The following is a 128,136-nucleotide window of genomic DNA, read 5'->3' as shown; positions in this document are numbered from 1 at the left end:
ACGTCCGCGTGCCTTTGCGAGTTTGCACCTACAGAAGGATCCCGGGGCACAGTAGGACAAGTCAGCTCAGAAAGTAACAATAGAGCCGGGCATGGTGGCGCACGCCTTTAATCCCAGCACTCGGGAGGCAGAGGCAGGCGGGTCGCTGTGAGTTCGAGGCCAGCCTGGTCTACAAAGTGAGTCCAGGATGGCCAAGGCTACACAGAGAAACCCTGTCTCGAAAAACCAAAAAAAAAAAAAAAAAAAAGAAAAGAAAGAAAGAAAGAAAGTAACAATAAGCCAGCCGCGGTGGCGTACGCCTTTAATCCCAGCACTTGGGAGGCAGAGGCAGGCGGATCGCTGTGAGTTCGAGGCCAGCCTGGTCTACAAAACGAGTCCAGGACAGCCAAGGCTACACAGAGAAACCCTGTCTCAAAAACAAAACAGGAGGGCTGCCTAGCATGACGGCACACGCCTGTAATCCCTACCTTTTTTTTTCTGTTTTGAGGCAGGGTCTTGCTATGTGGCCCTGGAAATCCTCCTGCCTCAGCGTCCCTGTGCTTTGACTTAACATCTGTCTCTCTCACGTGTCTCATAGCCAGTTGGTCTTGAGCTCAGTAAGAGTTTCCCAAGAATCAGAAACAAAAACAACCTCAACCACGTGAGGTGTTGCTGTTGCTTTTCTGATATTGTGATAAGACATTGTGACCAAGGCCACTTGTAGAAGAAATTGTTCACTTGGGGCGTGAGGTTCCAGAGCCAACAGCGGTGATGTGAAAGGGGCAGGCAGCTGAGAGCTCACATCTTGGAACCGATCCAGGATGGGGTGCAGAGAGAGCCCCCCAGGAAAGGTCTTTTTTTATTATTATTATTATTTTGGTTTTTTTGAAACAGGGTCTCTCTGTGTTAGCCTTCGCTGTCCTGGAACAGTATTTTTTTCTTTTTGTTTTTGAGACAGGGTCTCTCTGTGTAGCTTTGGCCATCCTGGACCCGCTTTGTAGACCAAGTTGACCTCGAACTCACAGCCATCCACCTGCCTCTGCCTCCCGAGTGCTGGGATTAAAGACGTGCGCCACCACGCCCAGCTCTGGAACAGTATTTTTAAACATCAAGGTTGGGCCCCCAGTAGCCACCCACTGGAGACCATGTGTTCAAAGGCCCCAGACTTATGCGGGACATCTCATTCAAATCAGCGCATCAAATGAGCCTGAGGATACGGCTGTCCATACGTAGTGATGCCAGCTCATCTTACACCCATCTCTGATTGCAGGTATGATTAAGTTCCATTTTGAGTAATAACGAAATGGGCTCAGAGATGCTATGGCCACCTAGCCTTGTGTCATCGGGCTGGGTTTCATCCTTATATCGCCAGATAGCCAACCTCCCCCCCCCAGACCCCCCACCTCCCCCCGTGACCTACCCCTGGCGAGCCGGTGGAGCACAGCTGCAGTGGAGATCATTTCCCTGAGAAAACTTTAGAACAACTAAAAATTAGGCCAGAAGGATGGCTCAGAGGATAAAGGCCTTTCTTACCAAGCCTGATGACCTAAGTTTGATCCCTGGGTTCTGACTGGTGGAGAGAGGAACCAGTTGTGTCTGCATGAGCTCCCCACCCTACCCCACCCCAACCCAAACACACACACACCCGACATAGCACTAAATAAAGGTAAGAAATCATTTTTAAAAGGAAAACAAGTCAAATTTTGTTTTGTTTTTTGGGTTTGTTTGTTGTTGTTTGGTTGGTTGGTTTGGTTTGGTTTTGGTTTTGGTTTTCCAAGACAGGGTTTCTGTGTAGTCTTGGCTGTCCTGGACTCACCATGTAGACCAGGCTGGCCTTGAACTCATAAAGATCTGCCTGCCTCTGCCTCCCGAGTGCTGGGATCACAGGCGTGTGCCGCCACCACCCAGCTCTTTTTTCTTTTTCTTTTTTTTAAAGATGTATTTATTTTATGTCCTATTACAGATGGTTGTGAGCCACCATGTGGTTGCTGGGAATTAAACTCAGGACCTCTGGAAGAGCAGACAGTGCTCTTAACCACTGAACCATCACTCCAGACCTCTTTTTTTTTCTTTTTTGTTTTGTTTTGTTGTTGTTGTTTTGTTTGTTTTTCAAGATGGTCTCTCTGTGTAGCCTTGGCTGTCCTGGACTTGCTTGGTAGACCAGGCTGGCTTCGAACTCACAGCGATCCCCTGCGTCTGCCTCCCAAGTGCTGGGATTAAAGGGGTGCGCCACCACGTCTGGCCTCTTTTTTTTTTTTTTTAAACAGTTTTTATTTTATTATTTTATATGTATGAGTGATTTGCCCGCATTATGGCAGGCTACCACATGCATGCAGTGCTCTCTGTGGCCAGAGGAGGGCACTAGATCCCCTGGAACTGACATCACCCACAATTGTGGGTGCTGGGAATTGAATCTGGGTCCTCTGAAGGAGCAGCCAGTGTTCTTAACTGAGGAGCCACCTTTGCAGTTCTCTTTGTTTTTCTTTCTTTCTTTCACAGTTCCCAACACTGTGCAAATTGGCCTCCAGCTCAGGGCAACTCTCCTGCCTGAGTGTAAGCAGGAGCTTCATTCCTGGCTAAAATTAGCTCCCTTAAAAAATAAAAACAGAAAGCCGGGCGTGGTGGCGCACGCCTTTAATCCCAGCACTCGGGAGGCAGAGGCAGGCGGATCGCTGTGAGTTCGAGGCCAGACTGGTCTACAAAGTGAGTCCAGGATGGCCAAGGCTACACAGAGAAACCCTGTCTCAAAAAACCAAAAAAAAATAAAAATAAAAATAAAAAAAATAAAAACAGAGCCGGGCGTGGTGGCGCACGCCTTTAATCCCAGCACTCGGGAGGCAGAGGCAGGCGGATCGCTGTGAGTTCGAGGCCAGCCTGGTCTACAAAGTGAGTCCAGGATGGCCAAGGCTACACAGAGAAACCCTGTCTCGAAAAACCAAAAAAAAAAAAAAAAAAAAAAAAAAAATTAAAACTGGACACAAATAATCAAAACATGCCCCAAGTCAAGAGGAGGCCCAGACACCTGGAGACTGTTTTCACACCTGCGCCTTGAGGTCAGTCCTGCCAACTCAATGACTAATGACTCCATCCCTTTGTTCATTCATGTGCTGTCATGTTCCAGACAGTTCCATCAGCACCCTCTGTGGCCTCTAGAGCCTGTGCTGGGGACCAGAAAGAGGGCCAAGCCCCAAGGCAGGGAACATGTTGGAGCTGCGTTCAGGCCCAGGATGGGACCGACCGTGAGCTTACTGCCTCATTGTTCCAGTTGTTTCAGGATGCTTGTGATCTCGTGGGGTTACTGTGAGGACAAGGTGAGGGGAGTCACTGCTTAGGAGTGATTATTCATAGTCTCCCAGTCCCACCTTCTGAGGGAACAGGGCTCTGTTTTGTTTTGTTGGCTTTTCCAGTCAGGGTCGCTCTGTGTAGCCCTGGCTGGCCTGGACTCACTTTGTAGACCAGGCTGGCCTCGAACTCACAGCGATCCGCCTGCCTCTGCCTCTGGAGTGCTGCGATTAAAGGCGTGCGCCACTACGCCCGGCTCACAACCATCTATAATGTGATCTGATGCCCTCTTCTGCTCTGCAGGTGTGCATGCAGTCAGAGCACTGTATACATAATGAATAAATAAAACTATAAAAAGTATTTAAAAAATAAAACAAAACAAAACAAACAAAAAAAAAAAACAACAGAAACAGCCTAATGGGTGAGGAAAAGGTCATGAAAAATGAGCAGTTCAATGGCAGGTCACGTACCCAGCACGTGTACAGTGCTCTCACACACACACATCGGCACACACATTTTCAAAGGACTCATCACACAGGTTCGCGGGGGCACACATAGGTACACACACACTCAAATACACAGCTGAGGAACTGACACAGTGGGCTATTGCTTGACAACAGAAAGAGTGAACAGCTTCCTAACCTGAACATGCTACTGTCACAAAGGCGTGGGAGAATCTCAAGCTAATGCTGGTGAGGCGGGCGGGCGTAAGGGAAGGCTCAGCGGAAAGGAGAGTGGCTGTTCTCGCAGAGGACCGGAGTTCAGTCCCCGGCACTTCAGTCAGAGAGGCTCACAGCTGCCTGTGACTCCCGCTCTATTCAATGTTCCAGGAAGTGAAAACTTGTCTGCAGTTACAGCGAAAGTTGTAGTTGTTCAAAGCAGAACTAGGCTGCATGGGAAGCCCCCAGAACGCAGGCACGTGGCCCCTGGGATTAGAAGAAGCAGGAAGAGGGGTCACGGGAGCCCAGAGGGAACTTCTGAGAATTACTCAGTTCCCTTCCACTTAACAACTGGATACGGGCTGGAGAGATGGCGCAGAGGTAAGAAGCACTGTCTGTTCTTAGAGGTCCTGAGTTCAAATCCCAGCAACCACATGGTGGCTCATAACTGTCTATAATGAGATCTGGTACCCTCTTCTGTAGGGCACGCACACACGCAGGCAGAACATTGTATACCTAATAAATAAATAAATAAAGCTTTTTTAAAAAACTGGATGCATGCTGGAGCATACATTAACTGGAGATGGTTGTTAATGTTCAAATATTGTGGAATGTGCTTATTCAAACCAAGATGGCTCAGGTGTCCCATCCTCTCACAGGACCACTGTCACACCTGCAATCTGTCCAGGCTGGAGATGTTTCAATTCCTGTGACTATTAATGGCCTTGATTATAACAATGGCATGACAGGTGTCCATCTCTGTTGAAGCTTACACACAGTGACGTGCACACAGTGAATTGTTGGTTCACTATATCTCCACAAAGCAGTTTGTATTTTATTATTATTTTTATTTATATTATTATTATTATTATCGTTATTGTTATCAGTTTTTCAAGACAGGGTGTCTCTGTGTAGCCCTGACTGTCCTGGAACTCATTCTGTAGACCAGGCTGGCCTTGAACTCAGAGATCCACCTGCCTCTGCCTCCTGAGTGCTGGGATTAAGGGCATGTGAGACACCACTGCCGGCATCATCATCATGTGTGTGTGTGTGTGTGTGTGTGTGCGCGCGCGCGCGCGCGCGCGCTGTGAATATACGTTGTATCCCATGGTTACAGACGCACCGGAGCACACATGTGGAAGTTTCCGTACAATCTGCAGGAGCCAGCTCCTGCCTTCCGCCGCGGATTCCAGAGACGAGACCCAGGCAACAAGGCTTGGGTGGCAATCGTGTTTGCCCACAGAGGCCTCTCACCAGCCCAAGAGCTCTTTTTACAAATGTCTCTCTAGGGCAAACGCTGTGGCTCACTGCATAAAGCCAGGCGTGGTGGTTTAGGCCTGAAATCCCAGCCCCTGGAGAGCGGAGGCGGGAGAATCAAGAACTCAAGGTCACCCTGCGCTTCCTCTTGGCGATGAGGGCGTGGCCGGGTGGCGGGGCCGTGAGGGCGTGGCCGGGTGGTGGAGCACTATTCAAGCTTGCACAAGGCTTTTGGTTTCACTCCCAGTCCCACCCAAACAAAAAACAAAAACCCAGAAACTACTCGGGCTGGCATTTTCTGAGACTGGGAAAAGATTTTAATTACTTTTTTTTTCTTTCTGCCAAATCAGTCACCACACAGAGGCGATGAAAAGCCTTGGTTATATTTGGCTTACATATATTATGCGTAGAGCTTGGTGTCTGTCGCAATAAATAGGCCTGGCTGGGCTGACTAAAGTGGCCCTTGCAGATACCGTCTGACAGGCAGAGAGAACCTAGGCTACAAGAGGAAGGAAGCTCAGGAACGTGAGGGGCAGGTGAAGGAAAGCGAAGAAGAAAGATAAGCTGTGGCTCTCAGCTACGCCGTTGCAAAACGGAATTTATGTTCAGTGAAATGAATGTAAATGCTGAACAACGTATAGCGGTGGGCGGGGACTGGGCAGCGGTGGGTGGAGATTGGGCGGGGACTGGGCGGCGGTGGGCGGGGACTGGGCGGGGTCCAGGGCCACAGCAGCAGCCCCTAACTACATCCAGCCGCTGGGTGATTACAATAGATAATTTTGCAAAATGCTTTTCGCTGGTGCTCCCATTTCTCTGTGTTCTGGGTAATGATTGGTTCCTGTTCCAGGTGACACCTCTGAGGCTCAAGGCCAGAGAGTCTAAGACCCAACCTATAGCCACCGCTGGCCTCAGACTCACTCTATAGACCAGGCTGGCCTTGAACTCACACAGACCCCCTTGCCTCTGCCTCCTGATTGGTGGAATTAAAGGCAGGCGTGCGCCGCCACACCCGGCATACCACCCAGGCTTATCTCTCCAAGGATCTGAGATTATTCCTACTCAGACACACCTGGATCAAACAGGCTTTCTTTTATTAGTTCCACGGTGTAAAACTCCACTCTCCTTTCTTCCCGGATACGCCTGCAGCCAGGGATGTTTTGCTTTGGTTTGGTTTGGAGTTCTTTAGAGACAGGGCTGTCTAGGAGGCTAGGCTGGCCTTAAATGAAAAATCTCTCTGCATCCGCCAGTTGAGAGGTGGAACCACAGATATGTGCCATCACACCCTACTAATTTGTGTGTGCGTGCTTGAGTGTGTGCAGGTGCACGTGTGTGTGCATGCATGTGGAGGCCTGCTGACAGCCTCAGGAGCCAGCCACCATGTCTTTGTGTGTGTGTGGCGCGTCACGTGTGTGGGTACTCCTCCAGATAGCACGTGAGGAGGCCGGAAGTTGATGTCTGGGTCTCTTCCTCTACTGCTCGGCTTTATTTTGTGAGACAGGGTCTCGCTGAACCCGGGGTGTATCCTTTCCGCTAGATTGACTGGCCAGACAGCCTCGTGGGGTCTTCTCTCTCTGCTACCCAGGCACACACCACACTACACCACCACAGCATTTCACCAGGGTCCCGGGGATCTGAGGCAATGTTGCCCAGAAAACAGTTTGCCCACTGAGCTATCTCCTTAGGCCCCTGGCTGGTTTTGGTTTTAAGGCATGGTGTCTCCCTGGGACCTGGAAATCACCAACTGTCCAGGCTGACCAGCCAGCAAGCCAGCTGGCTCTGCCTCCCCAGTGCACACTCCATGCACTCTCATGGGGAGTTATGAATAGTGAATTAAATCATCAAGCTTGCAAGGTGAGAGCTTTACAGACCTGCCCGTCAGCGATGTTTTGGAGTCGGAGAGTGATTCCAGGAGCCTCTGAGGAACATTCTAGAAACAAAAGAGTTGGAGAGGCACACACTCTCCTATGCCCTGTCATCACAAGTTGATGTTTTTGTTTTTGTAAATCCATTAGCAATTTCTCTGTGTGAATGTATCCTGGTTATAATGCAAGTGAAGTTTTCTTCTTTTTTTTTTTTTTTGGTTTTTCGAGACAGGGTTTCTCTGTGTAGCCTGGGCTGTCCTGGACTCACTTTGTAGACCAGGCTGGCCTCGAACTCACAGCGATCCGCCTGCCTCTGCCTCCCGAGTGCTGGGATTAAAGGCGTGCGCCACCACGCCCGGCTAAATTTTTTTTTTTTTTTTTTTTTTTTTTTTTTTTTTTTTTTTTTAGTATGTATACAGTGCTCTGCCTTCATGTACAGAAGAGGGCATCAGATCACATTATAGATGGTTGTGAGCCTCCATGTGGTTGCTGGGGATTGAACTCATGACCTCTGGGAGAGCAGTCAGTGCTCTTAAGCGCTGAGCCATCTCTCCGCCCGAAGTTTTCTTTCTTTCCCTTTATTTCCCCCATTTAACTAATTTATTTTTGAGGCAAGTTCTCCCTACATAGACCAGGCTGGCCATACACTAACAAAGCTCACCCTGCCCCTACCTCCTGAGTACAGGGATTCTAGGTCAATACACTCAACTACAATTTTTGTTTGTTTGTTTGTTTGTTTGAAACACAGTTCGACCATGAAGACCTGGCTGGCCTCGAACTCACGAAGATCCACCTTCCTCTGGCCCCAGAGCACTAGGATTAAAGTTGAGGTCCCCCCAGCTCCCCAAACCAAGCTAAATTTTTAAAGGGAGCTATTGTGTGTGAAATTTAACTTGCAGAATGAATGTGTTTATTCATTCCACAAACAAATCGAGTGTGTGAGGCTCCACATGAACAGTGAGCAGGGCTCACTGTGTGTGTGCCAGGCATTGCCCGGCTATTTGACAGGCATGCGAACAATTCATCGTTAGAAAACAAGCATGTGAGGCAGCTTCTCTTACGTCTCAGTCCGTGTGGGCAGCCAGAACACAGGGCCATAGATGGAGAACTTTATATCTCATCCTTCTGGAAGCCGAGACGCTCAGGGTCAAGATGTCAGTGAAGCAAGCTTATGAAGTATCTTGGCTTGTGAGAAACGAACATGCACCCACACGACCTCTCCAAGATTCTCCTCAGAGAACTGCTAGCCCATGGGGCTGGCAGATGCCTCAGCTCCTGTACTCGATGCTTGCGCCAAGACCTGAGTCCTGTCCTCAGCACCCGTGTGGTGGCTCACAACTGTCTGTAGCTCCAGGTCCAGAGAATCCAGCTCCCTCTTCTGACCTCACTGGGTGCCAGGAATGCACATGGCACACAGACATGCATTCAAGCTGAACATTCGTACACATAAAATAAAATAAAAATACCTTACGGAGCTGGGAGTGGTGGCATATGCCTTTAATCCTAGCACTCAGGAGGCAGAGCCAGGCACATCTCTGGGTTCGAGGCCAGGGTGGTCTGCAGAGTGAGTTCCAGAACAGGCAGGGCTACACAGAGAAACCCTGCTTTGATGTCTTGAAAAATTGGAACAACAACTGGGCATGGTGGTGCACACCTGTAATTCCAGCACTCAGGGAGGCAGAAGCAGGTGGATCTCTGTGAGTTCAAGGCCAGCCTGGTCTACAAAGCAAGTCCAGGACGGCCCCAGTCTTGAGAAACCCAATCTTGAAAAACCAAAAGAAAACAAACAAACAAACAAAAAAGGTCAGGCATGGTGGCACACACCTTTAATCCCAGCACTCGAGAGGCAGAGGTAGGCAGATCGCCGTGAGTTCGAGGCAGCCTGGTCTACAAAGCGAGTCCAGGACAGTCAAGGATACACAGAGAAACCCTGCCTCGAAGAAAAAGAAAAAAAAAAGTGGAGGTTAGGGGGCTAGAGAAATGGCTCAGAGGTTAAGCACACTCTCTGTTCTTTCAAAGGTCCTGAGTTCAATTCCCAGAAACCACATGGTGGCTTACAACCATCTATAATGAGATCTGGTGCCCTCTTCTGATATGCAGGCAGAATGCTGTATAAATTAATAGCTATTAAAAAAAAAAAAAAAAGGAACCAGGCATGGTGGCTCACACCTTTAATCCCAGCACTTGGGAGGCAGAGACAGGCAGATCTTTGTGAGTTTGAAGACAGTCAGGACTACAAGAGAAACCCTGTCTTGAAAAACTAAACCAAACCAAACAACCAAACAAAAAAACCAATGGAGGTTAGCCGAGCCTTTAATGGTGCACACCTTTAATCTTGCCTCTAGGAAGAAGCAGGAGGATCACTGTGAGTTCGAGGCCAGCCTGGTCTACAAAATGAGTCCAGGACAGCCTGGGCTACAAAGAGAAACTCTGTCGGGAGGAGGGGATTTGCGGGGGACAGTGGGGGGGCAGTGGAGGTTGACCATCCGTGTGGAGGACTGGGCAGAAGAGTTTGATAGAACCTAAATTCTGGGTGCGGGGCTGTCAGACAAGGGAACTCCAAGCCATCACCATGCCATTTGCCTATAATCCCACCAGTTCTGAGCTGAGGCAGGAGGATCTCAGGTTCAAAGCCAGCCGGGACGACGGAGAGAGGCCATCTCAAACTAGAATATCGTAGAGCTGGCAAACTAGGTCATTGCTAGATCATGCTGGTCTCCAACTCACAGAGATCCCCTCTGCCTCCCGAGTGCTGAGACTAAGGGCATGTGCCACCACGCCGGGCTCCAGTTCTGTCATTTCCTATGCCTCCTTCCTGCTGGTCTCCAAATGCTGTAGATCATTGTATTTGGAGGGTGAGAGCTGGTTCTGATGTTGGCCCCAGTGTCAAATGCTTTCCTTGGCTCAGATGAATGCTACTAGATTTAATTGACCCAAGGAATTTTCACTTAACAATTTCCTTACTTATTTATTTGTTTATATGTAGGATCAATTTTCTTTTTCTTTTCTTTTTTTTTAAGCTTTATTTATTTATTTATTTATTTATTTTACTTTTTTTTTTTTTTTTTTTTGGTTTTTCGAGACAGGGTTTCTCTGTGTAGCCTTGGCCATCCTGGACTCACTTTGTAGACCAGGCTTGCCTCAAACTCACAGCGACCTCCTCCGAGTGCTGGGATTAAAGGTGTGCACCACCACGCCTGGCTTAAATTGAAGATCTCTATTTTTGGTTGTTTTTGTGGTTTTTGTTTGTTTGTTTTCGAGACAAGGTTTCTCTGTGTAGTCTTGGCCAAAAAGTATGACCCAGGCATACTGAACAGCACAGTTTAGCCAACCCTGCTTGAAACAGGCTCTGAATGTTTACATCAGCCTACAGCTGGGCAAGGCTCTCGCATGGCGTCTTAGCCACTTTCTATAGCTGTGACAGAACACCAGGATGAAGGCTCATAAAAGGAAGTGTTTCAAGCCGGCCAGTGGTGGCACACACCGAGTGCTGGGATGGATAAAAGGCCTGTGCCACCATTCCAATCTAATTAAGTGTGTTTGAGACCAGCCTGGTCTACACAGTAAATCCCAGGGTCACTAGTGAGGCCCCGTGTTATACAGCCAGTGCCATCCTCAGAGCCACACAGCTGCCACTCTCAGGAGCTCCTCTGGGTCTGGTTGACTGTCAACTTTCCTTCAGGAAAGGAGGGGCTAGAAGGGCCATGGGACTCTTACCCTAATTACACCCCAGGAGTGGCCTTTGGGGTTAGAGAGGGCTTAGGAGATGGGAGGGGGGCTCAGCTCCATCCACCCAGCCCTGGGGAGTCATCATCCCCACTGGGGTAGAGTGCTTTGATTGTGGCTGTCTTAAGTTCACCCACATTTCTGCCCACGACCCCATTGCTCTGTAAGTATGCCTCATAAACTCCACTGGCTCCCCAGAGTGAACTTTGTGGTTTCTCTGTTGGAGTCATGGTATCCTGGCTGGGGGTGGGGGCGGGGGTGGGACATGGAGTCATGGTGTCCTGGCGGGGGGGTGGAGTGGGGGCGGGGCATGGCATGGTGTCCTAATGGGGGTGGGGGCCGGGATATGAGGAGGTAGGGAGGTGGGTGTAGGTTTATTTATGCCTTCCCCAGGGAAGGAATTTTAGCAACACCCTGTCTTTAAAACAAATAAACAAACAAGCCAGGCAGACTGGGTGGTGTGTTTCTAACCTCCCGCTCAGGGAATGGAGAGACAGGAAAGCATGGAGCTCTCAGGCCACCCTGTGTAGCAACCACCACAAACTGGGGTTCAGGGAGAGGAGAGACCCTGGCTCAAAAACAAGGTAGCCAGGCACGGTGGCGCACCCCTTTAATCCCAACACCTGGGAGGCAGAGGCAGGTAGATTGCTGTGAGTTCGAGGCCAACCTGGTCTACAAAGCAAGTCTAGGACAGCCAAGGCTACACAGAGAAAGACCTTGTCTCGAAACCCCCCCACCCCCGCCTGCACCCTCTAAAAAGGTCAATCTATATTACACAGTAAGCTCCAAGTCAGCCTGTGCTAAGACTTTATTACAAAACATAACAATGAACAAGCAAATAACTACCAACCTTGATCAGCCCGGTGTGGTAGCTCGTGCTAGAGACCATCTTGGTCTACATACAGAGTCCAGAGCAGCCAGGGCTATGGAAAAAGACCCTGGCTCAACCGTATTCCCCTCCAAAACACACTCCCCCACCCACATATCCCCAAAACCCAGTAAGGAGCAAGGAGCGAGAGTTTTAGGGACAGCGAGGGTATGAATCCTACCAAGTGATCACTACGTCAAGATTGACTTCATGGTGGTAGTCAGGTGGCTGGGGTCGGGGCCAGGCAGCCTGCTGGGATGACTGATGGCACAGTGAGGTGAGCTGGGCTAGAAGGGAGAGAGAGCACGCCAATGACTTGGGGACCATTACTCTCAGGCCTTGTTTTCTTGGGGTATCTATGCCACCTGACGTATCAGGTGTGTAGAACGGCTTACCCAGGCCATCTGTGTGGTTGCTCTGGGGAGACAACTCTGAGGAGAGTCTCCCCACAAAATGAGGCTGAGTGGGTAGCTGTTCTCTAATGCACTGAAAAGCATCTGGGATGTGCTCCTACCTGCCCGGGGAGGCCCCTGCGCTGCGGAGTGGGCATCCCGTGTGACTCATCAGGAGCGTGAGGTGGGGCAGCCTCAGGCCCTAGCCCCAGCTCAAAGCCCCCCAGGGACAGGCTCTAACTCCAGATGCCCATGGAAACAGATGCAGAGGTCGGTAGTCCTGGGGGCATCCTCCGGCCCTCTCCACACTGCACGTCCCCACGGTGGGTCTAGTGGATCCACTCTCAGGGGTGTGGTCCTGAGAACAGGACTGACGTCAGCGCTTCATGGAGCCAGAGGCCTGAGGCCATCTGGCAGCACCTTAGACACTTGTTCTAGCAGGTGGCTGCTTGACTGCAATCCCGGTATACATGCATATTCACTCTGCCTTTGCTCTTCCCTATCCAAAAACCCACCTCCTCCGATACCTCCTCGGCTTCTCCATTTGCATCCACTGGGCCCTTCTGGACCTTCTGGGATGGCCAAGTATTGCAGGGTCCCGCTGCCCACCTCTTGCTTGTCTGTCCTTTAACTATTCCTCTCCTGTACTGTAGTTTCCTGTGATAGAAAAATAGGGAGAAAAAGTTAGTGCCACAAGATTGTTAACATTTTCTCTTTTATTTATTCCTGTGGGGTTTTTTTTGGGGGGAGGGTGTTTTGTCTTGTTTTTTCGAGACAGGGTTTCTCTGTGTAATAGCTCTGGCTGTCCTGGACTCACTTTGTAGGCTCAAACTCACAGAGATCTGCCTGCCTCTGCCTCCCAGCTTATTCCTGTGGTTTTTGTTTGTTTGTTTGTTTGTTTCTTGTTTTTATGTGGCGGGTTTCTTTGTATAGTCTTGACTGTCCTGGACTTGCTTTGTAGACCAGGCTGGCCTTGAACTCACAGAGATCCACCTGCCTCTGCCTTCTGAGTGCTGGGATTAAAGGCGTGCGCCACCACCCACCGGCAGGCCACCCACCAGCAGATAGCAGATGAGTTAATTTTTTGTTTAATTAAAATATAACTATACCATTTTCCCCCCCTCTCCTTTCCGACCCTTCTCCTGCCCCCACCACTGCCGTCCATCCACTGCAGCCTCCTCTTTTACCCACTGTTGTTAGATTTACATATAAACAAGGAGACTATGGATACAACTGGCTGGGTCTGTTTAGCGTTGCCAGCCTGTCTGGTTCTAGAGCGGACCACGTGGTCCTGGAAAGCTAAACAGGGGACTCCTTCTCCGGCAAGTGGCTCACTCCCTGCCTCAGGGATTGTTAAGGGCCTAGCTGTTCATCTCAGGATGAGTGTGTGTGTGTGCGTGCATTTTTGTGGTATGTGTGTGTTTCCTGGGATTTATGTGGGTACCGGAGGCCTCATGTCTGCATGCAAGCTGTTTGCACACTGAGCCACCTCCCCAGCTTTATTACCGATGCCCTCATCCCGCAGGCGGTCTGCAAGTAATAAGCATGAGAAGCTTGGAAGAGAGCCCAGGACGTGTGTAACTAATAAATTAGAACGAATTGACCAGTACCACGATTAAATATGTAGGGGGCATTCGGCCAGGTGTTGGGAATTCAGAGGGGGGTGAGAGTAGACACTGTGGAAAACGGATGAGGTTAGGCGAAGAATGCATGGCGCCCGGCATGACAGGCTGCTCAGGAAACAGTGGGTCCTCCCTCTTCCTTCCCAGGGTCATGCCCTGGCTCTGAGAACACCCCCAGTGTTTGCTGAAACCCACAGATCTGACTCGCTGGAGCGGGAAGATGCGCTGAGCCAGTTTAGTCACCTTAGAATGTGCCAGCCAAGGAGTTTCTCTGGGACACTTACGAGGTGGGCACGCTCTGAAGGTGGCACCCAAGTCCTCGCTTCTAACTTCGGCTGACAAGTTCAGCTGGCATCTACAAATGGGACAGTAAGAGTTTGCCTTCCTTGGTCGTGGGTTGTTTCTGGATTTCCACTGGGCACCCTGATCCAGCCTTCCATCTCGAAAACAGAAGCGGGTAGTATCAGCCATCTGTAGCTGGCTTTGCCGTTTTCCTGCCCCGTTCCGTGCTGTCACCTCAGGCTTCATAGTCTGTGTGCTCTCTAACAGGAAGGCCTGTGATCTGAGGCTGGGCGTCTCTGAACACTTCTGAGAAGTTCTTTTGGGCTCTGGGATAAGTTGAAATGTTTCTTGTTTTGGGAGTGTGGCTTGAGGGGGAGAGTAGTTCCGTAGCACCCCTTAAGGCCTGGGGCTCCATCCTGGTGCTGGGAAAATAGATATATACTGAAATTATTTCTTCCTTTTGGAAAGAAGTGAAATGGACGGTCTCAGGGGTAGAGGCTGGGGGAAGGAAGGACAGAGGGGAGGGATTCTGAAGTAATTTAGAGCGCACAGGTATAATTTGACTCTAGAGACCTGAAATAAAGTCAGAGATCCTGACAAAAGGAAACGGGAGGGAGGCTGTGCTACGAATTCCGTCTCAGGGCTAGAGAGATGGCCTGCACTGACTATTCTCCTAGGGAAACTGAGTTCCGTTCCTAGCACCCACATGGTGGCTCACAACCACCCACAACTACAATTTCAGCAGATCCAGCATCCTCTTTGGACTTCCTTGGGTTCCTAGCATGTACGTGGTACACAGACATATACGCAGGCAAAATACTTACACACATAAAATGAAAATAAATCTAAAAGAAAAAAAAATACAGGCCAGGTGTGGTGGCGCATGCCTTTAATCCCAGCACTCGGGAGGCAGAGGCAGGCGGATCACTGTGAGTTCGAGGCCAGCCTGGTCTACAAAGCGAGTCCAGGACAGCCAGGGCTACACAGAGAAACTCTGTCTCCAAAAACCAAAACCAAACCAAACCAAACCAAACCAAACCAAAACAAAAATCACAACCTAGTCTGGACATGGTGATGCACGCCTGAAATCCCAGCACTCAGGAGGCAGAGGGAAGCAGGTCTCTGAGAGTTCGAGGCGAGCTTGGTGTACAAAGCAAGTCAGGACAGCCAGGGCTACTTAGACTTTGCTTTAAAAAAAAAAAAAAAAAAAATGCAACTGCGAGACTGGAAGACCAGAGTTGGGGTCCCACTACCTATGTCTGGTGACTCAAAACTGTCTGTAAGTATACCACCAGGGGTATCCGATGTCCTCTTCTGCCCTCCACAGGCACTGAACTCTGAGTCACCCCCTCATTCCCATACACACAATCCCAGGCAGACTTTCGGAAAAATTAATAGACACAGTCTGCTGTATGCTAAGGGGTGTCAGGCCCTGCCTCAGCCCTTACATGTGTTATCTCATCACAGGCCCATGAGGTTGGCGCCAGTTTTTTTAATGTTTCATTTAAGAGAGGAGGGAGCGGGGACCTCAGAAATGTAGCCATATTTTCCTGGGGCCTCACAGCTAAGAGACACCTTAATACTCATGTCACCTACGGGGTGAAGCATGCTGGGAAAGTAAGAGGAATGGAGTGGGAGGGCCTGCCTCTGCCAGAGGGGTTCCGCCTGGCTGAGCTCCACGGAAGCGGAATAAAGCGCTGACTCCTCTGAACCTACTGCAGAGTGATTACCTGGGTAGTCGAAGCATGCCATCTCTATCTTGCGTGGTTTGTCAAATGACTCTGGTGATTGACAGCTTACCCAGCCCTGCTCTAAGTAGGGGTTTGGAGAGCTCTTGCCTCCTCTTGTCCCCAAGGATCTTCCGGAGGAGTCTAGGCTACCATCCAAACCACTCTGAAGGCGTGGTGGGGAAGAGAGGGACAAGCTGAGAGCCGGCTCTGACTGGTTTCAAACCCTGGTTCCGTGTGGCCTTGGATAAATGGTTTCACGGGTTGGTTTTCCGGTGCCTCAGTTTCCGCAGCTGAGAAATGGGAGGCAGCTGGCCAAATGCACTGTGAGCTGGACACAGAGCTGCGGGAAGGTAAGCCCTCACTGGGAGGCTGAAGTCGGAGGACCAGGAGCGTGAAGGCAGCCTGTGTTTGCCACTGGGAATTTCCAGGCCCGCGTGGCCCCCCCCCCCCCCCCCCCCCCCCCCCCCCCCACCCCACGCCGAAAGGCCCTGGCTCGGGTGTGGGGGCAGGGCTTTGGAGTGAGGTTTCGCTTCACAGAGTGGAAGATCAGAAGATTGAAACCGAGGTCTGTCACTGCGGACGCGTGTTATAAGAAGCATGAAAGCACCTGTTGGAAGCGGGTGGACCTAAGTGAAAATCAAATCTACAGAAAAGAATTTAAAGATAAACGTATACTGGGCAGTGGCGGCGCACACCTTTAGTCCCAGCGCTTAGGGAGGCAGAGGCAGGCGGATCTCTGTGAGTTCGAGGCCAGCCTGGTCTACACGGTGAGTCCAGGACAGTGAGGGCTACACAGAGAAACCCTGTCTGGAAAAAGCAAAAATAAATACATAAATCTTAAAATGTTGCATGCTAGAATGTGGGTAAAGCAAAGATCTTTAAAGAGCGGATCTAACCACTACTACTACTGAGGCACACATGCACATACACACACATGCACACACAAACACACATGCATACACACACAATTAGTAAAGACAGAATATATGAGCATTAGCGATCTCCTTGAATTAATTTAACCGCCAAATAGTATAATTCTGACTGAACAAAAAATATTTGCAAAAATAAACCAGACACCAGGCCAGAAGCACATTTTAATAAGCTTCAGAACATTGAAGTCTTACAGAATTTGGTAAATTACAAAGATTCAACAATAAGATATCTGGGAAAGCCATAAGTGGGAAATTAAACAATATGTTTGCAAAAACCCCAAACAAATGACACATATGCCCAAAGTCTGCATGTGAGTGTTTGTCATTTTATTTGTAACTTCCAATGCTTGGAAGCAGTCAAGACACCCCTCAGCAAGTAATTGTGTAAACAAGCTGACCACTTGGTAGCTGAGGGATCTGCTGCTGTTAGAGACCCCGGCACTTAGGACCTGCACGAAGCCTATGGGTTTGCGTTTGTGTTTTTAAACCCTTTCATGTGCGCATGCGGAAGTCAGAGCATGTCTCTCTGGAGACAGGTCTCTTCTTTCATTCTGTGAGCTCCGGGGATTGAACTCAGGATGTCAGGCTGTGTGGCAAGTGTGTTTCCTGCTGGGTCTGTGTGATTCCTCAGACTGGGAATTATAACGACTGGATTATATAGAAAAAGAATCTGTCTCGAACTAAGAAAGGTCTGGGGTAGTGAGTTGGCTCAGCAGTGCCGAGCAGTTGATGTGGACTTATTCTCATGGATACCTAATTTCACAATGGTCCTCCATGACGGTGGCTCTCAACCATCCTAACGCCATGACCCTTTGATCCAGTTCACGTCCTGGTGATCCCAACCACAACATCGTGTCATTGCTGCTTCATAACTGCAGCCTTGCCACTGTTTTGAATTGTAACAGAAATATCGGGGCTGGGGAGATGGCTCAGCGGTTAAGAGCACTGACTGCTCTTCCAGAGGTCCGGAGTTCAATTCCCAGCAACCACATGGTGGCTCACAACCATCTGTAATGTAATCTGATGCCTTCTTCTGGCCTGCAGGCACACATGCAGGCAAAACACTGTAAACATAGTAAGTAAATCTTAAAAAAGAAAAAGAAAAATCTGACATGCAGGGTATCTAACGTGTTACCCAGAGGGGGTCACCATCCTCAGGCTGAAAGCTGCTGCTCTGTGGACTCCTGGCACGCACATGGGACACTTATTAACATGCAAGCAAGACACTCATACACACAAAGTAGTAAATCTAAAAACTGGTTTTTAAGTCTATGAAGAAGCCATGACAAGACTTGGAGCGGGCTGGGCGTGTTCTGCCGTTGGTAGGCTCCTTGCCTAGTGTTCATACAGCCCAGGGTTAGGGTTCCAATGCCAAGTACTCTGGGTGTGCTGGCAAGGAGATCCTAGCAGGAGGATCAGAAATTCAATCCTGCCTAGGATACATGAGACACAGAGGAGAGCTAAACGTGAGGGCCTGTCTGAGGGGCTTCATCTTGCATTGTTCTTATCATGTGACATTCTGGAAAAAGATAAAACTATGGAAATAGCCGGGCGTGGTGGCGCACACCAGCACTTGAGAGGCAGAGGCATGTGGATTTCTGTAAGTTTGAGGCGGGTCTACAAAGTGAGTCCAGGACAGCCAAGGCTACACAGAGAGACCTTGTCTGGAAAAACAACAACAAAAAGACCACTGGTCCTCGGGGGCTAAGCAGAGAGATGAATAGGTGTGACTCGGGGGTTTTGAAGACAACACTAGTCCATATGACTCTGCAATGGTGGATATACACCATGACATGCTCGTTCATGCCCACAGAGCTTACAATACAGAGGGAAATGTACACTGTTACTAGAGGGTCCATTGGGGAAAGTGTGTCAGAGAGCACTCTGTACAGCCCATAGTGTTTCCTGTAGCCTGAACCTATTTCACCTCTCTCTTTTTCCGTATGTTTGTATGCTTGCCTGCTTGCTGGCTTTCCTGTCTGTACTTTGTGTGTGCAGAACACATACTGCACAGCTATACCCCTCACTCCACGATCAGGGTCTGGGGGAGGGCTCAGGGGGTAGAAACACACACCACCGGGCTTGACAACCTGGCTGGCACCCGGGTTGGGTCCCCAGGACCCACGTGTGGAAGGAGAGAACCAGCTTCAGGAAGTTGCAGGTGGGCACTGCGAGGAAGATGTGTGGGAGTTGTCACAGGGAATGGAAGTGGAAGAGAACACAGGCCCCTGGGGACTGACGGGTGGGTCCCTGGAGAAGGCCAGTGTCCCCTGCCTGTTGGTGCACTGGAAGGGGGAAGACAGAGCGATGGGCCGGTTGCATAGGGTAGGGCTCAGGCCAGACAGGAGCCTTTGACCCTCACAGAAGCATGCCTAACCCAGGCCTGGCAATGCTTGTTCCCAGGAGTCTGTGCCTGAGGCACATGATGCACCCTGGGAGGCTCTCCAAGTCTCCTTTGAACATACTCAGTGGATAAAACCATCCTATAATTACCATGGGGATAATTAGAGGCACTTTCATGGTCTCTTTCAACAAATATTACACAAGCTATGGCCCTCTCATCTTGGGGGTTGGAGGAGAGCAAGGCATCCCCTCCTGGGGGGTAGCCAACACCTGAACCCTTGCCAAACACACCTGACTCCACGGCCGAGGCTCGGGGATATAGAGGTACACCTGGGGCTGCTCCAGCTCGGAGCCCAGTGCTGCTGGCACGGGCGCTGAAAGTCACTCCCTGAGTGCCACAGGCTGGGCAGCTTCCTGCCAAGGCACAGGCCTCTCCTTTACTCCAGCTTGGCCTTCTTGGAGGACTGCAAGTTCTCTGAGATCGTGATGGCGACCTGGAGATGCCTTCTACATCCTGACGGTCTTAGATGCTCAAGTCACCAGACTCTTGTCTGGGCTCTCTTGTCATCTCTAGGGACCACGCACACAGGGTTTCTGGGGCTTGGATGACCTCCCAGCAGCACCAAGGGCTGTTTGGTTCTTGGCATAGAGTTTGTGTGTTTCCTGGGAAACACAGTGTTTATTGTCATTGACCCAGTCCCTCTTTTCTGGTTTTTTGTTGTTTTTTTTTTCCCCGAGACAGGGTTTTTCTGTACAGCCTTGGCTGTCCTGGAACTCCCTCTATAGCTTGAGGCTGGCCTCAAGCTCACAGAGATCCACCTGCCTCTGCCTCCCACATGCTGGGAATAAAGGTGTGCACTACCACCGCCTGGACAATGTTTCTTGCTGGCCCGAATGGCATCCTCTTTTTCTTTTTTTGGTTTTTAGAGACAGGGTTTTCTGTGTAACCTTGACTATCCTGGACTAGCATTGTAGACCAGGCTGGCCTTGAACTCAGAGATCCGCCTGCCTCTGCCTCCCAAGTGCTGGGATTAAAGGCGTGCCCCACCACCACCCAGCTCCTTCCCTTTTTTCTGTTTTCTGTTTTTTTTTTTTTTTTAAGACAAGGTTTCTCTGGGATGGCTTGGCTGTCTTGGACTTGCTTGTAGACCAGGCTGGCCTCAAGCTCAGAGATCCTCTGCCTCCCAAGTGCTGGGATTAAAGGCGTGTGCCACCACTGCCCAGCCAGTGTTTCTTGCTGGCCCATATGGGGCCTTTCCCTCTTTTCTTACACCAACACTTCCTCCACTGGATAGTCTTCCCTTTTAGCACAGCTTTGGCTGTTTTGTCAGCCACTCCTGCTCCACTCACCTCACACCCTAACTCCTCATTGGCTTTATCTTCTGTGATTCACTGGGAATCAAAGCCTAAGAGAGTTGCCCAGAGGCACCTGCTTGTCATTTCTGCTTCATTAGCCACACGTCTGGTCTGTTTTGTTCCTAACTCCCCTGAGAAAGAGTTTGGGCACCTCCCACAGCCACTCCTGCTTATGGCTTCAGGCCTTTCCCATGGGATCTGAAACCTCACTCTGCTTGGAGACTCAGGATGACTGTGTCATACTTAAGGTCACAACTGCCTTTCTGTAGAAGTAACTTGGGGAGCTGTAAGGGGTCCACAGATGTTAAGAATCGGTGCTCTTTGCTGTTTCACCTCCCTAGGACACCTGTGGGGTTTGTGACTAAGCAGGCACTTGAGAGTTGGTACCTTACTGGCCAGAGAAAGATGGTGGAGACCTTGGGTTAAATCCTCCCTGACACCTTTTCTTGGGCTCTCTGGTGACAGGGGAAAGGAAAAAGCTTGCAGGAACAGTATACTTGGCCTTCTCATGAAAGCCTTCCCCTTGGAGGAAGGCAGGGGGCAGCTGGCAGCTGTATGGGTGGTGGCCAACTGATCTATTAGAGATAGATTTGGGGTGTGGTGTTAGCCGTAAGCTTGGGGAGGCCCTGGGAAACCGGAGCAGAGTTAGAGCCTGGCCTAACGCTGCGTGCTGGGTGAGCCACAGAGGATCCTACGGTTGCGGGTGTGTGCCTTGCTTTCTGCAAAGGGAGGCAGAACTGGGGCTTCAGGCACGGTGCTGTGGTTTATTTGCCAAGCGCGGTTCTGAATCGTGACCATACCGTTCACAAGCAACACCAACTGAGAGGGAGGCTGAGGGAGGCCTTTCAGAGCCTGGCCTCCACCCCGATTCCCAGCGTCTTTGCTCAGCAGCCTGTAGCACAGATCACCCATCCACTCCCATTTCTGGGTCTTGCTCGGCGCCTCCCTGTCCATAGACCTCTGTACTGTTCTGCCTATCCCCACTTCTGCAGTTCTGGGATTACAGCGTCATGTAGTCTAGTTCCCTTGCTTTAAAAACTATCTATGTGTTCCTTCACCCCCTGAAGACCAGTGGCCTTTTTACAGTTTTCATAGTTATTTTTCCAGAATGTCACGTGGTCAGACACATACACTAGGTAGCTTTCTCAGAATACGCTCTTTATCTTTAGATATATATGCTGTCACTTTTCTTATTGATACAGGGTCTCCACTATCAAGTCTCGGCTGGCCTGGAGCTCACTAATGTACACCAGGCTGGCCTCGGACTCACAGTGATCCACCTGCCTCTGCCTCCCGAGCGCTGGGATCACAGGCGTGCGCCAACCTCACCTGGTCCCCCCCACACCCCCGACCCTCGTCTTCTAAGGCAGGGTCTTAAAACAGCACTGTACTCACCGCGCTGTGCCCACCCACCGTACCTAAAGCAGCCTGCGCCCTTCCTTTAGTCTCTGTCCCATCATCACTCTGTGAACAGCTTCCTAAGTTCGTGCTGCGGCGGCCTGAACCACCCGTACCTCTTCCCTGAGCACGTGTAAGCTGGGACAGGGGCCCAGGTGACGGGGCTGACGCCTAGTCGAGCATGGAGCATTTGACTCGGCACCGGGAGCCGCGAGGGAAATCTTAGCTGAAACCAATGAGGGGCCCCGTGCAAGGCGGGGACCGGCACGCGGCGCCCTGCCCACCCGATGACAGTTGACTGGCGGTTGAGGACCCAGGCCAGACGGCTGATGACGGGAGGTTGACAGCTGAGTGGCAGTGAACCGGGCCGCTCGGCGCCCGCCGAAGGGGCCTAGCACGCGGCGGCCGCCAACCGTAGCCTCCAGCCGGGCCCGGCGCTCCGCGCATGGACCCCGCGCGCGCGCGCGCGCGCGCGAGCGAGGGGCGGGGCGCGCGGGTCACGTGAGCGTGTTTTGGGCACGTGACCCGCGGCCCGGGCTCGCCCCCGCCCGCTCCCTCCTCCCTCGGCGGGTGTGCTCCGAGCGGCCTCGCCTCACCGCCTAGCGCCCCCCTCAGCCGTTGCCGCCGCCGCCGCTCCCGCCGCCGGCCATGTCCCCCGGCCGCCGCCGCCGCCGCCCGAGCGCGTCGCTCCCGCGGCCCGGCGCGCACTGAGCACGGGCCCGAGCTGCCGTTCGCCCGCCCCGGGCCCTTGTTCTCCGCGCCGCCGCCGCCATGTTGGGTTTGGAGCCGCAGCGGAGCCGCCGCCGCCGCCGCCGCGGCTGACGAGGCCGAGCGCGGAGCCCGGCCCGCGCCGGGGCCCAGGGAGCAGGGCCGGTCGGAGTCCGTCGGAGCCCCGAGTGCCCGTCCGCCGTGCGAGCGAGCCGCCGGGCCTCCGGCCGCGCCCTCTGCCGCCGGCCGAGCGAGCCGCGGAGCCCCGAGAGGCAGCACCATGGCGGAGCAGACCTATTCGTGGTGAGTGCGGGCTCGGGGCGGGGGGCCCGGGGGGGGGAGGGAGGGTGCCGGGCCGCAGGTGCTTGCGGGGCCGGGGTGCGGGCGGCGAGCGCCCTCCGAGCCCGGGGGAGGGGCGGCCATCCGAGTGGCACCGCGGAACCGACCGGCGCGGGTGCTGGCGGGCGGGAGGGGACTGGAGAGGGTGGGCGCAGGCGGGCTGGGGCAAAGGTGTACCCCCACTCCGGGGAGAACAGGTGGTAAGAGGCACAAGTTGTGAGGAGGGAGGGAGGAGCGGCCGCCTCCGCGGTGGGCAGAGGCCCTTGCTCGGCCGAGGGGAGTCTGTGTTCGGATGGCCACATTCTGGAAAGGAAGTGGTCGGTAGCAGTGGGGCATGGGCAGCCTCCGTGAGGGGTTGGTACTCTGCTGTAGGGAGTCGAAGGTGCTCGTGTTTCTGGGGTCGATGGCGGAGACGGAGGGCGAGCAAGTTGAGTCCTCTCCTCTCCCCCCCCCCCCCCATCTGTGGGACTTTCCAGTATGTTCAGGGGCTTAGACGCAAGCTTGTAGTTTACGGGGCGGGGGGGGGGGGTCGTCAGTTGACAAATGGCGTCCTGGATGAGAGAGTGCCAAGTCTGGGGGGCAAAAGGGGGTGAGAAGTGCAGAGCTGTGGAGTGTTTGCAGCCCAGTGGAGATGGTGTAGTTGAGAGCAAGGAAAGGCTCGAGGGTGAGAAAGCAGGGCTTGCACGCTTGACTGTAGGTTTGGGGCGCAGAACCCGGCTGCAGTCGAGAGACGCTGGAGGTGGTTTCGAGCGCTTGCGGTTTGGTCCAGACCTGTGGACTGTTCCGGAGGGTAGGCTCGAAGGCCCGCTTCGTGGTGTAATTGGAAAAGTGAGAAGTGAGTTCTTCATTCTTTGTCCCTAAACTGGAAAGAACAAGAGTTGCCCTTTCCACAGCCTGGGCGGGCTAAGCCGGTACTTTGACAAAGCGCGGGGCAAACTGTCAAGTGTCCATATTATACTAGAGCTTTAGCTCTGATAGGGAGACGTAAAAGAAATGGGTTCTATATGAAAACAAGGAATGGTTATGGTAAGTGAGGAAGGAACTCCTTGTGTCCTGACAGAGGGCTGGTGGTTGAAGATAATTTAATAATGCAAACTTCACAGTCTGAAAAAGAAGATACCTGAGAAATTGAGAGGACGTAACTAAAAGGAAAGCTAGGTTTTGGTGGCTACAGTTGTGTTTTATTTAAAAGGACAAACTAAGTTGATAGTTTTGAGCAGCAGTGAGGAGAATCTCAGCGGCAGGTGTCGTTGAAACGCAGGAATACAGCTGCCTTCTTGCAGATGGATTAGGATGTGAAGGTAGCCGTGATGTGGCCATGGCTCTGGGAGCTCACCTGGAGCCAGTCCCTGCACCATCAGGGCTCCAAGTGACTCCCCATGGCTGCCTTGATGTTTTGATTTGCTTTTTTGACTGTACTGTAAAACGGCTATGATTGGTTGAAAAAATAACTAGCATAGTGGTCAGGAAAATGGGGAAAGCGCTGTACAAGGTGGCACATGCGCACAATCCCAGTTTGAGTTTGGCCTGGTCTACAAAGTGAGGCCCTGTCCATAAACATGGGAAGTTAGTGCCTTACTGGGTAGACAGGCCACATAACTTCTCTGGGATGCTCATGGGCCCTGGTTGTTAAGGAAAGACTACTCTGTGAAGACTGATCATTTACAAGATACCTTCTCATGAAACACTTCCTTGTGTCTCAGCTTTCTTTGATCCACAGTTGAGGAACACTCAGCCCCTCCTTTCCACCTTGTTTCAGGGCAGAGAGTGGCGAGGCACTGTGCCTATCCTTTTTCCTGCTTTTTCCCAAGTCAACCAGGGAACAAAAAAACTAAACAGAGTGTTTGACATGCAGTCATTTAATCTCACTTGTCTCTAAGGTGGAGAAATCTTCCCTATTTTCAGAGGAGGACACAGGCTCAGGCGGTGAAGTGAAACGCCCTGAATATGTGGCCCATGATGCTTTGTGAGTTCTCTCAGCATCTTTACCCATTCTTGCAGAAATACCAATGTGGAAGAGCTATTCTCAAAGTATATGTAAGATGAATTTTGGATTTTTTTTTTTTGTCACTTTTCACTTGCACTATATAGATACACAAAATGTGATTTAAAAAACAAACCAGAAAATGGTGTTTGATTACTTGTATTCTGCATTTAGGAACAATCTACTGTGGCCCTGTATATTGCCTGTGACTGGAGCTAGAGAAATCTGGAATTTAAAAATAGGCACTTGGGAGGCAGAGGCAGGCAGATCTCTGTGAGTTGAAGGCCAGCCTGATCTAGAGAGTGAGTTACAGGACAGCCAGGGCTACACAGACACACCCTGTCTAGAAAAACAAAACAAAAACCAAAAATAGGCTTATGTTATGGCCTCTGACATGTAAGCTATATATAAAATGAGTTTTGTTATTTTGTTGACTTGTACATGCTTAACTTTTTTGGGATAACATTAAAAAAATTACACCTTACCAATAAGATCATATGGTTCTGATGTCTTGTACAAAATTCTGTCACCCAGGTGCCCAGCTCAAACCCCGTCTAGCTGTGAGGTGTTTCCTGCTCACTCCTGAAGGTGGCCTTTTATTTTAATGCTTGTGATCTGTCTGCATCACCCCTTCCATTTCTTGTGTAAATACTGAGCCTGCTCACTGAACTTCTAGAGAGAGGGCCATGTGGTGCTAACCTTTGTGCTCCTCTAGTGCCTATCGCACTGTCTGGCACACAGCTTCTGCTCAGTAAAGACTGTGTGGTTAATGTGATGGCAACTTCTCAGTTTATCTTCTGTCAAAGAATGCTGACCTAGAACTCGGTGTGCTGGTGCGCGCCTTTAATCCCAGCACTTGGGAGGCAGAGGCAGGCAGATTGCTGTGAGTTCAAGGCCAGCCTGGTCTACAAAGCAAGTCCAGGACAGCCAAGGCTCTATTACACAGCGAAACCATGTCTCGGGGGGGAAAAAAAAAGCTGACTAGGAGGAGGGACTGCTGCAGGGTTCCTGTCTACTAGCTTTCCTGGTGTCCCATTGGGCCTACAGTAAAGGCTATCACTCTTGGCTTATTCTTCCGAGACAAGACCTCACTGTAGCATCCAAGCTGACCCCAACGTAGTGTGAGTTCAGGCTGGCCTTGAGCTCACTGTTTCCTGCCTGCCTTTTGGAGGCCAGGATGGCAGGGCTATCGACAGAAGTTGATGGTTGCTCAGGATGCCAGGGTCTTCTCTGTGTAGCCCTGCCTATACCGGACTCACTTTGTAGACCAGGCTGGCTTTGAACTCAGAGCAATCCGCCTGCCTCTGCCTCCCGAGTGCTTGGATTACAGGTGTGTGCTACTGCTCCTGGCCTTCTTTTTTCTTTTTGTTTTGGCTTGCTTGCTTTTTTCTTTCTTTCTTTCTTTCTTTCTTTTCTTTCTTTCTTTCTTTCTTTCTTTCTTTCTTTCTTTCTTTCCACAGGTTCCTCCAAGTTTAAGGTCGGCCTGAAGCTGACTTTGAACTCCTGATCTTCCTTCCTCTTCAGTGCTGGGATTGTGAACATATGCTGCCACCTTGGTTCCCTAGTGCTTGGGATTGGTCAGGGCTTTACTCACTCACACCATGCAAGTAGTTACTGAGCACATCTCAGCCTCACATGGAGCCTCATTGTGAATTAACTGCAAGGTCCTGTTTCTGTCCTTTCCACTCACACTGAGGAAGTAAAAGAATGCGTGAAAAAACACAAGTTGAAGATTGAAGGGGGGGGGGGATACTTTCCCAGTATACACTTAGGAGTAGTTTTTTCAGTGTAAGTGCTCTGAGAAGCCTGAACTTGGCCTTGTGTAGGATTGCACTTGAACCTGCTGGTAGTTGGTTGTGCTTGGCTTACTGTCTCGGTAGGGAGAAGGCCATCTTCCTGAAACATTCAAGTGGCTCTCCTCATTGGAGAACTAGCATAGTCACTTACTTTGTATTTGCCATGTGCTCACATTTTGAGGATTGCAGACAGCTCAACAGGTGAAGCCTGGTGCCCTGAGCTCCAGTACCCAGAAGTCACATAAATACAGAAGAAGAAAACCAACTCCACAAAATTGTCCTGTGCCCCACTCAGCTATACACATCACACACGTGCACGTGTCCCACATTCAAACAACTGAAAAATGTACAAATGTAAGTAACTCACCCAAGGATACAAACAGGAAAAGGGCTCAGAGTCAAGACTTTTACAGTGACATTAACAGTCTCAGTAACTCAGGCAGGGGCAGGTGATCCCCCAGGAGCTGGAGGCCAGCCTGCTCTGCATAGGCAGTTGTAGGACAGCAGGGCCACGAAGAGACCCTGACTGAAGAAAAGAGAAAAAGAAAAGTAAACAAGCTTGAAAACGGGGCTTGGGGGCGTGTGGGGAAGGTGTGCAGAGCTTGCATTCATGGGAGAGATGGAGGTTTCTGCAGGCTGCTGTGTTAGAGATGAACTAGGGCCTCAGTGAAAATCTGAGGACGGGTTAGTGATCTTCTAAAAGTGAGTCTGACAGCCGGGCGGTGGTGGCACACTCCTTTAATCCCAGCATTTGGGAGGCGGAGGCAGGTGGATCTCTGTGAGTTCGAGGCCAGCCTGGTCTACAAAGTGAGTCCAGGACAGTCAAGGCTACACAGAGAGACCCTGTCTAAAAACAAAAACCAAAAAAGGAAAAAAGAAAAGGAAGAAGTCAGAGACATGTTTGTGACTGTTGCCTTTGCAGATGGCAGGTGCATGGCAGTGTTATGTCACACAGCTCAGTATAATTGTAACCTCAAGAACATCGATAAATCACCAACTTTATTGTTCAAACCATCTCATGCAAAATGAAATGCTGTTTTGCTTTGTAGCGAGGCTGGTCTGAAACTCACATGGTCACCTGCCTCTGCCCCAGAGTGCGGGTTAGAAGCTTGTGCTAGTGCTCCTGGGATGGACGGGTACTTTAAGAATAACTGGCCAAGTGGTGCCTTAGTTAAGTATTCATATCTAAACACTTACAGTGTCTATTTCCCTATATGAGAACAATATGACTTTTAGAGAGGACTGTAGGTTACTTTTTGTTTTGTTTTTCGAGACAGGGTCTCTCTGTGTAGCCTTGGCTGTCTTGGACTCACTTTGTAGACCAGGCTGACCTCGAACTCACAGAGATCCACCTGCCTCTGCCTCCTGAGTGCTAGGATTAAAGGCGTCCGCCACCACGCCCGGCTCGTAGCTTACTTTTTTTTTTTTTTTTTTTTTTTTTTTTGGTTTTTCAAGACAAGGTCTCTCTGTGTAGCCTTGGCCATCCTAGACTTGCTTTGTAGACCAGGCTGGCCTCGAACTTACAGCGATCCACCTGCCTCTGCCTCCCGAGTGCTGGGATTAAAGGCGTGTGCCACCACCGCCCGGCTTCGTAGCTTCCTTTAAAAAATATTTTTAAAGTTTTTTTTGGTTGTTTGTTTGGCTTGGTTGTTTTGTTGTTTCGAGCCAGGGTTTCCCTGTGTATCTGTGGTCGTTCTGGAACTAGCTCTGTAGGCCAGGCTGGCCTTGAACTTAGTCCCTCTTCCCCGAGTGCCGGGATTTCTAAAGGTGTCTCACTGCTGCCCAGCTATGTTTTTAAAGTTTAGTGGTTCCTTCTTGGAAGCTGAAATACTGTGTTATGCCGAGCGTGGTGGTGCACGTCTTTAAAAACAAAAACAAACAGAAAAATTGTTTTATGTGATTCTTATAAATGGAGAAAGTGTCTGTGACTTTGAGATTTTCTAATCTTAAGGAGTTAAAAGAAGAATGTCTTAGAATTTTCACCTTTTAGCTGTGTTGCAAGGGACTGCAAATAACCACATTTAAAAAAAATTTATTTATTCATTACTTATACAGTATTCAGAGGGCACCAGATTTCATTACAAATGGTTATGGGGGCTGGAGAGATGGCTCAGAGGTTAAGAGCACTGACTGCTCATCCAGAGGTCCTGACTTCAATTCCCAGCAACCACATGGTGGCTCACAACCATCTATAATGAGATCTGGTGCCCTCTCATGGCTGGGAGGTACACATGCAAGCAGAACACTGTATACATAATAAATAAATTGATTGATTTAAAAAACAAACAAACAAACAAATGGTTATGAACCACCATGTGGTTGCTGGGAATCAAACTCAGGACCTTTGGAAGAACAGCCAGTGATCTTAACCTCTGAACCATCTCTCCAGCCCCCAATTTTAATTTTTTTGTTTTGTTTTGTTTTTGTTTTTTTGAGACAGGGTTTCTCTGTGTAGTCTTGCCTGTCCTGGACTCACTTTGTAGACCAGGCTGGCCTTGAACTCACAGCGATCTGCCTGCCTCTGCCTCCCGAGTGCTGGGATTACAGGCGTGCGCCACCATGCCCGGCTGGTTTGGGAATTTTTAATATGAGAGTGTTTTCACCTCTGATTGACTGTGACCTCACTGTACCTCAGGCCCAGTGTTTAGTCAGGCACTGTTAGACTGAGCTCCCTCAGCACTACCTTCAGTGCTGTTTCAACAGGGCTTCTGAGGTGCTCTGCAGGCTGCAGAGGTTTGTGGAAATGGCTTCTGAAATTGCTCCGTGCCCTCTGAAGGACAGCTGCATGTTTTCCTCAGTGATCTGTTAGATTCTGGTAGGGTCCAGACAGAGTTCTTCAGTATAGGTATGTTTTTCTTGTTGACAGTCTAAGCAGCATTGAAACTTCTGAGATGTCTGCTTTATCATGGATTCCAAGCGGGGCTCCATAAAAGGAAGTAGAATAACTGACAGGTCTGGGTAGTCAAGTCACAAGGAAAAGGAAATTACAAAGTTACATTTATTTTCATGTAAATAATTATTTGAGGGCCCTTTGAGGGGCAAGTGGACTTTCCCTGGATTTCTCTGTAATGCAGAGGAAATTTTTTCCATTCTTTTTTTTTTTTATTTTAGATTTTTTTTTTGAGATTTTAAAAAAAGATTTAATATTACAGATACAGTGCTCTGCCTGCATGTACACCTGCAGACCAAAAGAGGGCATCAGATCACATTATAGATGGTTGTGAGCCACCATGTGTTTGCCGGGAGTTGAACTCAGGACCTCTGGAAGAGCAGACAGTGCTCTTAACCTCTGAGCCATCTCCCCAGCCCGTTTTCCATTCTAACAGCCAGGGGAGAGTGTTACAGTTTCCTTACCCACAGCAAGTGTGACAGGCGTGCCTGCTTCCCTCTGTCTAGCAGCTGGCCTAGACTTCACTCTTGACCTAAATAGGACGTGCAAGGCATAATTTTGCCCATTGTTTCTTCAGCCTGGCTACAAGACATTCTGAGCATTGTGCCTGACTTTGTTTTGTCCTGTTCTTGTCTTAATGTGTCCTCAAAATCGTCTAATTTTATGTTTAAACCTTTGTGTTGACAAAACCAAAAATAAATAAAAAGAGAGAGAGACAGAGAGAGAGAGAGAGAGAGAGAGAGAGAGAGAGAGAGAGACAGACACTGGACAGTGGTGGTGCACGCCTTTAATCCCAGCAGTCGGGAGGCAGAGGCAGGTGGATTGCTGTGAGTTCGAGGCCAGCCTGGTCTACAAAGTTAGTCCAGGACAGCCAAGGCACACAGAGAAACCCTGTCTCTAAAAACAAAAACCAAAAACTTGATTAAATCTTGAGGCCTTGTTTTTGTTTAAAGGGACATAGTTTGCTGGTATCCACAACTCTTTTTTTTTTTTTTTTGAGACAGGGTCTCTCTATGTAGCCCTGGCTGTCCTGGACTTGCTTTGTAGGCCAGGCTGGCCTCGAACCTCGAACTCGTGGCAAATCAACCTGCCTCTGCTTCCCGAGTGCTGGGATTACAGGCGTGCGCCACCACCACCCAGCTCCACAGTTTTTTTAAGATGTTCTAAATATCAGTATCTTTAAACACATTTCTCGGAAATGCGTAAAAATCTTAGAAGTTTGAGAAGTAAGAATTAGTTGTAAAGATGGATTTGTCTTTATCTTGGATCGTGTGGATATATTTAGAAAGGCTGTCTGGTCCCACAAGCCCAGCTAGCCAGTTAGCTGAAGACTGGGGAGAGCTGAGTGAGGGCAAAGGAGAGAAGACCAGACCCTCAGAGCACTTGAGAAACTCACTGTAAGAAAAGGGGGCGGGCGGAGGGAATCACAGACCTCTGTGAACTGGCATGGCTGGGAAAGGTACAAAAAGTTTTAGGGGTAGAGGGGGTTGAAAAGAAGAACAGGCCATTGACTTTGCAAGGGAAGTCATTAGTGAAGGTGTGTGCAGAGAGAGTTGAGAGCAGGGAGTGAAGTCGCCTTAGGGTTGATGGTGATGGTGGAGAGGCCTCTTAACCTGTGAGGGAAAAAGGACAGAGTGGGGTTGAGGACCAGAGGGGTCATAAAGGGTTTGTTTTCACTAAAGTTAGGAGGAAGTGTGTTTGAGGGCAGGGGGAAGAAATTGATCTTGGAAAGAGAAAAGGCTTTGTTTTTGTTTTTGTCTTTTTCCTGTAGTGTAAGCTCAGAGTTTATTTTTCTTTAAATTATTGTAGCTATTATCCAAGAGTTGTACAAAAAAATTAATGGGGAATGTTGAGCAAGTATATCTAACTTTTGTCACTTGGTCTTAATTATGTTGCCACTAGATTTGGATGTATTGTATTTATGTAATCTGTTTTCAATTGATGGAATATAAAACACAACCTCTTTATGGCCTTACAGTTCCATTTTCTTTAAAGTATTTTTTACTTAAGCTAACTTAGATAACTTGTTTATCCAGCTACAGGGACTTTTGTAGGAGGGAGGCCCTTGTCCCGTCTCTAGACATGTAGGTCCCACTGCTCAGCTGAACTCTTGTCTCCTTTAAAACATTATAAAATCTCACTTTATTTTACTTACTGGCAGGTGTGCTGTGGGTTGTGTGTGTGTCAGGACAACCTTTAGTAGTTGTTGATGCTGTCCAGGGATGCGCGCAGTAAAACAGGGTGGTCTCACACTCAGGTCTGCCTTTCTCTGTCACTCTAATGCTGGGATTAAAGGCATGTGCCCACCACTGCCTGGTTGGTGCTCAGATTTTTATTTTTTTATTTTATTTTTTAAGATTTCTTTATTATGTACGCAGTGCTCTGCCTGCATGTACACCTGCAGGCCAGAAGAGGGCATGAGATCACATTATAGATGGTTGTGAGCCACCATGTGGTTGCTGGGAATTAAACTCAGGACCTTTGGAAGAGCAGTCAATATCTTAACCTCTGAGCCATCTCTCCAGCCCCTCAGATTTTTGTTTTTCGAGACAGAGTTTCACTGTGTAGTCTTGGTTGTCCTGGACTTGCTTTGTAAACCAGGCTGGCCTCGAACTCACAGAGAACCACCTGCCTCTGCCTCCCGAGTGCTGGGAGCACCACCACACCTGGACCTACATTGCTACCATCACCTGCCTCTTCCTCTTGTTTGTTTGGGCTGCTCTTGAACTTCTGATCCTCAGGCCTCCACACCCAGTGTAGTATGAGCTGGGATTTAAACCCGCCGTGTTAGGCAAGCACCAACTGAGACACACCCAGCCTATGTGCCTGTGTGCACAGAGATGTACTGCATGGATTTCTGGTACCTGTGGAGACCAGAAGAGGTTCCTGCGTCCCCTGGGCATAGTGGTAAGAATGGCTGTAAGTCACCCACCATGTGGTGCTGGGAAGCTGCCCTGGCTTCCTAGGTGCTCTGTAAGAGCAACAAGCCCTTTTTCTATTTTCTTTTTACTATTCCTGGAACTCCCAGTGTAGACCATGTAGAGATCCTAGACACCCAGAGCTGCATAGTGAGAATCTGTATCAAACACTAAGTAGTTATTTTCTATATTTGGTGGTGGTGGGGTGGGTAGGAGTGTGCCACAGTGCATGTGTGGAGGGCGGACGACCACCATGTAAAGTGTGCTCCAAGGACTGAACCCTGCTCACTTCACCTGCTGAGCCACCTCAAAGATTCCGGAGTTTTCTCTGTTGACTTATTCATCGTTCATGTTTAATCATCATTATTCAGGAAGCACAATTTAAAGCAATACCGTGACATAATGTGTGTACTCAAACCTTAATAATACTTAGTAGAGCCTCAGTCTCAGGCCACAGTTAAGTCCTGTTGGCTTCTCTCTGCCTTTTACATCTTCTCACTGTCTTCATCCCCGCAAAAAGAGAATGCCCTTTTCCTGTATATGCCTCACCTCTTTTTTTTTTTTTGGCTTTTCGAGACAGGGTTTCTCTGTGTAGCCTTGGCCGTCCTGGACTCACTCTGTAGACCAGGCTGGCCTCGAACTCACAGCAATCCGCCTGCCTCTGCCTCCCGAGTGCTGGGATTAAAGGCGTGCGCCACCACGCCCGGCTTATCACCTCTTTTTTTATTTTTTTATTATTTATTTATTTATTTATTTATTTTTTGATTTTTCAAGACAAGATCTCTCTGTGTAGCCTTGGCTGCCCTGGACTCACTTTGTAGACCAGGCTGGCCTCATGCCTCTTGCAAGAATTGGTTTGGTTTGCTTGTTGTTCATGTCCTTGTAAAGTTCTTTGGGTTTTTTGGGCTGGAGAGATGGCACAGCGGTTAAAAGCACTGTCTGCTCTTCCAGAGGGCTGAGTTCAATTCTCAGCACCCACATGGTGGCTCACAGCCATCTGTAATGGGATTTGTTGACTTCTTCTGTTGTACATGCAAATAGAACATTCATAGAAATAAGTTGTTGTTTTGTTTTTGAGACAGGATCTCACATTGTAGTTCAGGCCAGCCTAGGACTTGATCTTCAGCCCCGGCTGGCCTTAGACCCTGGGCGTCTCGCTGCTTCATCCTTTCACATGGTGAGATTACAAGAGTGAGCTGCTATGTCAGCCTTTCCTTTTTACTCTTCTCTTTTTCCCTTAACATGAGTTGAGTTTTAGAATTATATTTACTTGTATGTGTGTGTTTGAGGAGTGTGTGTATGCACAGGAGTGCAGGTGCCCGCAGAGGCCAGAGGGAGGCTGTGGGATCTCCTGGAACTGCAGCCACAGGTGGTGTGAGTCTCCTGACATGCGCTCTGGGGACCTAGCTGGGATCCACTGGAAGAGCGTCATTTGCCTTTAACCTCTGAGTGTCTCTCTAGCCTGGAGTTTTTATGACTTTTGGTGTTTTTTTTTTTTTTTTTTTTTTAACATTTTTTATTTAATTTTAATTTATGTGTGTTGGTGTGAGAATGGCAGATCTTGGAGTTACAGACAGGGGTGAGCTGCCATGTGGTTGCTGGGAATTGAACCCGGGTCCTTTGGGAGAGCAGGCAGTGCTCTTAACCACTGAACCATCTCTCCAGCCCGACTTTTTGGTTTTTTGAAACAGGGTTTCTTTGTACCCTTGGCTCTCCTGGAACTCACTCTGTAGATCCACCTGTTTCTGCCTTCTCAGTGCTAGGATTAATGGTGTGAGCTACCACATACGCCCAGCTTGTACTCTTTTTTTTTTTTTTTTTCCTCTTTTCTTTTTCTTTTCTTTGAGACAGGGTTTCTCTGTGTAGCCTTAGCTGTCCTGGAGTCACTTTGTAGACCAGGCTAGCCTCAAACTCACAGAGATCCACCTGCCTCTGCCTCCTCCCCAAGTGTTGGGGTTAAAGGCTTATGCCAGTTGGGCACAGTGAGAGGCAGAGACAGGTGGATCAGTGTGAGTTCAAGGCCCGCCTGGCCTACAAAAGCAAGTCCAAGATAGTGAGGACTGTTACACAGAGAAATCCTGTCTGGAAAAAACAAACAAACAAACAAAAAAAGGCGTGTGCCACCAGGCCCAACTTCTGGTTGGTTTTATTTAGTTTACTGTTTTGAGGTAGGGCTTCTCTTATTGTCTAAGCTGATGTCAAATTGAATTGGTGTCAGTCTCCTTCAGCTTCCTATATAACCTGAACACAATTTTGTGCAAGACTTAATGGTTTTTCATAAAACAAAAGTTTGTGTTTATTGACCCACAATAAAGCAGCATGGTTACTTGGTTGGACACTGTGGTTCTCAGTCTGTGCTGCTTCCAGCCCCGCCACCCGGTTCTGTATTTACTGGCTACTATACTAATAAGGAGTCATTTCTGCACTTATCTGCACACTAGTGCAGTAAAGTCATGACAGTTGGCTATAAAAGTTATGACACATGGCCGCAGTCAACAGGGATGTGTTTGAGGAAGCTAGGAGCAGTGTGTCCATCATCAGACACCCTATCACCTGCCAACAGCTGTCAGTCTCCCCTCTGCAGTGCTGTTAAAGGTTACTGTAAGCTTTACTTTTCCTGGTTGTTTTTGGTGAGAACAAATGCCACCAGAGGCAGTTTGATGGCCATGAAGCATGTTCTGGAAGGCTTAAGGAGACATTCTGCTGAATGATTTTCAGTGCCTAATTAACAGCATTTGTCTTAGAAGACTGGTTTTATATATAGCTGGGCATGGTGGCACACGCCTGCAATCCCGGCACTCAGGGAGGCAGGCGGATCCCTGTGAGTTCTAGCCCAGCCTGGTCTACAGAGCGAGTCCAGGACAGCCAACGCTACACAGAGAAACTGTGTCTCAAACAAACAAACAAACAAACAAACAAAAAAGCTACCTCTCTCTCTTACTCTCTTCCTTGCTCTTCCTGTCCTGCGCTCTCTCTCTGGGCCTTCCTCCTTCCCTTCTCTCCCCGTGCTCACATAATAAACCACTTGATATCATAAAAAAAAAAATAAAAGAAGAAGCTATCTAAGATTTTCATGGGCATATTCTCATTTTGAAATGTAATTTCATTTATTAACATATTTTACAGTTTAAATACAGCCTGGGCTTTGTGCCTCTTACTTACGTTTGATCTCAAGTCTAAGGCTTTGTCCATGGCATCAGACAGGCTGGCTTATTCTTGGGTCCCAGGGCATTCATACTTTCCTGGGAGCAAAGGGATTATGTTACCTGGGACCTGACGCTCCCTGAATGAGTTCTGAGTGAGCGAATGTCTGTAGCGCCAGCTGCATAAAGATAAAAACCCAGTACGGTTTTGACGGGCACCTAGGAATGTTTCCTTCACTGTGGACAGTAGAGGAACTCCTAGGGTGGGAGGGTCAGAAGTCTTCTGGGTCAATTAGAGCCCTCCTGTGAGACCGACAGACCAAGCATAGATCTTTCCTGGATCCTCTGGACCTGCTACTGGTGCCAAAGTAAAGCCCTGTGAGCCCGCCATGCAGAACCACACAGAAGGTGCTGCGGAGGCAGATAACTCAGCAGTTACTGGTCCCAGTGCTTGCATTAAGTGACCCACAACCACCTGGAACTCCAGTGCCATTGGAGTTCAGAGAGGTGACCCCACTTCCTAGGCAACAGGACTGATCTTTCTGGGGAAGAAGGACAATGACAACTTGGCCCTTGGTAAGAACCCTCCAAATATGTCTAACTAGATGAATGGAAGAAATGTTGGTTGGTATGGTGTTTGTTTGTTTGTTTGTTGAGACAGAGTTTCTCTGTTACACAGAGCCCTGGCTCTTGTGGACTCTCTTTGTAGACCAGGCTGGCCTCAAACTCATAGAGATTCGCCTGCCAGGCAATGTTGGTGTTTGGTTGGTTGGTTTAGTTGTTTTCAAGACAGGGTTTCTCTGTGTAGCCTTGACTGTCCTGGACTCACTTTGTAGACCAGGCTGACCTCAAATTCACAGCGATCCTCCTGCCTCTGCCTCCCGAGTGCTGGGATCAAAGGCGTGCGCCACCACCGCCTGGCTTTTGTTTTGTTTCTGTGTTTTGAGACAGGGTTTCTTTGTGTAGCCTTGGCTGTCCTGGACTTGCTTTGTAGACCAGGCTGGCCTTGAACTCACAGTGATACTCCTGCCTCTGCCTCCCAAGTGCTGGGATTAAAGGTGTGTGCCACCATGCTCGGCTGGTTTTTGGTTTTTGTTTTCTAGACAGTTTCTCTGTGTATCCTTGATTGTTCTGGAGCCACTTTAGACCTGCCTGGCCCCAAACTCACAGAGATCCGCCTGCCTCTGCCCCCCAGGGTGCCGGGATTGAGCATAGGCGTGTGCCACCATGCCTGGCATTCATTTCCTATTTTTATTTTGTGTGTATGGGTTTGTGCACGTCTATATGGAGTGCCTATGGAAGCCAGAAGTGGATAGTCAGATCCCCTGGGGGCAAGATTTACAGTTGACTGTGAGCTGACATGTGGGCTCTGGGAACTGAACCCGGGTCCTCTGGAAGAACAGTCAGTACTTTTAACCACTGAGCCAGCTCTCCAGCCCCCAGTGTTGGGTAATTCTGCCCAGTAAAGCATTGCTTCCTCAGGTACAAATGCTTTACACTTGGTCCTGCGTCAGCCCTTGACCATCCTGATCATCCCAGGACAGAAAATCCTTAATACTTGGGCCTTCAGACTTCAGGGCTCCCAGAAAAACCTTTGAGAGCTGCTATTGACAATCAGGTTAAGAGATTCCTTATAGAGCCTGAAGCAATTTCTGCCCACAACCTGGCTAAAAGCAACAGTGGCCTGCCCTCTCCACTGGCCCGGGATCACTCTGGCCCTTTGAGCCCTGCATCAAGCCATGAGTTTTGTCGTCATACTAACCAGCAGCTTCAGTCCTCCCCAGTCTGAAAAGAGTATGATGTGGCCTTGTGCTTCCAGAGTTGACTTAAGATTCAGGGCCCCTGCTGAGGACGATCATAAGGTCTAGATCGGGAACCCCTGACTTCTACCTCAGAGATCTGGGGCTGCCAGGGGCCTGAGCTTTGAAGCCAAGGATGGCATTGCAATGTGGGCCAAGTGAAGCCAGACAGAGAAACAACTCATGGCCCCTGTGGCCAGTGGTAGCTGAGCTTTGCCTGAGTAAATGACACCTTGCCGTGTTAGACACACGCAGAGTGTCTTATTGGCTTCTCAGCTCTCAGGCAGCACAGCGTTCAGAGCAGATGTAGAAGGTAAGTGGCGGCCGGGCGTGGTGGCCGCGCCTGTGATCCCAGCACTCGGGAGGCAGAGGCAGGAGGATCACTGTGAGTTCAAGGCCAGCCTGGTCTACAAAGTGAGTCTAGGACAGCCGAGGCTACACAGAGAAACCCTGTCTCAAACAAACAAACGGATGGAAGTCAAGTGGGTTGGCACAAGCCTTTAATCCCAAGCCTCTGGAGCCAGAGGTAGATGGATCTTAGTACTCAGAAGGGAGGGGAGTTTGAGGCCAGCCTGGTCTTAGGGTGAGTTCCAGGATAGCCAGAGCTGTTACGTAGAGAAGCCCTGTTTCGAAAACAGCCTTGGTATACATCCCAGTTGTGACCAACAAAGTTTAGTTTTGGCAAATTCATCTACCTCTTTGAGCTCAGTTCCCTTATTTACGAAGGAGCCTGTAATAGTCCTTATTTTAGGGGCAGTTTGGAGGCAAAGTGAGGTGCCATGTTCAGTATGTAGTATGGTATTAGACACCTGATCAAAGATGCTAGCAACCAACTAGCCTAACCTAAACCAGAATTTTCTCAGTCTTAACTACTGTTAAGTTTTATTGTTGTTATTGTGGCTTGACCTATGCATCAAAAGATACTGTCAGAGGATACAATTAGGACAGATTTGAAGGTCTGAGTTGGTGTTATTTGCAGTTGTCCAGTCTTTTCACGTGGGATGAGCGTCCCGCGTGCTAAGCGGAGGAGGCTAACTTAGGGTGATAGAGGCTAAAGGAGGTGAAAACAGGAAAGAAGAGCAGCACAAGTTGCTCCTCTCTTTGGAAGGTGGTGATGGGGAGACAGTAGGAAGAAAGTGGCTGTGGGCCAACATTGGATTCTTTTTCTGTAAAGATTGAAGCAGAGGGGACTTTATTTCTCATATCTGCTCAAACTGTCCTGTTTGGGAAACCTTGCCGTCCTGTCACCTTCTAGGAAAGTCACATAGATCGTTTCAGGCAAGGGGGAATGACTACATCTTCATTTTCTTCATCCTGGCCTTTTAAGGTCTAATGCAGGAGCTCTGTGCGTTTATGGGTTCTGCGAATAGGCGCAGCCCAGAGACACAATGTAGAGAGTCAGTCATAAGCTTATTGGTGATATTTAAAGTGAGAAGACCTGATAGGTTCATGAGCAAGGGAAACATGCATGTACGTGGGGGAGGGTAATGCTTCCTCAGTTTGTGTTTTCTCCTATGTATTTACTGAGGACCAGGCTTTAAACAAATACGAAGTAAAGTGGACTTTGCAGCTGTACAAGAGAAGTCCTATTTATTACATTTTATAGTGGTTAATCTTGACGGTCAGCTAAGGTGGAGTGGGACCCTCCTACTTAAGTAAAGCACACTTCTGGGTGTGTCTGTGGTTGATCATGCACTTTGACCTGATCAGTGGGGCACTCCCTTGATGGCACTAAAAGGTGATAACAAGTAGAAGCACAGGCTTGGGGGCAGGATGTTACCACCGTGTGTCTTGGTGCTGTGTTTTGCCCCTTTGTATATTCTCAATCTGCTGTGCTTCCCGCCTGCCATAAAGTGAGCAGCCTGTCGCTGCTGCCACAGTCGTCATCTATCCTGTTGTGCCCAAGTACACACAGCCTGGTAACTCTGGCTATCTTTTTTTGTTTGTTTGTTTTGTTTTTCAAGACAAGGTCTCTCTGTGTAGCCTTGGCTGTCCTAGACTCACTTTGTAGACCAGGTTGGCTTCGAACTCACAGCGATCCACCTGCCTCTGCCTCCCGAGTGCTGGGATTAAAGACATGCGCTACCACACCCGGCTTTTTTTTTTTTTAAAGCAGTTGCTTGGTACAAGGTGCTCATCGAGGCACCGGGGACATAAAGGAGCAAATAGGCAAGGAGGCATGGCTCTTCATGGAGGAGTCATTTTGTGGTAGAGGAAGCAGCTTACTCATCACTTCATCACTCAGGAAGTGATGAAGCCAGTGGGGTAGCAGAGACATTTAGAGTCTTGTGTGAGCCTGGTGAAGCCATTGACACTTCATCCTGAGATATGGTGCCCCTGAGAGATTATATGTGGGTGATCACAGGACCAGATGACCACTGAGTAGATTAGTGTTCAAAGGACACCAGAATGCCAGTGAAGAGGTTTTGAGGCTTATGTCTCTTAGTTCGTCTATTTTAAACATGTGTTTGCAAGCTCATAATGGTGGTGCATGCCTGCAGTCCTAACACTGGGGTGCAGGAGGACCAGGAGTTCAGGGTGAGCTTCAGCTGCATAGAGTTCAAGATCAGTCTGGCCTATGAGGTAAGACTGTGTCTAAAAATCTTAAGACAAAATAGATAAACAGGAACACACATGTTTATAGAACCTCAGCTACAAGGGAGGGAGGCGTGGGTGAAGTTGTTATTCTCAGTAAATGTAGGACTCCTGGTTCTCCACAAGCTTGTCAGAGTAGAGCGCCGTGTATCCCACTCTCGTCTCTTCTGCAGTGGTTCATTCAGTCTCCTTTGATTAGCTGGTGCTAGAGCCTTTGTGACCATGAATTTCTGTAATTGGCATCCTTCCTGGGCTTGGGCTCTTCACCACCAGGCCACAGAATAGAGACCATAGGATGAGTGCAGCCAGCTGGGCCTTTTCTCAGTCACCCCTTGCACCTGGGGACTACTTATGGGCATTACTAGCTTTCTTTCTGACATCCACTTTTTCTTTTTCTTTTGTTTTTTTAGACAGGATCTCCTTATGTAGCCCTAGTGGGCCTGGAACTTGCTGTATAGATGATGTTGGCTTGAAACTTACAGAGATCCACCTGCCTCTCTGCCTTCTGAGTCCTGAGATTAAAGGTGTGTGCCACCATGCCCAGCAACAATCACAAAAATAACAGCTGTGCATGGGAAATGATCTGGGGAATAGGGTGCAAGGTTGTGTTGACTACACACAAATGGCTGTTAGCACTGTCATGTCTTAGATGGATCGAGTCTAGTTGCTTTCTGTGTGTCTGTGTATCCATAGTCACACAATCACACACAGAGGTTGTAGCTTTGTATTTTGTCTATTGTTTGTTACTTTTAAGCTTTCTGTAGTGACAGTTTGTAAGTTTCTTAATAGTTCATACATTTTCCACCCATTTATTTTGAAATAATTATGAGGATGATTTTATAATTCTTGATAATTGTTAGTAATCAGGTAATAATACAGTCACCCCTTAAGGTCCTGAGGATGGCAGGAAAACAGGCTGCATGTCACCAGCCCTCCCTCCCTCCAAGCCCCCCAGCAGGACTCAAGACCCCTTAGGCCACCTGTGCATGTTCTGCACATGTGCTAGTTTATAAAGGAAACTCCTCGCATTCCCCCCCCCCTTTCTCCACATGTGTCTCCAGAGACAGTTCCCGTATCTCCCTATTAAACCTCTTCAGTGGGTCTGTTGTGTGGTGTGGTTCCATCCCTCTGTACAGCTCTGCCGCTCACCTCTAACCTCCGCAGCCCAGCCTTTTGCAATAATGACTCCTGAATTGATTCAAGTGGCATTTTCAGCCCCTCCTACAGAATAATAACTAAATCTGCTAGGAATTAGTTCTGTGATCTTTCACTTGTCATCGACACATAGACCTTCACTGGGATAGAAACAGGCCTGAGACAGATTTGTGCCTTTCATGATGGCACCATGAATTCTGGTATATGCCATATATCAGGCAAGTTAAACCCAAAATATAATGGGGCTACCAACAGATGTCTTCGTACAGACCTTAATGTCAAAAACCGCAAACTGTTCTGTTGTCATTCCTTGTCAGCTTATGGCATAAAGTACTGTCATTCTAAATGTACTTTGTATCTTGGGATGGAAGACAGATAAAATTATAGTCCTGAACTCACTATAAACTAAGAGATAGCTGGAAAATGTATAGTCAGGTCCGTCCAAATGGAAAAGACATATATCTTGTTGTAACCTCTTGGACGCAGCTAACCTTTAGGCCTTGTCAAACTTGTCATTCTGAACTCACTATGAACCTATGTAATGGATACATAGATGAGAAATGTTTAGTTTTAATGAAAAAACATGTAACCTGTTGTATTTTCTAATTCATCCCAAACTTGTCATTCTGAACTCACTATGAACCTATGTAATGGATACATAGATGAGAAATGTTTAGTTTTAATGAAAAAACATGTAACCTGTTGTATTTTCTAATTCATCTGTTTTTGTGATTAATTGCCTTTTTGACTGAGGTAATTCCTTTTCTGACATAGAAAACTTTGTCTCAGAAGTATAAAAACTGTGGCCAGACAATAAGCAGAGTTGAAGCTTTCAACTTCATGCACATTTCTCATGAGTGTAAGAGAGTCTCCCTCTTCTCATGAGAGTGTAAGAGTGTCTCCCTCATGAGTGTGTAAGAGAGTCTCCCTCTTCTCATGAGAGTGTAAGAGAGTCTCCCTCTTCTCATGAGAGTGTAAGAGTGTCTCCCTCTTCTCATGAGTAAGAGAGTCTCCCTCTTCTCATGAGTGTGTAAGAGTGTCTCCCTCTTCTCGAGTGTGTAAGAGAGTCTCCCTCTTCTCATGAGTGTGTGAGAGCCTCCCTCTTCTCATGAGTGTGTAAGAGAGTCTCCCTCTTCTCATGAGAGTGTAAGAGAGTCTCCCTCTTCTCATGAGAGTGTAAGAGAGTCTCCCTCTTCTCATGAGTGTGTAAGACAGTCTCCCCCTTCTCATGAGTGTGTAAGACAGTCTCCCTCTTCTCATGAGTGTGTAAGACAGTCTCCCTCTTCTCATGAGTGTGTAAGACAGTCTCCCTCTTCTCATGAGTGTGTAAGAGTGTCTCCCTCTCCCTTACTTCTTATTTCCCTTATCTTCACAAATAAGTTACCGACCAGGGCTCTGCCACCAACAGATGCATTGTTGCTTAAGGAGATTCTCTCAAAGAGGCCTATCTGCAGGTCAGAGAGCTTCCTCCTTTTACTCTGCAGTTTTTGGCCAGAAGCTGCTTTAGCATCCCTGGCTGCAGGAAAAAGTGCTCAGTCTAAGTCGTCCCCCCAGGGGCAGAGCAGCCTGTCCTGAGCCGCAGAGGAAGCCCTGCTCCCTCCCTTCTTCCCCGTGTTCACGTTACTGGCTGCCTCTTGCACTCTCTGAATTTAAAAGGTTTTTTAATTTAGGTATAGAGAACGAGAAGAAGATGCCAGTCACCAGTCTGACTGACCCCCGGATCTCTGATGCTGCGCACACCATCCTTCCCCTGGACCTGCTTTGGCAAATCCCCATTAACCCTAGCGCTAGGGAGGCAGAGGCAGGTGGGTCTCTGAGTTGGAGGCTGACTTGGTCTACATGTCAAGTTTCAGGCCAGCCAGGGCCACACAGTGAGAGCCTGTCTCAAAAGCCAAAAGCTGAACAGCTAACACCCTTTGAGCCACAGGCTGTGCCGCCTCCTGTTGAGTAGAACAGAAGCTCTTTTTACTTGTTTAGCCTTTGTTTATAGTCTTTGAAATAAATAGAATTAAAAAAAAAAAAAAACATTCTGCCTCTTAGTGTTTCTTAGAGTCACAGCAAAAAGTTATTCTATGGGGGGATTAAGGCTTTATCTATAAGAAAAGTCCCAAGGCCCTGTTAGTGAGGTGTGAAGACAGCCAGGCTCTCCCCGCGTTTGTGACTTAGAAGATAAAGCCCTACTGAATCTGCTCTGATTCTGTTCTCCTCCTGCACTCTCAGTGGTCACACCAGACAAGCTGCGTGTGCCTCTCCTGCACTCTCAGTGATGACACCAGACAAGCCGCGTGTGCCTCTCCTGCACTCTCGGTGGTGACACCAGACAAGCCGCGTGTGCCTCTCTCTTCTCTCCTGTCTGTCCTCCTGCCTTGATGACAGCATCACCAGTCAGTCATGTTCACACAAGAAAACCTGATGTGCTGTAGTTAGTGTAAATGCATTTTAAATATCATAATACAAGAATGTTTTACTGTAGTAATTGTCATTTGAGCTAGCCAAAATCTGTTGTGCCAAAAAACAAGTTTCCCTGCTTTGGAAACACTGGAGTGTCGCTGTGGTAAAGGGGCCGGTGACAACAAGAAGCTCAGATCTCCGTTTGGTCATATACTGACTGATTCCTGGACTTTGTGCATCTAAATTTTAGGTGGATTCGATTTAAAGCCATTTTGAATCTTAGAAATAGTTTAGTATTACTGGGATGTTTTCTCTCGATAAGGCAAGGTTCACCATTTGTTTAGCCATTACAGCTCAATAACACCTAAGGCTCTGTACACCGGTTACTGCTCATTGATAGGTAAGGACGTGCTCATAAGGAGGTGACGACAGCATATAGTCCCACCCTTAAGAAGGGAGACGGGGACCTGTGCTTTCTGTTAGCTTAGCCAAAGTGTGTGTGTGTGGCTTTTTTGAGACAGAGTTTCTCTATGTAGCCTTGGCTATCCTGGCCTCACTTTGTAGACCAGGCTGGCTTCGAACTCACAGAGACCCACCTGCCTTTGCCTCGCTGAATGCTGGGATTACTGGTGTGCACCACCACACTCAGATTGCTTATCCATACTTTATCAAAGTGGGTGTTTGTCTGTTCATGCACATGTGCTCATCATGTCAATGATGTGTGCCATGACGCCATATGTCAGGGTCTGAGGACAGCTTTGTTAAGTCAGTTCTCTTTCCCTTTACTTAGGTTGAACTCAACTGGCCTTGGCCAGGCTTGCCTACCCACCGAGCCTTCTCGACAGCTTGTCTCCATGTTTTATACCAATATGTAAATAAGATGATTTAATTGCATCAGACCGGCTGGAGAGATGGCTCAGAGGATAAGAGCACTGTCTGCTTTTCTAAAGGTCCTGAGTTCAATTCCCAGCAACCACATGGTGGCTCACAGCCATCTATAATGTGATCTGGTGCCCTCTTCTGGCATACAGGCAAAGCACTGTATATGTAATAAATAAATAAATATTTTAAAAAAAAATTGCATCAGACCACTAGAGAATATAACAAAACTTACTGCCTTCTTCACCATTCTGCAGCAGTTCAGGGATGGGTCATACTTAATGTAATTCATACCTTCACTCAATTTTTTTTTTTTTTTTTTTTTTTTTTTTTTTTTTTTTTTTTTTTTGGTTTTTTGAGACAGGGTTTCTCTGTGTAGCCTTGGCCATCCTGGACTCACTTTGTAGACCAGGCTGGCCTCGAACTCACAGTGATCCACCTGCCTCTGCCTCCCGAGTGCTGGGATTAAAGGCGTGCGCCACCACGCCCGGCTCCTTCACTCAATTTTTAAAAACTCTGTTTAGGTATAATATTTATTAGTATCTTTTGAGGATATCGCATATGTACACAGTGTATTATTATCTTCTCTCCTCACACCTCTCCCCAACTTCTTCCAGACCTTCCCTCTCCTTACCCTGCCAACTTAGTATCCCTCGGCTTTTTAAAGTACTTCTCATGTACCAGTGGGTATACTGGGGTCACACCTGTAAAGAAAATCGATCGTCCTTCCCCAGAAGTTATCCATAGCCCAGTAGTTAAGGGCAGGGCTTATGACCCCTTCCATCTCCAAATTGGAATGTTAATTGGCTTGATCATGTGCAAGTCCTGTGCAGTCAGCCATAGATGCTGTGAGTATGAGTCCTGTGGTCCTGTCTTGTCAGAAGGTATTGTTTTATTTTTTGTCCTCCCTGACCTGTGGCTCTTACAGTCTTTTTGCCCCCTTCTTCTGTGATGGTCCCTGAGCCTTTCAGGAGAGGTTATGATATAGCTGTCCCATTTATGGCTCAGAACACCCCTAACACTAATTTTCTATACTTTGTTCAGTTACAAGTTTTGGTTTTAACCACTACCCACCAGTGAAACTTGTGATGAGGTTTGAGAGCTGCACCAATCTATGAAAACAGACATAAGAATTTAGAGGGCAGTTTGATACTATGTACATTTAACAGAATAATAGGACGTTCACCAGAGCTGGGCAATGGTGGCGCACGCCTTTAATCCCCGCACTTGGGAGGGAGGCAGAAGTAGGTGGATCTCTGAGTTCAAGGCAAACGTGGTCTACAGAGTGAGTTCCATGACAGCCAGGACTACACAGCAGAAGAAGCCCTGTCTCAAAAAGAAAGAAAGAAAAAGAAAAAAGGCTCCCCAACCAAGGGTTCTTGGCCTGATTTACAGTATCAGGCATGCATTTCCTCCTCTGGAATGAGCCTTAAATCCAATCAGGAAGCAGATGGTTACTCAAGTAACATTCATACCACGGTTGTACTCATGGGTAGAACTATGGTCTTTGGTAAATTTGTTAGAAGAAAACTACATCAAGGTAATATATAAATGCAGCGTACTTTATTTGGGGGGGGGGTGTTCTTTTTGGTTTTTAGAGACAGGGTTTGTCTGTCCTGCACTCGTTTTGTGGATTAGGCTGGCCTCAAATTCACAGAGATCTACTTGCCTCTGCCTCCCAAGTTCTGGGATAAAAGGCATGTACCACCATGCCTGGCATAAATGCAGTTTTCATTCTGTTAATACAAAGAAAATTTATAGTTTTGAAGTATGTATTAAGTCCTAAAGAGTGTACATAAAATAAAATAAAAAGTTAAATGTTTAAATGTTAAAAGTTAGGGCTGGAAGGCCGGGCATGGTGCCGCACACCTTTACTCCCAGCACTCAGGAGACAGAGGCAGGCAGATCGTTGTGAGTTCGAGGCCAGCTTGGTCTACAAAGTGAGTCCAGGACAGCCAAGGCTGCACATAGAAACTGTCTCAAAACAAACAAACAAACAAACAAAAACAAAAAAAAAAAAACAAAAACAAAAACAAAAAACCAAACAAACGACACACAGAAAGTTAGGGCTGGAGAGATGGCCCAGTGTTTATAACACTGGCTTCTCTAACAGAGGTCGCAGGTTCAATTACCAGTGCATATGTGGTGATTAACAAACAACTGTTTGTCACTCCAGTTCCAGGGGATCCAGTGCCCCTTCTGGTCTCTGTGGTCATTAGTAAAGTACAACAGAGCACATAGATGCACATGCAGATAAGGCACCCATAACATAGAATAAAACTTTAAAAATATGTGAAAGTTATTTAAATCTTTACATGCTTATTCATTGTGTGATCATTATAATTGTTACACATATTGTTGGTTAAAGAATAGTTTATAGCCAAACACAATGAGACAAACTGTAGGCATAAGTTTATTGTATAATTCAAATGCTGATTTCTGTTAAACAACCCCTCCCCCCATATCTGGTTACAAGCCTTGTTCTGAGAGAGTCTCCTGTCTCAACATTGTTTAAACACTGCTCCCCAATTGTCCCTATCATACCGGTAAAGTAGCTTTCAGCCACTCGCTAGCATGGGAGAGAATAGGGTCGGACTTCCTGCCAGTCATGGGAGAATGAGTTAGAGGAGGAAAAGGGGCATTCAGCCATGGGCAGACGTTCAGAAGAAGAGCCAGGGCAGGAAAGCTACAAAGTGCAAGCATCTCTAGGACGTACGTTGGGAGGAAGCCAGATTAGTTTAGAAGGCTAAGAATAGAGTTAATACGTCGGGCAGTAGTGGTGCGTGCCTTTAATCCCAGCACTTGGGAGGCAGAGGCAGGTAGATCTCTGAGTTCCAGGATAGCCAGAGCTATACAGAGAAACCTTGTCTCAAAATAACAACAACAAAAGAGTAGAGTTAATACTGCTCAGGATTATGCTGTGAAGTTTGTTAAAAATAATAGAGTCTCAATTATCTGTGATAATTGGGTTAAGAGAAAAACTAAGAGAAACACACACAATCATATATAAAAATAACCTCAACAGTAAACCTTATCCCAGCACTTGGAAAGGAGAAGGATCAGGAGTTCGAGGTTATCTTCAACACCATAAGTTCAAGGTCAGCCTGAGCTGTGGGAAAGGGTCTCAAAAAAAAAAAAAAAAAAAACAGAGAGAGAGAGAGAATTTTTATCTTCAGTGTTTGCTTACTTTCCTTATAATGAGATGTGCCAAAAAAGAATGATAATTTTAGGGCTGGAGAGATGGCTCAATGGTAAAGAGCACTGTCTACTCTTTAAAAGGACCCTGGTTCAATTTCCAGCACATGGCAGCGCACAACTGTCTGTAATTCCAGTACCAAGGGATCTGACACCCCCACACCAAAGCATAAATAAAATAAAAATAACTAAAAAAGAAGCTGGGCAGCGGTGGCACACGCCTTTAATCCCAGCACTTGGGAGGCAGAGGCAGGTGGATCGCTATGAGTTTGAGGCCAGCCTGGTCTACAAAGTGAGTCCAGGACAGCCAAGGCTACACAGAGAAACCCTGTCTCAAAAAACAAAAACAAACAAACAAAAACAAAATTTTTACACATTTGGCTCCCTTTAATTGTAAATATGTAGTTCAGTTACACAAGCATATGTAAAATATGGCATTTAGAGCAATATAAATTCTAAAATAATACATGTCACACTAGCTTTAGGTAGGGGACAGCAAGGAACTTAGGCAAAGCAACGCTCTGCCATTCTATATGACTGGTCTCCGCCACTTGGACTAGTCGAGAAATAGCATCTGCCCCACACAGCCCTCCAGTTTTTGTTGAAGTTTATTAACTTGAGGTGAATTGAGGATAGCTCTAACCCTAACCTACCCCTGATTCTGCCTTAGGACCATTGGCTGTGATTAGGGTGTCTTGCCCCTGGTGTATTGGAGACCAGCTGGTGGAGAAATAAGAACAGACACCGTTGCCCCTTGTTAGGAGACAGAAAAGATAGGAATCTCGTCAGGCAGTGCTGGTTCTTTCCCTGTAGTAGCACCTGGCCGTTGTGTTCATCAGGAGGCTGTGCTCTCATCCCAGTGGTGGTGATGCAAGCAAGGTTAGGCTGTTGGATCTTCCCATACTTCTCTTCCCATCACCGTGTAGCTGCTTATAAAAGTTCTCTCTGGCTAGAGCTCAGGGGTTAACTTGGCACCTGCTTTCACAGAGGACTGGAGTCCGTTGCCAGCACCCACACCAGGCTGCTCACAACTGCCTGACACTCCAGTTCCAGAGGCCCTGATGCCCTCATTTGAACTTCACAGGAGCTACACTCAGTGCCCGATCCCCCATGTGTGCATAGTTAAAAGTAACACGCTCATTCTAAAAAGTTGTTCTCAAGCCAGTGATTATGCCCTTTAAGAGCTCACATATGCTAAGACATTTGAGCAGTTACCCAAGGGGATTATGGTACCTGGATACAAGAGAACAGGAAGACAGCTTTGTGGTGTGACGTTGAACACTAGCATTCACCAGAAGCCAGTCAGTGATTCTCTTAAAAAGGAGCCATGTCTAGTTTCCGAGCCCTCAGACCCAGGGACTGAACTAGCCCTTTCCATTCTACACTTCCCTGGTGCTTATTTTATTTGAATCTCCTTATGCTTTGCTCTGTGCATAAGGAAGTTGTGGCATGTGCACGTGGCAGTTGGTGTAGGAATTCAGTAGCACAAAACTTCATTTACTTGATTTATTAAGCCAAAGTGCTGTTGCAGTTCTTGAGCCTCTGGAGAACCATAAAAATCCATTGGGATTTCAGGTGCAATAAGCACACCATTTACTTAATTACTGCCCCGAGCTTACCAGAGTTTACTGTCACAAATAGAGGGCCTGAAAGAAGCCTCCACACTTCCCCACGGCTCTTGGCCTGCTCTATCCCTGTCCTCTGGCAAGCAAGCCCGCAGATCTGTTCCAAAAGCTTCTGTGAAAGCAGCTTAGACATTTGGGCCGTGGCTCTGACAGATCTTCAAAGTGTGGCATTTTGGGTCCATTTTTACCAGCTTTATCCACACTGTCACCAAAGGAAAAGTTGTTACTCTCCTTGAAAGCTTTGTAGCTGCCTTCTTAAGAACTTTTGGGTTGTTGCAGGTGCTTAAGACTCAGGTTTAGGGCTAGAGAGACACTTAGCAGTTAAGAGCACTTGTTGCTCTTGCAGCTGATCTGGGTTTGTTTCTCAGCACCTGTGTCCGGCAGCTTACAGCTGCCTGTAACTACAGTTCCAGGGGAGCTCTTCTGGCCCCTACAGGCTCCTGCACACACATGAAGCACACAGACACTAAATAGCCAAACACACTCTGTCTAGAGCCTCTGATAAGCCTGTAGTGTAGACCATGACTAGATACAAGAATTGGGGGACAGCTGGTTTATGCTGAAATAGTTGCTGTGTAAAGCAAGACACTTAAGTTTGTTTCACTTATATAAAGCAGCAGAATGCTATTGCTTTGAATACAGTTAAAATCTGTGTGAGAGCTGGAGATCCAGAGGTTAGGAACACACACTGCTTCTGCAGAGGACCTGGCTTTAGTCCCCAGCACCCACTTGTAGCTCCCGTTCCAAGGAGTTCGACACAGTCGTAAAACTGGTCAAAGGCAGGCAAGAGTTTAGGGGGTTTGTTTGTTTTACATTTTAAAAGACATTTTATGTGTACGAGCACCTTTTGCTTCACTTTAAAAATTTTTTATATATTGAGATTATAATAGAATTACATAATGTCTCCTTTTCCTTTGCTCCTTCCAACCCCTCCCATGTATTCCTTCCTCAGTCTGAGAACTTAGATTTTACTGTATAGCATGTAGCCACTGAGGATTTTAAACAGGCGTGAGAGCTGTTGAGATGCAAAGATGAAGTTGAGGAGGCAGATGACTGACAGAGCAGCTGGGCCCTTGAGATGTCGCTAGAAAGGTTGGCAGTGACCTGGACTAAAGCCTCATCCTGGAGCTGGAGCTGGGAGGGTTTGGAGATAGAGCTGATGACAGAGGTTCTGCCTGAGCGTCAGCATGGAAGGTACCGAACAGGCAGAACACACTGTGCTCATAAAAGTAATTAGGGAAACCGTAGACTGAATAAGGGAGGACCTAGTACCCTGGAGATGCCAGGAGAAAGAGCCACCCCGGGGTGACCGAGACAGGAACTGCAGCAAGCGAGGTGAGAGTAACTGGTTTTCAGTGTCTGAGTCCAGGACAGCTGTGAGCCTACTGAGAGGCCATAAAGAACAACCGGCAATCGGCAATCGCTTGATCTTGACAAGAGCTTGCTTTCTTTGTTTCTTTTTTTCCTTTCCGAGACAGAGTCTCTCTGTGTAACCTTGGCTGTCCTGGACTCACTTTGTAGACCAGGCTGGCGTTGAACTCACAGCAATCCACCTGCCTCTGCCTCCCGAGTGCTGGGATTAAAGGTGTGTGCCACCATGCCCGGCTTCTTCTTCTTCTTCTTCTTCTTCTTCTTTTTTTTTTTTTTTTTAAATTTTAATTTTCCAGGACAGGGTTTCTCTTTGTAGCTTTGGTTGTTCTGGACTTGATTCATAGACCAGGCTGGCCTCGAAATCAGAGATCCACCTTCCCAAGCGCTGGGATTACAGGCATGCTCCACCATGCTGGGCTGACAAGAACATTCTTAGGAAAGTAGAAATGAGTATGGCATGTGACGGTACTTTGTAAGGCAGTAGATAGCAGACAATACTTTGTTTCTAAATATGCAGAAATGCTGCTGGCTGGTTTATGTGTGTACACTTGATATCTGTGGACCCAGGCTTGTCCTGGTGGCATTGTCACCAGTCACTGAGTGCTGTGGGGTGGCACCTGGGCACAGAGGACTATTAACGGAAGCTGGGGTTAGTGAAAAGACTTCAGTACTTTGAGGTCACATTTTATATATCTCCAGCTAGAAATGGTGCCAGATGGGTGTGTGTGTGTCAGCTGCACTGGATCTTCCATATCGTTGATCAAGCAGGTTACTCAGCATTAAAAGAAAATTCCTTTTGGCATTTTTTTTTTTTTCCTATTAAGAATCAATGTTTAGATGTTCTGCCCTCAGTAATTTGTGCTGTGATCTCAGTGCTTGTAGTCGGCCCCTCCCCAGAAGTCAGTTGTTGAAGCTTAATCCCCGGTATTAACTGAAGTCTTTGGGACAGTGACTAAGAAGTGGGGCATTGCCTTTACAGATGGGCGTAAACACCCTTAGTCAGGGGTTCCCAAAGTCCCTTCACCAGGGAGTCATGCACAGAGAAGGCACTGTCTCTGAAACAGCCTCTCGAACCATAAGAGACAAATTTGAACTTCTGATCTTTCTGCCTATGTCCCCCATGTGCTGCTGGCCTTTTAGGTAGTGCAAGCTATGGAACCCAGAGCTTTGTGAGTATGGGGCAAGCACTCTTACCAACTGTGCTCCAGCCCTAGCTATCTCTGGCAGATTCCCATCTAATTAGTTATTTATTATGATGATGTGTGTATGTAAGTGTGGACAAGCTCCCATCACATAATATTAGGTGAGGTCAGAGGACCGCTTGTAGGAGTCAGTTCCCTCCTGCTACTTGTGGGCAAAGGAGTTCATACTTAGACCATAGGGTTTGGCAGCAGACACCGTTATCCACTGAGCCATCTTGATGGACCTGGTACTGACTTTTCTTTTACCTGAGTTTAGAATAGTGTTCTACTTGACTGTGAGCTTTTTTGTTTTGTTTTTTTAAGACAGGGTTTCTATGTGTGGCCCTGTCTGTCCTGGAAGTAGCCCTATGGACCAGGCTGTCCTCAAACTCACAGATATGCCTGTCTCGGCCTCCTGAGTACTATGCCTGCCTGCCTGCCTGCTTTTCTTTCTTTCTAAGATTTATTTATTATTATGTATACTGTCTTGCTTGCATGCACACCTGCAGGCCAGAAGAGGGCACCAGACCTCATTATTAATGGTTGTGAGCCACCATGTGGTTGCTGGGAATTGAATTCAGGACCTTTGGAAGAGCAGCCAGTGCTCTTAATCTCTGAGCCATCTCTTCAGCCCTCTGCCTTCTTTTTTGATAATCAATTTCACAGACATTTACAGCAGTAACCTTTTACTGTAGTTTTCCCCCCATGATTTATTTTTCCACCAGAAAAAAAAGTATGGTAAGTATAGTACGGTAAGATTCAAGACACACCATATTTATGTAACTTATAATAATGTTCTATAATTCTTCTATTTAAGCTATTTTTAATGTCTTATTTACCTTGTTGATGAATTAAACTATAGTGGGTATGCATATACCAGAAACATGGTCTGGTATATATGTATAGATAGGCTCAGTACTACCTGCCACTCCAGGCATCCACCTCTCAGTTGTCACATGAACAGGATTCCATTGGTTGTCATTTTCTTAGCCTGCCTCTCCCCCCCCCCCCCCATCCCCAGGGGGCAGTTCAAGACAGGGTTTCTCTGTGTAGCCCTGGCTGTCCTGGACTCACTTTGTAGACCAGGCTGGCCTCGAACTCACAGAGATCCGCCTGCCTCTACTTCTCTGGGTGTTGGGATTACAGGTGTGCGCCACCACACTCAGTTTCCAGCCTGCCTTTGTTTAGTTAGTATAGTATATGGCATTTGTCATTAATTCATTTCTTTTTATTACATACTCTTTATTAAAGATCTACAGAATATTTGATGGGAACTTTTAAAAAGTGTATATGTGTGTGCATGTGTGAGCATAGCATTTATGCATGAACACATGTGGAAACCAGAGGACATGTTGACAAGTGTCAGCTCTAAGAACAGGCTGGCCACTGATCTTCTGTCACCACTTCCCCAGCGCTAAGATAAAAAGTGTGCGCCACCAGGTTTGACAAGTAAATTTTTATTTTTTGGGTTTTTTTTTTGTTGTTGTTTTTTGTTTATTTGTTTTTGTTTTTTGCTTGTTTGTTTGTTTTTCGAGACAGAGTTTCTCTGTGTAGCCTTGGCCATCCTGGCCTCGAACTCACAGCGATCCGACTGTCTCTGCCTCCCGAGTGCTGGGATTAAAGACGTGCGCCACCACACCCGGCCAACAAGTATATTTTTAAATGTTACTTATTGTTACTGTCTTTCTTTTGTGGAAATGTGCACCAGTACCTTTGCCCAGCGTAGCTAGGAGAGGGTGTTGAATCTGGAGCTGTGTAACGGCAGTTGTCAGCCACCTGATGTGGGTGCTGGGAACTGAGCTCATCCCGGAAGAGTACCAGGTGCACTTAACCACTAGGACACCATCCAGCCCACACCTGGCATTTTATGTGAGTCCTGGGGATCAGTGTCAGGCCCTCATTCTTCCAAGGTGAGCACTTTCCTGATTGAGCGGTCTTCACAGCCCTAGGACTTTTGATTTCTTTGAGTCATATGGCTTTAATGCTATATGACGCTGCCAGGTTAATATGGCTGTGTCACACTGCAGTCCAACCACAGCATGTGGGACCTTAAGTCCCATCATCAGTACTTGTTTTGGGCATTTTCCTCTTTTTGTTTTTTTAAGTTGACCTGTTCTAATAGGTACAGAGTAATATTTCCATGTTTAAGGTTTTGGTTCTGGTTTTGATTTTTTAAGACCGGATCTCTCTGTGTAGCCTTGGCTGTCCAGGACTCACTTTGTAGACCAGGCTGGCCTCGAACTCACAGAGATCCACCTACCTCTGCCTCCCGAGTGCTGGGATTAAAGGCGTGCGCCACCACGCCCAGCTTAGTGTTTTAAGTTTTAATGTTCATTTTGTTTGACGTGAACATGAACATTTGACATGACACAAACACAGAGATGTGTAGTCACTGCCATTTCTGTCTCTTCTCAAAAAAGGGTATGTTTATAATCTTGGCCTTTTCTCCATTTTTAAATTTCCTTTTTAACATATACATTTATATTATTACACATGAATAAAATAAACTACATACAGCAGGAAGAACCATGAGGCAGTCGGGGATTATATGAATGTTACATTCATGGTGAATTGGCAGTTTGTATTTAGCAAACTTGAAGTAAACAGCTTTCCTATCTTTCTGGATTTGCCTATTTTTTAGAGTTATGGTTTATTCTTATATAGAAGTAGAAGACTCTCTTACATGTTTGCTTTATATGGTGGGGACATTCTTCTTGCTTGTGGCACTGAGAACTAACGTGGGGCCCTCACCCATGCGTTGCAAGCGTCCGTCCACCAAACTGGGTCCCCACCCCAGAAGGTGCAGCTTGATCATGACACAACTTAGTGGTCGGGACCCGGTAAGGTTGGGAGGTGCCCATCGCTGAGATGGACGTTGTGCTGGTTGTGGCAGGGCCTCTAGGTCTGGAGCTAGACTGTTGGCAGCCAAGTGCTGGCCCTCCTCCCAGGTTTCTGGCCTCGGGCAAAGGACTTCACCAGAGTGAGCATCAGCTCTGAGTTCAAGTTCTTCCTCAAAGAGATGTTGCTGAGATGAAGTGAGCAAAAAGCAAATGGCTGGTATAGCGTCTGGCACGTAGGAGGGGCCCTGAAGAGTGTTTGCTGTTGCTGTGCGCCTTGCAGCTAGGACTTTGATTTGGTTGCTTAGATGTTTTCCAAAGAATTTCTCTGCCCTTTACAATATTTTCTTCATGTTTATTGTGTTTAGGAAGCCATAGAGCATGGTGGCTTTGCTCATCGTTAGCAAAGCACCTGTGCAGCTGTGTGAGATGCCAGCTGGGATCAAAGTGCCTGTCCTTTGAGGAAGGATGCCACTCTTGAGAGTGTGGTGGGTTGGGGGCTGGAGAGATGGCTCAGAAGTTAAGAGCACCACCTGCTCTTCCAGAGGTCCTGAGTTCAATTCCTAGCAACCACATGGTGGGTCACAACCATCTATAATTTGATCTGATGCCCTCTTCTGGCCTGCCCGTGTACATGCAGGCAGAGCACTGTATACATAATAATTAATAAATAAATCTTTAAAAATAAAAAGAATGTGGTGGGCACACTAGAGTTAGTCAAACTTAAGTATTGTCAGTTCTTCAAAGCAAAATATGCTTTGCTAATGGTAAAATTTAATTAACAGAAATCTTCATATACTATAAACTGGAAACTTCTAGGCTGTATGATTTTAGTGTACCAGCAGCTTACATACTGATTGTATCACATTACAAAACTTTCCGTGGATAAAAAGATCACCCAGACTACAAAATAGGCCACTGGGCTCAGATGTAATATATTCTTTTCATTATTACCCTAGTCAAGTGTATGGTGGCTCATGCCTGCAGCCCCAGTAGCAGAGGCGAGAGGATTGTGATGTCAAGGCTAGTCTGGCGTGGATAGTGGGGCCTGTCTCAAAAAACGGGAAAAGAAAATTACCCCATGAACTTCAGAGCAAACTACCCCAGTTATTTGAAAAGGCTTTAAACCTCTTCTCTTCTGCAGCTGCAGCTTTCCCATAGAGAACCCCACTGTGCCCCCCCCCCCCCCAGCTTACATCTTAGCTCACGAAGATGTAAAGGAAGGCTCTTCTCCGTTTTGTGTTGTTCAGAAAATACTTTTCTCCACTTTAAGGTTTTGCTTATTTAACATGCAATAATTTCATTGTAAGTAAATTAATGGATATTCTACACTTTTCAGTTTCTTGTTTGTTGTTTTGATGGTATCATGAAGTCTAGACTGGCCTTGAACTTCTGGCCCCACCTCCCAAGTGCTCTGATTACAGGGTCCATAATCAAGTCACCCGCTTTGTAATATAGTAAATACCATAAACTACAACTCACTCAGGCAAAAAGCTTAACTTAGGAGTCCTGAGGTTTAGAAGTGTAAATGGTTGCACAGACAGAAAGCATGCGCCATGCTGGTCTAAGGCAGCATGTCTGCAGAGAATGGAAGAGGCGTGCTGGGTGTGTTGATGGGCAGGAACACTCTCACTGCACTGATGCCTAGGGCACGCTGCTCAGTAGTGCTTGGTGTGTCTCAGCTCAGCGGGCGTTTAGTGTCACACACACTTGCTAGTAAAGCAGTGCGAACTGGATGTTGAGTGCTCAGTGTCCAGCATGGCTCCTCCCGTCTCAGGAGCTCTGTAGCTAAAGGCCTGGTGAGTGCTTGGAGAACCCATGCTTTGTGTGCTGCCTCTCAGAGGTGTTGGGTCAGCATCTGACATGCACCAAGGCATCACTGGCCAAGTTTTCAGGTCTCTGTATAATTGCCCAGCCTGAATTTTGGCATGTTTCAAATGCATGCAATTAATTTTTTAAAAATTACGTTCATAAGAACTTGTTTATTTCAGAAAACAGCATAGTTCTGTCTTTAATTTGCATTCAAAGTCTTTGGGGAAAGGCCCACTGAAGAGCCCAAGGCGCAGCACATTCTGGGAGTGCTTTGGCGGAGTATGATGTGGGGGACAGGAAGAGACTACGGAGTAAGGTTGCTGGGCAAAATTTCCCACAATTCCTCAAATACCCACTCAATTTCTTGACATAGCTACCTACCTTTCCCACTCCCTTCTGCCTGCCTGTCTGGGTCATTAACCTTCTAAATAATAACAGTGTGCCTCAAAAAATCCAACCAGTGATTGGTCGAACTTGAAACCCATGCCACAAGAGGGAGCTCACACCTGATATTATCAAAAAGGCTAAGAACCAGCTGCTGAATAGCCCAGAGACCCAGGAGAGAACCAAATAGCACATCAAGGAAAGGATTCCTCATAGACAGGAGCTTAGCATAGTTGTCATCAAAGAGGCTTCTTCCAGCCACTGATGGAAACAGATGCAAAGACCCACAGCCAAACGCTGGGGGGTGGGGGGGAGGGGGAGGAGGACTGTAGTGGCCAGAGGTGTCAGGGACACCACAAGAAGCCCACAGAATCAACTAGCCTGGGCTCATAGAGCCTCACAGAGACTGAACAGACAACCAGGGAACCTGCGTGGGACTGCCCTCTGCACACATGTTACAGACGTGTGGCATGGTCTTCTTGTGGCACTCCTAACAGCGGGAGCAGGGCCTGTCTCTGACTCTTGGCTTTTGATAGCCGTGGAAGGTCTACTTTGCTCTGAAGAGAAATGGAGGAGGAGTGGATTGGGAGGGGAGGTGGGAGGAGAAACTGCGTCTGGGGCGTGCTATATGAGAGAAGAATAAATAAAATAAGGATACTTGTTTTGCCCAGACCTGGGTAGTGTGAATTGTGAGTTCCTGGAGATGCTTGAGAGCAAGACTTGGATCGGTGACTGTGGGAGCTAAGGCCTGGGCAGTGGGACTGCTGTCCTCCTGGGGAGGAGAGAGAAGCCGCTGGCAGGGAAATGGCAGTTTCCTTAGACAACATCGGGTCTAAAGTTACAAAGAACTAGTTATGAAGTAGTAACTAGTTTTATATCCTCCTTACCACACCCAAATGGTGATAATCAGTAGTCGAAGAAAGATGTGGGTTTTTCCTTCATCATTAAGTCAGGCCAGCAAAGTACTATTGCTTATTCATTGTAAACTCATGAAAGTATAAGTGTTGAAAGTTTTGTTTTGTTTTTTGTTTTTAATGGAAATAGGTTTAAGTTGGTGGCAGATGTTACAAACATATACTGATTTTATATATCATATGGAGGTGACGTTTCTACACCATTATTTTTTAACACCCTAGGAAGTTAGCTAACAGCACTGGCGCTATCGGTGTGCCCCTTGTGGTAATCCAGCATGTCCAATTTTATGTTGTTACTGTGCTAATGCTAATGTGCATCCCTTTTCGTAAAGACCCCACCAAGCTCGTTGAGTGCCTGCTGCATATGAGTTAATTAATGCGTGTCCTCTTAATTCTCTAGGGCCTATTCCCTGGTGGACTCCAGTCAAGTGTCGACGTTTCTGATATCCATTCTTCTTATAGTCTACGGCAGTTTCAGGTGAGCCGTTCTCCATGGGGCTGTGTTTAGCTGCAGATAGAGGGAGCATCACCTGTGGAGGGAAATGGGTTTCGACAGAGCTTCATTTCAAGTGGGAAATTGTAATATTTGTTCTTTGGTTGACTTCTGCTAAATATGTCTTGATTTTGCATATGACTTTAGCATATTAATACAAATGTGTAGAAACGAATTGCTTAAAACTATGTCTTTAGATATTGACTCACTGCAGAGCAGAGCTCATTGGGAAGGCTGTGAGGAGTGCTGACTCTTTAGCCATCTATATGGCACATGTGCGTGCATGCGGCCCATGCCTGCATAAGCGTGCATGTGTCTGTGCTGATGGCAGCCTCAGGTATTTTTCCTTAGGTGTCATCCACCTTTTGTTTGGGGTCTCAGTCTCTCCCTGGCCTGGAACAAGTATGCTAGACTAACTTAGCAGTGATCCTGTGCCTGCGGACGCGCGCGCGCGCACACACACACACGCACACACACACACACACAAACAAACACATGTTTAAGCCCCATCCCCAGTCTTGATACTTGCAACCCAAACACTTTATCCACTGAGCTGTGTCCTCAGCCTCTGTATTCTCTTTCTAGGCCTGTCCTGGTTTCTCAATTACTGTATCCTTCTTAGGAAGTTGGTAGTTTAAGTATTAACTGTGTTCTTTTTCAAATGTATCCAGTTATTCTGCATCCTTTACATTTCCATATAAATTTCAGATTTAACAGGTCAGTTTCTTCCCCCTCACAAAAAAGTCTGTGGGTTTGGTGAGCATTGCAGCTCCGTGCATCAGGTACATGGAACTGCTGGATGCCTTGTTTATTTAACCTAGGATTTACCTATTATATGTTGTGTGTGTGAGTGTTTTGCTTCTAGTGTGTATGTGCACTACTTGTATGCCTGGGAGCTCAGAAGAGAGCATCTGATCTCCTGGAGAGGAGTGACAGATGGCCGTGAGCCACCATGTAGGTGCTAGGAATTGAATTCCGGTTCTGTGCAAGAGCAACAAGTGCTTTTAACTGAGATAACTCTCAGCCCGTTTTGTTTTTTTGAGACAGGGTCTTACAGTGCTGTGCCATGACTGGCCTGGAACTTGCTCTGTGTGCCAGACCGCCCTCAGATGCACAGCTCCACCTTGCTGCTTGTGTATTTCACCCTCTACTGCTGACTGCTTTCTCTGGCTGCTGCTGTTTGTGCTGTCATGAGTACTGGTGCTGTGGATGCTTACACACAGCTCTGATGAGAGGGAGCAGCAGGGTGCGAGATGACGCGCTGACTCTGCGCTTTAGGATTATTGTTCCCAAGGTGGCTGCACCGCTCAGCACGCTCACCAGCACCGCACGGTGCCTTCACCTTTGCACTGCCAGCTCTCCTTTTGTTTCCTTTTGTTTCTACTATATGATAATTACGTAGCATGAGCTTCCGCTGTGTATTTCCAAACCTCGTGTTATTATTTTCACCACAGCCACACACAAACACGGCTTTCTCTTCTTGCCCTCCTTTGGCTCCATTGCTCCTTGTCTGTGCTCCTTCTTGCCCAGTCTAGACGCGTGAAAGGAGGCGGGGCTAGCTGTGCTGAGCAAGCTGTGCTCCACTTGTAATGATGTAATTTCCTTCCTTCCTTCCTTCCTTCCTTCCTTCCTTCCTTCCTTCCTTCCTTTCTTTCTTTCTTTTGACAGGGTTTTTCTGTGTAGCCTTGACTGTCCTGGACATTGTCAACCAGTCTGGCCTCGAACTCACATTGATACCCCGCCTCTGCCTCCGAGTGCTGGGATTAAAGGCGTGCACCACCACCGCCCGGCTTTTTATTTTCTTTATGGCAAAATAAAGCAACACCCCCCCCCCCCGGTGTGTGTGTGTGTGTGTGTGTGTGTGTGTGTGTGTGTGTGTGTGTGTGTGTGTGTGTGAGAGAGAGACACATTTTTAAATCCATTCATTTAGCCAGGCAGTGGTTGTGTACACCTTTAATCACAGCACTTGGGAGGCAGAAGCAGGCTGATCCCTGAGTTTGAGGATAGCCTGGTCTACATAGTGAATTCCAGTACAGCCAGGGCTACCCAGAAAAACTGTCTGAATCTTTTTAGAAATCCATGCATAACTGGATGTCGTGGCGCACATCTGTAATCCCAGCACTTGGGAGGCAGAGGCAGATGGATCGCTGTGAGTTTCAGGCCATCCTGGTCTACAAAATGAGTCCAGGATACAAGGCTACACAGAGAAACCCTGTCTTAAAAGAAAAAAAATCAATTCAGAGCTGGGCATGGTGGTGCACACCTTTAATCCAGGCCAGCCTGGTCTACAAAGGGAATCCAGGACAGCCAAGGCTACACTGAGAAACCCTGTAGGGGTGGGAGGATCCATTTGTCCATAAGATCTAAGGTGCACAACTCATGTGGCAGTTCCACTCTTCATTTTTGAGGCTTACTGGCTTGTGTGGTCTTTGCACTGATTGACTCCCACCTTCTGCACTTGCTTCCCACTCCCTCCTGTGTCCTCGCAAGCGTTTGGGCTTGTGTGCCTGTCACCTCTTGGGCTCAGCTGCCTGTCCTGGTCCATTGTGTGGTTCTGTTATTCGAGTGGGTGTAGGTGGGGTCTCAGTATGGCTTTTATTTGCATTTCCTTAATGACTCACACTATCCAGCATCTTTTCATTTGTTTATTTCGCATCTGTGTAGATTCTTTGGTGTCTATTGAGAACTGCCGCCCCCTCCCAGCTCTGGGGCCCAATCTAGGGTTGTGAGCCTGCCATACATACTTACTCTGAGCCCTCTCTCCCCATTCCACCTTCATAGTGTTGACTCTTAAGAGTTGTTGACTTACTGTGAGGATGCCTTTACCAGATGAGTGCTGGCAAACATTTCTTTTCTTTCAAGTCTCTGGACTTGTCTTTTCACTTTCTATATATTTGTAGTTGTGTATTTCCTGATGGACTGGCCTTTGTAAAATGTCCCTCTATTCCTGTGGTTCTCAGCTGTGGGATGCCATTCCATCACAACAGAAGCAAAACTACAGCTATGAAGCAGCAATGAAATCATTTTGTGCTTGGGGTTGTAGCATTAGGAAGGTTGAGAACCACTGTCTATACCTTCTTAAAATTTCTGTGTTAATATTGAGTCTGATGTGAGAATACCCAAAGTCTTTTATTTTAGTTTTGGAGAATTTGTTAAATATCTCTCAAAGTCAAGCTGCAGTGACAGATTTAGATAATGAGTCTCAGAGACCCTGGGGAAAAATGTGTGTGTTCAGGGTGTGCATGCACATGGGAGTGTGTCACTCCACAGCTCTTTTCCTTGAGGCACTCAAAGGTGACTCATCATTTCCTTCAGTGTGTGCGTTCTGGGAAATACTTTGGCCAAAAATGAGGGTAGACAGGCAGCAGCAGGGCTGTGGTCCAGACGACAGAGCATGCTATGCCTGAGGTTGTCACACCATCTGGCTGTTGGTCCCTCGGTTATTCCTGACCACTGTGCTCTTAAACACAGTGGTGATCCAAGCATGTTCTGTTGCTTGCTGAGTGCAGACCTCAGGGCCTTCACTAATCACAGCACACTCTGTCAGACCCAGTGAAGCTTTGGGCAAGCCCACATGCTCCTGGTCCTGTGGCACACAGTGCAGGTTGGTTTGGTTTGGCTTTTTGGGTTTTGGTTTCTGAGAAAGGGTTTCTCTATGTAGCCTTACCTGTCCTGGGCTCCATTTGTAGACCAGGCTAGCCTCGAACTCATCCACATCTACCAGCCTTTGCCTCCCCGAGTGCTGGGATTAAAGGCGTGTGCCACCATGTCTAACTCATAGTGCAGGTTTCTCAAAGCAAGCTTAGGTTGCTCAGAAAATCCTTTAGAGTCTATAAAGAATTGAGTTGATTTCCAAGACTTGTGTTCATGGGGTGAGGGTATATAGCTCGGTTTAGAACCCTTGACTTGCCTGCCATGTGTGAAATCCTGGTTTTGAGCTGCAGCATCACAAATTAATAATTTGTTTTGGCATTCATATGCTGTGCCTGTATGTGTTTGTGGCTGTACATAACTGTGTAATCCTTAGTAGCTCCCTCTCTGAGCCTGGAACTCACTAGCTGAGGTAGGCTGACTACCCAGTGAGCACTATGCACCTGGCCTGTACTCTGGTCCTGGGGAATTTGAGCTTAGGTGCTTCCTCATGCTTGTGTGCTGTGCTGACTGAGGCATCCCCAACCCTAGTCAATTCAAATAACACTCTGTTCTTTTCTTAGGAACTTTTACATTAGAAAAAGAACAAATCCTAAACAAAGCCTTCCAGAGTGTGTTAAGCTACTTCCTGCTCTATGCTAGACTCTTGGCAGATACACATCAGTGTGACCATGGTGTGTTTGACACTAAGTAGCTGGCCTTTGGATTCCACCCAGCCCAGAGTTAAGCCGTTAGCATCATGTAAAGGCTTGCTTACTTGATACCTGTCTGCAGTAAGGCAGCCCATATACAGCTCATCTAAACTGATGAGGAAAAGGTGCAGCAGCTAATTTCTAATGAGGAATATGTGGTCCTATGAAAGCTGCCCTTAGCACACTGGTGCATGGAACACTGTAACGTGCTGCTAGTCCTGCTTTAGAGAAAGAAGTGGACTGGAGAGATGGCTCAGTGGGTGAACACTTGCTGTGAAAGCTGAAGGAGCTGGTTCACGTCTCCAGCAGACATTTAGAAACTCGGTGTGGCCTTGGGTGCCTGTAACCCCAGCTTTTGGGCGTGGAAACAGGCAAATCCACCCAGCTTAGCCCAGACAACCTGCTTAGTGATAGGCCCTGTCTCAGAAGGAGAGTGTGATAGAGGAAGGTGTTAGACACACACACACACACACGGCGGGGGGCATGGCACAAATACATACCAAGTGTATTACAGGATAAAGGTTTAGGGGTATCTTGCTTTGGACTGTCATCATCATGATTTTGCATGTTTTGTATTGTGATTATCACTTGCTACCTTGTCTTGTTTAAGAAGGTGAAGGTCAGGTAGGTGACAGAAGATGGTGACCCAGAGCTGGTTTGCTGGGCTGCCTAACAAGGAGCCCCAGGATGACTTTACTTTAGTTCTGGAAACTGAAAGTCCAAGATCTAAGATGTCAGCAGGGTGGGCTGACACCCTGACACCTGCCCTTGGTCTGTGGTTCAGTCTTCACCTGTAGCTGGTGCCTTCACATGTCCTCTCCTGACTGCACAGATTTCTCTCTCCCCTTCCTTGCCCACACCTGCTACTTTTTTGGGTTTTCGAGACAGGGTTTCTCTGTGTAACCTTGGCTGTCCTGGACTCGCTTTGTAGACCAGGCTGGCCTCAAACCTCCGCCTGCCTCTGCCTCCCGAATGCTGGGATTAAAGGCGTGCGCCACCACGCTCGACCTGATACTATTTTAAGTCAGGTGTGGTGCTGTACATCTTTAGTTCTACCACTTGCGGGGGGGGGGGGGGGTATCTGTGGGCTCAACACCAGCTTATTGGTTCAGGCCAAACGCTACACAGTAGGGGTAGAAAAAGCATACCATCTTACTGTAATAAGTCTTAAAAACTGTCTGCAAATACAGTTACATGTTCTGGCCTGTGGTTAAAAACGCAGATAGGAGCCTTGAAGGCAGACAATTCAGTCCAGCATAGAAAGTAGTCATGTTACTGTCCAAACCACAGCACACTGACTTTGAACAGGGGGCACATTAATCTTGGTAGGACAAAATAATAATTACCTAGGGATTTGTCATCTCCTGCTTATAAGGTTACTATGAAAATCAAAAGAAATCTTGGGCTGGAGAGTTTAGTTGAGTGGTAGAGCATTTGTGTGGTACGTCTGAAGCCTCAGATCCATCCCCACTCTGAAGAAAGCAAAGAGTCACCTTGACTGCCACCTCCAGCCCAGTGCCTGACCGGTGAGTGCAGTTAAAGTTAGCTGTTACAGAGTGAGCAGAAGAGATGGAGGTGGGAGGGTCACAAGTCGAAGAACATGTTTGGTTACAGAGTGAGTTCAACCCTGTCTCATACTGTCCTTGCCCCTCTCACTCGCCCAAAACAGCCACCAACAACCCAGTTCCCTGCTGTATTTGTAGCATGTCTTTGCTGCTTTGTAGGTTCTTCCTTCTCCCACCCTTCATCCCCACCCCCTATCATTAGGGAAGAAGGAAGGGTAGAAGGGAGGAAGACAGATATGTCTGAGTCTTAATCTCTTTCTTGTTTCTTCTTTGAACACAACTACTAACAAACTGCAAACAACCCCCTTGAACCACCAATAACCACCCATTTCTCAGGGCTCTAGCATTTATAGCCCCTCTGAAAAGTTCCCAGAATTCCAAATGTCACACAGTTGCAGAAACTGTCTGCAGCTGGCTCTGGTGACCTCAGCTATCCAGCCCCTCTGCTAGAGCATGAGGAAACCATCATCTTTTGCTGCCACGCAGCCCCGCAGCCACACACCGGGGATTAAAATGAAAACACACAATGAGAACAAATCATGTTTCTGTGGGGTTTTTGGTTTGGTTTGATTTTTTGAGACAGGGTTTCTCTGTGTAGCCTTGGCTGTCCTGGATTCTCTTTGTAGACCAGGCTGGCCTCGAACTCATAGTGATCTACCTGCCTCTGCCTCCCAAGTGCTGGGACTAAAAGCGCGTACCACCATGCCCAGCCCTTTCTGTGTTTTTTAAAAGAAACCAAAATTCTGGGCTGGAGAGACGGCTCAGATTAAGAGCACTGACTGCTGCTCTTCCAGAGGACCTGAGTTCAATTCCCAGCAACTACATGGTAGCTCATAGTCATTTATAATGTGATCTGGTGCCCTCTTCTAGCCTGCAGGCAGAACACTGTATATGGAATAAGTAAATCTTAAAGAAAGAAAGAAAGAAAGAAACCAATTCTCACTACAGTCATTATTTTGGCCTTCAAAATATATCCAGCCCCTTAATCAGAAAACTGTCCTCTCGTGCATCCATGCTGGGTCGGTTGGTCAGGGACAGGATTTTATTGCTATGTGACCCAGGCTTTTCTCAAACTTGCCATTCCCTGAATACTGACGTGTGTGTGTGTGTGTGTGTGTGTGTGTGTGTGTGTGTGTGTGTGTGTGTGTGTCTGTCAGTCAGTAATTGGATATTCATTCACCTCCTAAAACTTGACCTACTGCTGTTTCTGTTCAGTTACAGTTGATACAAAGTAAAAAACAGAACATCGCTTTGGGTCTTTTTTTAAATACAGGATCTCACCATATAACCCTGGCTGGTTCAGACTTTTGATCCAAACTTACAGTCCCTCTTGCCTCAGCCTCCTAACTGCTGGGGTTTTGGGCATGGGTCACCATGTTCAATTTCTTCTGTCGGTCAGTTTTCACTTTCTTAATGTTTATACGTTTGTGTGTGAGTGATGTGTTTGTGTCAGTGTTCCCCAGAATGCAAGGGAGGAAGTTTTCTGGAGTTGATTCTGTCCCTCTGTATTTACGCAGATCGAACTCAGATAATCACGCTTGCGCGGCAAGCTCTTGACCTGCTAAGCTGTCTTGTGGCCCACGTTACTCATCTAAGCATTGGTTGTAGTAACCCAAATGCGCCCTTTGTTAAGCAGATAGACAGGGTACAGTTTGAATGGAGTGTGCAGTAATAACATTTGGTGTGTTGGCATCATATTATGTTGTTGTAGAGCAGTGTGAGATTGTGGTGGTAGGGTAGGGCTGGTGATGTGGGTGATCATCTGTGAAGGCAGAACAGCCTGTTCAGGGGCTAACCAAGCACTGGGCTATCTGTAGAGTTAATAAGTTACCAACTGAGTCAGGCCAGAAGCCCATACTTCAGTAGTTCTAGTAGTGCTCTAAGGCAGAAGTCGGCCATCAGCTGAAACCAGACCCCAGTCACAGTGGCCTGCAAACCTAGGCCCGTGATCTTCCTCTGTAAAACTGGAAACAGTGACACAGCTTAAACAGATGTGTTCTGCCCTCCACGCTCTCATGTTGTGTAGTGGTGACCCCTAGTGATCAGACAAGGCTTGATTTTAGCAAGATTGAGGCAAACGGAAGCTCAGAGTAGTTAAGACTGCCCAGCATCAGAAGGCAGAGGCAGGTGCACCTGTAAGTCCAAGGCCCGCCTGGTCCACAGAGAAACCTCCTGGGGACGGCGGTGACCGTTTCATAGCACCTCAGGTGTTGCCTTTGGCACTGTCTCTGCAGCAGTGCTGTCAGCAAGATGAAATATGCTTGCTTTGCTTCGTCAGTTTATTTGACGATAATCTTTTAAAATACTGTGTGTGTGGCTGTGTGTCTAGTAGAGTCCAGGAAAGGGCTTGGGATGCCCTGGAGTTGTGGTTGCCAGTGGTTATCAGCCGCCCACACAGACACTAGAGACCGAACTCAGGTTCTCTGCAGCAGCTTTAACTGCGAGGGTCACCCCTCTGGCCCTGATGTGTGTGAGTGTGCATGTGTGTGTTTTTATTGTTGTTTAAGTCAGGGTCTCTTGAACTCACAGAGATCCACCTGCTTCTGCCTCCTGGGTGCTGGGATTAAAGATGTGTGTCACCACGCCCAGCTAAAGGTAGAGTTTTTAGTAGCCCTCAGCTAATAATAAATTGGAAGAGTTAAGTGGCCGCCGGCCAGCACTGACCTCAGCACCCAGGCTCTTTCCTCCATCTTCTGAGAGAAGCTGTGTAACACCCATGCCTCCGGCAAGACCAAAAAGACAGCTGGCAGCTTTCCCGTCCACAGTGTCAGATGTGCCAGCAGGAGGAGTAGAAGCTGTCACCAGGGGCAGAGAGGCAGCGTGGATGTAACAGATGTCCTTACTGTTGGGATCTTCCTAAGTGGAGCTAATGCGTATCTTCCCAGCACACCCATAGGGAAGAGGTCTTTGTGTCCATTGGCTGCAGGTGTGTTCTCCTGCACTGCATCCCTAGCTTAGACCTCCTGTGCCCTGAGGTGATGAGCTCTGTCGTGAGACGCTGAACATTATTACCACGTGTGTCACCACAGAGGAGAATTAGTCTTAAATTTTGTGTGCAGGTTTTTAAGTGTTTTGTTGTTGTTTTATAGACCTAGTGAGAAGTGACAGTTTGCCCGGCAGCCAGTCTTTGTAACAGCCCTGTAGGACCAGCTGGCAGGGCAGCTAAATTAGTCTTCTGTTTCCTGCCCAGCATCTGATAGCTCTAAATAGAGACCCCAAATGTCTACAAGCAAGTGACTGTTAGGATTAGAAAACTGAATAGGGTAGGTTTGTTTATTATTACTATTGGTCTCTTCTCACTCTGTGTGTGTGTGTGTGTGTGTGTGTGTGTGTGTGTGTGTGTGTGTGTGTGTGTGTGTATGTACACGTACAGATACATAACTTGCAAGAACCAGTTCTCTCATTCTACCACATGAGGTCCAGGAATTAAATCCAGGTAACTGGACTTGCAGCAAACTTAACCTGCTAAGTCGTCTCACTGGGGCTCCTAAATGCTTATTTATATAATAAAAGGGCTCCAAATTCCATGAAACAAAAACTGGTAAATAAAAATAAAACCGAACCCACAATACAACTGAAAACAGCAGTGTCCCTCATTCAATAATGGAACAAAACCAGTAGGAAGAAAATGGAAGAAATGGTTTTGACCAATGTTGTATGTGCACATGTGTGTATGGTCCAGAGGCCTGGTGTCTCCTTAGTCTGACCCCCACTGAACCTCGAGATCATCAATTGGACTAGATTGGGCTGACCAATAAGCTTCCACATTGCCTGCTTCTGAGACACTTTCCCCTCCCCCAGTACTGAGCTACAGATGTGTGCCACACACCCTGCTTTCCACATGGGCTCTAGATACAAAGTCAGGATTGCACAGCGGTGCTGACTGAGCACTTGTCATTTGTGAGATGCCTCCACAACAAGATGTGTTCTTGAACATTTGCTAGTGTTGGACATAGCAAAAGACATGAAACCTTAGACTATACGTCACATGATCTGTGCTCTATATTAGCTCAGGCAGCCATAGCAAAATACATTGATGGCTTAGACAACAGAAATCCACTTTCTCAGCGTTCTGGAGGCTGGAACTCCAAAATCAGACGTGTTGTTGGACTGTCCGCCAGACTCAGTGACTCCAGTCATGTCAGCCTCTCAGTGGGGTAGCTTCTAGCTTCCCAAAACTTGACTCTTACCGTTCTTGACCAGTTACAGGGTTTGTGAGTGTTCTCTCCTGTTGTGTAAGTGGTCTTTGTTTGTTTACTTTCAGTAGTGTTGTTTGAAGCACAGATGTTTGCACCTGCTTTTTGCTGCTGTCCTTAGAGCGTCCTCAGTGTACCCTCTCTAAAAGCTGTTGTGTGGATGTAAAAATCCCAAACTGTGCTTGCTCTTTACCCAGCATTTCTCTTTCTAGATTTTTAATCGCAAGAAAGTAGTGAGGAGACCCTGGAAGGGTGAAGTGCACTGGAGTGCGTTATTGGTGTCAGGAAGGCTCTTGAGCTAACACTAGAGGGTTGTAGACTGTCTTCAGTCTAACAGAGGGGCCATCCAAAAAAACAAACAAAGCAAAACAGCTGTGCATGGTGGTGCACGCCTTCAATCCCAGCGCTAGGGAGGAGGCAGAGGCAGGTGGATTGCTGTGAGTTCAAGGCCAGCCTGGTCTACAAAGCGTGTCCAGGACAGCCAAGGCTACACAGAGAGACCCTGTCTCCAAAAAACAACAAACAACAAACCAACCAACCAGAGGCACCGTTCTTTCCCTCCTAGTAGCAGCAGTTTAGAGCACTGACTCTTGGCTGCCTTGCTGCCTCCTCTCTTAAGCAAAACTGAAACTTACCTGTTAAATTCTTTCCCACAGGTCTCTTAACATGGACTTTGAAAACCAGGATAAGGAGAAAGACAGCAACAGCTCTTCTGGCTCTTTCAATGGCAACAGCACCAATAACAGTAAGGCGTGTTACAAAAGACGTTTCCTCCTGTGTGCTTCATTTTAGTCACAGCCACCATGTGCTCACCCTGTCTGACCACTCTGCACCTCCAGTTGCTGCTCATTTAATGGCTTTATGTTTGATAGAGCAATAAGACCCAATCTGTATGCTGCCATCTGTTAGATTCTTATGTTCTAAAGCTGAACTTCCTGATCGCTTAAGTATAAGAAGCTTGAGCCTAGCACAGAGACCTGCCTGCCTCTGCCTCCAGGGGGGCCACCACTGCTGACTGGGGCCCAGGGAGACGGCCTAGTCATGCTCGCCATGCAAGCATGGGTTCTGAGCTCAGACCCAGCAGCCATGTAACAACCTAGGCATGGTGGCTGTGCCTGTGATCCAAGTGTTGGGGGACACAGTGAAAGCCTCTCTTGGGTTTGCTGGCCAGGCAGTGTGGCCTACTCTGTCAGCTACAACTTGACTGAGAGACCCTGCCTCAAAAAATAAGTTGGAAAATATAGAGAAGACACCCAGAATAAACTTCTGACGTGAACATAGGTGTAATGTACTCGACATACAGATGTGCACACTGTATACACACACCGCGTTCATACAATGCGTGCTAATACATGCTGTGATGCAAAGGAACTCGCTCTGTGCTAAGTAAAGGAGCCACGCACAGCCACTTCCTATGTGAGTCCCCAACCAGCAAATGTGTGTGGACAGATGTGGGCCTGGAGCTGTGGCTAAGAAGAAAGAAGAGATGGCGTCTGTGTAGATGTGAGCAGTAGACTCGTTCATTGCATGTATGGTGTGCTGGCTGTGAGTCACGGCACCACCAGTCGGAAGGCGAGAGCATCGTCACACTCACACTGACAGTTCCAATTCCCAGCAGCCACTTGATGGCTCACAACCATCTATAGTGAGATCTGGTGCCTTCTTGTAGGGGGCAGGCAGAGAATATTGTATACATAATAAATGAATCTTTAAAAGAAAGAGAGAAAGAAAAAGAAATCAGGAAAGCAAACTGAACTTTCTGAAATCGCACTGGGCAGCCACCAGGATCACTCAAGATGAAGCCCTAGCCACACCTAATGTGCATATAGACAAAGTGTGCATTGCAAGTCATTGTGGACACGGTTTGGCATTATCTACTGATGTCTACCTCTCAGACCCAGCAGTGTGCTCTAGGGTGTGTGTTTGTGGGCATGGGCAGGTGAACGATGCCAGTATTGGTGTTAAAAGGGTGAAGCAGGAACCCTGAGGAACCTGTGGTCTGAGTCAGCCTAACTAACCAGATAAGAGCAGTGAAACCATTCTGGGGGAAGCAGCAAAGCAGGTCTGTGCATGACTCAGAGGATGTGGCCTGCCGCCCTCCCCAGGGCACTGCCCAGGAGCTCTGGGCACTGAGGCCTTCCCACACACTTGGTGTCCGCTGCATCTGCTTATGGTACACTGTGGTGTGGGAGAGGCAGCTCTTAGGAAATCCTTTGCCTCTTGGAGGACAGGGAGCATGGTGTGGTAGCCACCCCAGGAGTAGGTAGAGGAATGGCAGGCCGGGCTTGGAGGGCAGGTCCTAGAGGCAGCCTCTCTATGGCTGTCCAGCTCCCTGCCCTCACTCTGAAAGGTGTGCTTTGTTTTTCCTTTATTGTCTGCCAAATTTGAATGGTCTTAGTACCCAGGCATACCTTCTCCTTGAGGAGCACAAGAGCTGCCAGTGTTGCTATGGTTAGGATTGGAGGGAGTTTGGGAGGAAACACCACCCGCTAACAAGGAGGCAACTGTAACATCAGTACTTCACAACTAAGGAAGGAAAATAGCAGCTTTGAGGCTAGCCAGGGCTAGGCTAGCCTTGGCCTCAGTGTGATACGCTATCTCAAAATAGTAATAATGATATTAATGGGCTGGAGAGTTGGCTCAGTGGTTAAGAGCACTGGCTGTTTGACCAGAGGGCCAGGTTTTATAATAGCCAAAAATTTAGAAAAAAACTAAATGTCCATCATAGAATGGAAAAAAATTAAACATTTCATACAGGAAGTCATAGAATAGAGCCGCATGAAATATCCTTTTCTTTTTTTCTTTCTTTCTTTTCTTTTTGTTTGTTTGGTTGGTTTTGGTTTTTCAAGCAGGGTTTCCCTGTGTTAGCCTTGGCTGCCCTGGACTTGCTTTGTAGAGCAGGCTGGCCTCAAACTCACAGCGATCCGCCCGCCTCTGCCTCCCGAGTGCCAGGATTAAAGGCGTGTGCCACCACTGCCCAGTGAACGAAATATTCTTATAAAATACTGTTGAGCAAAAAAGGCCAGACACACATTATTTAATGTATGAAAAGTTCTAAAACCAGGCACAGTAAGCCATGTCTTAGTGCACCTGTGTAAGTGAGAAACCTACAGGTTGGAAGCTTGTTCCTATAAGCCCAGCACTTGATAACTGAGGAATGAGATCTCCAGCTCGACGCCACCCCGGGCTTTCATAGTAAGACCCTGTTCTTTAAGAAAAAAGTCAAAATCCAATCATAAAATGATTGGAAAGAAAGTTGTAAGAGGCTGAAATTTCCATCCAGACCATCTCTGATCATCCAAGTGTAATTCTAATTCCTGGGTCTGCCCCAAGAGGCATGTAGACAACCCTCCCTCCCTCCCTCCCTCCCTTCCTCTCTCCCTTCCTCCCTCCCTCCTTCCCCTCCTCCCATCTCTCTCTCTCTCTCTCTCTCTCTCTCTCTCTCTCTCTCTCTCTCTCTCTCTCTCTCTCTCACTCACTCACACACACACTCCTTCCTTCCTTCCTTTTATTTGTTTATTTAGGCAGGGTCTCACTGTTAGCCTTGACTGGCTAGGAACTTTCTATGTAGACCAGTCTGGCCTCCACCTCATGAGATCCACCTGCCTTGGTTCTCAGCATGGGCACTAAAGGTGTGTGCCACCATGCCCAGCCCAGGCCCTCATTTAATTAGATAGAGAAAAAAGGCCACGTAAATGCCATTCCCTGATTTAAGTCCTTGCACAGCCGCCACGGACAGACGTGGCAGCTGGTAAGGGAGTGAAGACAAGACAGACATAGAAAGGAAACTGGGGCTGAGGTGGTGTGGATGCCGCACGGCTGGACCGGGGAGGCAGGTGCAGCTGGTCTGTTGGAGAGCGGTCTCCACACTCTGGACTCCCAGGGAAGGCGGTGCCATGTCTCCGACCCTCAGCAGAGTTGCTCTTTTCCCATGGGTTTGAAGTATTAGGACCCGTGGCGTGGTCAGCTCATGTCTCAACACTTGTGATCAGGGCTTCCTCTGCTCCCCACATCTTGAAGCCTTGAACTGTGATAATTGGTGAATTTACACAGTTTTGATTCCCCCCATTTAGACTGCAAAGCCTGTAAGTACTAGAACTTTCTCGTAATCCCTCCCATTGTGTAGTCTGATTGGTAGATATTTAATCAAAAGATACAAAGCAAGCCAGGCGGTGGTGTTGCACGCATGTAGTCCCAGTACTTTGGGAGGCAGAGGCAGGTGGATCTCTATGAGTTTGTGGCCAGCCTCATCTACAAAGAGGACAGCCAGGGCTGCACAGAGAAAACCCTATCTTGAAAACACAGACAGAAGATACAAAGTCAACAATTTACGTTGGTTTCTTGGTATAAGTCTGTTCCATAACCAGGTGTATATTTTGCCTGTGGCTATGTTCACTCATAATGCTGTGTTCTGGGCATGGTGGTTCACTTCAGAGATAGAGACAAGAAGGTAAGGAGTTAAAGGTCATTCTCATGACTGCAGGCCAGCTTGGTCTACAAAGCAAGTCCAGGACAGCCAAGGCTATACAGAGAAACCCTGTCTCGAAAAACCAAAAAGGGATGGGGGTAGGGTTGCAAAGTCATTTATTTTCAAAAGTATTGTTTTCTTTCTTTCTTTCTTTCTTTCTTTCTTTCTTTCTTTCTTTCTTTCTCTCTTTCTTTTTGTTGTTGTTGTTGTTTTCAAGACAAGGTTTCTCTGCGTATCCCTGGCTGTCCTGGGCTCACTTTGTAGACCAGGCTGGCCTCGAATTCACAGCGATCCACCTGCCTCTGCCTCCCAAGTGCTGGGATTACAGGCTGCGCCACCATGCCCGGCTCTGTTTTCTTGCTTGACGCCTGCACTTCTCGCTGGCTCTTTGAGCTACTCAGGGGAAGGTGGTTTCATGGAGCTCTGTCCTGTAGACCACACACTCAGGGTCTTGTGTGGCAGCTGTGCTAAAAGCAGACCGTTTCCTGTATTGGATCTTTGTCACCTTACCTTGGTCACTTTTCCCAAGCAAAATTTTACATTCCTGAGTAAATCATTTGGCTCATCTGCCTAATCCCTAAGAAGCAGTTTTGATTTGGAGAAATATTTAATGTCTTATTGGCCCTAAATAATTCTTGGAGTAAACAAATTTAGATTCTTATGACAAGAGCTTTTTGTTTTTTGCTTTTACTTTGTTTTAAGAGAGGCTCAGTTGTGCATGGTGGTGCACATCTGTAATTCCAGCACTCAAGAGGCAAAGGCAGGTGAAGCTCTGTGATTTCGAGGCTAGCCTGGTCTACAAAGTGAGTCCAGGACAGGGTTTCTCTGTGTAGCCTTGGCTGTCCTGGACTTGCTTTGTAGATGACCAGGCTGGCCTGGAACTTGTTTGTTCTTTTAAAAATGTATTACTTTCTGGGTAGAGGCACACACCTTTAATCCCAGCACTGGGGAAGCGGGAGTAGCCTGATGTCTGGAGTTTGAGGTCAGCCTGGTCATAAAGTGAGTCCCAGGACAGCCACAGCAGTTACTACACAGAGGAACTCTGTCTTGAAAAGAAAAAAGAAAGGGGGGGGAATGAATATATATATATATATATATATATATATATATATTCATATATATATATAAACTTTTCTTTTTCCTCAGTACATGTGTGCATAGATATGGCAGTATCTCTTCTACCATGCATGTCCTGGGGGGTAGAATTCAGGGCATCAGGCTTGGCCCTAGTGCCTTTGCCCAACAATGAACTCTTTCTGCAGTCTCAGGCCTAGCTGTGAGAACAAGGGTGTGTGTGTGTGTGTAAATGTAACATTTCTTTATTTTAAAAATTATGGGCCGGGCATGATGGCACATGCCTTTAATCCCAGCACTCAGGAGGCAGAGGCAGGCGGATCACTGTGAGTTCGACGCCAGCCTGGTCTACAAAGTGAGTTCAGGACAGCCAAGGCTACACAGAGAAACCCTGTCTCGGAGAAAAAATGTGTGCTGGGCTTGGTGGCGCATGTCGGTAATGCACTTGGGAGGCAGAGGCAAGCGGATCTCTTGAGTTTGAGGCCAGCCTGGTCTACAGAGGGAGTTCCAGGACAGCTAGGACTGTTACACAGAGAAACTCTTGCCTCGAAAAACCAAAAATTGTGTCCATGTGTGTATGTGAGGGTATGGGCATAAGAGTGTAGGGTTCACAGAGGCCAGAAGAGGGCATCCCATCCCTGGAACAATCGATACAGGCAGTTGTGAGCTGCCTGGTACGGTAACTATGAACTGAGCTCAAGTCCTTTGCAAGAATGGTGTGTGTGCTCTTAACCACTGAGGGACTGCCTCAGCCTTCTTTTCAACCCTTTATGCCTAGGTTTTGTCTTGACTGTGTAGTTTACTTGTAGCCTTAACACAGACTTTTCACTTTCAGTATGCCACTATAATTGATTGTGTGGCAGTTTCCCTATGACATCTCAGGAGGGTTAATTACGTAGATAGCATGTAGAGCACGGGGTAGTAGGGTCTCTTTCACCCAGTGATCATCAGGTCTGGGCAGTCCCTTCTCTGCAAGTAATCTGTTCACAGTTCTCAGGTCCCAGTACGAACTCAACATTCTTGTACAGACTTAGCTAGACCTAACTCTAGAGATTTCCCTTTAACCATCTGAGTGGTGTTTTTTGTTTTTGTTTTTGTTTTTGTTTTTTTTCTTTTTTCTTTTTAAATTTTTTTTTATTAATGAGTGGTGTTTAACAATCTCTCCAGACCTGGCAGGACGGGTCAGCGGGTAAAGACACTTGCTGCCAAGTCTTGACAACCTGAATGCAAGCCCTGAGTCCCGCTTGGTAGAGAGAAACAACTCCCACAAGTTGTCCTCCGACCTCCACGTTTGCCGGAGCACACCCACCTACAAACACACAAAATAAATAATAAATATATAAGTAATTGTAACTCTAAATAATGAAAAAATTTCTAGGTGATTCCAGTGGGCAACTAGAAATTCAGAACATTGAGATACATCCTGCTCTGTCCCAGGGATTTTCCCTATTAATCTCCTATTCTAGTACCTTAAAATTCCACAGACAAAAAAAAGGGGGGGCCGCCTGGAGAGATGGCTCAGGGGTTAAGAGTGCTCTTCCAGAGGTCATGAGTTCAACCCCAGCAACCACATGGTGGCTCACAACCATCTGTAATGTGATCTGGTACCTTCTTTTGGCCTGCAGGTGTACATGCAGGCAGAACACTGTATACATAATAAATAAATAAATCTTTAAAAAAAATTATTTTTTTCACAGACAAGCCCTCTCCAAAAATTGCTGGGCAATGGTGATACTCAGCTTTTAATCTCAGCACTCAGGAGGCAGAGACAGGTGGATGTCTATGAGTTTGAGGCCAGCCTGGTCTACAGAGTGAATTCCAGGTTAGCCAAGGCTACAAAGAAAACCTTGTCTCAAAAAACAAACCCCCCCCCAAAAAAATCATAAATAATAAATAATAACTTTCCTTTTTGGCTGTTATTTCTCACCCTCCTCACTAAGATGACTAAAGCCTATTGAATCCACTGACCAAAATTCTGTTTAATTATATCTATAGGAATGTTTTTGTTTATGAGTATGTGCATGTTAGTGCAGAGGCTTTCAGGGGCCAGGAGGAGGGCACTGGATCCTCTGGGCCTGGGATAACAGGTGACTGAGTTTCCTGGCTGCTCAAATGAATCTTCTAGAAGAGCAGTTCATGTTCTTAACCAAAGAGCCATCTCTCTAGCAACAAGAGTATTGTTTTATGTGTATAAATGTGTTTGCCTGCATGTATATATTTGTATCATGGGCATACCTTATGTCCAAGGAAGCCAAAAGAGTATGCCAGATCCCCTGGAACTGGAGTTCCCGACTGTTGTGAGCTCCCTGTGGGTTCTGGGAACTGACTTGGGTCCTCTGTAAAAGCAGCAAGTACTCTGAATTGTTGAGCCATCTTCCGGCCCAGAATTACTTGTCAATACCTGTATGTAGGCGTGTGTGCACGTGTGTGTGAAGCTGGAGCACCACGTGGTGGCGGTGCACGCCTGTAACCCCAGCACTCGGGAGGCAGAGGCAGGCGGATCGCGGTGAGTCCGAGGCCAGCCTGGTCTAAAAAGTGAGTCCTGGACAGCCAAGGCTACACAGAGAAAACCCTGTCTCGGAAAACCAAAAACACCAAAAAACAAAAACAAAACCACCTTACATGTCACCGCACCTCCTTTAGGATGAAGCTGCCTCGGCCCCGAGTGCATCATCAGTTAGGCTCTACTGACTGGTTGGTTAGCCACCCCCAGCCCTCCTGTCTCTTGCTCACTGGTGCTAGCCCAGCATTTCCTACATGGGTTTCGGGAATTAAGCTCCATCCAGTACTGGTGCTTCCAAAACCAATGCTTTACCAACTGAGCTATCCCCCAGCTCCAGGAAATGAATCTTCTCAATTAGCCTTAAACCACCTCTTTTAGACATCTGTACACCAGCCCACAAGTATGCGTCACTAGACTAACCTGATTCCTTCCTTTCTTTCATTTCGTTTTGTTTTGTTTGTCCAGACAGGGTTTCTCTGTATAACAGAGCCATGGCTGTCACTTTGTAGACAGGCTGGTCTTGATCTCACAGCGATCCACCTGCCTCTGCCTCCCAAGCGCTGGGATTAAAGGTGTGTGCGCCACCATGTCCAGCTGACTAATCTGAACTTTTATTACTTTAATATTCTTTCCCTTGAGGATTTTGTTGTATCTGGATTTTGAATCAGGGCTTGGCAGGGGTTGGAGGGGTGAGCATCCTGTCTAGGTTGGGTTACAGAAGGTGAAGAGGTTTCCTACTCTAATTGAAAGCCCTAGGGCCTGGAGTCCACACATTGCACAGTGAGCCCAAGAACCGTGTATGGTGGCTGGAAAGGTTCAATTTCCAGCAACCACCTATAAGGAGATCTAATGTCCTATTCTGGCGTGCAGGCAGAACACTATAAACATTTTTTTTTTTAAATCTTAAAAAAAAACCAAAAACATATGTGTTTAGTGATTACTGTGTAAAATGCACAGGCAGGGCCCAGGGAAGCCAGGCTCCTGGAAGGACAAGGATGGCAGCTGAAGGATGTGGAGTTTGGATAAAGACTGAAGTCATTACGTGTCTAGAAACTGATGCCCAGTTCCAGTTCACTGGGCGTAAATTTGTCAAGCACTTGGAAAGACAGCTCAGCAGTTCTTCTAGAGTACCTGAGTTAACTCTCAGCCCCCACATGGTACTCACAACTGTCAGGGGACCCGACTCATTGTGCAGTGGTTTATGAAGGGGGTGGTGCGTGGACATCTTGCCTGTTATGAAATAAGGGTTAATGTGCCGTGTTTTCCTCTTCAGGTATCCAGACAATTGACTCCACCCAGGCTCTGTTCCTTCCCATTGGAGCATCCGTCTCTCTCCTAGTAATGTTCTTCTTCTTTGACTCAGTTCAAGTAGTTTTCACGATATGTACAGCAGGTAATGGAGCCTCACATCTTACTACTGTTCACAAATTACCAGGTTGTGCCTTCACTATTCTGTTAACCACAGTCTGGAAGAAAGGCAAGGGTCGGAAAGCTCAGAAGCTTTACTGACACCAAATGGTTGTGACTTGTTTCTGGCAGACACTCCAGAGGTCTTGTAGGTTCCGTGGCCATTAGCATCCTCACCAGTGTGTCTGTGGATGCAGATGCCGACAGGTGATTAAGCACTGACTGGCAGCACAGGAGAGGGTGGGTGGGGAGCAGAACAGCTAGATGACCTTAGGAGCTCATCCTCTGTGGTGAGGGGGGCAAGGAAACACATCCGGCCCTCACTTCAGACCACGTGCTAGGTTTTATTTTTTTTAACTGGTTATTCACGCAGTCCTGAAAAACTTTGTGGGCAAACGGCTCAGTGCCACTCACTGCACGAGGTCCCTGAGTCCCAGCTCTAGCACAAGCAGAAAAATGGATAAAGGTCAAGAAAAATATGTTAGAAAACTATTTTCCAAAAGTTATGTCATTTTTCCTGTAATGGGTAAAGAAAAAAATTTAATGAAACTTTTTCCCCCTAGTTCTTGCAACAATAGCTTTTGCTTTTCTTCTTCTCCCGATGTGCCAGTATTTAACAAGACCCTGCTCACCTCAGAACAAGTAAGTACCAAGGACCTTTTCTCTCAGTTGTAAGAGTGATGGGTATTGGCTGGAGCACACAATCAGCCAGAGCCTGGGGTGAGATATTTGGCTGCCCTTTTTAAAACATCAAGATAAGCTGGCTGCAGTGGCATACAACTTTAATTCCAGCACTTGGGAGGCAGAAGCAGGTGGCTCTCTTGAGTTCAAGGCCAGCCTGGTCTGCAAAGCAAGTCTAGGACAGCCCGGGATACACAAAGAAACCCTGTCTCAAAAAAACAAACAAACAAACCTACAAGATGATGTCCCCTTTTATAATTTTCATGGCACAGGAAATAGAAACAAGCCCTTCAAGTGGTGTCAGTGTCATCTATTCCTTGCTTTGCTGGAACTCAGACTCCTCATTGTTGGTGTCTGCTGACTTGCATATCCTGCCAACCCTGGCTTGACTTGGTGCGTCACTCACACCTCCACCTTCAGGATCCAGTGCCGATGGTGACACAGTCTGTGCTGGTGGGGACAGTGCTGGGGACTAATCACTTGTGGCAGCTGGCTTTCCAGAAATTAGTGGGAGCCAAGTAGATTCCCCATCTTACCAATATTATTTCATCATTGCTAACTGAATGCAGTCTGTTCCTTTTCTTCATTTTATTTTCTCTTAAGAATAGTATTTTTGTGGATGTAGTGGTGCACGCCTTTAATCCCAGCACTCAGGAGGCAGAGGCAGGCGGATCAGTGTGAGTTCGAGGACAGCCAGGGCTACACAGAGAGACCCTGTCTCAAAAAAAAAGAAAGAAAGAAAGAAAGAAAAAGAATAGAATTTTTCGTGCATAAATTATAATAAAAATACTTTAACTCTTTTTTTTTTTTTAAAAAAAAAAAAAAAGGTTTTTCTTGTTTTCAACTCTCCCGGAGGCCAATTTTGTTACACGAAACTTTTAGACACCCATGTTGATATTTTTTGGTTTATTTTGGTTTTTCGAGACATGGTTTCTCTGTGTAGCCTTGGCTGTCATGGGCCCGCTTTATAGACCAGGCTGGCCTCGAACTCACAGAGATCTCCACCCACCTCTGCCTCCCAAGTGCTGATGGATTAAAGGCGTGTGCCACCTCTGACCGGCCCATGTTGATAAGTTAGTATTTAAAACAAAACACAACACACACACACACACACACGCACACACGCACACACGCGCGCTCGCACACACCTTTACTCCCAGCACTTGAGGAGGCAGAAGCAGGCGATCTCTGTGAGTTCGAGGCCAGCCAGGGCTACACAGAGAAACTCTGTCTCAAACAAACAAACAAACAAAAAATACAGTTGGGCCAGTGCAGTGGTTCAGTGGGTAAAATGCTTGTCTAGCCAGCCTCATGGCCTGAGCTTGGTCCTCTGAATCCACAGTGGAAGGACAAGGACAGATTGACTTGACAGAGTTGTCACCTGACCTCCACATGTACACGCATAATAAATAAAATGTAAACTTTCAAAATGAACTGTATTACCAAATGAGAGGTGAAAAATAATTTCTGAGTTTTTCATAGATAGCTCCAATGAGGCTTGGGTTTCTTAGCTTCCCAGGTAATTAGGTTTTGCTTGCTGCTCTGACTCAGCCATTGTGAGCTCTGATCATGAAGAGCCATGGGGACATTTGGTCACTGAACGCAGCATGATTTTCAGAAAAACCACATGTGTGTTTTCCAGAATCTCCTTCGGTTGCTGTGGACGCTTCACAGCTGCTGAGTTACTGTCCTTCTCGCTGTCGGTTATGCTCGTCCTCATCTGGGTCCTCACTGGACACTGGCTTCTCATGGACGGTGAGTGACGCCAGGGCGGTAACTGCACCTCACATATTTTCATGGGTCACAGCCTCAATGCAGGCCGCGGACCTATGTTACTGAACACGCCATGACCCGAAGTTAATTCAGAGTTGAACCCCCAGCTTTGACAGTGTGCACCAGTGCTGCAGCACTGTGTGCCTTCACCAAAAGCCTTGGTCCTGAGAACACAGCCTGCCTTGCTAGAACACCTCTGCTCATACTGATGAGCCTTGTGTTATAATTGCAGTGGAGTTGTTTTGTTTTGTTGGGTATTTTGTCATTGTCATCGTCCGTCCATCCCCCCAGGCAGGGTCTCTCTGTGTAGCCTTGGCTGTCCTCGACACACTTTTGTAGACCAGGCTGGCCCCCAGCTCACAGTGATCTGCCTCCCTAGTGCTGGGATTATAGGCGTGCGCCACCACAGCTGGTTACTTTTTATTTTTAAAAGTAATTGACTAAATTTTGGGTTTGAATTAGGATAGAATGTCCAACAATTTCTAAAATGGTCCTAAGCATACTTGTAGGGTTGCTCTTTTTTTTTTTTTTTAAGATTTACTTTTAATTATTATGTATACAGTGCTCTGTCTGCATGTACACCTGCAGGCCAGAAGAGAGCATGAGATCACATTATAGATGGTTGTGAGCCACCATGTGGTTGCTGGGATTTGAACTCATGACCTCTGGAACAGCAGCCAGTGCCCTTAACCTCTGAGCCATCTCTCCAGCCCACTTGTGGAGTTTTGTATTGCATATTTATGCAAAGCACAGTTCTTGGCATTTAAAGCTGTCTACTCTGAGAAATAGTAAAAGTGCCTTTGTGGACAGTATTATTCAGCCACAATTTGTCAAAATTCTCTAAACAGTATTAGCATGCAGATTTTTTTGTGTGTCTAATAGTAAATTTTAAGTTTATAATGTATTATCAGTGAATGTTTTGCTTCATATGCCAATTATGTATGCCTGTTTCCAGGGTCACATAAAAATTAGTTGAGCAAAAGGAAGCTACCAGCGAAGCAGTGTAAATCTGTTGTGCACCAAGTCATCACAGGCACTTAGTCCTAGGCCGCTCATGCCCCTGAGTCTATGCGCCAGCAGCCACAGCCTCTTCTGCCACAGCCCTGGCATCTGCAGGTGGCATCTGACTTCCTCCACTTGGCAAAGTGTTCGCAAGGGCACGCAGCCGTAGCCAGTCACTAGCCCTTCCTCTAGAACACTGCTGTTGCTCGTTCATAACAATTTCCCCCATTTTTGCTTATAACAGAAGTTTTTATGTAGATAATTCCTTATATAAGTAGAAATAAATATTACATATGTGATATATAAAATATCAGGTTAGAAAGTCTGCTTCCTGGTTAGCAGCGCTTCCTGTTCCTGAAGAGGGCCTGAGTTCAGTTCTCAGCACCTGCACAGGTAGCAGCAACTGCTGACAGCTCCCACCCTTCTGGCTCTGCAGGCACTTGCACCCCTGTGGCCTACACTCACTCAGTGATATCTTGTACTGTGCTCTTTTTCACGTAGCCATAAGTGTGTGCCTGTATCATCATCATAAAGAAACACCAAGCCCTTGTCAATAGCTCCAGAGCATTCTGAAGCATGTGCATTTTTTTTTTAAGATTTATTTATTTATTATGCATACAGTGCTCTGGCTGCATGTGCACCCACAGACCAGAAGAGAGCATCGGATCACATTATAGATGGTTGTGAGCCACCATGTAGTTGCTGGGAATTGAACTCAGGACCTCCAGAGGAGCAGTCAGTGCCCTTAACCTCTGAGCCATCTCTCCAGCCCCTGCACGTGTATTATTTAACTGTTGCTGTGTCCTTAGATTGTCTTTTTATATAGCTGAGATAAACTACTCCTTGTTTGATACAGGTGTCAGGTTTCTTTGATGTGCCCCAGGCAAGCTGTCCTTAGTCTACATCACCAGCACATGTTGCTATCTAAAGATGAATTTCCAGACATAATAGTCTCACAGTAAACATGTTCTGTGTTTACTGTGTGTATGTGTGTGTGTCTGACCTACATGTGTGCCTTAAGAAATAAATGTAATAAAAGAATTGTAAAAACACCATACATAGTACAGTTACAATCAAAGAAAGAATGTATATCTTGATTTCATGTCAATAGAAAACTATAACTTTGCTCATGGTCAGAATAGATAGAAACTTGATCAGGATGGTAATAAATTATATTTTCTGTGATTCAGAACAAGTATCATGTCAGTGTAGCCCAGAAATGTTGACCAGAAGAACACAGCTGTAATACAGCACTAGTGAGGAAGAGGTGTTAAGAAGCCTTAGAGGACTACTTTCTTCTCCCAAGTGACTTAGGTCTGATACTGATTATCAAAGAGCAGTGAGAAGCTGAGTGAGGAAGCATGGCAGCGAGCGATTGCTGCAAGCTACATCTGAGTGCCATGAAAGGTGGCCGTGCCGTAAAAGCACTTTTTAAACAGAAAAACATGCAAATACCATGCATGGGGGCTTTTTCCTGTGAAGACATTGCCCGGGGGTTCTTGTGTTCTGGGAGAAGCACTAAGGATGCCTGTTACACAGACCAGAGGGACCGACCGGGTCCCCTCGGAGCCTTCTGCCTTGAAGGGTCAACCCTGCTTCCACAGGGATCATGGTCACAGTGTGTCTCCTTCATGGACCCCCCCCCCCCCCCCCACCAGTAGTTAACGTCCATCGCTGCACGTCAGTGAGGCGCTCTCTTTCACCTAAGGGTCTTTCTTACTAGTACACTGTGCTGCATAGAGGGGAGGACACTAGAGCCATCCAGACAGGCCGTGGCCGCAGCTCCTGATGGGGGTGAGAACCTGACAGGAAGATGGGAACCACTTCACAGGAAGGTGAACTGGAGGGCTGGAGAGACGCTCAGAGTAAGAGCCGCTCTTCTAGAGGGCCTGAGTTCAAGTCCCAGCAGCAACCACCTATAGTGAGATCTAGTGCCCCTTCTGGCGTGCAGGCACACATGCAGGCTGTGCACATGGTAAATAAATGATTGTTTTTAAAAAATTAATTGGAATAAAGCAAATGTGAGAAAGCTGTTGCACGTGCAAGTAAATGTGTCACTTTGGTGTATAAGTCATCCTGGGGTTTATTAGAGAAATTTGAGTAAATGAGACGAAAATTGGTTAAATTGGAAACGCGAGATTTCACCTCGTTTTTAAAAATACATGTCGTTCTCACCATAGGATCCCCTTTACCATGTTGTAATAGACTAGAAGGAGTCCCTGGCTAGCGTGGTGTCGCTCACCTGTAATCCTGCATTTAGGAGACTGAGGCAGGCGAATTTCTAAGTTCAAGGCCAGCCTGGTCTACAGATTGAGTTCCAGGACAGCCAGGGCCACACAGAGACACCCTGTCTCAATAAAAAACAAAAACAAAACAAATTATCTTTACCAGCTTCCAGCACCATAATCTTTGGACATCCTGTTTCCACACTGAGAAATGGTTTCATTTGGCAGCTTTTGTGTTGTTCTGGTTGTGTGTACCTGTGCACCACAGCAAGTGTATGGTGTTGAGAGAACAGCCTTAGCAGTCAGTTCTTCCTCCATGGGGTTGGGAGAACACGCTCAGGCGACGAGGCCTGAGTCATCTCTCTGAGTCATCTCTCTGTCCCTGTGTCTCTGTTTTATACATTATGTAATATGGCATGATCATACTCACCCCCATCCACACAACCCTGAGTTGGCAGTTCTTTTTTCAAGACAAGGTTTCTCTGTGTAACAGAGCCTGGCAGTTCTGGACTCACTTTGTAGACCAGGCTGGCCTCGAACCCACAGCGATCTGCCTCCCGAGTGCCGGGATTAAAGGCATGCGCCACCACACCCGGCTCTCCACTTCGGAAGTTCCTGCCAACTCTTCCTAGACCCCAAACATCTCCCCTCTTCCTAGCTTCATGTCTTTGTTGTTGTTGTTGTTGTCATTGTTTCCTTTTGCGTGGCCTCACTTTGTAGCCCAGGCTGGCCTTAAGCTCCCCATCATTCTGCATCATCCTCCTGAGTGCTGATGACAGAAATCTACACCATCACTCCTGGAAATGGTGGTTGCTTTGGTTGGTTTTTGGTGGTTTTGTTTTGGTTTGGTTTTTGGTTTTGGTTTGGTTTGGGTTTTCCGAGTCAGGGTTTGTTTCTCTGTGTAGCTTCGGCTGTCCTGGACTCACTTTCACTGATCCCGCCTGCCTCTGCCTCCCTGAGTACTGGGATTAAAGGCGTGTACCAGCACACCCAGCTTGAGAATGTATTTTCTACATAAAAAAAACTTAATATATAGAAAAAGTCTTAGTGTGTGTCATGGTGCATGCTTCTAATCCTAGCAGAGAGAGGCAGGCAGGTCTGTGAGTTCAAGGCCAGCCAGAGCTGCATAGTGAGGCCCTGACTCAAAAACAGAGGGTGTGAGAGAGATGTGAGCAGGTAGGAGCACATGCTGCTCCTCCAGAGGACCTGAAGCACTCCCAAAATAGCTCCAGCTCCAGGAGGCCCTAGGCACTCTTCTGGTCTCCACAGGCATGCACACTCAGGTGTGCATGCACATGCACAAGGTTGAGAGGAAAAAGTCTCTTTAAAACATGCTGGGGGGCTGGAGTGATGGCTCAGTGGTTAAGAGCACTGTCTGCTCTTCCAGAGGTCCTGAGTTCAATTCCCACCAGCCACATGGTGGCCTGCAACCATATATAATGTGATCTGATATACATTTTATACCTAATAAATAAATAAATAATTTAAAACTATTTTAAAAATAAAATAAGGGGCTGGAGAGATGGCTCAGAGGTTAAGAGCACCACCTGCTCTTCCAGAGGTCCAGAGTTCAATTCCCAGCAGCCACATGGTGGCTCACGACCATCTATAATGTTATCTGATGCCCTCTTCTGCAGATAAAGCACTCATACACAATAAATAAATCTTTAAAAAATAAAATAAATAAAACATGCTGGAAGGATGTTCAAACAGTAATGTTAGGATAGGCTGGATGGATAGATAGAACTATAATTATAAGCAATATCATTCTTGCTTTGGGGGAGGAGTTTGAGACGAGTTTCTCTGTGTAGCCTTGGCTGTCCTAGAACTCTTTGTAGACCAGGCTGGCCTCAAGAACTCACAGACTCACCTGCCTCTGCCTCCCCAAGTGCTAGGATTAAAGGCGTGCGACACCACTGCCCAGATCAGTTATTTGCTTTTATACTACAAGAATTGGAAAGGTAAGAAGGGAGCTCTGCTGTCATTGGGAGAGGGCCTTGCTGTGTAGTGCACAGTGGCCTCAAGATCTCCTGCCTCAGCCTTGTTAGGATTATGTCTGTGTGCTGCAACATAGCGTGTCTCCCACAGTTCTTTGGAGCAGCTTAACTTAGAGAGAACTTCTCCGCTTACTATGCCTTTTTGCCCAGGAAGTTTTTATGCAGCCTAGGTTATAAGTGTATAAAAGTGGCATACAACCAAATACCGATAAATAATAAATATATTGCAGGCATAGTGGCACACACCCTTAATCTCGCCATGCAGGAAGCGGGTGTGTCTTTGTGAATTAGAGGCTAGCCCGATGGACGTAGAGTTCTAGAACAGCTGGGACTATATAGAGAGGCCCTGTCCCAAAAGAAATAGTTCTTTGATAGATATAACTTACTAAAGACAAAGTGGACCTCCGTGCCCACAGGGCAGGAGGTGCTGTCAGCACAGGGCGTTTCCCAGGACAAGGCCTATGTATTTATTGCACTCTGCTCTGGTATTTGAAGCAAGACCAGAATCATGCAGAGTAAGGAAATGGATGGGCTTCTTCACTGTGGCCAAACAAGCAGCAGCAGCAGCTCTTGGCTGAGTGTCCATGTAAGGCAAGGAGAGCAGCCTTGGTGTCTTGAGTTTAAGCTCCCCAGTGCCAAAAATGCTCTTGCCTGGAGTCACAGTGCAGAGTGGCAGGAGGTGTCTGCAGCCATGCCGGAACTGCTGGCAGTGATGGTCCTGTGAGGGCAGGAAGCTTCGTGTACAGCAAAGATGCTGGAGTGCACAGTGCACAGGGCCTGGGTTTCGGGCATGGTCACACGCCATCACAGCCCGAGCAGTACACAGTGCACGTGCGCCATCATATGGTGGTACGGAGGTGAACGCTTCTGGAGTGCCTCAAGAGTTGTCACATTTGGATTTTAATTCAAATTTGACAGTTGTGTTTTAGGAACCCTTACTAGTGACTAATTTTTTTGTTAAACAGTTTGAGAAACTGGCTTTAAGGGGACCTTTAGGTCAGAGAACTGGGAGGAAGGCAGAGGCGGAGGGCGGTTGGCAAATGCTATGCTAAGATTAAAATGTTGCAAATATTACATTGATGGGCGAATGCAATAGAGAGAATGGTGAATTTCTGAAATGCTGTCTAAAGGAAAGAAGGGCGGTGGCTCGGAATAAAGTGTCGCCCCCCCCCCCCCCCTTTTTTTTTTTTTTTTAAGATTTATTTATTTATTGTATATGAGTGCTTTATCTGCAGAAGAGGGAATCAGGTCATATTATAGATGGTTGTGAGTCACCATGTGGTTGCTGGGAATTGAACTCAGGACCTCTGGAAGAGCAGACGGTGCTCTTAACCACTGAGCCATCTCTCCAAGCCCCAGCCCCCCCCCCCCTTTTTGTTGTTGTTTTCGAGACAAGGTCTCTGTGTAGCCCTAGATGTCCTGGACTCGCTTTGTAGACCAGGCTGCCCTGGAACTCACAGCAATCCTCCTGCCTCTGCCTCCGGAGTGCTGGGAATAAAGGCATGCGCCACCACGCCCGGCACTCCTCCCTTTTTTTAAAGACAGGGTCTCACTCTATAGACTAGGCTGGCCTTGAACTCAGAGAGCTCTGCCCACCTCTGCCCTCCTGAGTCCTGGAATGAAGGCATGTGCCACTATGGCTGCCTGAGTTGGCTTCTTAACGAGGGAAATAGACTCTGCCCATAGGAGCAGAGTGAGTGAGGAGGCTCTTCTACCTGTAGCTAAGCAGCTCCAGGCAGAGCTCATGGGAAGAGACCGACCCTGCCAACACTTTGACTGGTCCTGTGCTTTCCCTGCCCCCAGCTCTGGCCATGGGTCTCTGTGTCGCCATGATCGCCTTCGTCCGCCTGCCTAGCCTCAAGGTGTCCTGCCTGCTTCTCTCAGGGCTTCTCATCTACGATGTCTTCTGGGTGAGTGTCTGCCTCCCTAGAAGCCCTGCTCTCCTTTGGGTTTAGTTGCTGCAGAGAGATGTCTAGATACCCAAAGCCTGGCTTGCCGACTGTCTCGGGGACTCCCTCTGCTGGGCTGCAGGTATGAACCACGGACAAGCAGCTGTGTGACGCAGTAGGTGGTGTGTGGCGCGTAGAGCAGGCAGCAGGCTGGCGAGGATTCTCGCATGGAACCGTTCTGCTGAGAAGAGGGCACCTGTGTGTGTGCAGAGACACAGCAACCTGCAGGCAGGCACATACTCCCTTCCTCTGCAGACATGCTGGCAAAGAGCCCATAGGACAGAGTAGGCTGCAGGCTAATACGGGCGGCATGCAGCTCCTGACCTATCATCCGTTCATCTTGACAGGTGTTTTTCTCAGCCTACATCTTCAATAGCAATGTCATGGTGAAAGTGGCCACACAGCCAGCTGACAATCCCCTCGATGTTCTGTCCCGGAAGCTCCACCTGGGACCCAACGTGGGACGTGATGTTCCTCGCCTGTCTTTGCCTGGAAAGTTGGTCTTCCCAAGGTAGGACTGGCCTGTGAGTCCCCATCCCACAATGATGAACATCCCGCCTTCTGTGTCTGTCTGGTCCTAACCTGAAAAGGACCATCATCCCAGACCCGTGTAGACGAGGGAGAACAGCAGCCTTCTGTTCCATCATGCCACCCTTACACGTGCAGATCATGGATTTGCATTTGTCTCCTATTTTCCTTAGTCCCCTTCTATTTTTATACACACTGATCTAGATTCCATTTTAACAAATCACACTTAGCTCTTCTTGATGACTGAGTAAAGCTCCATTATGTGTGTATATACACATACACACCCCACATTTCCTCATCTACTAGTGAGCGTGTGGAATGAATCCATATCCTAACTGTTGTGACTGGTGCGGCAATAAACATGGTATGCTGGCATACTTAAGTACCTATGCCAGGGAGCACTGTAGCCAGATCATGTGGTAGTTCTGCTTTTGGGTGTTTGACATGGCCTTGTATACTGACTCCCATGTTGCCTGGCCTACGTGACATTCCCACCAGCAGTTTGTGGCTGGCTAAGAACACGGGGATCCACTACCAAGTGCTAGGAATGAGAGTGTGCCCACCAGACCTGCCTTTGTGATCTTGATAGTAGCTGTTTTGATTGTGGTGAAAAGTAGAATCACACTGGTTTCTTTTTATATTCTCTGTATCTTGTTCAAGTAATTATTAGTCATTTACACCTCTGAGAAGTTTGTTCATTTTCCTATACATCTATTAGTTAATTTGTTTTAATTTTTTGAGTTGTTTATATGTTCTAGTTATCAGTCCTGAGGGGAGGCTTTCTGCCTTCTGGAGGCTGTCTGTTCACTCTACTGTCTCCTTTGTTCTGGGAAGTTTTCTTTAAGATTTATTTATTTATTATTATGTATACAGTGCTCTGCCTGCATGTACACCTGCACACCAGAAGAGGGCATCAGATCACATTATAGATGGTTGTGAGCCACCGTGTGGTTGCTGGGAATTGAACTCAGGACCTTTGGAAGAATAGAAGGCGCTCTTAACCACTGAGCCATCGCTCTAGCCCTGTTCTGTGAAGTTTTTGATGCAGTTCTATTGGTCAACTCTTGATGTTACCTGGGCTGTTGATGTCATCACAGAAAACCCTGCCTCTGTCTGTATTTGGAGATGTGTTCCCTTCCTATTTTAAAGTTTCAGGTCTTAGGGTTTTGTTTTGTTTTGTTAAATATATTTTATTTGTGTGAGTGTTTTGCCTGCAGGCATCTCTGTGCACAGCATGTCTGCCTCGTGCCCTTGTAAGCCAAAAGAGGGCATCAGATCCCCTGGAACTGGACAGATGGTTGTGAGCTGTCATGTGGCTTCTGGGACTCAAAGCTAGGTCCTCTAGAAGAGAAGAGCAGCCAATGCTTTTAACCACTAGCCGTTAAATTAATTTTGAGCTAGTTTTTATGTAGATGACAGATAAGAGATTATCTTAGTTAGGGTTTTTATGGCTGTGAGGACACACCACGACTACAGCAATTCTTACCAAGGAAACCAGTCAGTTGGGGCCTGCTACAGTTGAGAGGGTTAATCATCCATTGTCAGCATGACGGGAAGCATGGTGGCACACAGGCACACATGGTACTGGAGAGGGAGCTGAGTGTTGTACATCGGGACTGGCAGGCAGCAGGGTGCAATAGTCACACAGGCCTGTCTGCAGCGTTGAGACCTCAGAGCCCACCTCCAGTGACACACATTGTCCAACAAGGCTATGTGTCCTAATGTCCTCTCCATATGAGTGTTGTAGCCCAAAAGTAGCCACACAAACCCCTAGACTGTAGTCTGAGTCAGATATTGGATGGTTTATTGAACCCATCACCCCAAGATTGACCATGGTCAGGGACACAGTAGACTTGAGAGCCAAACTGTGACATTGACCTGTTCTTAGGGCAGCCTTTTATATGAAAACCAAGTGCAGATGACGAGGGGTCAGTAACACATTGTCAGCTGACTTTTAAGCTGAATGGTCCCAAGTGAGGTGAGTGAGGTAGAGATTAGGGCCTTCCAGAGCGCAACCAGTGTACAGCGCAAGTTACACAGCATTGAGTCATAGTGAAGCATAAGGCTAACCTGACCAGCTTGGCAGAGTCTGTTAGTGTCAGCTATGAATAGCTACTTCTAGCAAGCAGAGTTAGAGATTTTTAAACTTAATTTCCCCTTATGAACAAAGGTGGATACTGAATTGCTTCAGCTATGCTACAAGGAGCAAGCCCTAATATGACCAAGCATTCAAACACATGACTCTGTGGGGCCATTTTTATTCAGATCACAGCAGGGACCTGGCTTCATTATTCTACACCTAGACATCCAGCCTTCCCAGACCATTGTAGGAAAAGCTGTCTGCTGTCCAGGGTGTGGTTTTGGCACCCTCGTCAAAAATCAGGTGGGGGCAGGGCTTATAGCTCAACAGTAGAGTTCTTAGACAGCATGACCCAAGGCCCTAGATCCCATCTCTAGCACCAGAGTCGGCTCGAGTCCATTGGTCTGTGTGCTGTGACTAGTGCCGTGTGCGCTGGTCTGTGTGCTGTGACTAGTGCCGTGTGCGCTGGTCTGTGTGCTGTGACTAGTGCCGTGTGCGCTGGTCTGTGTGCTGTGACTAGTGCCGTGTGCGCTGGTCTGTGTGCTGTGACTAGTGCCATGTGCGCTGGTCTGTGTGCTGTGACTTGGCCAGCATTCCTGGCGCCTAACACTGCACGGCTGTTTAGGGCCTTTGTGCTTCTATGTGTATTTAGCGTTGTCTTTTCAGTTTCTGCCAAGACCGTTAGTAGAATTTTTGTGGTGATCATTAAATCTGAAGACAATTGGGGTGTAATCTTTTCACAGTGAGTGTGGCAGGTCTTTTCATTGCTAACGTCTTCATCATGAAGATCTTTCCACCTTTCTGGTTGAGTTCATTTCTAGATTTAACTCTTGCTTTTGTTTGTAGTACCAGGGAATTGCACCTAAGGCTTCCTTAGACGAGCACCTTTTCTTTTATTGCCTGGGATTTTTTTCTTAGTGTAATCATTATTGGTCTATAGAAAAGCTATTGCTGGCCAGGCAGGCTGCTCTACAGAGTGAGATGGGGAGGAGTAGCATTTTTTTATTTCTCCCTGCCTTATTGCTCTAAGAATTTAAGCACCATATCAAACAAAAAATAGTAAAGAGCAGATAATGTGAGTCGAGCCATTCCTAGGTCCTTGGAATAAAACTAGCCTAGTCCTGGGTGCTGAGTGCAGTTCCAGGGCTGAGTGAGCAGCTTCTGCCCATGGCTCTGATTGCGTTGTTGTGACATCCTCTCTGGTTTTGGCGTTGGATGTGGTGATTGTGGCAGTGTCCTTCCCTGGCAGGGTCGTGTGACAGCTGAAATGGCTGATATGTGTGGTCCCGACTGCTAACTTGAGCCTTGTTGCTCACTCTAGATCTGCTATTCCAGCCTTGGTTTAATTTTGACAGCTTGTATATATATATAGGAATTTATCCATTTCACCTTGGTTTTCTAGTTTGGAGAATATAAATTTTTAAAGGATCCATTGTAAGAGCTACCATTTTTCTCTCCAGTTTGATTAATTTGCATCTGTTGGTTTAGTTTACTTATGGTAAGTCTTTGGAAACACTAACAGCTGTAAACTTAACTGCCTCTGCCGTGTCCAGAGAGCTCTGAAATGTTGGTTTTAGTTTCTTGAGGGACGACTGACAGACAAGACTATTGTTCAGTCCTCATGCCTTTGTGTAGTGCATGGCCTTGTCCCACAGCCTGTGGAGATGTGTGTGCTGCCTGGGCCGTCTCTGGTGGTGGAGATTTGGGGCGTGGCTTCCTCTGAAACAGAGCACTAGCACCGTCACCCCAGAGGGGACCATCCCTCCCAGCAGGCCTCCCTCTAAGGGCTTCACAGCCTTGAAAAACAGCCACCAGCTGGGGCCAAGTACTCAGACACGCAGGCTGTGGGGCATTTCTTACTCAAACAGAGCACAGGCTCTGTCATCTTTCTTGCTTATTCATCTCTGGTTCTATTCCCATAGGATTCTTTCATTGTGCTTGTTTGGTTTGGTTGGTTGGTTGTTTTTGTGTTTGTGTTTGGTTTTTTTTTGAGACAGGGTTTCTCTGTGTAGCCTTGACTATCATGGACTCACTTTGTAGACCAGGCTGGCCTCGAACTCACAGAGATCCACCTGCCTCTGCCTCTGCCTCTGCCTCTGCCTCCCTCTCTCAGAATTCTATAAGGCTTTATCACCTAAGTTATAATGTGGTTGTCTTTTTCTTAAAGTTTTACAGGCTACTGAAAAGAATGTGTATTCCACAGGCATGTAATGGTTGGGGTCAGATTGCCTATATTTTTAGATCAATGGCTCTTGATCTATGGGTCACAACCCCTTGGGGGCACTGAACGACCCTTTCACAAGGGCCGCCCAAGGCCATTGGAGAACACCGGTATTTGCAGTATGATGTATAATAGTGTCAAAGCTAGTTATGAAGTAGCAACAAACTAGTTTTATGTTTGGGAGTCACCACAATGTGAGCGGGACTAGAGGGTCGCGTTAGGCGAGGTGAGAACCACTGTTTAGAGTCTCCCAAGTTCGTTCCAGTCCAGAGGAGTCTGTTTTGGAGAACTAGGAAGCAAACATGACCCAATATGTCCCAGCAGCAACGGGGCCGCAGAAAGCCAGAGCTCCACTGGGATAGATCCTGGGATCCTCAGCAGAGGGCAGGGCTGCCATGAGCCAGCCGCCTAGAGGAGCACGTGTGAAACCAGACTCCAGACTCCCTCACACAGCAGTCCCCAGACTGTACATGGGACTGTGGCTTGTTTTCAGGCCTTCAGAGTAGCTCATGCTCAGCCAGAACCACCTCCAGCTCTAACCCCTCAGGGAGTGAAGGGTGGCAGAGTGAAGTCTGAGGAAGTGCTGTGATGCCAAGGCTGTGGCACTGTGTAGATAAGACCTGGTGCTGTCCCCTCCCTTCCTGAATTGGCACAGGTTCCTATTTTCACTGAAGACAGTGTAGGAGGCCAGAGTGTGAACGTTGCTCCACCAGCTACTGGGTCAACTCACAGACCCAGCATTAGGCCCCAATCCTCTAGCACAAGACACACCTTTAAGGAGCAGTGCCAGGTGGGCACAGGATCACAACCATCACGTCCCCTGTGCTCTTACCAAGAAAAGCTTAGTTGAGGTAGGTGGACAGGGTGACGCTGAGGGACAACTGTTGAGAAAATGGCTGTGGTGTACTTGCAACGGTTCTGGCACCGTGCAATGTCTTTGCTGTGCTAATCCCACCTTTGCCTGAGTGACCAGTCTGTCAGTCTCCTGTCTGTATAAATTGTTCAAAGTATAACTTGGGCCCAGGAGCCAAAAGAGAGTTAAGGATGACAGCATATGTGGGGTGCACAAGCCTGTGATGTGTGTGCCTCGTAACATCTATTCGTGGCCAGCTTCTCTTTGGACGTTAGCCGTGAAGAGTGATTTCTCACTGGGAGAGCATGTTGCTGCAGCGTGGTGATAGGTCTTGTTTGTACTTTCAGAAGAGAAAGTGTCACAGGTGGTGACACTCCCATAAGAGGTGCCTGTGTGTGTGTCAGCCCAGCAAACACTCAGTGCTCCCCAGACGCAGCAGCCACCTTGGAGATTACTGAGGCCAGTGCTCTGAGGTTTTTACATTTTCAGCTGCTAGCGTTGAGCCTGTCCCCATAGTGGCTCATGCCAATAACACAGCATTCAAGAGGTTAAGCAAGAATCTGAGACTAGCCTTGGACGCATAGCAAGAAGACCCTGTCTCAAAACAACAAGCAGGAGCAGGCGTGGGGGTACGCGCTTTCGATCCCAGGACTTCGGAGACAGAGGCAGGAGATCTTTATGAGTTCAAGGTGGCCTGGTCTATATAGTGAGTTCCAGGGCAGCCAGGGATCCCGTGAGACCCTGTCTCAAACCAAAGGAAGCAAGTAGAGATCCTTTACATCTTAAAAAGCTGACAGACTTGAAACAAGGCACAGAGGTAGTGGAGTGCCGCCGCCCTGACACATGCTGTTGTTTCAGCTCCACTGGAAGTCACTTCTCCATGCTGGGCATTGGGGACATCGTGATGCCTGGCCTCCTGTTATGCTTTGTCCTCCGCTATGACAACTACAAGAAACAAGCCAGTGGCGACTCATGTGGGGCCCCTGGCCCCGCTAACATCTCTGGGCGCATGCAGAAGGTCTCCTACTTCCACTGCACCCTCATCGGGTACTTTGTAGGTAAGAAAGGCCAGCACAGCAGCTGCCAGGCCCCTCGATTCCTTCCTCCGATGCTTCCAGAAAAGCAGTCATGCTGGCTGCTGTTTAGATAACAAAAAAGAATCCTTAAGCTGACGTGTGCTCCATGTGTTGGAGGCTCATATCTGAGAAACTTGGGGAAAAAAAAAACCATAGCCAGTTCTCAGTCCAACACACACCACACGCTGTGGGTCTAGGCACGGATCAGCTGTTTTGTGTTTTACTTCCACTGGCTCTAGTGCGTCCATCACCTCAGAATCTTCCAGGCTGGTGCTTCTCCAGACAAACCACAAACAGGAAACACAGTTGTACTAGGAAGAAACAGGAATAGTGTTCACCTTCCCCCTTTCCTGGTGCCACAGAGTTTAAATGTAGAAAGCACCTGGCCTTTACTAACCTGCATATACGTGAGCTCCTGTTCGTCTGTAGGCCCTGGGGGTCAGGCAGCCGGTATCACCCCATCACACAGGTCAGGAGGCTGACAGGCGAGATGCTCAGGTACCGCTGTGCAGCCTTGTAAAGTATTTCAGGTCTGTCATCACAGCTTAGGAGTCAGTCCTGGGGTCTCAGGGGTGCCTTCCTGGTCTCCGTTTCCTTGACAGTTCTACTGTTAACTGTGTCACAGCCAGGTGACAAGGGGCTGTCTCCTCTCTTGGACACTCACACTCACCAGTGTTTCTCTCCTAGGTCTGCTCACTGCAACTGTGGCGTCTCGCATCCACCGAGCTGCCCAGCCTGCCCTCCTCTACTTGGTGCCATTTACCTTGCTGCCCCTCCTCACCATGGCCTACTTGAAGGTGAGGGCGGCCGCTGCAGGCGGGGACTGCTGACAGGCCACCAGGGATTAGCTACACTGCTGAGACTCCTGCTCTATTACAGCAGTGTCCTAGGGCCACACGACCCCTGTCACTGTCAGTGCTCAGAAGACTCTGAGGCAGGAGAATTGAGAGCTCAGGGCCAGCCTGGGCAGCTTACAAGCTCCTGTATAGAAGCCAACATTTGAAAAGGCCTGGACCTGAAGCTCAGTGAGGCCCAGGATTCTGTCTCCATTACCCAGGTGACAGCAGGGCCCTATTGGGCTGGAAACATGGCTTAGTGGGTCAAGTCCCTGCTGTTCTTGGTTCCCAGTACCCATGTGGCAGCTCACAACTATCTGCATGTAACTCCGGTTCCAGAGGCTCCGTGGGCACCAGGCACACACGTGCTGAACATAGACACATACAGTCAAAATACACAAAATCTAAGTAAATATATACTATTAAAGCAATAATATATAGGCCGGGCGTGGTGGCGCACGACTTTAATCCCAGCACTCGGGAGGCAGAGGCAGGTGGATCGCTGTGAGTTTGAGGCCAGCCTGGTCTACAAAGTGAGTCCAGGACAGCCAAGGCTACACAGAGAAACCCTGTCTCAAAAAAAAAAAAAAAAAGCAATATATGACTACTGTCCCCCAAATCCCTAATTTAGAGGGTGTGTTTTCTTTTAAAATTTTTTGTTGTTTTTGAGACAGGGTCGTACAACGTAGCCCTAGTTAGTCTGGAAGTGGCTGTGTAGACAAGACTGGCATAGTCACAGAGATCCACCTGCCTCTGCCTCCCGAGTGTTTGTCCCATCCTACACAACCCTAAAGATTGTGTGTGCCTGTATCAGCCCAAAGAGTGATTTTTTTTTTCTTTTCATTTTATTTATGTATGTGTACAGTATTCTGCCCGCATGTACACTTGCAAGCCAGAAGGGGGCACCAAATCTCATTATAGATGGTTATGAGCCACCATGTGATTGCTGGGGATTTGAACCCAGGACCTTTGGAAGAATAGTCAGTGCTCTTAACCTCTGAGCCATCTTTCCAGCCCCAAAGAGTGTTTCTTAATTGCCTGGGTTTTTAGCCTCTCATTTTACAACAATTCACGAACATGCCAGGGAGACAGGACTTCCCCTGGAGCTCAGGGTGGGTGTGCAGGTCCCCACAGGATGGGCTTCTGTAGTCAGGGGCCTGGGCATCAGTGGCAAGTAAGGTTGGTGCTCTATGGCCTTCTGGCAGGAGGACTCTGGAACTCAGCAGTGTCCCTTCCTTCTGTCCCCAGGGTGACTTACGAAGGATGTGGTCTGAGCCATTCCACTCCAAGTCCAGCAGCTCGCGATTCCTAGAGGTATGAAGGACTGCGTGGGAAGTGACCAGAGTGCTCTATTGCCTTCTCTCTCACCGCGTGGTTTTGTTTTCTCTAAACGCTGGCCTGGTACTCAGAGGCATGCCTGTTCACGGAACTGCAGTGTGACTGGAGTTCGCGTCTGAGGGAAAGCCTTCGAGGAGGGTGCTGGAGCCCTGCGGAGCCTTCTCCTCCTCGCTCGGAGAGTGGACCCTCCCAGAAGGGACAGGCCCTCCCGCCGCTTTTCCTCCTGTTTTCATGGATCTGCACCGACTGTTACCTTGCAGGGAGATGGAGAGCTGACGTAAAACTACAAACAGCAAGGAGTCGTTCTAGAACTTTGAACACTAAAAGGATGAAAAAAATTAACAAACCGAAGTTTCTTCAGTGAACCCTCCAAAACTTTGGGACCAGCGTCCTGTGGGGGACTTCAGAGACTCAGGACAGACTTTCTGTCCATCTTTTCTTCTTTTGGATCTATTAAATATTTTCTGTGGTGTGAAGTGACTTATTAAATCCACAGACACTGAGTGACTTCTTACAACATACACATAAGAATTTGTTGTAATGACTGTGTCCAGCTGTGTTGGCAGTGAGCAAGGACATGGTTTTATACATACGTACATATATATATATATATATATACACACAGACACATCTACGCGCGCACACATAGGTATCTGAGTAAAGAGCGACTAACCTGCTAAGATCATGCTGTGTAGCAGATGGGGGCTTGCTGTCGTTTGAGCATGCAGAGCAGTTCACTGGCTTCCTCGCACAAGCTGCCGTCTCCTCACGAGTCACCTGCGGTTGTAAACCATGGAAAGATTGACCTGACAGACAACTCGTGGGTTGAGGGGACCCCTACTTCTTTTGATCAGTGTAGCAAATTAGGGATGAAAAGTTTGAACTTTTTGACCCTTTTCTTTTTACAGGCTTCACCCTCAGTTTTTAGTAACCGCTTCCTGAGCCAGTGCATGTACCATAGCAGCCAGGTACCCTCGTGCACTTCCTGTAAATACATTTTCTATTTTCTATTTTTTTGTTTTGTTTTGTTTTGTTTTGTTTTTTTACATTTCGTTTCATTGGTGCGCTGTATTTTCCATGCCCCTCACTCCCTTAAAAACAAGGAGAAGGCAACCCTGCCTTTGCTCTTGTGGTAAGCGTCTCAGACTGGTAAGCTGCTGCCTGTGTGGTGAGACAGCAGGGCCCGTGGAGACTGCTCCATTGCCAGTATGTGCGGTGTTGGCGTGCTGTTGTCCCCAGGCCCGAGGTCACCATGGCGGAGTTCACAGCTGAGTCCATCAGGTCAACAGAGCAGGACGCCCGCCATCGTGGTGTTGGTTCCTCTGTCATCTTCAAATTCTGCTGAAGGGTTTGAAGGTTTGGTTTTTGTCTCTAATAAATGACTCCTTTTTCTAGCTTTTGTCCTGATTTCACTCTTGGTGGTTGCTGCAGAGCGGAGCTCCCACTTAACCTCTCACTGTACCAGAGACTGGTGGGGAAACTGTCCCCAGAGCTGTCACCTGCAGCTCTGCCTCTGTTGTCAGTGTAGAGGCTCCAAATACTCGTGGCATTGGCCAAGGCTGGCAATGGGCTGCTCTGCTCAGGGCTGAGTGGAGCGCCTTCCTCGGCCGCCAGGATGCGGGGCCAGGACTGCCTGGCAGGTGTACTTCCAGACAAAGGACTCTGGACTCCTGACTCACTTTGGTATAGGTTTGTGGAAAAGAAGTCCTATGTGAAACTTACACGCCTGTCTTCAGAGCTCTTGATGCATTCCCCAAAAGCCTCGGCGGGTGCTGGACCACCTTCCTGTTCTGGAAAGCCGTTGGGGGGGGGGGGGCGCCTGTTTTCAGAAGTCCGTTCGGCAGGGTCAACAATCTGTGTGTTGGTGTCTCAGCTCTTCATGGCTGTCAGCATTTCATCACCAAGCGTGGCATCTGCATAAGATGGCCACGCAGCTCCCTGTGGGGACCTGGGCAGCCCCTACAGGCCTCCATTAGCCAGGCACTGTATTTAGGGGTGGATACAAGCTGCCATGTGGGTGCTAAAAATCCTACCCACTACAGGGCCATCTCTCCAGCCTCTTGAGAGAGTTGTGAGTAACTGAAGTAACAGCTGTCAGCCTTGCTTCCCACAGGAGCCAGCTGTGTGCCCTGCTCCTAGGCATACGGCTTACAGCCTCACCACTGTGCCCGCTTCTGGTGCTCTCTGGCAGTAAGATATCTCAGGCCCTAATGTCAGGAGACAGGGGAACAGTCATCTGAAACCTGTAATCTCAAAATAATGGCTACACAATCTAGCCCTTCCCTGGGGTGGAAACTGAGACTTGCCTGGCTTTGCATCCAGTCTCTATTCCTTCCCCTCCCTCCCCCCCCCCCACCCCACCCTGAGAATCCAAGGTCCTTCCCGCCCTTGCAGGACATTGAGTCATGTGTAGTACTCAGGCTGCCCGGCACTGGGCACAAACCATGCTGGACATCCTGCAGTCAAGGCAGTGTAGGGGTTCTCTTGAACCCAATGTGGCAGCCAGCACAATGCATGAGGAGGTCACACAGTGGCTCCATGGTGAGCTCAACAGAGGGCCCATGGCTCACTGTTGATAGTAAGACATCCCCAAGTGCCATGCAGCTAGACGTGACAATTAAAAGGCCTGAAGACCATGGCAGAAGCTGCAGACCCTGATAGATGCAACACCTAAATGACCACAGAGAAAGCCGCAGCTCACACCACCTTGACCCTTAACTACAACGCGGTTCAGGATTCTTAGAGTCATTGCCCTTGGGAGTGGATGGCAGCACTGTGTGGCACTTAAAGCCAGTCACACCAGTGTGCTGTTGCCTTAGGTGTTTAAGTCATAGTAGCTGTGGCAACATATTTAGATCAAAAGACTTCTGGCATGGCCACTTGGGACAGCAGTCTGTGGCTTTAATCAGAGCACTTTGGAGGCAGAGGCAGACAGAACTCTGAATTCACAGCCAGGCGGGTCTGTGACGGAAAGATCATGGATTTAGGCCAGCCCAAGCTACAGAGCAAGACCTTGTCTCCAAAATACAGTTAGGCCTGGCCTGGACCTGCCTGCTCAGCCACTTCCCTGTTTGGTACACCATGTGAAGCTTGGTGCGGGCTCTCTGGCAGCCCAGGCACTGAGACTCAGGTATTCTGAGTCCCCCATGGAGACCAGAAGACAGGAGGGAGCTGGTGCCCAGCAGTGCAAACAAAGCTAAGACACAGGCTGGGGAAGTCAGCCAAGCAATGGGTGGGGGTGCTGCGTCCCGTAAGGAATGAAAGAAGTGGGTGTCCGTGGGGGGTTAAAAGCAGGATGGCCGCCTGCCAGTATACCAGGCTGTGAGGGCCAGTTCCTGTGCCTGGCATGTGAGAGACAAAGTGCTGCTCAGGACTACACAGCTAGAAAGTGGGCATGGAACTGGGTCTCTGCCTGAGACCCTGAGGACAGCAGATGGGAGAAAGCCATCAAACTGGAGAAACTTTTTTTTTTCCAGAGCTAAGGACCGAACCCAGAGCCTTGTGCTTCCTAAGCAAGCGCTCTACAACTGAGCTAAATCCCCAACCCCAAACTGGAGAAAGTGAGTGGCAAATGACTGCCACCAGTCATCAGTAACAGCTCCCAGAGTCCTTTGCAGTTAGCACCACAGAGGACAGGCCACACCATCAGGATCACAACTGGTGATTAGAAAAAGAATCAAGTCAGGGCCTGTGTCCCCAGCCTTCATACCGCCCATCACTGAGTCAGAAAAACCTCCACCCACCAAACTACAGAGAATGCCTTAAACAGTCACATAATGGGCCCAACTCCAGCTTCACGAGCATGCATACCTCTGCCCTTGCATCTGTGCACGCGTGCACACTTATACACACACACATACACACACACACATGGTTTAAAACAAATCTCTAGCCGGACATAGTGGTACACACCTTTAATCCCAGTACAGAGAAACCTTGTCTTGAAAAACCAAAAAATTAAATAAATGAACTACTTTATGGGTGAACAACTGGCTTCCCAATTATGAAGTCTCAGCCTCACACAAACCAGGCGCCCCTGGAAGGAGGCAGCAGGACACATGCCTCCAGCCAGCCAGGGCCCTAGCACACTTGGTGTCAGTGTCAAGGCTCCTGTTGCCAGTGTGAAGACTCGGCTGCTGCCCAGACCTCAGGAAGAGCTGGCTGATCTTCAGCTTGCCACACAGAGCCTTAAGCACATGAAATGAGAGGGTGTCCCAAGTGGTACTAACAAGGTCCCTAAGTCTGACATGATGCAGGAGCCCGACCTCACACCCTCACGACCCTCCTGAAAATGACAACTTTTAAGTCCCAGAATACATTCTCATACATAAAATTAATAGAGGGGTAAGGGGGGAGAGAGATCAGAATCACTAAAAAAATAATTAATTAATTAATTAATTAAAAATCTTAGAAAGGGGAAGGCCAAGCATAGTGGCACACACTTGAAACCCAGTACTCAGGAGACAGGGACAGGTGGATTTCCGTAAGTTTGAGGCCAGCCTGGTCCATAGAGTGAGTTCTTTTTCTTTCTTTCTTTTTTGGTTTTTCGAGACAGAGTTTCTCTGTGTAGCCTTGGCTGTGCTGGACTTACTTTGTAGACCAGGCTGGCCTGGAACTCACAGTGATTCACCTGCCTCTGCCTCCCGAGTGCTGGGATTAAAGGTGAGCACCACTATGCCCAGCTCCAGAGTGGGTTCTTTATGTGACCCCCAAACAGCCAGGGCTGCACATAAAGAAACCTTGTATCAAAAATAAAGGACTTGACATTATGTGCCAGCTCTGATTGTGTCTCTAAAACACTCAGGGCAGAGATTCAAGCAGCCTAGAGAGAAACTGTCAGAAGTTTGATTTAAAAATTCAGTTATGTTATGTACACAGGTTTTTTACATTTATATATATGAGTGCTCTATCTGCATGTACATCTGCACACCAGGAGAGGGCACCAGATCACATTATAGATGGTTGTGAGCCACCATGTGGTTCCTGGGAGTTGAACTCAGGACCTCTGGAAGAACAGACAGTGCTCTTAACCTCTGAGCCACCTCTCCAGCCCCAGGTATATGTTTTAATCCCAATTGTGGGATACAGAGCTGCTTTTAGTTTGTCCACAGCTGACAACAGCCTCATGTGACTTGGAGAGGGGTGTGGTCTTTGCCAGCTGCAGAGCCCAGAGAGAAAGGACGCTTTTGGAGAGAAAACAGGACACTTCAAGGAGAAAGACTGAGGATGAAGGCGGCTGCTGGTTCGCTGGACTGCTGATTGGTGTTTTCCCAAAGAACCTGATGGCCCTAACCAGCCGGAAGGAGCTAAGGAGAACTCTGCCCCCTCTTCCCACTAACCTTTCTTTCCTATGTAGTTTTGGGGGAGTTGGTGGAAGGGAGGTAGGGGCATTAAGGAACCTCAAATAAAATAGTGGTTAAAAAAAATAGCACCTACAGTTAGCTGCTGGCCATCACAGAGGGATTAAGTCTTTTTTTTTTTTTTTTTTTTTTTTTTTTTTTTTTTTGGTTTTTTCGAGACAGGGTTTCTCTGTGTAGCCTTGGCCATCCTGGACTCACTTTGTAGACCAGGCTGGCCTCGAACTCACAGCGATCCGCCTGCCTCTGCCTCCTGAGTGCTGGGATTAAAGGCGTGTGCCACCACGCCCAGCTGAGGGATTAAGTCTTGACTTAAACCAAGTTAAATGCTAGTGTGTGCATATATGTGTGTGTGCATGTGTGTGTGTGCGTGCCACAGCACGTGTGTGGCAATCGGGGACAGCATTCCTGAGGCTCTTCCTGCCCTCTCCTTGCTGAGGCACGGTGGTCCCTGCTTCTACCACAGTGTTAGCCTCACTGGCCCATGAGCTTCAGGCAGTTCAGGCTCTGCCTTCCCTCTCGCTACAGGAGTGCTGGGGTGGGGCGTGCACTGCCAAATCTAGCCTGTTTGTGGGTTTCAGGGACTGAACTTGGGTCAGCAGGCTTGAGCAGCTAGTTTTTTAACCACTGAGCCATCACCCATGCCCACATTTAAAGGAGAATCCTCGGCAGAATGTCCGTGCTGGGTTAGAATCCTCAGGCTACAGACATAAATTACGCATGTGATTGTAAGCTGACAACAGTACTGAAAGGCAGTCTGTACAAAGTGAAGAATGCTATGTCTCCTGTTTATGTGTGTGTACTAATTGCTGTGTGTGTCGGGACCAGAAGGGAGGGTGCTTTTTGTCTGGTTAGGTTTGGTTTTCTGGGACAAGGTTTCTCTGCATTCATAGCCCTGGCTGTCCTAGACTCACTTTGTAGACCATCCTGGCTTCAAACTCACAAACAGCTGTTTGCCTCTGCATCCCAAGTGCTGCCACCATGTCCAGCAGGGGGCGCTGTTTTACTTTCTGAACCAGATATCCATGCATTGCCCAGGCTGCTCTCCTGGACATAGCCGATCAATCCCCGAGTCTCCAACCTCTGAGGAGCCAGGACTGCCGGCATGGGCCCTCGTACCTAGCACCAGTCAAGCTTTTTTTTTTTTTTTTTTTTTTTTCTTAAACACCTGGTATCACTTTGCAGCCCTGGCTGGCCTCAAGCTCACAAAGATCCACCTGCCTCTGCTTCCTAAGTGTTGGGATGGAAAGTATGTGCCATCACACCTGGCAACATCCAAAACTGAAAGCAGCTATTATAACTACATTAAAAGATTCAAAGGAGGGCTGGAGAGAAGGCTCAGAGGCTAAGAGCACTGACTGTTCCCCCAGAGGTCCTAAGTTCAATTCCCAGAAACCACATGGTGGCTCACAACCATCTATAATGTAATCTAATGCCCTCTTCTGGTCTGCAGGTAGCACTGTATACATAGTAAATAAACAAGTAAATAAATCTTTAAGAAAAGAAGATTCAAAGGAAAAGACACAACAAATGAACAAATACCAGCCGGGCGTGGTGGCGCACGCCTTTAATCCCAGCACTCGGGAGGCAGAGGCAGGTGGATCGCTGTGAGTTCAAGGCCAGCCTGGTCTACAAAGTGAGTCTGGGACAGTCAAGGCTACACAGAGAAACCCTGTCTTGAAAAAAAAGTTAACAAATAAAAACTGTCAGTGAAAATATAGTAATCGAGTCTGGAGAGGTGGCTCAGCGGTTAAGAGCACTGGCTGCTCTTACAGAGGACCCAGGTTTGAGTCCCAGCCCCCAAACATCTCTAACTCTAGGTCCAGGGGATTTGCTGCCCTCTCTGGACTAAAGGTGTACATGAAGGCAGAGCGCTGTATACATAAAAATAAATAAATCTTTTTTTTTTTTAAGTAAGTAAATGAACACAGTAACAACAGAATCAAATGAGCAGCCCTGGTGTCTGGGTGATCCCCAGAGCCCAGCAAAACGCAATTTCCAAGCTCTCCATACTAGAGTAGGGCTCAGTTTCTACGCCGTGTTTGCTCAGGAGGCAGGTTGGTCTGGACAGTGGACTCTAGGCAATCCATGACTACACAGTGAAGCCCTGCCTAAAATTGTTTTTAAAGTCTCATCTATATAAACAAACAAACAAAAACCTAGAAGGTCCCAAGCCTGCCAGAGCTTAGGTGGGCGCAGCACCCTCCCTAACACCCCCATGAATAGGTGGCCACAGCCTCCACTGCCTGCCTCCTGTATCCCCTGAGCAACAGGCAGAGGTCTCCCAAATGTCCCTGAGGCTGCAGCTCAGCTCAGGTCCCACTGTGCGTGTGTCTGGCTTGAACTGCGCAGCTCTGTCCATCATGTGGACCCATCCTGCCCCTTCCCGAGTGCCTCAGCCCTGAAGCCCTGGGACCTCACTCAAAGACTCTCTAGCCAGGTCTGCTGATTTTCATCACCATGGCAGTGACCTTAGGAAAAGAGTCAAGAAGCCTAGCAAGTCCCAGGTGAAAAGAAAGTGGCCTCATACTTGGGAAACAGACAGGAGCAGCTTTCTCTGAGGACTGGCCACACGGAGCAGAAGCTGCCCAAATGGAACATGCCCAAGTATTTCTGGGCATAACAGCCGCCCTACCAATAGCCAGCATTAATTAGTATTAATAGAGTAATTAACTCATTTAACATAAAGCCTTAATAATTATGTGAATATTAAATATTATTAATTCCACATCAGAGCAGTATATAAATAGAATATATTACCCAGGCAAGTGGTGGTGGCACACGCCTTTAATCTCAGCACTCAGGAGGCAGGGGCAGGCAGATCTCTGAATTCAAAGCCAGCCTGGTCTACAGAGCAAGCCCCATGATAGCCAGGGCTACACACAGAAACCCTGTCTTGAAATCCTCCCCTAATTATAGAGATAATTGGGGCTGGAGAGATGGCTCAGAGGTTAAGAGCACTGTCTGTTCTTCCAAAGGTCCTGAGTTCAATTCCCAGCAACCACATGGTGGCTCGCAACCATCTATAATGAGATTTGGCGCAGTATTTTGGCGTGCAGGCACACATAGGGGCAGAATGCTGTATAAATAACAGATAAATAAAGAAATCTTTTAAAAATTATAGAGATAATTACATATCAACATATATTCCTTTTTTTTTTTTTTTTTTTTTTTCGGTTTTTCGAGACAGGGTTTCTCTGTGGAGCCTTGGCCATCCTGGACTCACTTTGTAGACCAGGCTGGCCTCAAACTCACAGCAATCTGCCTGCCTCTGCCTCCCGAGTGCTGGGATTAAAGGCATGCGCCACCACGCCTGGCTATTTATTGCTTTTTCGAGACAAGGTTTCTCTGTGTAGCCTTGGCTGTCCTGGAACTGACTCTATAGACCAGGCTGGCCTTGAACTCACAGAGATGCCCCTGCCTCTGCCTCCCGAGTGCTGGAACTGAAGGCATGCATGCAGACAGGGCACTCATACACAAATGAGTAAATACATTAAAACAAAAACAAAAACAAAAACCTCTTCAGTGGCTCAGTGCTGTGACCAAGCCCGATTTCATGCCTGGGAGTTGTCACATCACAATTTCAAGGCTATCATCAGCTACACAGCGACTACGAGGCCAACCTGGGATACATGAAACCCTGTCTCCAAAAAAAAACGATAAAAAAAAACAGCTTTGGAGTCAAACATATTCCCTCACAACCAAAGAAAAAGAGAAATAGAACTGAGCCAGAGTGGTGGTTCAGACCTGTGGTTCCTGCCCTTGGAAAACTGAAACAGGAGACTAACCCTGAGTTCAAAATCAGCCTGCGTGAGAGCTAGACCTTGTCTCCAAACAAGTATAAACCTTGAGAGGGGGGAGGGGGGAGAGGGAGGAAGGGAGGGGGAGAATGAGGGAGGGAGGGAGAGAGAGAGGGAGGGACGGAGGGAGGGAGGGAGGGACTGTGACCTGAGAGTTGGCCAGAGGCCTCAGATCCTGAAGTCTCAGGTGGTGGGGTTCCAGGACCCAAACTCAGCTCTTCTGAAGAGCAGCGTGCACGTGAACTTCCTCCCTCCCTTTCATGCCAGCTCTTAGGGGGCAGAGGCAGGCTGATCTCTTTGAGTCCGAGGCCAGCCTGGTCTACAGAGTGAGTCCAGGGCTACACAGAGAAACTCTGTCTCGAAAAACAACCACCAAAACCCCCAAACAAATAACAAAAAAAGGCAAAGGCAAAACAAAATCCACCAATGTGACAAAAGCCAAATTGCGGCTGATGTCCCTCTGTGAAGCCAAACCCAATGCCCAGTGCCAGGCCAGTAGCACCATGTGACACTGAGACAACTGGCCAGCTTGAGTGGCGTCCCAGGCTCCTGGAGGTTAAGTTTTGCAACTTCCAACTATCCTTAGGACACACACCTGCTGGAGAATGTACACGTGGCGATCAGGGTGTCTGCAACTGAACTCAGGTTCAAACGCACCCAAGGGTAGAGTCGGAACGCCAAAGCGACCACCTAGAAGAGCGGCAGTCTCTGACCTCACCACGGCCCCTTGGCACACCCCAGTGTGCGGACCAGAGCTTGGCTTAACGCCCATGGGAAGTGACCGGCCGTAGCCTCCTAGGCTGCCCTGCACCTGAGGTTGGGCACTCGGCCCTCAGATGCAGAACCCATGTGGGGCATGGCTACAGCTGACGCGTTTCCCTGCTGGCTACAGTTCACAGTGTCATAAGGCTGTGACAACCCTTAGAACAGATGTGGCAGGCTCAGTCTGGGCTCCCCTGGCTCTCCTTGCCACTTACCCCGTCCTTCCCACAACACCCCGACGGGAGCCAGTCAGTGCTAGGAAGCTAGAGAGGCCATGGAACATTCTGAACTGTTCCTGGCTCACAGGGTTGCCACTTGAGGGTGTGACTCAAGAGTGGCAGCCACCTGCCTCCAAGGCAGGATGAGCTAGAGTGGGCGCATTGCCCTCTGCACGGCTTGCACAGAAGAGGCAGAGTCAGAGGACCTAGAGACAGTGGGGCGCTCACCTGGACCAGGAAGAACAGCGTCTGCAGGCTGTGGAGGCCTCCTCCGTCCTCATGCGCAATGGAAGGGAGACTCCTGAGCCACAGGTGTAGGCTCTCATTCCCTAACGAGTCTACTTTACTAGGGATTCACTAAAGGCCTGTAGCTCCCCTACAACCTGACTACCCTAAATAGGAGGGGAAGGAAATTAGGGAGAACAAGAATGGAACCTTCTGGGTGTTAGTTCTGCGGGGCAAATCCTCCTGGCGTAATTCTCAGGAGTCTAGCAGATCCACACCATGGGCTGGACAGATGACTCAGAGGTTAAGAGCACAGGCTGCTTTGCCAAAGGTCCTGAGTTCAATTCCCAGCAACCACATGGTGGCTCACAACCATCTTTAGTGAGATCTGGTGCCCTCTTCTGGCATGCAGGCAGAATAATAAATAATCTTTTCTTTTTTTCTTTTTTTTGATTTTCGAGACAGGGTTTCTCTGTGTAGCCTTGGCCATCCTGGACTCACTTTGTAGACCAGGCTGGCCTCGAACTCACAGCGATCCGCCTGCCTCTGCCTCCCGAGTGCTGGGATTAAAGGCATGCGCCACCACGCCCGGCTTAATAATCTTTTAAAGTCTTTTTTTTTAAAAAGCCGCACCATCCATGGACCGAACATGGAGGTCTTCCTGGCACTGGGCACCACCACCGGCCAACTCTCTCCCTCCGGTCCCCTCCTCCCATCAATGGTCCTTAGGCAATACAACAGCCCATCTGAGTCGCCTGCCCCCTTCTTTTGTCTTGGGCTGATGCTTCTTCCTCTGATGTTTACCAGTTTGCAGAGACAAAGTCTCAGTGGGGTGGCATCCCAAGACTGTTTCCACCTTGGGCCCAGACTAAGGCAAGGTTACATGCTCTTCACACACAGGTGTGCCTCCTTGCTCAGGAAGCCAGCTCGTGCCTGTCCCGTCCCCACGCAGGGAGCCCACCTGAGCAGTGAGTGGCACAGTCACAGCCTTAACTCCCACGGTGACGCTCACACTGCCCCTGTCACTTAAGGGCACAGCAGTCGCACCCAACAGCTCCTGTCACCGCTACCCTGCCCACTTGCTCAACTGGAGCCTGGGACAAGCCCTCCAGCGCGCCAGTCCCAGGACCCCGGCCTCCCTGCTGGCTGCTCACCCACCCACCCACCCACCCACCCAAGTGGCAGACCCAGCTTTCCCAAGCAGGGATGCTACCCTAACACACACACACGCGCACGTGCGTGTACACACACACACACACACACACACACACACACACACACACACACACACACACACACACACACACACACACACACACACACACACACACACACACACACACACACACACACACACACACACACACACACACACACACACACACACACACACACACACACACACACACAGAGTTGGGTGAGGGCTCTGGCCTAAAGACACAGTGAAGACAGACACCGGGGCACAGGTGTGCTTTATTGGCCACAGGCAGTTGACCACTGCCTGGCAGAACACACACCTGCACTCACTTGACCTCTAGCCAGGGCCCCATGGCCCAGCCCCCAGCCCTCCCAAGACAACCCTGGGGGACTCAAACACTGAAACTCCTGCCACTGAGGCCTTTTGTGCCACCCTCTCCTGACCCCTGCCCTGTCCCTTCTGTTCCTGCCACTGAGCAGCAGGGCTCATGGGAACTGGGGGCTGCCAGGATCACTCAGGCCTCAGGCAGGCAGCTCGAAAAACCAGAGAGGCACTGTTGTGTATTGTGAAGAGGTAGCCTCGCTCGGTTCTAAGCGGACAACTAATTTCTTCGAGGTTGCAGGTCACAGTAGCTGACCTTCCCTGTCCCTGAGACAGACTACCCCCAGTCTGACTGGGAGGACACAGCAAAGAGCCTAACGGGCAGAATGAGGCAGCTCCCTGTAGGGGCTGACCAGGCCATGCCGGAAGGAAGGAAGGGCTCAGCTCCGGTAGCTCCGCAGCAGATGCCCGGCAATCACCAGTCTCTGGATTTCGCTGGTGCCTTCATAGATCTCGGTGATGCGGGCATCTCGGTAGTAGCGCTCGGCTGGCATCTCGGTCACGTACCCCATGCCACCCAGGATCTGGATGGCCTAAGAGGGAAAACAGGCAGTGGCAGGGAGAAGTCCGCACAGTGTGGAGAAGGCAGGCCGCAGGTTCGGGGCTCACCTGGTGGCTAATGGCGGTTGCAGCTTCTGAGGCAGCCAGCTTGGCCATAGCTGATTCCTACCCACCAGGAATGGCAGAGTCAACATCTTCACCTTCAGAGGGACCCCAGCCAGCTCAACACCCTCTGTGAGCAGCAGGCGCGGCCTTCCCCACAGTACAGTACAGTCCTGTGGTGCCCCTCCCCCGCCTCAGGGTGTGCCTGGGGACCCCCCTCCCCACAGGCACCTTGGTGAAAGGCTTCTTATTGTCCTTCAACATGGCAGCGCGCCAGGTCAGCAGGCGGGCACTCTCCAAGGCCAGGGCCATGTCTGCCAGCTTGAACTGCAACGATCCGGCCCCACCCATCACCTGGAACTCTCTCTCCCAGTGGTCAGGGAAGGGATGGGAGAGGTGGGGGTGGGAGTGATAGGGGTGGGTGTGGTAGGGGAGAGGTGATGGCGTGAAAAGGCAAGGCTTCCTTCCCTCAGCCCTGGGGCCCCATCCTCCAACGCCCTACCTGGATGTTCTGGAGCTTGGTGAGGGGCGCCCCAAAGGCATTGCGGCTCTCAGCATATTTCACAGCACAATCCAGCGAGGCCTGGGCGATGCCCAGGGCCTGGGAGGCGATGCCAATGCGGCCCATGTCCAGGGTTTGCATGGCTATTTTGAAGCCCATCCCCGGCTCCCCCAGCAGGTTCTCCTTGGGGATGCGACAGTCCTCAAAGATGAGGTTAGCCGTGGACGAGGCCCGGATGCCCAGCTTGTCTTCCTTCTTGCCCAGCGTGAGCCCAGGAGTTGGCATAGGAACCAGGAAGGCACTGATGCCCTGGAAGGCCCCCGCCCCAAAGTTAGAATGACTCCCCAGTCACCTGAACCCTCTGATGGCTTTGAGGAGGTGCCAACTCCACTGGGGAAAGACAGACAGCCCTCCCTGCCCACCCCCCAGCCCATCCTCCCACCCCCTACTTCCCCCCACACCCCGACCGCCATCAGCCCCAACAGAAGTGGCTCCAGCAGGGCCCAGACGAGAGCTCCAACCTAGAAATCGCAGGGCCCACCTTGTTCTGCCGGGACTTGTCTGTGCTGGCGAACACCACGGTGGCCGAAGCCTCCCAGGAGTTGGTGATCCAGGCCTTGGTGCCGTTGAGGACCCACGAGTCACCCTCTTCCCGGGCTGTGGTGGAAGCAGCCCCTGCATCGCTGCCGTTCCCTGCCAGGGACCCAGCCTCAGGACCCAGGGACACAGCCTCAGGACCCAGGGACCCAGGGACACAGCCTCAGGACCCAGGGACACAGCCTCAGGACCCAGGGACACAGCCTCAGGACCCAGGGACACAGCCTCAGGACCCAGGGACACAGCCTCAGGACCCAGGGACACAGCCTCAGGACCCAGGGACACAGCCTCAGGACCCAGGGACACAGCCTCAGGACCCAGGGACCCAGCCTCAGGACCCAGGGACCCAGCCTCAGGACCCAGGGACCCAGCCTCAGGACCCAGGGACACAGCCTCAGGACCCAGGGACACAGCCTCAGGACCCAGGGACACAGCCTCAGGACCCAGGGACACAGCCTCAGGACCCAGGGATACAGCCTCAGGACCCAGGGACACAGCCTCAGGACCCAGGGCATGCAGCCTCAGGACCCAGGGACACAGCCTCAGGACCCAGGGACACAGCCTCAGGACCCAGGGACACAGCCTCAGGACCCAGGGACACAGCCTCAGGACCCAGGGACACAGCCTCAGGACCCAGGGACACAGCCTCAGGACCCAGGGACACAGCCTCAGGACCCAGGGACACAGCCTCAGGACCCAGGGACACAGCCTCAGGACCCAGGGACACAGCCTCAGGACCCAGGGACACAGCCTCAGGACCCAGGGACCCAGCCTCAGGACCCAGGGACCCAGCCTCAGGACCCAGGGACCCAGCCTCAGGACCCAGGGACACAGCCTCAGGACCCAGGGACACAGCCTCAGGACCCAGGGACACAGCCTCAGGACCCAGGGACACAGCCTCAGGACCCAGGGACACAGCCTCAGGACCCAGGGACACAGCCTCAGGACCCAGGGACACAGCCTCAGGACCCAGGGACACAGCCTCAGGACCCAGGGACCCAGCCTCAGGACCCAGGGACACAGCCTCAGGACCCAGGGACACAGCCTCAGGACCCAGGGACACAGCCTCAGGACCCAGGGACACAGCCTCAGGACCCAGGGACACAGCCTCAGGACCCAGGGACACAGCCTCAGGACCCAGGGACACAGCCTCAGGACCCAGGGACACAGCCTCAGGACCCAGGGATACAGCCTCAGGACCCAGGGACACAGCCTCAGGACCCAGGGACACAGCCTCAGGACCCAGGGCATGCAGCCCTCGAGGCTCAGGGCGGCTAGCTTGGAGCCCTGGCTTCCAGGCCCACAGACCCTGTGACCGAGCTCTAAAGCTGGGGCCTTGTTCCCAAACCTTTAAAGGACACAGGGATCTGAACAGGCAGGAGACATCTTCAAGGCAAACCTTCCCTCACTCCAAGTGGGCAGTGAGTCTCTTGGTGTGTCCAGGCAGGTGCACCCCGTGGTTCAGGACTCGCAGAACAGCAGGTCCCAGGCCTGCCTCTCCCTCTGGGGGCCCCTGGCTTCTGCCTGTCACCACCCTGATTCTGAACGAAGGAGACAGGGCAGGGGCAGGTACCTGGTTCACTGAGGGCGAAACAGCCGATTTTGTCACCACTGGTGAAAGGGGAGATCCACTGCTGTTTCTGCTCAGGGGATCCAAACTTCAGGATGGGCCCCAAGTAGAGAGACTGGTGGGGACAGCAGAGAGCAGCTGGAGGCCACCCCAAGGCTTACTCTCTCCAGAGGCTCTCCTAAAGGGATGAGGCCAGGAGCCCAGGCTGGCAGTGCCTGGCTACAGAGACACATGGCCAGGGTCCATACCTACCCCAACTGCGTCCCAGGACCCAGAGAAACTCACATTGTTGACGCTCATGATAACGCCAGTGGAGGCACAGCCACGGCTGATCTCCTCCAGAGCAATGGAGTAGGCCAAGTAATCCAGGCTCGCACCCCCGAACTCCTCAGGCACATCCATGGCCAGCAGCCCCAGCTCCCCCATCTTCTTCACCTGTGGGGGGTTGGGGGATGATGAAGTCATCATGTTAGGGGCAGCGAGCCTAATCTCCCCAACCGCCCAGACCCTTAAGAAAGGGCTGAGCGTGCCAGGCACCTGCAAGACCCGGGACTCTAAACCACCATCCCCAACAAAATTACCATCTCAGGCTAAGAACTTTATTTTCTTTTTTAATTTATTTTATTATTTATACAGCATTCTGCCCGCATGTGTGCCTGCCTGCCACAAGAAGGCACCAGATCTCATTACAGATGGTCATGAGCCACCATGTGGTTGCTGGGGACTGAACTCAGGGCCTTTGGAAGAGCAGTCAGTGCTCTTAGCCTCTGAGCCATCTCTCCAGCCCCCGGGCTAAGAACTCTTAAGCTTGCTGGAAACACTGGCTCATAAACTCATATTCATTTCTGTCCTCTTGTTAGTTTAGGCATAAAAAGACTGAAGTCCAATCTGGTTGTGAAACAGCCAAAAGGCACAGACTGGAGCCAGCCTTCTCCGAATCTGGCTCACCTTCCTCAGGGTGGCTGCTCCTTGGCCCTTCTGTAATCCTGCTGTTATATATGTGTGTATATTGTGTATAATATATTACATTTAATGCTATATATTACTACATAAAACCATGCCTCAGCAAAAGCTCGGGAAATGTCTACGTGTTGGGACCTGCAGAGGTGGCTCAGAAGTCTGTCTCTGACTCCTCAACCATGACCCAGTAGCTGTTGGGCAAAGAATGTCGCATCTGGCCTTGGGTTCCTCAGCATTAACTTGACCTAATGAAGAAATGGGCTGTGCTATTTCGAAGAGGACAGCCAAGGCTACACAGAGAAACCCTGTCTCAAAGAAAAAAAAGAGCACCACCTGGCCATATGCACTCAATTAATAAATCTTTGTAGTAATTTTGCAGTTCTTGGCTAGAGGTCGATGTTGAACAAAGCAAACCTGAGCATGTTCTGCGCCTCCCATCCGAGGTCTCGGTGCCTCTGGCCACTGCCGCTCATAGACAGGCCACTGCGGCCTCTGCTGCTGCTCTCACCTGAGCTGTGGGGAAGCGGTGTTCCTTGTCCAGCTGGGCTGCAATGGGGACCAGCTCCTTCTCAGCAAAGTCGCGGCATGTCTGACGCAGCATCTGGTGTGTCTCGGGCAGTTCCGCAGACTGGTAAACGGTATGTAGCCTTCGCCAGTCACGAGCACGGAGAGCTGTCAGAGAAGGGCCCGAGTCAGGAAGAGATCTTTTTTTTAAAAAAGTATTTATTTATTTATTATTACGTATACATTGCTCTGCCTGCAATGTACACCTGCACGCCAAACGAAGGCATCAGATCACGTTATAGATGGTTGTGAGCCACCATGTGGTTGCTGGGAATTGAACTCAGGACCTCTGGAAGAGCTGTCAGTGCTCTTAACCTCTGAGCCATCTCTCCAGCCCTCAGGAAGGGAATCTTAAGACTTTCCTTTTATGTGTCTGTGTATCTGTGTTTATGTACGTGCACATGCATGTATGTGTCCACGGAGGCCAGAAGAGGGCGTCAGATCCCCCGGACCTGGAGTTATAGGTGGTTCTGAGCTGCCCAGCACGGGTGCTGGGATCTGAACTCAGGTCTCTGCAAGAACAGCCTGGAGTTCTGGCTAGCCTGTGCCGTATGTCAAGATTCCACCTCAGGGTCTGGAGTGAGGGCTCAACAGTTAAGAGCACTTGCTGCTCTGTCCGAGGAACTGAGTGTAGTTCCCTCCACCCACAGGGTGGCTTACAACTGTCTGAAACTAACGTTCCGGGGGATCCAGCTCACCGTTCTAGCCTCTGTGGCTATGTGGACACGGTTCACTTACATACATGCAAAAACTCATACACATAGCTGGGCGGTGGTGACGGTGCACGCCTTTTATCCCAGCACTCAGGAGGCAGAGGCAGGCGGATCTCTGTGAGTTCAAGGCCAGCCTGGTCTACAAAGAGAGTCCAGGACAGCCAGCTACACAGAGAAACCCTGTCTCATAAAACAGAACAAACCCAAAAACTCATACACATAAAATTTTAAGAAAAAAATGAAGCACCACTCCCCACCCACAACCACATCTCAAAGGGGGAAGGGTAAAAAAGCTCAAAAAACTTTTCACTGATACAATACCAATAGGGCTGTTACTGAACCGCCCAGGTTAACTGACCGCTTAACAGCTCGCTAAACACTCCAATCCTCAGAACAATCCCAATCTCAGCACCTCAGGAAAGGGTTTTAACTTTCACTGGGCCTGGATTTCCATAAAATGTGGACAACAGCAGCACTCAGCTCCGGGGGCAGGAGGATTAAAGAAGTACTAATGGCTAATTTAGCACAGGTCTCTGGATAAGGAAGCGTTGGCCACACCTCAGGGCTGCTACAGAAAACAAAACTGTAGTGAAAGTAACTATCTGCTAACGTTATGGAAACACCCATTATTAGGTGCCAACCCCTATGATTTTATATGCATTCTGTGATTTAATACAACTCTGAGGATATAAACAGTTCACACTTGGACCCCTTGAGGCTGAGCTTCACGACCAAGGTCACAGGTCAGAGTTCAATGCCAGGCCTCACAATGTAAGACCAATTTACCCAGAACCTTGGGCAGGATTGAAATGGGGGTAAGAAATGTGAATGTGGTCGCACAAGGGGGAGCTGGCGATGAGTGTCGCCCAGGGAGGGACCCGGGCAGGAGCCCTGATCCCTGCAGAGCTGCGTGTGCCCTGCACGGGCCAGAGGCTACCGAACTAGGGCAAAGGCCGCGCAGATGCGGGTGCTGCCCGCTCGTCCATCCGCGGCCACAGCAGGACGGGCCGCCAGGATCCCCGCCGTGTGACCGGCCCCGGGGGCTCCGCGGGCGCACTCACCTCTACGGAGTGGGCCACGGGCCCGGGCGAGCAGCGTTGCGGCCATGGACGTGAACCTCCGGGACCTCCGGTAGCAGCTCTGGAGTTCCGGCGGGCAGGGACAGCCTTGGGCCACTCCCACCTGGCTGCAGGGGCGGGGCCGGCGCAGAGTCACGGACACGCCTACCGCGCTGCAGGGCCGGGGCCGGCGCAGAGTTTGGGAAATTAATCCAGAAAGTACAAAGTCTGTCAGCTCCCTTTCCTGTCCTCATCTTTAGTAATGCCGCTGGCGACACAGAGGCATTAAAAAAAAATAAAAATAAAAAAGCAATCAATCAACCCTTGATTTAAAACCCTCGGTCCGCGAACCCATCCCCTAAATGCAGTTCCTGCAATTCTAGCGACTCCTGAGCCTGAGGCAGGAGGATTGTAAATTCAAGGTCTCCCTGTATTACAAAGTAAATTCAAGGCCAGCTTGGGCAACTTTGTGGTATCTTCAAAAGTATAAAGAGCGCGTGGGGAATACAGCTTATGTAGCAGGCAAGGCGCTGGGGTCAGTATTAGGGAGAGAAGAGATAGTGCCTACCCCTGCCCACCCACTTCTGCATCGTGGCAGCAGATTCCCTGGCTCCCTGACGTCTCACCAAGGCTGTCCTAGTCCTCGAACTTTTCATCTATCCTTTTATTTACGCTTTGTTTCTGGGAACTTAAATTTTGTTTGTTTGCTTTTTGTTTTTCGAGACAGGGTTTCTCTGTGCAGCCTTGGCTGTCCTGGGCTTGCTTTGTAGACCAGGCTGGCCTCGAACTCACAGCAATCCACCTGCCTCTGGAGTGCTGGAATTAAAAGGCGTGCGCCACCACCCCTGGCTGCTCCTGGGAAATGTTTACTGTTGCTCTCTCCCACCAGTCCTGGGGATTGCAAGGAGGGCTGCAGCACTCAGTATTTAGGCCCATAGCAAGGGTTTGCCAGGCAGGAAGAGCCCTCTATGATATGAATGTGTGACCCTGTCGGATAGGACAGGAGCAAAGCTGCAGGGAATGGGGTACTGCCCATTACCCCCAAGGGTTGAGTCCTAGCTCCCTCAGAATACCCAGAATACTCTGTCCCAGAAACTATGTCCATGTCAGTGGCCCTGGGTCCACCTTTGGCAAATTTGACTCTGACCTCCACACCCACCAGGTTTACATGCACCTGTTAAATCTTTTTCCCTGGAACCAGTCACCTGTACTTAGCACTGTACTGTGCAGTGTCCTGCACACCAAAAGTCTCACATCCCGCTGGGGGACTGAGCCTTTTCCTAGAAAGTAACCAACTGTGTTGCAGGATATTTGATCAAACTATAAACCCTGACATTGTGTTGTTAACTGGAAAAACCTGTTTCTAGTTGTGTGGCTCAGCCCTAGCACACACCTTTAGCCCAAAAGCTTTCTGCTCAAGTATTGTAAACAGTACTAAATAAAGTCAACCACAGATCAAAGGGCAGAGCAAGCAACCAGGTGACGGGGAGCGAACATAGAAAAAACCATACAGATTACGAGGAAGTCAGGAGGATGGGTCGGGCCATTCAGTATGAGCCTTTTGTTTTGTTTTGTTTTTTGAGAGGGCATGAAGAATGAATCTTCCTCCTATTCCTCATTTGTTTTGTTTGTTTGTTTGTTTGTTTTTTTCCGAGACAGGGTTTCTCTGTGTAGCCTTGGCTGTCCTGGGCTCACTTTGTAGACCAGGCTGGCCTGGAACTCAGAGACCCACCTGCCTCTGCCTCCTGAGACCTGGGATTAAAGGCTTGTGACACTACACACCCCCAGCCCAAATTTTTTAAATATTTCAAAATAAAAAGGGAGGAATCAAATTTATCATGGGCCTGCAAGACAGCTCAGTGAGTAAAGACACTTGCTGCCAAGTTTGGTGACCTGAGTTCAATCCAAGAAGAGATAAGGTGTCAGGGAGAAAGGAGTGGGTCAGGTGCTGTGTCTGGGGACATCTTGCAGCTCTGACTGACTGGCAATCACGGTGCCTCGGTGCCTTTTTAGTTATACAGGCTTCATAGAACAAAGACAAATGATTATCTAAGAAGTACAGACTATATGTTTGATTTTTCATTAAATGTCCAGAGTTATAAATTAAGTCACAATTAGAAAGTACAAATAGAAGCCAGGCGGTGGTGGCGCACACCTTTAATCCCAGTACTTGGGAGGCAGAAGCAGTTGGATCGCTGTGAGTTCCAGGCCAGCCTGGTCTACAAATCGAGTCCAGGACAGCCAAAGCTACAGAGAAATCCTGCCTCGAGGAAAGAAAAAAAAAAAAAAAGGAATTTAATTAATGTGTGTGCCTGCTTGAGTTCATATGTACAAGTACTTGTGGAGGCCAGAGGATGTCAGATCCCCTGCAACTGGTATTGGGGGATGGTGCGCTGTGTACTCAGATGCTGGTTTCTGTGCCCCAAGATCTGGCTACAGTCCTGACCAACATGGGCACTGTCATTTCTATGAAGAATTTCCTGCATCAATATTGTATAAACACTGTTCTCGAGCCAGGTGGTGGCAGCCCATGTCTTTAATCCCAGCATTTGGGAGGCAGAGGTAGGCGGATTGCTGTGTGAGTTCGAGGCCAGGCTGCTCTACAAAATGAGTGCAGGACAGCCAAGGATACACAGAGAAACCCTGTCTCAAAACAAAACAAAACGAACAACAAACAAACAATCACTGCTCTCCTGCCATCTCTGATTGGTTAATAAAGAAACTGAACAGCCTCTGACTGGGCAGAGACAGGAAGACTGGACTTCTGATCCTGTGAGGGATCTTATGTAGGGACCATGAGGTGAAGAGAAGATGGAGAGAAAGGACACGGCCTGGGGAGCTCATCCTAAGGACTGACCAGATGGATCAGAAGCACGTGAGGCCACCAATATGGCAAGTAACTCGGGACATAGGGCTAGAAAACAGCAAGACTAACAGAGGGCTACAACAGAATACCTGCCCAGCCCTAGTGCTTTAAAGGTTATTGAATGAAGCAGGGCGTGGTGGCGCACGGCTTTAATCCCAGCACTCAGGAGGCAGAGGCAGGTGGATCGCTGTGAGTTCGAGGCCAGCCTGGTCTACAAAGAGAGTCCAGGGCAGCCAAGGCTACACAGAGAAACCCTGTCTCAAAAACCAAAAGAAAAAACGAACACAAAACATCCCACCTTCATGGATAAATAGGTCTCTGTCTCATTATTTGGGAGCTAGAGCAGACGATTGGAAAAAGCCCCCACATTATAATATTTCTTTGCAAATACTGCTGCAAGGCACCCGGAACCAAACTCAGGTCCTTGGCAACAACAGTAAGCACTCTTTTTGTTTGTTTGTTTGGTTTTTCGAGACAAGGTTTCTCTGTGTAGCCTTGGCTGTCCTAGACTCACTTTGTAGACCAGGCTGGCCTCGAACTCACAGTGATCCGCCTGCCTCTGCCTCCCGAGTGCTGGGATTAAAGGCGTGCGCCACCACGCCCGGCAACAGTGAGCACTCTTAAGTGATGAGCCATCTCTTCAGCCTCAAACTGTACTCCACCCACCCACCCCACAGGTGGTTTCTCTGTGTAGCCCTGGCTGTTCTGAAACTTCCTTCCTCTGTAGACCAAGGCTGGCCTCGAACTCAGGAGATCTACCTGTCTCTGCCTCCAGAGTGCTGAGATTAAAGGTGTGGAGCAGGACTGGAGGGATGGCTCAGTGGTTAAAAGCACTGACTGCTCTTCCAGAGGTCATGAATTCAATTCCCAGCAACCACATGGTGACTTACAAACATCTATAATGTGATCTGATACCTTTTTCTGACCTTCAGGTGTACATGGAGGCAGAGCACTGTATACATAATAAATATTTTAAATAAATAAATAAAGGCGTGCACTGTCCAGCTTGTTTTGAGATAAGATCTTTTTATGTGGTCTTGGCTGTCCTGGAACTGTAAACCAGGCTGGTGTCAGAGATTGGCCTCTGCCTCCCAAATGCTGGCTTAAAGGTGTACTGACACCATGCTCACCTCAGAAATGCACCAATAAATGAAGTCAGTTTTATTCGGCCTACTGTTAGGGCTGGGACACAGCTCAGTGGAAGAGCGTTCCTGTAGTACACATAAACACCAGACTTTATCCCCAGCACCACTAAAACCCCAATAAAAACTATGAGAACTTAAAACTTAATGGGTGTCTTCTCTGTGTGTCTGTCTGTGTATCACATGTGTACCTGGGGCCGCGGAGACCAGAAGCAGTGTTCAAGTCCCTGGAACTGAATTTAAGGACAGTGGTGAGTGTGGTGCTGGGAACAGATCCCAGGCCCTCTGGAAAAGCAGTCACTGTCTTACCTGCTGAGCCATCCCTCCCTCTCCCCAGCCCCCCCATCCCATAAACGTTTAACTGGAAGTCCCTGTGTAAAACAGAGCAGAAAGACTTGGAGAAGAAAAAACTAGTGAAGTTCAATTCTGTTCCCCAACTATAAACCAGCAATACCCAAGTCAACAGAAATGCAACAGCCAAGCAAAGAAGCCGTGCATCCACCCCCACCCGCCCAATCAGGAGGCAAGACAGAGCGGCCATATTGTGAAAGTCTTTTTATTACTGTCTTGTGGTAAAATAGCATCTCATACAAATAAATCACCTGGTTTGTCTTGGAATGAGGATCTTGGGAAGTAGGAAGGACAGAGGTGCTTCTTATACTCTGTGAAAAATAGATTTACAGCGAAAATAGACTTTCACACCTTCAATGACATCACACGATCCTTTATGAAGCAAGGGGTGAGCCCACCTCTTTCAGAGCCGCTGTGGCTGGGATACTCTGGACATGGAGTGTGGACATTTCCAGAGCCGGAGTCCGTGGTCCGCCCCAGACACCACAAGGCGCTGTCCCTAGCAGCTGGAAATCAGATGCCCAGACCCTGTGACGCTTCAGGTCTGTGGAGACAGTACTGAGCTAGCCTGAGGCAAGAGCCGATCTCAGCCCAGGCACTGGCCATCTTGCCTCCTGTGTTTATGTGTAGAAGGGCAGCCTGGCCCCAAGCAGAATCCGGTCTCACATAGGGAAGGGTTCTGCCCAGCTGCTGACATGAGGTCCCCCTGGAGCTGCCATCTGCTCAGACTCCTGCTCTTGGCTTGGGGCATGGCTCCCCACCCTGGAGCACTGACTTCCTCTTCTGCTGCCTCACAGAGACCACTGAGCAGTCAGTATTCCTGGGCAGTTTGACTTCCAACTTGGCTTCTGCTTCTTCAGTTACTTTCAAAGCATGACTTCCAGTTTACTCAAGCCAGATACAAGGTTGGAAATTCAAGCTCCTTACAGCAAGCAGCAAGACACTTCCCTAAGCAGAAGACACGGGCCACTGGCCCTTCAGCAGCACAGACATGACGGTGCACCAGGCCTCAGAGTAGCCTTCAATGAGACCATGGCTGACTGGAAAGGGATGTGGGCCTTCTCAAGCCAGTGTGCCCGCTCCTCCGTCCTCTGGGCCTCTCCAAGCAAAGGCCAGTATGCTGGGCTCCACTGGGCAAAGAGCACACAGCTCCAGGGAGGCCATCATAGGTAGTATTGACTAAGACACTGGGTTAGCAGACTCTGTAACAGAGCAAGATGCACCCTCAAACTTGTCAAGAACACACAAATCCCATGAGAGAAAGGTGGAGAGTAGAGTGCTCATGTCTGCGTGCAGGTGGGGAGGGAACAAGGGCAGCAGGTGGGGGCGGAGCCACACTTAAGGCACCTAGATCAGGAGTGGGCTCCAGTTCTGAGATTCACTGGAATGGTCAGGAGACACCCGCCACAGGGCACCCAGGCTCTCCCATCTCAGTGGGTGAATCCAGTGCAGCACAAAGGGTAATCTAGGGCTTCCAGCGCATGGCACCGGCAGGTGCTGGCCAGATAGAGCATGGGTCCAAACCCACGGCCACTGATGCTCTAGACAACAGCGCAGAGCGACTGGCCCAAGTGTGTTCATTCTCCCAAGCACTCTGGGGCCCTGCTCACCACAGGTGATGTGATACCTCAGAAACACTTTCTGCACATCTGCCCTCACTACTGACATGTCCATCAATGCCAAATGGACCCCAGCCACGGCAGTCCTCGAGCTGTCCACACAGACAAGCCAGGGAGCCAGAGAGGTGGCAGTCGGTCAGTGGGGATCTAAGGACCTGACAGCCAGACAGGACGCTGTCTGAGGACAGTGCTCTGGCAGGCAACCTCAGCCAATGTGGCCCTTTCCAAAAACTCAAACATCCATCAGTTAGAAGGAAGGGGAAGAATATGCATTGCTCAGGGCCACCTGGCAGATGGTTCCAGGCTGACTTCAGCAGAAAGGCAACAGACAGGAAAACATTCTTAAGCAAGAGACTCAGAGCTGCACACGGAGCCCCTCTTCCAGGTTTGCTGGGTAGTCAGCTTGCTAAAGCAGCAGCCAGGCTGCAACTACGCCCCTGCCACCTGAGCCACGTTAGCCTGGGAGCCAACCAATCCTACTAGAGACAGAGCCACACTGCAGGTACTAGAACACTGACACAGAGTGACACCCCTGAAAGAAGTCAAAATAAAAAATGCAAAGCACAATCATCCTGCACTGACCCCCAGAGACACCAAAGTCTCTGCACAAGACTGACAAGGCCATTGCAGGAGATGCTGAAAACCCACCAGGGGAACAGAGCAAGCTCGTGTGGCCTCTGGAGCAACAACAGAAGAGACTACGAAGCTGAGACCATGGTCTCTCCAGGACTGCCTGTGGATCCCGAAGGCTGATAAGCAGCACCCTTAAAGACTTGTCTTTCAGTCTGGCACCCCGTCCCAGCCTGGGCTCCTCAGCCTTCCCTTCCTCTCTTTTCAAGTTTCTTCCAGGCAGAGGAGGGCAGTACTGCCAATGACCCTGGGATGAGGAAGAAGTGAGCTGCTTTCAGCTGCCCACAGCACCCAGGAACCTGCAGAATGGCTGACAACTTGCAGGCTGGCCACCCTGAGCCTTGTGGCTGACAGAGCTGTGCCTGGACAGTTGGGCTTGTCAGGATAACCAATGCACAGCTCAGACCACACAGAAATAAGCTTTTTTGTCTGGACCCCAGGAACCTTATCCTAATCTTTTACCTCACTATAATACCTCTGTGAACTAGGGGGCAGGGGAAAAAACACTGGAAAAGAAACTGCTGGCCAGCACCTCCTTGGCACTCAGAATACCGCCACCCTAGCTGCAGCTTCCTGCACCAGGCTCAAGGTGAGTGTTGACAAACAGCAACTGCAATCCCTCTGTGTGTCTCACGGTGGCAGCAAAGGACCTTCCCTGTGGCTCCTGCAGCAGCTACTGGCCTCCATTGTAGGCATAGTCAGCCTTGTTGTGCATTACCAGCTTGTTGTCAACAAAGTAGAAGCTGTCTGAGCGGGTCTCATACGGGTTTTCAATCATCAGGCGAACTGCAAAACAGGAAGGGTGTGAAAAAAGGAGAGTGTGAGAATTTGTCCCACTGCTAGGTATAAAAAGCCCCAGTGCTGGGCCGGGCGTGGTGGCGCACGCCTTTAATCCCAGCACTCGGGAGGCAGAGGCAGGCGGATCGCTGTGAGTTCGAGGCCAGCCTGGTCTACAAAGTGGATCCAGGACAGCCAAGGCTACACAGAGAAACCCTGTCTCGAAAAACAAAACAAAACAAAACAAAAAAACAAAAAAGCCCCAGTGCCCCTCCAAATTGATAAGCCAGAGCTTGGGAATGATTGACTGTTGTGCCGCATCATGAGGGCGGAACAGAAACAGGGTACAGGGCGCCCACTTCCACACTGAATTGAACTAGGATGCAATCGCTCTGTAGGCATTCCTAACCTGACTCCTCCTCTTGCCAATATCCCAGGAAACACTTCTCTCTCGGTCCTAGCCACTTACTTCCCCTGCGATCTTGGCTGGGCCGGCAAGGCCTGGCATCTGGCTTCCTGCCCACCTCTAGACAGTGCAGTAAAATCCAGAGCATCATGCCTCTCTGTACCTGCTTCCTGGGGTTGTCTTGTTTGTGGAGAAAGGATCTCATTCTATCAATCTGGCTGGCCTTGAACTCAGAGATTTGCCCGCCTCTGCCTACCAAGTGCTGGGGGTAAAGGCAGGTACCATTATGCCAACGTCTTTGGGTTTTGTTTTGTTAATTTTTAAATTACTTATTTTATGTGCATGGGTGTTTTTTGCCGGCATGTACATTTGTGCCCAACATGTGTGCTGCATGCTCAGGGCCCACAAGAGGGCATCAGATCCTGGAACTGGAGCAGAGACTTGTGAGTTAGCACAGCGCAGGTCCTTTGTGCTGTTAACTCTCCAACTCTCCTACTTCTTATGTGCGCTCTTCACCAGCACCAAAGACAAAGGAGCCCTCGGTGTGCACCCAGGGGGCACAGGAGGCCTCGGTGTGCATCCAGAGGGCACGAGGAAGCCAATCTCTAGAGGGCTCTGGCATTTAACTGCAACTTCCAGATAAACAGCCTAGGGAACTTGTTTCTGTCCGTTTGAACCCTCGCCTTGACCTCTTTCCACACTGGAAAAAGGTAAACGCAATTAAAGTCACCTCCTGATAACTCTGCATGGAGAAAGCCCAGTAGGTCTTAAAAAGTGTCAGAGATTTAAAATTTTCTGGGCCCATCCAAGGCCATAGCAATTTGATTTACACTCAGACTGACTTCCATTCTTTTGACCTGTTTGGCTTCCCAAATTAATCTTTTTTTTTTTTTCCTTTTTTTTTTTGGTTTTTCGAGACAGGGTTTCTCTGTGTAGCCTTGGCCATCCTGGACTCACTTTGTAGACCAGGCTGGCCTCGAACTCACAGCGACCCGCCTGCCTCTGCCTCCCGAGTGGTGGGATTAAAGCCGTGCGCCACCACGCCCGGCCCTTTTTTTTTTTTTTAAGATTTCTTATTATGCACGCAGTGCCCTGCCTGCATGTGCGCCCCCAGGCCAGAAGAGGGCGTCAGATCACATTGTAGAGGAGCCACCACGTGGTGGCCGTGAACTGAACTCAGGTCCTCTGAGCCATCTCTCCAGCCCCGGCTAATCAATTCTTGCAGGTATCTGTCACACAGCCCTGCCTCACATCTCAGCAGGCTTTTCACCTGGGTAGTGCTGGCATGAGAGGGAACACCCACTCCAGAGTGTGCAATCTTTAAGGACGTGAGGTTCATAATGCATCTGAAAAGTGATGACAGGACACAGTGGAGCTGTAACAGTGAGGGGCACCTTATCTACTCAGAGCCTAAGGTGCCTGTGTCACTATCCACAGAGGGAGCCTGAGGTCAGATGGCCTGGTGCACAGCAAGCCACCATTTCCCTCCTCTGCAAAATGAGGCCACTTAGACCAGATGGGTTTTAAGGGTGGTTCCTCACAGACCTCACAATCTACAGCACTGAAGAATGAGTGAGGGGCTGGGTGTGGTGGCCCAGCCTGTAATCCCAGCACTCGGGAGGCAGAGGCAGGCAGATCTCTGAGTTATGAGTTCGAGGCCAGCCTGGTCTACAAAGTGAGTCTAGGACAGCCAAGGCCACACAGAAAAATCCTGTCTTGAAAAAAAAAAAAAAAAAAAGATGATGAGAGATACATACTGACGTCTTCAGAGAGCTGCGGGAACTCGTAGATGTGCTCACACGTGTTTCTGCTGCTGGGGATGCAGAATCCGAAATCAAAGTCAAAGTTTTTCAGCAACCGCTCCCGGAAGTAGTGCCGCTCAATCATGCGGAAGTTTGACACAGGTCTGTCCCCCACTGTGAACTCCACCCTGTAAGATGAATCTGGGTGAGCCCTACTGTACGTCTTCCTTCCTCTGATGCCAACCTCAACCTCACTGTGACATTCTTCCCGGCAAACAAGCAGAATGCTCTTCTGCCCTCATAAAAGTAACAGTACTCACGTGGCACCAACTGTCCGGAGGCGGAGAAATGCTGGTGTGAACTGATAGCGAACAAAACGACCCACACTGATATCCACATCGACACTTTCCTCCTCTGCATCCTGGTCTTGGTCTGAAAAGACACAGAGCCTTGCCTTGAGCGTACTGCCATCCACACAGCACAACTGCCCACTGACAGACTCACTCTAGTTGTGACACAGCCCCATTTGCTGCACACTTGCAGTCCCAGGCTGCCCCAGGCTGTCCGAGGCAGGCTCCACAGCAGCCCTCTAGGAGGGGAGCTACGTGCTATCTCACAGCAGAGGAAACTTGAGTTCAGAAGCACTCGCTATGTCATGCCTCAAGTTTCTCAACAGCTAGGGAACTAAGCAAACTTCTGATGCAGGACCAGCTGACTAAGGTCTGTTCTTTTCTTTTTTCTTTTTAGAGACAGGGTTTCTCTGTCCTGGACTCCTGGTAGACCAGGCTGGCCTTGAACTCACTTCATCCCCATGACACACACAGTGTGAGGCTAGCACCAACTCCCAAGCTGTCCTCATACCCCCTTGTTTCTGCACCCTCCACTCACGCACGCACCATACACTCCATACTCATAAACACAGCAGTAGTAGTAGTAGTAGTAATAATAACTAGAAGGAGCTGGAGAGATGGTTCAGTGGTTAAGAGCACTATCTGCTCTTCCAAAGGTCCCGGGTTCAATTCCCAGCACCCACGTGGCAGCTCACATCTGTCTGTAACTCTGGTTCCAGAGATTCTGATACCTCCATACTAATGCACATAGAATAAAATTAAATACATTATAAAAAATAATTCAAGCCAGCACAACAGCCTCCTGTGCAAACCCAGACTAAGTGAACGTACAAGAGGCCAGTTCATGGTCATCTTTATTTAAGCACTGAATTAGAGGTTAGCTCTAGCTCCGTATCAAACCAAACCAAAAAATAAAAACAGAGTAGAAGAATAAGCTGTCCTTGCACCTGAGAGGATGGTGACTAGATTCTCAGACTACTATCTTTTGTTACCCATAGCCAGAGGCTATGTAGACTTAAATGGTTTTTGTTGTTGTTGTTGATGTTTTTGTAATGTTTAGTTGGAGAGAGGGTTTCTCTATGTAGCCATGGCTGTTTTAGAACTTGCTCTGTAGACCAGGATGGCCTCAAAATCAGAGACCCACCTGCCTCTGCCTCCTGAGTGTTGGGATTAAAGGCATGTGCCACCACACCTGGCTAAAAATACTTTTTTTTTTTTTAACGTGCATTGGCGTTTTGCCTCATGTATGTCTGTGTGAGGGTCAGATCTTGGAGTTAAAGACAGGTGTGAGCTGCTATGTGGTTGCTGGGAATTGAACCTGGGTCCTCTGGAAGAGCAGTCAGTGCTCTTAACCACTGAGCCATCTCTCCAGCCCCAAGAATAATCTTTTATTTGGAAGGCAAGAAGGCAGGCAGATGGCTCAAGTTCAGTTCCCAGAATCCCTGTCAGGCAATTCACAGCTGCTTGCAACTGCACTCAGGGGACCCAACGTCCTGTTCTGGTCTCCAGAGGCAACTGTATTCATGTGCACAACCCCCCCCCACACTCACACACAAGGGCACACACATAATTTTATCTTTAACAAAGAAAACCACTAAAGCAGCACTTGACGGGCATCCTGAGGCCCTACTTCTTAAGGAGACACCTTTCCTCAGTTATCCTCTGGCCGCAGCAGAGGGCAAGGGGCCACTGTAGACAATGTGAACAGTTGACCAGTTATAGCATCTTAGGAAGTGTCGTGTGGAACTCTGGGGTCTCAGCTCCCTCTCAGTAAAAACTGGCTGAGCCTTGCCTGGCGGTGGTACCCATCTTTAGTCCCAGCACTCAGAAGGCAGAGGCAGGCAGGTCACTGTGAGTCCTAGAACAGGCTGGTCTACAGCGTGAGTTCCGGGACAGGAGAGACTACACAGAAACCCTGTTTCAAACCACACCAAACCAACCAACAACCAAAGAGCTGTGCCAATCAGGGACATGAAGACCCTGCACATGCCACCGTGCAATCAGTGGCTGCCTTCCACGCTGCTGGTGCTGACACATGCCTTGACCCCAGCAGGTGGTGGAAGGGTGCATGTCAGCAGCTCAAGGGCACCCTCAGCTATACAGCAAGTTCTGGGCCAACATGGGCTACATAAGAACCCGCTTTCAAAACAAAACCCAGGCAGTGAGATAGCTCAGTGCACAAGGGGCCTGCTACACAACCCTGACTCCCTGGAGACAGAGAGCTAGCTCCACAAAGCGTCCTCTGACCCCACCTGCACCTTCTGGCCCACACAGTAAGACAAAATAAAAAGCCAGCCTTTTAACAAAGCTTAAACGAGCGCAACCCCAAGGTGAGGCCACAGGAAGCAATGGCAGAAACAGTCTCGGAAGTGGGCCACAGCAATCCTGGCACACAAACCGTGGGCTTCCTAAAACCTTCCCTTCCCCGGCTGCGAGCCACGATTCACAGGCATACCTGAGATGCAAGGCTTGGCGATCTCAAAGAGCACTGTCCCCGTCTCCAGATCTCGAATTTTGAAGCGGGTAAAATCAATACTGTAGACATTGTCTTCAGGCTTACATAAATAATCTAAAAAGAAGAGATCAATGTTATTCAGTAATCTTCCAAAATTACCATCTAGAGCCGGACGTGGTGGCGCACGCCTTTAATCCCAGCACTTGGGAGGCAGAGGCAGGCAGGATCGCTGTGAGTTCGAGGCCAGCCTGGTCTACAAAGTGAGTCCAGGACAGCCAGGGCTACACAGAGAGATCCTGTCTCGAAAAACAAACAAACAAACAAAACAAACAAACAAACAAAAAAAAACAAAACAAAAAACCACCAAAATTACCCTCTATTTCATACCCCAGTTTAAAGCAAATGTGTTCTTCTCCTATGCAAGTCCTGAAAATGCTCCCCCAAACATCCTTTTTTAAAATTTTTTAAGATTTATTTTTAGGGCTGGAGAAATGGCTCAATGGGTAAGAAAGAGCACTCAATGCTCTTCAGAGGTCCTGAGTTAATTCCCAGCAACCACATAGTGGCTCAAAAACATCTGTACTGGACTCTGATGCCTTCCAGCATGCAGGCAAACATGCAGATAGAACACCTATACATAACATATAGAAATAAAGTCTTTAAAAAAAATAAATCTTTAGCCAGGCGTGGTGGCGCACACCTGTAATCCCAGCACTCGGGAGGCAGAGGCAGGCGGATCACTGTGAGTTCAAGGCCAGCCTGGTCTACAGAGTGTGTCCAGGACATCCAAGGCTACACAGAGAAACCCTGTCTCGAAAACCAAAACCAAACCAAAACAAAACAAAACAAAAAAAAACCAAAAACAATAAATAAACCTTTAAAAAATTATTTTTAGGGGCTGGAGAGACGGCTCAGTGGTTAAGGCCACTGCCTGCTCTTCCAAAGGACCCGGGTTCACTTCCCAGCACCCACATGGCAGCTCACAACTGTCTGTAACTCCAAGATCTGACACTTTGACACCAATGCACATAGATTAAAAAAAAAAAAAAAAAAAAAAAACTAAATAAAATATTTTTAA

The 128,136-nt window shown here is 48.6% G+C and overlaps 3 protein-coding genes across 5 annotated transcripts in view; 1 reads left to right on the top strand and 2 right to left on the bottom strand.

Moving 5' to 3' along the window:
• Positions 1-22,661: 22,661 nt before the first annotated feature.
• Sppl3 (signal peptide peptidase like 3) lies at positions 22,662-96,827 on the top strand. 3 transcript variants are annotated; one of them, XM_051161675.1, is made up of 10 exons: positions 22,662-22,699; positions 68,858-68,946; positions 77,520-77,639; positions 78,217-78,295; positions 79,977-80,089; positions 87,135-87,241; positions 87,628-87,791; positions 93,821-94,020; positions 94,726-94,835; positions 96,123-96,827. In XM_051161675.1, exons 1-10 carry the CDS (start codon positions 22,677-22,679, stop codon positions 96,192-96,194), a joined length of 1,077 nt encoding a protein of 358 aa, XP_051017632.1. In that variant the 5' UTR covers positions 22,662-22,676; the 3' UTR covers positions 96,195-96,827. The 3 variants fall into 3 exon arrangements, with proteins under 3 accessions (XP_051017632.1, XP_051017634.1, XP_051017633.1); XM_051161677.1 differs by lacking the exon at positions 22,662-22,699 and adding an exon at positions 58,033-58,082; XM_051161676.1 differs by lacking the exon at positions 22,662-22,699 and having other exon boundaries at positions 68,867-68,951.
• Positions 96,828-108,494: 11,667 nt separating this feature from the next.
• Positions 108,495-114,832, bottom strand: Acads (acyl-CoA dehydrogenase short chain). The gene is made up of 9 exons (XM_051161671.1): positions 114,724-114,832; positions 112,894-113,057; positions 111,711-111,860; positions 111,429-111,540; positions 109,800-109,951; positions 109,259-109,567; positions 108,988-109,083; positions 108,763-108,819; positions 108,495-108,686 (listed from the first exon to the last, which is right to left on the bottom strand). The coding sequence occupies exons 1-9, from the start codon at positions 114,767-114,769 to the stop codon at positions 108,534-108,536; spliced, it is 1,239 nt and encodes a 412-aa protein (XP_051017628.1). The 5' UTR covers positions 114,770-114,832; the 3' UTR covers positions 108,495-108,533.
• Positions 114,833-121,729: 6,897 nt separating this feature from the next.
• Positions 121,730-128,136, bottom strand: part of Unc119b (unc-119 lipid binding chaperone B) — a 10,732-nt gene continuing 4,325 nt past the window's right edge. The window contains exons 2-5 of the mRNA XM_051161653.1: positions 127,059-127,172; positions 124,574-124,685; positions 124,269-124,441; positions 121,730-122,114 (exon numbers count right to left, since the gene is read on the bottom strand). Coding sequence (XP_051017610.1) covers positions 122,002-122,114; positions 124,269-124,441; positions 124,574-124,685; positions 127,059-127,172 — 512 coding nt within the window. The 3' untranslated portion in view covers positions 121,730-122,001. The remainder of the gene's footprint in view (positions 122,115-124,268; positions 124,442-124,573; positions 124,686-127,058; positions 127,173-128,136) is intronic.

This window comes from Acomys russatus, chromosome 19 (assembly GCF_903995435.1).
Source record: "Acomys russatus chromosome 19, mAcoRus1.1, whole genome shotgun sequence".
NCBI lineage: Eukaryota > Metazoa > Chordata > Mammalia > Rodentia > Muridae > Acomys > Acomys russatus.
The sequence above is the reverse complement of the archived record's forward strand: the minus strand, read 5'-3'. Positions and strand labels throughout refer to the sequence as shown.

Coding starts and splice junctions, on each gene's coding strand:
- Sppl3 (XM_051161675.1), top strand. CDS start 22,677: ATGGCGGAGCAGACCTATTCGTG. Junction 80,090..87,134: donor ACACTGGCTTCTCATGGACG/GTGAGTGACGCC, acceptor CCCTGCCCCCAG/CTCTGGCCATGGGTCTCTGT. Junction 94,836..96,122: donor TCACCATGGCCTACTTGAAG/GTGAGGGCGGCC, acceptor TTCTGTCCCCAG/GGTGACTTACGAAGGATGTG.
- Acads (XM_051161671.1), bottom strand. CDS start 114,769: ATGGCCGCAACGCTGCTCGCCCGGGCCCGTGGCCCACTCCGTAGAG. Junction 111,541..111,710: donor TTATCATGAGCGTCAACAAT/GTGAGTTTCTCT, acceptor TGTCCCCACCAG/TCTCTCTACTTGGGGCCCAT. Junction 108,820..108,987: donor ATAAGAAGCCTTTCACCAAG/GTGCCTGTGGGG, acceptor CCTGGTGGGTAG/GAATCAGCTATGGCCAAGCT.